This window comes from Cupressus sempervirens, chromosome 1, assembly GCF_028749045.1.
Source record: "Cupressus sempervirens isolate cs-2001-9-10 chromosome 1, ASM2874904v1, whole genome shotgun sequence".
Classification (NCBI taxonomy): Eukaryota; Viridiplantae; Streptophyta; class Pinopsida; order Cupressales; family Cupressaceae; genus Cupressus; species Cupressus sempervirens.
In genome coordinates this window covers 383,247,833-383,392,011 of record NC_143118.1, presented here as the reverse complement: position 1 = coordinate 383,392,011, position 144,179 = coordinate 383,247,833, and the positions used below count along the sequence as shown (strand labels likewise).

General features: G+C 35.8%; 2 protein-coding genes across 3 annotated transcripts; one reads left to right on the top strand and one right to left on the bottom strand.

Annotated features, from left to right (window-relative positions):
- Positions 1-40,979: 40,979 nt before the first annotated feature.
- CYP97A3 (cytochrome P450, family 97, subfamily A, polypeptide 3) lies at positions 40,980-141,208 on the bottom strand. 2 transcript variants are annotated; one of them, XM_089826203.1, is made up of 16 exons: positions 140,711-141,208; positions 140,452-140,629; positions 102,184-102,412; positions 100,791-100,862; positions 100,588-100,698; positions 100,191-100,382; positions 99,929-100,090; positions 99,569-99,664; positions 99,350-99,451; positions 81,741-81,773; positions 81,464-81,544; positions 81,258-81,340; positions 76,368-76,499; positions 46,772-46,832; positions 41,777-41,842; positions 40,980-41,639 (listed from the first exon to the last, which is right to left on the bottom strand). In XM_089826203.1, exons 1-16 carry the CDS (start codon positions 140,880-140,882, stop codon positions 41,391-41,393), a joined length of 2,019 nt encoding a protein of 672 aa, XP_089682329.1. In that variant the 5' UTR covers positions 140,883-141,208; the 3' UTR covers positions 40,980-41,390. The 2 variants fall into 2 exon arrangements, with proteins under 2 accessions (XP_089682329.1, XP_089682321.1); XM_089826195.1 differs by having other exon boundaries at positions 99,350-99,466; positions 140,711-141,081.
- LOC149577882 (uncharacterized) lies at positions 60,208-69,159 on the top strand. Its single transcript, XM_089815161.1, has 5 exons — positions 60,208-60,310; positions 62,830-62,982; positions 63,124-63,524; positions 63,655-63,930; positions 68,716-69,159. The coding sequence occupies exons 1-5, from the start codon at positions 60,208-60,210 to the stop codon at positions 69,157-69,159; spliced, it is 1,377 nt and encodes a 458-aa protein (XP_089671287.1).
- Positions 141,209-144,179: the final 2,971 nt, after the last annotated feature.

Here is a 144,179-nt window from a genome sequence, read left to right as displayed (position 1 = left end):
ATCCTCAACAATCTAAAAATTGATACTATGGCATTTTGGATGATATACTTGAGTACGACTTTAATTGATTCAAAATAGTTCTATTTGTTGTTAAATGGTTTAGGTTACGACTGAATCGAAATGATCTCGAAAGGACTGTTATTGAACACGACAGTGGATTTACTATGATTAATACAAGGTCATTTGAGCCAATAGGAGATGAGCCCTATGTTCTTCCAAGTTAATGCGAGCAAGTGTTTTACTTTGGTGTTCCAGACAAACCAAGTTAGTCATTCGTTGTTAGACATGACCCAAGAGGAAGGTCGGTAAAGTATAATGTGATCGAAGAAGAAGATATTGAAGAAGCACAAGAGGAAGTAAATGATTATCAGGAATGACAGTTACCCAGTGATGAAGAAGAAGAAGATGGTGATGATTTTGGTCATGCTAATGATAATGGTGATAATGATGATGATGATGCTAATGACGATCATGATCATGGTGACGAAGATGGTGATGATCATGGCAATGATGGTCATGATGATGATAGTGATCAAGAGGATGATGATGGTGATGAAGATGATGGTGGTGATGATGACGATCAAAGTGACAAGTACGATGATGGTGATGATGATGGTGATGATGATGATGACATGGATGACGATCATGATGATCAATGAAATCTTTAGGTATGATCAATGTCAACTATGATGGGGTCTTGTATGACCAAATATTTCTTTCCAAACCATATGTGCACATATAAACATTAAGTAGAACATGTCAAATATTTTTTTAGATATAAAAATTAGTTACACTAAATTTTTAACTTAAGAAAAATGATTTACATATACAATCTACTTTATTATTAATATTTTTTTTGGTAAGTCTATTACTTTAATTTCACTGCTAATATCTAAGACTTACTAATTTTTTTCACAGGGCGATATGGATGCACCATGTTAGACACCTTCAATAGAGGTAAACATTAATTATTGTAAATTTTAATGTTAATATAGAAACAAATGTCCTATTATTATCTTCTTTTCTTTATGGCTTTGGAGTTATTTTGATGAAAGTATACGAATATTTGATGTCACAAATGATAGGAAAAAGCTACAATGATCGCTGATCAAATGCAATCTGAAATACGGGCATCATATCTACATGACATTGGCCTTAGTACTGACCTAGTATTCATCACCCAAAAAATTACACAAAGATACATTGATGAGCTTGTTCAAATTATCATCAAGGGTGACACAAGTGAGGAGAAAGAGGCACTGAGAATAGAATTGGACCATAGAATCCAATCTTTGAAAGTAAGCAGTAATTCGACTAAAGCAGTAATAGAAGTTCAATAGATATTAATATTTTATAGTATCTTATGGATCATGATCTCTGATTTTATGTGTTCTTGTATAGACATGTGTGCCAGTTGTGACATCACATGCTAAACATGGTCAAGATTGTTTCACAGTACCTTCATGAAAGTAACACTTTGTTTGTTTTGATCAACATTATAACACTTACCTTTTTTTTTGTCGACGTTTCTTGCTAGTATCCCATTTGATCTTTATCCATTGCAAATGTTTTTGCTAACAATATTCTATTCTTTAGCTCATGATGAAGTGTGGACTCCTCCTTCAGTTGGCGGTCCACTATTGTCTGCTACATTGTCGGCAACAAGGACCATGCAAACATCATCATCTATGCCCAGTAGAACTGGTAAAACTTTGTTTTGCTATATTTTGTAATGTGCTATATTTTGTAATGTCTTTCTACAAGTTGATGAACAATGAAGTAGCACATTAGTGCTTAAATGATGTCTACAGAAGCTTGCATACACACAAACACATGCATACACACACCACGCATACATACATACATACATACATACATACATATATATATATATATATATATATATATAGCCACACATAGAGAGACATGGACATAGGCAGGGAGGTAGACCAATAGAGAGTAGTACTACTGAAGCTGATCCATTTCCTGGAGCAGTTCGTGTGATTAGTACTAGTTTGTATGAAGGGACATTGTTACTGAATAAGAAAACTATGTTTCCATTAAGAGAACGAAAGCTTCCAAGTGCTTTAAAATTGATATTATTTAAAGTGTAAATTTAGTTTACTTTTACATTACTCATTTTGGACAGATAAATCCTTATTTTTTTGTAGCTAATAATGCTTTCTTTTAACATCTTTTTCATATGGCACTGAGACTGTTTGGACCCACCATACATAAAAGGTACGTAGTTTCATATCATTGCTACATAATTTTTCTTTTCTTCTATTTATTGTTATATATTAAATTTATTGATCTAACAATCTATTTGTTTTTAAAAAGGTGGAATTTACAAGCTGGGGAATTAAAAAATCAGTTGATTGCATCCATTGAGGAGAAATTTGGGAAAAACATTTTTGACACTGGCCTACTTCTGAAAAGAGCAGCAAAGCATATAAAGACTGTGAGGGATCAATATAGAAGGGGTCTTAAGGATAACCCAAAGTACAATCATCCTCCTATGATTCCACCGATGGAGTGGAATGAAATAATAGAAGATGCAAAGGAGAAAAGGCTATGTGAAGATAGAGATAATGAAGCAGCACAGGGCAAAAAGAGGTATGTCATTATAGTATTAAGTACATTGTAATCATGCACTAATTATTGATATTTGTAAATATATAATCTAAGATGTTTGAAATTGTTCATAGATTGTAGGACACATCCGTGGCTACAAAAGCGAGAATAGAAAAGGTTGGCCAACACAAACTTGGCTCTGGTGGCTATATGAATCTACAGTCTCGACTTGTAAGTAAAGCAATGAATTTTTTTAATTTTTTTTAATATAATGTTGCAAACAGTTTTGTTTAATGAAACCATACATGGAAAATTGACGTTATCAAGCAAAAACCACAGGGCACAGATTTCAATATGAAGGTCACAGATGAAGATAGAAAAATTGCCTTGAAGGAAGGCTATAAATTTTTGGTTGCACACCGACGTGAAGAATCTGTAAGCCTTGCCCAAGAATCTAGTGCACCAAATGATATCTCATAGGTAAATTGGTCAAATGAAAAGTAAATGAAATTAAATAGTTGAGAAGATTCTTTTTTGGTATTAGTTTTAAATGTAAATTGACTACATAACAATGTGCATAACATTTTACTGCAGCCTTCATATCCTACCACAGAACCTGCTCCTGACAAAGGCCATGATGTGCATTATAGTGGTGGAGGTATTAATTTTCTATTGGAAATTAATTATGCAATTATGAGTACAATTTAACATCTTCAATTAGAATTTGACGTGTCTCATTTTTTTGAATATTTCAGAGCATGTTGAACATCATGTTGAAGGACTAGACCATGTTCCAAGTGTTCAACATGTTGACACGGTGGTAGATCAAAATGTTAATGTACATGATGTGGCATTGTCAGGTAAGAAAAATGCATTTTATGTTGTACTCGTACTTAATTACAAACTTGTAACAATTAGAAAAAGAAAAAGAGTATGCCAATTTATCTCATTCACTTGTTCTTGCAACAGAGCCCCCTTTAGTGCAACAACCTCCTACTCCTCCAAAGAGGAGCCATTGTAATTTGACATTACACGTGCTAGAAGAGGAGGAGAATGAAGCAGATATGGATGTCCCTATGAGCGCTTTTCTTAAGAGAGCTCAAAAAAACAAAAAAAAAGAAATGATGTTTTAAAAATCTTCTTTAATAAACCTTGTTGGATAATGAAAGAACTTTGTTTTAAGTAATTATGTATGAATGATGCGTATTAATACATATTTTTATTTTATGTTAATGAATATTGTTATGTGTTAATGAATTTTTTATTAGTATTGTGTATTAATGAATTTTATATCATATTAATGAATGTTATGTGATTGTATTGATTGAATGTTATAGTTTATACATGGATAAATGAATGAATGAAGTATGTAATTAGATGATAATGGGCACTTTAGATTGATGTTAGGGGGAGGGGGGTGAGGCCAAATGAGCTTCCACCTTCATGTGGTTGGCCTTGTTAAGTAGAGAATATTATAGTATTCTTGAAACCAAGTGAAGGTCAAATTTGTTAAGTCTTCAAACACACATCCCAATTCTCTTTAACGAGACTGAAGTTTTTTCACTTGTAATAGTCTCATTGCAGTCATCTTTTGGTTCCTTGAACATGTAGTTCTTGCTTAGTTTAAATCCCAATTATTAGATATTTGTTCACATTGGAGTTAGTTTGGCATAGAAACCTGCATATTTTATTATATATATTTAGTCAACTGAAAGCAATGTAGAAAGCATTCACATAGTTGATGTCTAACAAAAGAAGACAAGATGCATATACTATTTAGCATGGAAATCCTTGTAGGTGAATTGTGTGTGTATGTGCACACACACACATATATGTATGTATGTATATAACTTCAAACAATGTGTAGACTCAATTAGCAAGAGACACCAACCTCAAATCCTGCAATGCAGAAGGAACTGACCTTTGAAATGCAAAGTGTTTATAATGTAGGTAGATTTGCCTTAGATCTCCTTCGAGGTCTTCAACAAATCTTCTTTGTACTTATGAATAATCCACAAAGATTTGAAATAGTGTTTTTCAATAAATGCTTTAAACTTGGAATATACCTTCATAAAAATTCTACCTTAGATCTGCTCATCATATTCAAAATAAGCCTTCACATGTCTGTTCACTTAGGTCTGATTTAGGTCTTCCACAAATTTGGCTTATAATTATGCTCTTGAATCTCTTAAAATATTCTTTGTATTCAAATGATATTTAATGAATTGATTGATACAAATTTCCTCATACTTGAATCCAAATATCATTGTCATTGTCAAACATAACACAGACATAAAATCATTTTGGTTATTCGCTTGTTATACAAGTTAGTCTTATCTTTTTGGTTTTCAAAAGTCATGCACTTATGCATCTTTGGGATATCCACAAGCTATTAGAGATGTTTGGATGGTTCATGTCCTTATTTTTTTTGTGTTTTTTGTAGGTTTTTTCCATGTTGGATGTTTGTGATAGACATGTCCACCTATAAGAAAAGTATCAAATGTAGAAAAAATGCAAAGAAAAGCTTGTAAGGGTTTTAGGTGTCTTTAGGCCTAATACAACTTGTAAGGGTTTTAGGTGTCTTTGGAAGGGTTAGTGAAGCTCTAAAACCTTTGAAAAGGTTAGTGAAATATATTAAAGGCATATATGATTGTAAGTTGTCGAAGTTGACACAACAAATTTTAGTTTATAACTAACTGGTAATAGTCAGATAGTTAGACAGTAGTGGTTGTTTACTATTGTTTGGTTATTTAGAAGGGATTTTTCGAGTGTTTGGGGGAGAAGTAGAGTTGGGGTGGTGAGACAAGGCATTGTGAAACAATTATAATCAATAAAATAATCTTGTTCTCTGCAATTCAGTCTCTATCCCATGGAACAATGAGTTCCTATGATGTATCAAATGCATTTTGACTAATATTTAATGTGAGAACATTTTATTATTTTTGTTATCTTGTCCACGCATTCTTTTAATTTTCATTGTGGGTTGAGTAAGGAATAATAGATTGGTGCATTTAAACCAGTGACTGGTTAGGCACAGTCAACTATACTTATTCTAAAGTTTCCAATGTAGATTCTCTCCTACCACCTGTAGTCATTGTTATTGGTGGGAGACAAAGAGGTTGTGATAATTTATTTTTACTATATTAACCAAATGCAAGAGAGTGGAAAAACTTGGTGCAAGTGTAGTGTTGGATGGTAATTGCTGATGGACGTTTAGCCTGGATTAGACACCAGTCTAATAGACAGTGGATCATTTCATGTTTGAAGATGTTTGGGGGGTGAATCCTTCATGTTTGGGGGGTGTCTCTGTTACCAAAAATGAGACAGTAGAGCACTACTAGTGTTATGATGGGAAAAATATGTCTTTCATTGTGATAGACTATTTCTAAGTCATCTATGTTGTTTCTTGCTATTGTCAACCAATCTTTGTTTTCCTTGAGACCATGAACAAAATTATCTACCATTTTTGCTAATGATAAACTTTTGACTTGAACAATGATAAATTTTATTAGTAATCATTATAGTGGAACAACTTTTGACTTGTTCAAAAAATTTAGTCAAAGGTGTTGGAATTGATAGTGAACCCCAAGCTCCTAAAATCACCTGCAACCAAAATGCATGTTACATTTGTGTCTAAGAGAGAATATGATCCAAAAAGCATGCCTACTTTGGTGATTTGGCTATTATTACAACACTACGAAGTGTCTTATAGTGTTTCTCATTTTCTTAAATAATAGGCAATTAGTTCATGATTTCATCATATCTTATAGTGGAAAAACTCCAAGAATCTTGGGGTAATTTCTCGCTATAAGACTGTCTTGTACAGGACACTCAATAATGTGGGCTAAGTGGTGGGCACAAAGAGGAACAAGAAAAGATCTGTACAAGTGCGTGGTGCAGTAGAATTCAAAAATGAAATTATCTTGGTTTCATTCTGATTCTCATTTGTTAGCCTCACATACATACATAGCTCACTTCAATTCTTCAATACTCTCAAACTTATACACATCCCTTATCAATAGATCTGGTCATAATTCTCCTAAAATTTACAAATATTCTTGGAAATAGCAGCTACCTAAGACTCAGGAATTAGATATAAATGAGTTGAGACCAGCATTTATAATTCTTGAATAGGATTGAAAATAATTTTGATTTTGTAAGATGATTTGATATGCAGTAGCAGAATTCATCCTTGTTTACTTCTGATTTATAGGACCAGTGCCTTATCCATTGGGCAAGAAATTAACTATTGGCGGGATATCTAATTCAAATAACTTGTATAAGAATTAATCAACTGCAATCACCCATCTCCATTCTTATGCAATATCCCTTTTATGAACTCATAAATCCTACTGATTTACTAAAGCATTTATACAACTGCTTGAATTAAAAGCAACAATCAAACCAGCATACAACCCATCCAGACTACATTCAGCCAAATAAACCTTATTTAAATGACTTCAAAGTAAACAAACCCATAAACTGGACACAGAAATTGATGACACAGATATAGTGTAAATACCCCTTTGTATTATCCTTTTCATATGACTAATACAATAACCAATAGAAAACCAATTGAATGCCCAAAATAGATTGCCATTTCTATCATTTCAATTTGCTTATCAAAAAGTACAATGGAAGCAAACTCAAAACCTTTGCATACTATTGGATCGACTGAATATGTACTCTTCTTGAAAGAAACAAAAAATTGCACAAGTCTCGGACCATCACAATGCGTTGAAAACTCATTTATATAGCATGAGTTGCAACAAGCAAAGGGAAATTGTGATCTGACAAGTGTCCAAGAAACAAAGCATCATACAAAAGACAAAAACAATCGCAATAGAATGCTAGGCATATCAAATATTCTTTCAAGTAGGCCCATTCCAGTTTCTATTGTGAATCATCAACTTCTAATTTGTCTCTCATTATTTCGGCTCCTGAGAATACATGGCTACCAAGCTGGCCAAAGAAAGATGATCTTGTGATACCTCCAAATCGGTTTTCTCCTGCAGGTTCTCACTACTTTCACCCAAAGTAAGCATTATTACCTTTTCCCCTTCTTTTTTTAGTTCTGGTGCAGAGGTGTCAATAACTTGCACCTTGCCTGCTTGTTTCTCATCATCATCTGAACTGTCCTCCTCTAACTGCTTGTCCAACAGAAGATCTACCATCCAAGTGTCAAATTGTATATCATCCAGCCAGCTGAACTGTAGGATATCATTTTTCTTTTTTAATATATAACCAACCTCCTTTTCAAAACCAACAAATCTTGCTTCAAAGAATCAAAAAATAATTGGACTTTAACCAATTCCTCTGTCATGGTGGCCCACCAGGCATGCCCCTTTTCATTAATAACTTTATTTATCCTTGTGCAGAAAAGGTCATCCAATTCTTTACTCCACTCTTCCTTATTTTTCAATTTCTTCTTTCTATCCAAGGCACAAGGAAATAGATCAAATTTTTTATTCTTGTACTTATTCAAATAAGAAACAATTTTCAGTTGCAGAGCAACTCTCTTGTTATCAAAATCTGATAGGTCATTAGCAATATCATACAATTTTTCAACATGGTCATTGGAAGACTTTATAACTGAATAACATAGAAGGGTGATTTCCTTTTCCCTTCTTCCCCATTTATTAACAATAGGCCTCAAGGTATCATCATGAGTTTTCAATTCCTCCCATATATCTATTACTTTTACCAACTGATCAAAGAATAAGGGCCACTCAATTTTGTCCACTAAATACATTAGAGCCTTTCTAAGCTTATCCTCATACTGCGTATGTAACTCTACATGTAAGGCCCATAGTTTACTCTTCTCTTCTTCAAATTCCTTAGCTGTATAATATTCAGACCTTTGAGGTGTGTCTGGTATCTCTACAAGGGGGGTGGATTTAAAAGGTTCCACTAGAGGATGGGGGTATGTTATTCTTGGCCTTGTGGATTTCTCCATTGTCTTTTTTTCAAGTTCAATTCTCCTTTTTACCTCCCTATTATAGGCCTCAAGAAGTGTTTCATATTTATTTTGTAACTCAGACATAAATTGTTCCTCCTTCTTAGCAGTGGACAACACAAACTTAGAAGAATCCACATTCCAATATGATGCCTATACATGTGAAGTGTCAGTAACCCTTCTTACAAGTATATTTCCCATCAACCTAGACTCATTTGATTGTGATGGTGTGGCTCTAGATCCCTTTCTCAATGACCAACTAACCAATGTAGCTTGATCTTCAATGAATGAAGTGCCTTGGAAGTCTCTTCTATTTGGGTCTTGCAACTCCAATCTACTTGAAACAGAATTGAAAATTAATGCATCTGCAATATCCCAATTAGGCAATAATAAAATGTTAGATGCCTTTATCATTTTCCTCCCTTCCTCAAGGATTATATTCTACAATTCCTTCATCATTTCTTCTTTAATTTGGTTTTGCATGGAAGTTTCATCCATTTCTGGATGGCCTGTTTTCATCTTTTTACATTTCTCCTCGAAAACGTTCATGTTTGTCCTCCATGCAAACTGCTGAAAAGCCCTTGATTTCACAAAACTGTCATTAGTCAAAAATTGATGACTTGCCTGCTCTAATACAGGGTCCAACTCCCTACTTTTATAATCAGCTATTGTTAGATCCAAACTTGGGAGAGGAAGTTCTGGAGGGTTACCCTCATCTAATTCTGCTTGAGTAATAAAAATATCTCCCTATGATCCCATTTGTTCAACCTGTTCACCAGTGAGCTACTCTTCTCCAATCCTCAAAGGGGACTAGGTGGGTGAATATTCCTCATCTTGAGGCCTTTCTTCTGTCATTACCTTTTGCCTCTTAGGGCTAGGCTCTTTAGGTCTCTCCTCTTGGGCTATACTGGTAGATCTTATTATTTGTTTGCCTCTGTCTATAGGAACCCTTTTATTCTGAATTATAGTATATCCGGGCTTCTTTTGTACAATTATTTTATCAGTTCTCACATTTGGAGTGAAATCCAACCTCCTCATGACCTCTCTGGCCTTATCAGGATATGAATCAATAAAAAAATGTTTCTTTTCATTCATGACCTCCATTATTTCAGGGAAGTTATTCATGAGCTTACTTATTTTGTTAGCCTCTATAATAGCATTATCCAAAGGATCATATTTATTATCAAAACAATGAATGAATTCTAAGACCCGGGAATAAACTCTCCATTTTTCCTTTTTAGTTTCCTACTCCTGCAATGAGAATTCATTCCTATCCTCTGGATAATAAGAATCGTGCTTGACCGGTCCCAACTTGATTCTATGCCTCAACATCAGATTGAAAAATCCCTTAGAATCACAAAAATGAGGATGAGAGACAGCCATCATATACTGCTCCAAAATTTTATGCAAAAAGATCCATCCCCCTTTTGTAATCACAAACTGATGGGCCACTATGCAGGTAGGGAAAATTGACCCTAATTGCCTTTTCAACAAAAACCATTTCTTCCACTCTCCCTAATTGCCATAAAACTTCAGCCATTCCCACCTTCAAAGGAACTTGGTAAGGCAAAACATGAGGGTTCCCCTTGAAACCATAGATTCTAAAAATAGTAGAAATAGGGTAGGGGATGATATCTCCCCAATTATGTGAAACTTTTAAGTCGTGGGGGTTATCCATAGGCCTGAATAGACTCATTAGTACCCTAGGGATTCTGGGATTGTCACTCAATATGAGGCATCTCAATTTAGCAGCAAAATATCTATCAAATCTGACAAAACTAGCATTACTTGCATCCCAGGTCATATCTGCACTCCACAATTGGACTGGCAGTATTTCCCCATTCTCCTCTCTGTTTAGTTCCATCTCATTACCAAAATATGTCACTCCTTTGAACAAAAACATATGCATTAATAGAGAGTAGTGACCAAAAGTTTTTTCCACCTTGCCCTTCGCAATCCCAACTAAACTAATGTGAATTTCTTCAGCCAAAAAGGAAGCAAAATAAAAAATAACATCTACACTGAAGGAAGTAATCTGAACCATCATGTACATGAAACCAATGGGCATAAATTCTTTCTCATCTTCACCAAAAACTTGGCATAAGGTCCTGTATATCTCTATAGCCTAGGAAGTGAAAAGACTCTTCTTAAAAGGCTCTCTAGAGGCTACAGTAATTACTGGCAAAGTTCCTATTGTACCAATATGTGCCCTTAGTGCACCTCCCCTAATTACATCCTTCTTTGATTTATATTCATTCTCTAATTCTAGCAGATTGATTTGCACATGGTAGTCTGATAATGGTTCCAGGTGAAAAACCTCTCTAATTTCTTTAGGAGTAATTGAGACCAGAGGCACACCATCCTTTCTTCTTACAACCCTAATGGCTTGGTCATAATTTTTAGCAATGGCTTCAACAAAATCATAATCCATGAAAACACTTGGGACTACTAACTTTCCCAAATCAAAATTCTAGACATTAGCATGCGGGGCAAACAACTTTCTTTTCGAAAACCATTTTTTAAACAAGATAAGGCTAGTTTGAGTAGTTGTTGCATCCCTAACCCAGTTCCCCTTGTCATATAGGCCATCACCAATTTTAAGCCTAGGGTTTAAGGAAATTAACTTTTTAACTTGTGCAGGTTGTACAGTAGATTCTGGGAGTAATTCTAATAAATCATCATGGACATTCCTATCCATATAATTAATTTTCCTAGAGAATGGTTTCTTAGGAGGCATTTTGATAGTATTGAGAGAATTGGAATGCCATAGAGGTTATAATATGAGTACTTACTTGACTTTCTGAACTTGTTCTTCTCTGAACTTCTAAAATTTCTCTCAAACAACAGAGGAATAGTTTCACGTCTTTACCAGGCTTAACACGACACAATCAATCAGGCTCTTGTGCTCAAAAAATTTGCAATCTCTGTTCACGTGGGACTGGAATTAATCAAAATCTCTGTGTTATACTCTGTTTCTCCCACATGTGAAGCTTTCACTTATCATAAATGTACCGAACAGAAGAAAAAAAGTGGCATCGTACTTTCTTTTTTAAACTTGTGTCATTGATCCTTGAAAAATCCTATGATCTGGGAATGACAACTAAGTTGACTCAGCTTTCTTCTTAACACATTGGCAGTCAAGCTAATAAAACACCTCCACCTGTACCTTTCCTTCAAGGTTGACACTTCAAACCGGGCCCATGGATGACTACAGACATGTGTCATCAACTCGCTAACTCATTATACATAATTCTCGAGCACCTTTCCACAGCGAGCTAGTGATGATCACTAATCTTACTTTAATCGTGTGGTAGACAATTGAAACAACCTTTAAGAAATTGATGGTGGGTCCATTGCTTGTTAACTCACTATACCTAATTTTCGCACATCTCTTTATAGTGATTCAACGAGCATCGTCGATCCAGACTTGATCTTGTGGACAACAATTTTACTTCAACAGTGGTGGGCCACACTCGCTAACTGGCTAGACTTAACTTCTGAGCACTTCTTCATAGTGATTCAACGCCACCCTTTGATCCTAGCTCGATCTCACAATCAAAAATCTTCATACCTAGTACACAGGAAGTGGGTCCATGATATCACTGTCCCTACAAATTTTTACCAAGCATTGGTCGAAAGTTCGACCAATGAATGGCAAAAAATCTGCTGACAATTCCAACATTTTTTGACCACCGCATTGGTAGAAATTTTGACCAACCTACTGGATGGTCAAATTTTTGACCAAATTTTTTTTGACCAATGCCATCTAGTTTTCTACCATGCATTGGTCAAAATTTTGACCAATGTCCTGCAGCTTTCCACCAAGCATTGGTCGAAAGTTTGAGCAATGAATGGTAGAAAATGACCTAACAACTTCAACATTTTTCGACCAACGTATTGGTCAAAATTTTGACCATCCAGTAGGTTCATCAAATTTTTGACCAAAAAATTATCGACCAATTCGTTGGTCGAATTTGGTCGAAGTTTGGTCAAAAAATGGGTTGAAATTTTGACCAATAAAGGTCAAAAAATGAGCCCAAATGTACTAGTGTAAGGCGACAATTTGATGATTCTTTAGCACACAAATCAAGATTTTTGGCATGGAAGTTGAGACAATTTTGTACGAAACTAGCACACTTCCCAAGGTAATTTCTAGTACTATTGGGCATGTTGCCTGAGGCATTTTGGCATGGATCCTAAGGGGGTAAATAAATTTATTTTTTCCTATGCGCTCTTTTTTTATCTACATGTGGTTTTTTGGCCATAACTTGCTCATCCAGACTACATTTTTTGCAAATGAGATATCATCAAAAATCTGGTTCTGACCTCATTCTAGTGGTGTAGGTAATTTTTAGTTGTGGTTCTTTTTTATGGTTATTTTTATTGTCAATGTTAGGAGTTCAATTTTGCACTCTAGGAGACATATCTTAAGCATCTGATCTCCAATTTGGGAATTCTTTATATCGTTGGAAATGTATTTAAGAGCTCTTTCTAGTGATGCTGGTTGTTTTTCCAGATTCCTCTACAGACACATTTTATTCAGTTTTTTGCATTTTTGCATTCGAGTGGATATGTTGGTTCTTTCAGGTATGGGGATTGATTGTGTTGCTTTAGATGATTTTTCATAAGTTGTACTATATGTTGTATTAGCCTCATGTCTCTTTTGATCTTTGTTGACAACTTGTAGTATTTTTGCAAACACACTGAAATAAAGTGTCACTCTATTGCATTTTAGAATCTTGCACATCTTTGTATTTTTGTTGTAATCACACTATGTTATAAAGTGCCTTGGGGGGTTTCATGTTGGTCATATTCACCATCTTCCTTTGTCATATGAGTGTTCCTTCCACAACATTAACCTCATGATATGTCGATGACACATGTCATTATAGGTGTTTGTACTTCTTTTGCATTCTAGATGTTCCTAGTTCTTTTTATTGCAGGAGATACTGCATTCAGTTTCAATGTTCATGTCTTACCTCTCAACATTATAGGGGAGTTATGTTGGTTCTATTGTGTTATTGGTTTGATGGATTGAGTTATGTATTTAGTATTTGATCCTATGTATTAGGCGATTGTAGTGGCTGGATACCTATGCATTTGGGTGAGATGGATCATTTATCATATAGACATTCTTTCATTCCTGTTTTTGGAGGCCATGAAGATACCTTCCATCTTCGATTGATCAACTCTTCAGGCTTAATCTTCTTTACCTGGTTATTACCTATTCAATGGAGGTTCTTCAAATCAACAGTTTGATAGTGTTTGCAGCTTTATGCTTCAATGGTGTTCTTCATGATCATACTTTTTTTCCTATCTTCTAGAACATTTTATTTCTATCTCTTTTTGGATTAGTGTTTTTCCCATGTGGTTTTCTCTATTTCTCCTCTTTTCAGAGATTTGGTTGTGTTTGGGTACCTCATCAAGCCTTGTTGTCGGGACCCAATTCTACTTTCAATAGTAGTTTCTAGGTTTTTAACTACTTCCTAAGTTTATCTTAAGAGGGGTTGTTATAGTAATAAAGTATTTTCTTATTAATTAAATCATATCGATTTAATTATTAAGTCACTTACTATCTCTAGTTTTCTTAAGTTAAAATTTAGGCATATAATAAGTAATTCTTTCTTTTATTAATTATTATCATGCAACCGAGGTTTTATCTTTTTAGGGTTTTGATCTCCATCATAAGGATTGATCTTTTTAATTTATTCATTCACTTTTGATTATAGAAATTTCTCTTTTTGCTCATCAAGAATGTCTCATATATGGATTTGAGAATTCTAGCCTCCATAGATTTTTCTTATATTTCTATGACAAGTCTTTGCATGCAGGTGATTCTTGGCAGTTGTGGGGTTGATCTTTCATCAACTTCAACAAACTTGAAATACTTTATTAAAATCAGGCAAATTTAATACAAGTAATTCAACAATCGTTTGTTTCAAAGTTTCAAAACTCTTATCAACTCCATGTGTCCACTTGAATTCTCTTTTATCTCCCCTCATTGTCTAGGTCATAACATTACAAATTGAACTAAAAATTCTAATGAACCTTCTATAAAAACTTGTCAAACCCTAAAATGATCTTACCTCACTAACATTCTCAAGTGTAGGCCACTCCAAAATTTCTTTAAACTTCTCAGGGTCCATCTTCAAACTATCCACTGAAATCACAAATACTAGATACACAAATTCTTCTTTCATGAAAGTACACTTCTTCAAATTGATCAACAACTTTTCCTCTTTCAATCTCTACAATACCTACTAATGTGCAAAAAATGTTCTTCTCTAGTTTTACTAAATATTAGAATATCATCCAAGTACACAATCACAACAATGCCCCAAGAAATTATTTAGAACTTCATTCATTAATGTCATAAAAGTACCCAATCCATTAGTTAAACCAAAAGGCATAACCAACCACACATACAAACCTTCACTTGTCTTAGATGCAATCTTTCACTCATTGCCTTCTTTAATTCTGATCTGATGTATCCACTCTTCAAATCAATCTTTGTAAAATATCTTGCTCTACTCGAACAATTAATTATGTCATCCATTTTCAGCATAGGAAACCTATATTTCACTATTATCTTATTTATAGCTCGAGAATCAGTATATGTTCTCCATTCTTCTTAGGTGCCAACACAACTGGTACTACACACAAACTCACTTTCGTGATCAATCCTTTCTACAACAACTCTTAAACTTGTTGATTAAGCTCTTCATTCTCAATTGGTGCCAATTGGTGTGGTGTTTCATTTGGAAAACTAGCTCTAGGAATCAAATCCATATAATGAATAATGCTTCTCATCAATGGTAAACCATCAGGTACATTATTTGAAATGATCTCCTTGAACTCAATGAGCAATTCTTCAAGTTTTGTTGGAACTTGGTCTTCTATTTCTTTGCTCGGTTGGTTAGGAAATTGAAATATCCCAAATGGATATTGACTTGATCTTATCTCAAAATAATTCTTAGAATGTAAAAAAATGAAGATGCATTATAACTGAACAATATAAAACCATAGATTCTCATAAAATACCTTGAAATATGCTATTGCATTATACATCAGCAATATAATAACCAACATTCAAAAGTCTAATCTTAAACACAGTTTTACAATTAGATTAGATACTAAGAAAATTACCTATAAGCACACGTGAGATGCCTGATGTGATGTCTCCAAGGATAATGGGTTTGTGTCCACTGTCTACCAATACGAGGATTTGTGTCGTCACGCTGGATAAAAGTTGAAGCTTTCTGAATAACTCTCATAGAGAGAAACTGAAATCTAAATCATAAACCAAGCATGCCCTAGATGAATGAGTCTCCCTCCTTTTGATCCTTAAGGTTGTGACTCTTCGACTCCCTTCCCGTCTTTTCGTCTTATCCCTCCTTGTCACTTTTAGCCCATGTTATAATATTAAATTAACCTTTTTATAATTTTAATTTACACTCTCACAATCAATTTTTATATTATATGAATGTCTTTAAATTTCCTAATGTCCCAAAAAGAGGACATTACAAATCTTCCCTCCTCGAGATTGCTTCTCCTCAAGCAATCTATACCAGCATCCCATATGAATTTGCAAGTAGCTCTATAGCCCAATCTTAAAAAAAAATTGCCACACTATGAGGCAAAGTGTCACAATGCAATCCTTCCATCAACCAGATCCTTGGATCCAATGTTAGTCTATGAAGTATCGCTACATCTATAGGTCATGCAACTCTGATCATCATTGCATCTAGACTCAAACTATGTAGAACTACAACAAAATCCTCAAAATGTCATAGATAGATACAGTCAACCCTTGGATCCCAAACCATCCCATGAGCATTTTCAACCATAACAACTTGACGTGTGCTACAATCATATACAAGAAGATCCCCAATTTGACTAAGAATCCTACTCCAATTGAGATCACAAGCACCACTGTGGTCAAATAATAATGGGAACTCAATTATGTGCAACCATCTCCAAGAAGCATTATGAACCATGGGAATGTTCCTGCTAGATCCCACAAAAAAAAGGGTCATCCATCTTCCCAACTATCTATATTATATTTCTGCTTTGTGCCCATAGTGGGTGGAGTACTCTAGATGCTTAACTACCACAACAATGCCCCTCTCACTACGTGCACTCTAGCTATGCAGCTTGACACATCTCTACCCCAAGCTAAGTTGTAATTAGCATTATGTTCCTCTATCAAGGTAGCAACCTTTTAGTTGAAATAATTGTCAACCTAGAACTCCTAACCAAAATCAATGAGTGTACCATCATCAAACTCGAATAGCAAGTTCTCCATTAGCCAAGTAGCATCTACTTCAAACAAAGGGTTATCTACAAGCTAAATATGATCTGAAGTTTTGGTACTTGGTCTTTTGGGACAACTATCCAAGTCATAAGTATGTTGAATGCTATCAAGTTCATTAATTACTTCTTGAAAAAACTCTTGCCTCTCTTTACTTTCATGCTCTCAAGAATGATTTGTGATCCTAACCCAATTTTCTACTTTTTGAAAAGAAATTTGCATATCATCCAATGCCTCATGAGCATACTTAAGCTCCCTGTTAAGCTTCATAATGTCATTATTTCCTTTACTCAACTGATCAACATATATTCCAACAACATTAAGAATATAATCCCTATTGGAAAGCAAAAATAAATAATCTTTAAATTTTAATTAATGAAAAAGGTCTATTCAAAAAAAAAAAAAACATAAATAATCCGATTTCATAGATTCAATGGTTGTTTTGACTACCTGCAAATCAACAACAAGCCAATCTCCTTCCACTCCTATTTGAGCCTTCTTCGAGAGATCCCCAACCATCCTCTGAGTGTTGTCATAACATACCAAAGATGCTACAACCATGCCTTCACTAACCTTCAACTGGTTCTTTAAGGCATGAATCTCATTGTTTTCATGTTGAAGAAGCTCATCATTTTGTAGTGTCATCTTGGATTGTTCCTCTAAATTTATATCATGTGTATAAGAAACATATGGCTCATCACACCTCTCAAAATCATAGGCCTCCATTCCCTTGTTCCTTTGATTTGCATGCAAAGGACAAAAGTTTGCTATGTTATCATTTGTACATAAACACTCATCATACAAGGACTCCAACATGCTATTACTCCGAGTACCATCGGCCTCATCAACATGTTTGTCAAAGCTAACCTCCAAATCACCAACATAGAAACTTGTATGTTCCTTATCCACAACCGAAATCACTTTATCTATATTTTTCTTGGTGCTGGTTTGAATTTTTTTGGCCTCCTTTTCATTATTATGATTCCCACAAATAGGATCGGGTGTACTAGTATCCTCACATGTCAAGTAAATTTGTTCCTGCCTCATAGGGATTACTTTAACTTGTAAACCCTTCAAGTCCTTTACTATCAACTGCAAAAATTTCTTCAACACCACATCATTGTAGGCTTTAGTAGGAGATGTTATTCACATAATTGCATTAAGACAAGAAGTAACCACAAGGCTAACCCATTTATCTAGGTGCTCCATAAACCTAAGCTAGACCAAGGTCACCATTGAAGGTTGTAAAGTCCAATTTAAGAGCCTACCCTCTGTCAGCTCTATTTTGGTTAAATGTGTTTCTATTTCTTCCAATTTGGAGAGGACATTATTTGAGGATTCTGTGTGATCTAATTGCGACCCAAACATGTACAATCAACCAAAATATTTCTCTTTCTAAAAGTCTCTTAGCTGAGGTCCATTGAATGTCTTGTTAAATTCCTTTGAAAAGATGTTTTTCAAATCTTCCATTGTTCTATTTTCATAAGACCAAAAACTACCCCAATCTGATACACACTTCCTCTATAGATCGCTACTGTCATAACTTGCCTGAAATAAGCTTGTTTGTTGCCTTGAAATTGTTAGAATTCTTTAGAATAATTGAGAGGGGGGGTGAATCAGTTATTTAAGGTCCAAATGCCCTATTAATACCTTTTTCAAATGATCAAACTTAAATCAGTCATATAAGCAAATTACTGTAAATCAACATGTAAAGATAAAACATTCAAGATCAATACATGACACAATGATTTACGTGGAAACCCAATTTGGGAAAAACCACCAGTAACATGCTACTTGATTCTTACTCTTCTGAAGTGATGCCCTGTTAAAAGTCTGCTCTGTTAAAGGCTTACAACACACTATTAAATGTGACCTTGTTAGAGGATTTCACCAAACTGTTAGGAATGGGCCTAGTTAAAGGTCTTTAGAACATCCACTTGGAATGTCACCCTGTTAAAGGATTTATCTAATGGCTATTAAACCAACCTAAGTCCATAGGATTTATCTTACTCTTACAATTGCTAGAAAGTAACGATAATGGTCTTTTGATCTAACATAACTTACAACATACTTTGCAGATTTTAGATCACTCTTTCAGTTCAATCCTTATGCTTGCCTTCAATCACTTCAGCTCTGACTGCTTGTCTCCCTCTCAAGCTTTGTCTCCTTGAGTCTTCCTACTCATTCTGCCAATGCAATCATCCTTGTGGTCGTCTATCCAAACAGAGTTCCTATGTTATCTTCTCCTTAGCTCATTCTTCAGCATTTCATGCTTTTATGCTTGACCACAACTCTCTCTCTCACTATCCCCTCTATTCCACTCCTTTTTCTTCATTAACTTATGTCTTTATATACAAGTCTGATTTGCCTTTGCCGCTCAATTCTCCCTCTCTAATTTTAGGGTTTCAAAATGGATTAGGTAGGATGCAATGTATCTACCCCATATCTTGTTTTCTTCTTGAAATTTTGCCAGTTGTATCTTAAAAATGTTCTACATGGTGTTCTGTGCCACCAACTCATCATTCTTATCTTCCTTTTAATTCACAGATTTCTAGATAACAACTTTGTCGGCTTAGATCTAGCAAATCTTCAATTTCCTAAATAATGCAGCAACTCGGCATTATTGAGTTACTGGTGCTCGACACCTCTGTGTCACTCGGCACTATTGAGTTACTGGTGCTCAGCATCTCTGTGTTACTCGACACTTATACCTGCTCGGCACTTGGTTCTGCTCGGCACTTGATTCTACTCGGCACTTGAACTCGCTCGGCACTTGAACTTGCTCGGCACTTAACTAGGAATTTGCTCGGCTATTACTAGCTTGCTCGACACTTTCTCTCTAATAAACTTAGTTTGAGCTTTACAAAAGACTTAGTTAAAACCTTAAATCTTCGATATGTTTTAGTGTGCTCATTCTTTATATCTTTTAGTATGTCATCCAATACATTGTTTCATTAATGGCTTGACTGATCCTTATACTTCATTACAACATCATAACTTCAACCTTTCTCTAAGTGTTCTAGTTATATCTTATCGATTGCCTCCACCTTGACAATCAACTAATTGATAGTATTTGGATCACTAAAGCAATTGTCATCCCTGCAAGTAGCAAGTTTGACATCAATGACAAAACAATGATTGAGGACATTCTTTACCAGTTCCATATATTATTCCAACAATTGTTCTTATGATCATTTCAATCATTTCCAACAATCTCCCTCTTTGACATTGATGGCAAACCAAACTGATCAAGTAATCAATTTAGTTACCACCAAGATTGTATTGATTTGCTGCATTTTCACTACTGATCACATATATCTCCCTCTTTCATATATATCTCCCTCTTTCTTTGCATTGATCAATTTTTTGCATATTTCTCCCTCTTTGACATAAATGCCAAAGATGTAGCATCTTTATCATGCAAAATATAAGCTTTGGCTTCTTCTTGTCTTTCTCCCTCTGTCACCATGCTTGTGACTGATTTGGAGTTTTTGTTCCTGCTGTCATCCTTTGCATCAACCCGTTAATATTTTAATGATTTATTCCTATTGATGCAAGGCAGCTTCTTTGTCACCTTAAATTGCTTGAGTTAGGGGTATAACCCCCAGCTTGCCTCTAAGATATTCATAGGCATCCTTGGGCAATGGTTTGGTGAAGATATCTGTTGTCTGTTCCTTTGTGTGAATGTATTCCAACTTCACTTGTTTGTCTTCTACCAATTCTCTAACATAATGATACTTGATTGCAATGTGCTTGGTTTTTGCATGCATCACTAGATTTTTGGATATGTTTATAGCACTTGTATTATCACAATACAATATCACCGGTTTTGTTACTTCTTTCATTCCATTCAATAGATGTGTGAGCCATACAATGTTTGTACAATTGACTGCAGCTGCCACATATTCTGATTCTACAGTGGACTGGGATATACATGTTTGTTTCTTGCTAGTCCAGGTAACCAACCTTTTGCCTAAAAATAATGCACCTCCACTTGTGCTTTTTTTGTCATCAATGTTTCCTCCCTAGTCTGCATCTATATAAGCATTGAGTTCAAATTTTCCATTCTTTTTGTAGTATAAACCAAAATCATCAGTCCCTTTGAGATATCTCATTATTCTTTTTACTGCTATGAGATGATTTTCTTTAGGATTGGTAGAGAACCTAGCCACTATTCCAACAGCTAATGCTATGTCTGGTCTACTATGTACAACATATTGTAGTTTTTCAATCATGGATTTGTACATTGTTTGATTGACTTCAGCTGACTCATCATTTTTGGATAGCTTATTTCTTGTGGCCATTGTTGTGCTTACTGGTTTGGATTCCTCCAATCCAATTTTTTTAAGAATTTCTTTGATGTATTTTGATTGTGTAATAAATATTCCATGTTTGAGTTGATGAACTTGCAACCCAACAAAAAATTTGATTTCTCCAAACATAGACATTTCAAATTCATCATTCATTTTGTTAGCAAAGCCTTTACAAAGTACTTCCTTACCACCAAATACTATGTCATCCACAAAAATTTCAGATACAATAATGTCTTTACCTTCTTCAGCTTTCTTTCAAATCCAATTTACACTAGATACTTGTGAAGTCTCTCATACCATGCTCTAGGTGCTTGTTTCAAACCATAGAGTGCTTTATGTAACTTACACACCATATCCCTATTGTTTTCATCAACAAATCCTTCTGATTGTTCAATGTAGACTTCTTCTTCTAGTATACCATTTAAGAAGGCAGATTTTACATCCATCTGATAGACTTTGAAATCTTTGTAGGCAGCATATGCAAGTAAAGTTCTTACTCCTTCCATTCTAGCAACAGGAGCAAATGTTTCTCCATAATCTATTCCTTCTTCTTGAGCATAACCCTTGCATACTAATCTGGCTTTATTTCTGGTAGTCTCACCATTCTCATCTAGTTTGTTTCTGAATACCCATTTGGTGCCAATCACATTCTTGTCAGTTGGTCTGGGAACCAAACTCCAGGTTTTATTTTTTCTTATTTGATCAATTTCTTCTTCCATAGCTTTATACTAGTCGCCATCTTGTAATGCACCGTATATTGTCTTGGGTTCAGATTTGTTGATCAGACATGATTCGTGTCTTAGTCTGTTCCTTGTCATTGGTCTTGCATCTTTGTCACCAATTATTTGTTCAGCAGGGTGATGTCTTTTTACATATTTGGATAATCTTGGCTCTATCCTTGTTTCCATGTTTGATCTTTCGGATATAGGATCACTATGCTCTGCATTGTCAAGTTGTTCTTCATCATGTATGTTGTCTTCAGAATCGGATTGTGCATTTTCTTCATTCTGTAACTTGGCTTCTGAATGCAACTCGACATTCACTGGTTGTGAATCGGCTAAAACTGACACTTGTTATTGACTTTAAATTTGATTGACATCATCCTCATCAGCAATCATTCCTTCATAAGAATATACAAAGGTTCTGTATTCTTCCATTTTCTTTGGTTCTTCAGCTTGGACTTCTGTGTGCTCATCAAAATTTACATTTGCACTTTCTACAATTTTGTTAGTGTTAACATTCAAACACTTATATGCCTTACTTCTTGTGGAGTAACCAAGAAATATACCTTCATCACTTTTTGCATCAAATTTTCCATTTCTAACATCTTTAAGGATAAAATATTTGCAACCAAATACTTTGAAATGTTTTACATTTGGTGAGTAACCATACCATAATTCAAAAGGTTTTGTATTTGTACCTTTCTTGACTTGTACTCGGTTCAATGTATGAACAGCTACACTTACAGCTTCTCTCCAGTATTTTAGAGCAACATTCTTTTCCATCATTAATGTTCTGACACAGTCAATTACAGATCTGTTTCTTCTTTCATCAATTCCATTCTGTGGGGGAGTTCTAGGAGCTGATGTCTATCTTTTAATTCCATTTTCATTATAGAATATTTCGAATTCATTTGATGTAAATTCACCACCTCTATCTGATCTTAGACATTTCAAGCTTTTTCCAGTTTCCTTTTCAACTCTGGCCACATACCACTTAAACATTTGAAAAGCATCAGATTTTTGTTTTAAGAACATAACAGTCATCATCCTGGAATAGTCATCAACAAACAACATTATGTATTTATCTCCTCTATAGCTTTGTATTTCCATTGGACCACATAAATCAGTGTGAACTAACTCAATTATCTCTTTAGATGTATAGTTTTTGCTTTTGAAACTTGACTTTGTCATCTTTCCTAGCTGACATTGTTTACACATGACATTATCATGCTTCTTCAATTTTGGTAGCCCTCTAACTTTCTTCATTTTACTGATTTTGACCAGATTGTCAAAGTTGACATGACATAATCTTCTATGCCATAACCATTCATCATCAAATTTTGCAAATAGATAAGAAGCATCATCCATATCAAGGTAAAACAAATTACTCTTTGTTTGATCTCCTTTTCCTATTAGTTTACCATCATTGTCATAGATTTTTGCAGTTTTGTTTTCAAATTCCACTTTGCAACCTATATTGCCTAATTGTGAGACACTCAATAAATTGTAGTTTAATCCTTCAACATAGTATGCATTGTCACATGAAATTTGGTCTGTGAGCTTAGTGGAACCTTTTCCTCTGATTTGACATGGAGCTTCATTACCAAATCTAACACTATTTCCATCATACTGAGTAAAGTTAACAAACTTACTTTTGTCTCCTTTCATGTGATGTGAGCATCCACTGTCTATGATCCATCTGTCATTCTTGTTTATACATGTCACCAGTGCTATGGCTTCTTCTTCATCAGATTGATCCTTCATGGCTACATATACAACTTCATCATCATTGTCATCAAAAAATTTTTCAACAATATAACACTTCTTACCTTTTTCTTTGTAGTCTCTCTTGTCATCATCTCTTCTGTTCTTGGATTTGTTGCCTTCCTTGGAATCCTTTTTCTATGGACATCTTGCAGCAATATGACCTACTTCATTGCAATTGAAACAAATGATAGGCATATTACCTTTGAATTTTCCTTTGCCCCTATGAAATCTTCTAGCGAGTAATGCTTCCAATTGTTCCACATCTTCCTCATCAATGCTACTGTCACTAGATACATACTTCATTTTTCTTCCTTTCCTTGATTTCACCTGTTCGGCATCTTTCAGTGATAACTTGGCGTTAAAAGCATATTCAACATTTTTAGGTTTGTAGTTGTCAAAGTTAGATAACTCAAATGCAGTGAGTCTACCTATTATACCTTCAAAGCTTAGGTTATTTCCCGGTATACATCTTAGCTCTTGTATTGTTGATACTCTAATAGCATAGATAGGGAGCAAGGTTCTTAAGAACTTACTATTAACAGTATCTTCATCTAGTTGACCATTCAAGCATCTTATTGCACTTACCACTTCCTTTATTCTTGCGCCATACTGAGCAGCATTCTCATTTTCTTCCATTTTCATGTCATCAAATTTTCCTCTGAGACTTTCTCTTTTTGCTCTTTGTACATTCTGATCTCCTCCATAGATGTCTAATAGTGCTTTCCACATTTTGAATGCAGTGTCACATCCTTTGATATCATCAAATTCAGCATAGCTAAGTGCAGAGGCAATTTCCAGCATTGTTTGGTTGTGTTCTTTTTTTTTTTTCATGTCTTCGGCAGTAGGAGCACCTGTTGGATCTACACGTTTAGTGACAATTGAATTTTGAGCATAATCTCCTATGGATCCAAGATGTAGCTTCATCAAACTTTGCCATGCAACAAAGTTGGCTTTGTTGAGCTTGGGAACTTCTCTCTTTGGCATTTTGATCTTTTCTGCTAGTAGTCCCTTTAAACTGAATCAACAGTCAGGCTCTGATACCAATTGTTAGAATTCTTTAGAATAATTGAGAGGGGGGGTGAATCAGTTATTTAAGGTCCAAATAGCCTATTAATACCTTTTTCAAATGATCAAACTTAAATAAGTCATATAAGCAAATTACTGTAAATCAACATGCAAAGATAAAACATTCAAGATCAACACATGACACAATGATTTACGTGGAAACCCAATTTGGGAAAAACCACCAGTAACATGCTACTTGATTCTCACTCTTCTGAAGTGATGCCTTGTTAAAAACCTGCCCTGTTAAAGGCTTACAACACACTGTTAAATGTGACCTTGTTAGAGGATTTCACCAAACTGTTAGGAATGGGCCTGGTTAAAGGTCTTTAGAACATCCACTTGGAATGTCACCCTGTTAAAGGATTTATCTAATGGCTGTTAAACCAACCTAAGTCCATAGGATTTATCTTACTCTTACAATTGCTAGAAAGTAACGATAATGGTCTTTTGATCTGACATAACTTACAACATACTTTGCAGATTTCAGATCACTCTTTCAGTTCAATCCTTATGCTTGGCTTCAATCACTTCAGCTTTGACTGCTTGTCTCCCTCTCAAGCTTCGTCTCCTTGAGTCTTTCGACTCATTCTACCAATGCAATCATCCTTGTGGTCGTCTATCCAAACAGAGTTCCTGTGTTATCTTCTCCTTAGCTCATTCTTCAGCATTTCATGCTTTTATGCTTGACCATGGCTCTCTCTCTCACTATCCCCTCTATTCCACTCCTTTTTCTTCATTAACTTATGTCTTTATATACAAGTCCGATTTGCCTTTGCCGCTCAATTCTCCCTCTCTAATTTTAGGGTTTCAAAATGGATTAGGTAGGATGCAATGTATCTACCCCATATCTTGTTTTCTTCTTGAAATTTTTCTAGTTGTATCTTAAAAATGTTCTACATGGTGTTCTGTGCCACCAACTCATCATTCTTATCTTCCTTTTAATTCACAGATTTCTAGATAACAACTTTGTCGGCTTAGATCTGGCGAATCTTCGATTTCTTAAATAATGCAGCAACTCGGCATTATTGAGTTACTGGTGCTCGGCACCTCTGTGTTACTCGGCACTATTGAGTTACTGGTGCTCGGCATCTCTGTATTACTCGTCACTTATACCTGCTCGGCACTTGGTTCTGCTCGGCACTTGATTTTTCTTGGCACTTGAACTCGCTCGGCACTTGAACTTGCTCGGCACTTGAACTTTCTCGGCACTTGAACTTGCTCAGCACTTGAACTTGCTCGACACTTACTAGCTTTCTTGGCACTTAACTAAGAATTTTCTCGGCTCTTACTAGCTTGCTCGGCACTTTCTCTCTAATAAACTTAGTTTGAGCTTTACAAAAGACTTAGCTAAAACCTTAGATCTTTGATATGTTTCAGTGTGCTCATTCTTTGTATCTTTTAGTATGCCATCCAATACACTGTTTCATTAATGGCTTGACTGATCGTTATACTTCATTACAACATCATAACTTCAACCTTTCTCTAGGTGTTCTAGTTACATCTTATTGATTGCCTCCACATTGACAATCAACTAATTGATAGTATTTGGATCACTAAAGCAATTGTCATCCCTGCAAGTAGCAAGTTTGACATCAATGACAAAACAATGATTGAGGACATTCTTTACCAGTTCCATATATTATTCCAACAATTGTTCTTATGATCATTTCAATCATTTCCAACAGAAATACTATTAATATTGCTGATCAATGTGCAAATTTGATCAAGCTATTTTGAAATAATTTTCACGAATAGTTGGAGCAGTTATATTAGACAGTATAGTCAAAATGTAAAACATATATATTGATTCTTCTTGGATCAAGTGCCCAACTTGTATTATACTTAGAGGCCAATAGAGAGTTCTTGTAGTTGGTAGTTCAATCCTTTAGAAATTCCTACCATAACTATGAAGTCTTGCAGTTAGTGATTCCATGTGTAGTTTTCACCCCAATGGACCAGTTGTGTAAAGAAGTGATGATGAAGACCACAACAATGATAGCCTTACTTTTGTAGTAGCTACATGACTTAATCCATTCTATCTGCACGTAGCTCTTCCTTCAAAATTGCATGTCATGTTCAAACAATCTCTCGATGAAAGCATTTTGTGATTAATAATCTTCCTTCATTGATAACATTCAATAAAAATTGATAGGATCACCCATGACAGCTGGCTATGAACCCCACACAATTTTTCCCAAACAATTATGTTCAATCTTTTTCATCTTACAATACCCAGGAACCATTAATGTTTGCCAAAAAAGGTTCTTATACAACCATAATATGGGCTTTTCATTGCCAATATCGTACAAGTTTGGCTATGTCTCCATCCCATAGAGACCATTCAAATGAGCTTGTATATTTTTTAGTTTCTTCCACGCAACATAGGATGGAAACCACGATGATGCAAACTTCACTTCCTTTAATTAGAAACTACTAATAATCCTTCCTTAGTGCATACATGACACAGTCAAGCCTTGGTGTAGGAAAATAAGGTGGATATGACACAATAGGGAGGCCACAACAACATTTGAAACTGTTACAAATACATAATCAAATATGTGCTACAAACTTAGGATGCTAAATATAGCTATTCAAATGTATCAACAATGCATGTTCAACCCCATACTCCTGGCCCAACAAATGCCTATATGAATACTCCAAACCCACCAATGGATGTAAAGTCTCGTGAGAACAGACGTTGCTAATATCTCATCGCCTTGCTACACTCTTCATAAACACTTGTGATGTCAATTCACACGCATTCATTGATGGCATATGCTCTTGCATTCAAGATAATGTCCCTTCCTGCTGACTCCCTTCTATTAAAATAAAATCATGAGACCATTTGACTTCCCTGTGATTCCTCTACTTATTCACAATTGCAACTACAGACGTTATAATTTATGTGGCTCCCCGATGGTTTTATTTCATGTGATTATGTAACTCTTGTCTCATAACCACTGCATCTATGGTTACATCTTGGTTGGACCCAACACCTCTGAATCAAGAAAGGAAACTGACGTTACCACTGTAGTATCCCTAATACACCTATTTCTTGTCAATTAATGGTAAGGATTTACTACCACCAGATTTAGTTTTTAACACACAAATAACTTGTTACACCTCTAATTCCTCTACTCCATGTGTCGTTTGGTTTTCCCATGGCTATACACAACATGTCCTTGTATTCCTGCCTTTACCAGGAGCACACCTAATAGTGATTTTGAGTTGTTAATAAGTCATCTACTCCTTTCCTCAGAGATATCTTTGCCTATAATAATGATACTTCTTTGTCCACTCAAACTTTGTTACACAACACACACATTCTTCTTGTGCAGGAAATGTGACGCTGCAAGAGACTCTAATTCTTCTATTGATAGATTTAGCGGCCATGCATGTGCGAGAAGATATCCATACAATTCCAAGAATCTTTAGAACTCTAGAAACTACCAAGATAGGAGAGTCCCTACTTCTGCATCTGATATTGCTTTCGAACTTAAGCAACCATTAACATATCATGATCTGTGTAAAAAGAATTTGCTTGTCCAATAATCCCAGCACGGCTTCTTCTACCAATGTGATGTATGTAATCCTCCATGGCCTTTAGAAGATCCAAATTAACTACATGTGCAACACCTGTCTCATCCAAGCCTCGTGAAGCCACATTTATAGCAACTAGAATATTTGTAGTGCCATTGCGAAATTCATGCAAAGAAGCTTCTCTATCCCTTTGACTATGACCACCATGCAAAGAAACATGTAGGTCCTGTGCTACCAAGGCATCTATAACTTCATCGCACCTTGTCTTTTGTTCATCGAAAACAATGGTCAATGGTTGAGGTTGTCCATACTTTTTTGCTTGAGATGACTCCTCCACAAGTTAAGCTAATAAAGAGTCAATCTTTTCACCATATACGACATCTCATAAATGAATTTTATATTTTCTACATGCAACTTTAGAAATGCATACTATATATTAATATGTCAATATTGAATTGGGATCCGAAAAGACTCACACAAACATAAGCTCAACTGATTAAATATTTATAAATTATTGTAGTCGTACCTCCCTTATAAGTTCTTTCCAAAAATAGATATGCTTAAATAATGGAATATATCAGTCGTTAAAGAGTGGCACAAACTCATAGCCAAGTTCAAAACTTCCCCGAATCTGTCAATACCAAGAATTTTAATTCCCCAAAGTTTGTTCAAAATTCAACCCAAAATCCACCTTTCCAATTTAGAATTGTGAATAACACTTTGATAGAGTTGTCCTCAAAACTTGACCATAAAAATCATCTGATAAAAAACTTCTGGACTACCCATATACTGAATTTTTTGAAATGAATCCCTAATTACAATTTCAGAGGCTAACAATTCTAATTAAAACTTTCTAGGGATTTTCTAAATAAGCTTCATAGGCTAGCAAGATTTTTACCTTTGATACCACTGAAATATCCCAAATGGATATTGACCCGATTTTATATCACACTAATTCTCAGAATGTAAACATATGAAGATGAATTATGAATTGACAATATAAAACCGTAGATTCTCATAAAATACCTTGAAATATGTTATTGCATTATACATTAGCAATAAGATAACTAGCATTCAAAAGTCCAATCTTAAACACAATTTTACTGTTAGATTAGATACCAAGAAAAGAACCTTTAAGCACATGTTAGACACTTGATGTGACATCTTCACAGACAATGGGTTTGCGTCCACTATGTACTAGTATGAGTGTAGTGCTTGCCCCTAGTTCGCATTTTGTTTTCATTGCCAAACTCTTTTAGGCCAGTTTTATGTTTGATGATTAGTATTGTTATTTTGGAGATTATCATATATTGATTTTACATTCAGTTTATTATATGATGAGATTACTTGGTACTCTATATTTCATTTATGTATGATGATTATTCAGTATTTTTAGTTATTGATGATGATTAGTTAGATGGATTATTATGTGTTTTCTTATAGATACTTACCCCATACTTGCATGTGTATGGTGTGCGTGTTTGTTTTCTTTATGTATGGCATTTCTGATGTGGTTAAGGAAGGGAGTTGTAGTCACCTGCTAGTCGAGATCTACATAATGCACCACTTCCTGCCATTGCCTGTTTAGTTTAGAATATTGTGTTTGTACATGCATAGATTTTATGCAGGTTGCAGGTACCGGGTATCGACTTCCCTGAATTGCCAGGATGAGCGTACCCTATTGCATTATCTCAATGGTAAGAGAGGGGAATAAATTCTTAAGTCCAAATCCCAACCCTTTAAGCCATTTGTCCTAATTGAAAATTAAGACAAGTATCCGAGTCAGTACCCTCTGAATGCATCGGATGATGTTAATTTGTGATTATAACCCTTTTTGTTTGATTTGGTATGTGTTTTTCTATGATGGGTTTTCGCATGTTGCTTTATGAGCCTTTGGTGTATTTTTTTATTAATTGACTCTAATTAAAATATTAATTAAAGATTTAATTTAATGAAAATTATTATGACATTTTAATATTTAAGTATATTTAATTAATTGAGAAATTAATTAAATTAAAAAAAATTAAATTTGAAGATAAAAGTTATAAGTTTAAATTTAGAACGTGATAATATTTATTTAATTTAATGATAATATATTTAGAGTTATTTTTAAATAAATGCTAAATATTATTATTATTTAAATTAGTAAATATTTTATTAGTTAAGTTTCTAAAATAAATTAAGAAGTGAAAAGATATTAAAATTACTAAAAGATTTCAATTCGCATGACATGTGCATGTGATTAAAATAAAAGAAATTAATTAAAAAGATTAAACATGTAAACTTAATAAAGATATTTTTATTAAAGTGCGCATAAGATTTAAAAGTAATAAATTAATTAAAAATAGAAGTCAAGTGAAAATTAAATAAGTAATTTAATAATTCACTTAACGTGCATGAAAAGATTAATGCAAGATAAAAGAAAGATTAATAAAAGCTAATTTTAGAGTTTACTTGGGTGAGCACGGAGTTCTCTCAGGTGAACTCACAATTGGTTTCCTGATTTAAGAAGAGAGAACCCTTTATCATAATTAGAAGGTTCATTTTCAAGGGACACAGATTTTGGAAACGAATTTGAGAATGAATTTTGGGGAGACGAATTGGACTCGAATTTTGGAAGCGAATCTTCTCACAATTCTCAGTTGGTTTCGTGTTAGCATCAGGTTTAGGTAGGGTCTTGTGCTTGATCACTGGTTAAATTATGCAATTTAAGATTCCTGTCTTCGTCATGATTGTTAAAAAAATCAAGTCTTTGGATTTCATTGCGTGAATCTTTTTCTCTGGTTTTGAATTTACGCTAGGTGTATTATTATAATATGATTAGAAGAAAAATAAATCTGTTGGAAACCCTCATCTTCTAGCGTAAAGGAATCCAAATTCAATCAGGGAAGGGTTGAATTTTAAATTAAATGAAAATTTAGATTGAATATTCAGATGGTCAAAAATATCTTCTCTTTTAGAATACTGATAAAAAAAAATTATATATATATATATATATATATATATATATATATTAAAAAAAAAATTGTATAAATATATATACAATAAAAGAAGAATGTTAAAATTAATTTTATAAATTTTTTATAAAATTTAAATTAAAATACATTTATAATGTTAAACTTTAAATGGAATTGTTAAAACGATTTTTATAAAATTTAATAAGTATAAACATAAATTTTAAAAAACATATATATATATATATATTATAAAAGTTAATTGGTGGGGGGGAAGTTCCCCACCCACGGCAGTAATTACTATAGCAGGTCGACTGTTGTACGCAGTTGTACCTGCTAACACAGGTCGACTGTGTTAGCAGCCGTGCGTTGCCCTTTTTACCTTGCAGACATCGATTTAAAATTGCTTCAAAACATGTTTAAAGACTTAATTATATGCCCTTTTAAAATATGATTGCAAATCAACTTTTTGTGATACGTTTTTAGGTTTTAATATTATATTGTTTGTATTCAGTCATTATTAAATTGTAATTATATTATTCCTTATTAAAAATTTAATTGTATTAATTTATGTTATCATATAATTCAATTATTAAGTTATGTTAATACTTTATAATAATACTAATGAATGTAGTTTATATTTAAATAAATTATTTATTAATTTATTTGAATAAGATTTAAATAAGATATATTAGAAATGATAGTTACTAATAAGGATTTAAATTTTGATGTAAAGAATAATTATTGATTTGGATAAAATCGTAATTATTTTAATCAATAGTGGGTATTTTTAAAACTTAGATAATGTAAGTGATTATTAAAGTAAAGATTGAATTAATAATAAATATCAACTAATAATTTTAGTTATATTTATTATTTAATAAGTTGATTATTAATGGAATTGGGAGTATTGTAATTAATAATCAATGAATTATTAATAATTTAATAAATGATTATTATTACTCCTAAGCCATCTTATGACTTGTAATTTGTAAATACATGAATGGGTGAAATAGTAAGGATTAAAGTATTAAATTTATATACTTGAAAACTGAAATCTTAATGTTTAACTCAATTGCGTGTTTTCAAACCAAACTGTAAGACTATTTTGTTTCTTTGTACTACTTTGTTTATGTATCTATGTGTTGGGGTTTCTAGGGTTGATTAGATGTTGACCAGTCCTAAGTTGTTACCAGAGGCTCGGGGGTTATGCGATTGTGATGATATGATGATTGTTCTCGATCTTTCTAAACCCAACCATGGTGATGTGTGATATGCTCTATGATGGATGTTTTTACTGGTTGTTATTGCTTTCCAGTTTCCTTGTGTGAAGCTGAGGTGTATGTTTATGAGATACCTGACTTAACCATTTTTGAGTCATCGATCAGTTATACTGGGGTTACTTTCAGTCACTTTGAGAGGGCTAAGATGTTTTGGATGATTTGTTCTTGATGATGTCAATTGTGTGACATGTTTTGACTTGACCATTTTGGGGTCTTCGATCAGTATTGTGATTTATTGTGGGATACTTTCTAGTTGCTCGTTGGAGAACCATTGGATATTGTGATTTATCATTGATGTCTTCAGTTGGTGATAGAGAACTGTTGTGATCATTATGATTATTATTTGATGCTTTTCAATTGCTTGTGGAGAATTGATGAGATTATTATGGCTTATCTTGGATGTTTTTCAGTCGCTTGTATAGGGTTGAGGTGATTTTATTATGATTCATTTATTTTTGATTTCATGAGCCTAGGGTAGGTTATTTATGTGTAGTCTCGGGAAGTGGCTTGTAATGGGGGTCGAAGCCCTAAGAGGCTGCTAGGAGTAACCCATTATAAGTTGTTTTAATAAGTGAAAACATTTACACTAAATGAGAGAGAAATGAACCTAACAAGATAATTGTATGTTCTCTCCCATGCCTTGAGTGTTAGTACAGACTAGGATGGGGTAGAGAGAACGCTTGGTTGCGACCTTGCATTCCGTGGTATGCCTCATCAGTTTGAGAGGATACTAATGGCCGCAAGGATCACTAGGGACCTAGGATTCCTATGGGATTGCTCGAGTAACTTCTATGTGACTTTTGCGATGACACTTTCCCGCTTACATAGTAGGTTTCCTACATGTCTTTGTGGTGCCTCTGGGTCTAGATGTCAATCTATGTGTTGGAACCCTTGAGTTAGTATACTTTTAGGATTCTTGGACTTAGAGAGTACTTGTGATTATGTGATTTGATATCCTGTATGGGACTTGAGACTATCTCCTCAACCCGGTGGGAGTGGACCATTTAGGTTTCACGCAGTCGGGTGGTAGTGCTTTTTCACTCTTACCATTGGAAATCCGTCTATAGTCATCGTGGCTAGAGCTTCTTGGTTCTTCTTATGCTGTATTCTAGTATGTTAGATTTCTTTATGATTATGTTGTAGTATGTTTTAGGAGTGACATCCCTATTACTATAGTACCGATGATCTCTTCGGTGACTTGGGATGTTACGCATGGGTGATGGCTAGGACCCACAATGGTCTAATGATGCTATTGACGGTTGGGAGGAACCACGCGCTTAGTATAGTTGTATTTTATGATGTTATATCTTATGATGGATAGATGTATCATGTATGTTATTAGTTTCATTTACATTAATGTACTTTGTATCATGGATTCAAGGATGATGATGTATCTTTATTTTCTTCATATGTATATTCTTTTAGCCTTTCATACCCTATGACATGTATAGTGGATGATTGAGCATTCTGGATTTTATTTGCCAAGAGGCATTCAGAACAAATTGCATAATATGGACATTGGACTTTTCATTATTCTTTCATGTGGATGTGGTAGTTGTAGACTTAGAATTAATTAAATTTAAATGTGATTCAACGTCATGGGATCCTTAAGGAATGTAACCTGTTATGTATGTTTACAATTGATTGTATGTTATTGCTTCGGCTACTATGTGATTGATGTGAATGAATTATCTTTCTTGTTTTAAAATTTTTAATAAAAAAAAAAAAAATGCTTGGCAAACTTAGTAAAACTTTAGGTTAATTCTTTTGGATCCCTTGGCAAGGCGTTACAATGAGAGTTTGTGTCCTCACACTGGATGAAGGCTAAAGCTTTCTGAATAACTCTTGCAAGAGAGACTGAAATTTGGATCATAAACCAAGCATGCCCCAAATGAATGAGTCTATTTCTTTTTAATCTTCAAGGTTTTGACTCTTCAACTCCCTTCCTATCTTTTCATCTTATCCCTCCTTGTCACTTTTAGCCCACTTTATAATATTAAATTGACCTTTTATAATTTTAATTCACACTCTCATAGTCAATTTTAATATTATATGAATGTGCCTTTAGATTTCCTAATGTCCCAAAATGGGGACTACAAAAACATAGCAAAACACACAACATTCTTCTTCAAATCCTTAACAAACTATCTACCTTCCATCAAACAACCTTTCACAAATGTACATACCTCACCAACAGATTCTTCAATCAAAGGTAACCATATTTGTTTATTTCCATCAACCGAAATAGTATACGTATTTAATCTTCTATCATGTACAACATGTCTATCATATTGCCAAGGTCTACCCAATTAAATATGACAACAATCCATAGGCATAATATCGCAGAACACCTTATCATAATTCTTTCCAATTTTCAAATTCACAAAGCATTCTTCACTTACCATCAGTGTATGCTCATCCTTTATCCATGAAATCTGATAGGGTTTATGGTGCTTCAACCTTTCCAATTGCAACCTTAAAATCATCTCCTCAGAGGCCAAATGTTTTGAACTTCCACTATCAATGATCACTTTCCAAACTTTATATGCAACTCTACATTTGGTCTTGAACAAACTTTTCCTCACAAGATAATTTGTAGTCTTCTCACTCTATAATGCTCTTCTGATCATCAGGTTACCTTCCTTCTCAAGTTCATTCAATGAATCTTCATATATCAAAGCATTTTTGTTGTTACCGACCTTCTTACTCAAATTCTTACATTCAAATGATCTGTGTCCACCGCAACTATAAAAAGTTCCTCAGACTCCTCTATTATAGCCACCTCGATAATAATTACCTCTACCTTGGGATGAACTTTCACCTTTCCACTCAGTCTTTCCTTTATCTTCAGCTTTCCACTCAGTTTTGCTTCGATTATGATTCATCATTTCCTAATCAAATCTACTATTTTCACCATAGGATATGTCTCTTTCCCTAGGGAATCTACCACATCTTCATCTCTATCTTTGCTCATGTCATTTATAGAATTTCTTCTTAGCTTTCAGGGAAAATCAATAAGCCTCCTCAATGCTTTCCATCTTAACCAAACTGACCTCCTCTTGTATAGAAGTCCTCAATCCATTCAGGGACCTTGCAACTCTTTCCACTTCATCTTCAATATGTCCAGATCTAATATTTAATCTGTAAAATTCCTTGGTGTATTCCTTCAGAGAGCTATCTTTCTATTTCAAACTTTGCATTCTCCTAACTAGGTTAATCTAGTAATTACAAGGAAGAAACTTTCCTTTCAACTTATCACATACCTTGATTTTAGTTTTGCTTGTTAACTGTTTGTCTTGTTGTAAATGTTCACACCACAAGGATGCATGACCTCTTAGCTTTGTGCTTGCAATTTTCACCTTCTTCTCATAATTCTCCATCTTGGTGATCCAATCAATCAACTCATTTGAATCTAGCTTCCTATTACACTCAGGGGGTTGAATTGTGGTAAAGACTTCAAACTTGTCAATGCCTTCAACAACCTTTCATCCCGCTTATCCATCAAGGATGATAGTCTAGCCTCCTCCTATACTTTAACTTCATTGCCTCTAACATCATCCAGATGCCTTCCTTGGCATTGGATTGTCTCAACAACATATAACCTAGCCACAATCTACCTTAACTATATGCTAATCTTGGATCTGCATCTCTCCTACCATAGACCATCTTGAAACCCTTTGCAATTGCAATGCAATTTTCACCACCTTCTCATAATTCTCCGTCTTGGTGATCCAATCAATCAACTCATTTGAATCTCGAGAGGTTGAGTTGTGGTAAAAACTCCAAACTTGTCAATGCCTTCAACAACTTTTCATCCCCCTTATCCATCAAGGGTGCTAGTCTAGCCTCCTCCTATACTTTAACTTCATTGACACTAACATCATCCAGATGCCTTCCTTGGCATTGGCATTGGATTGTCTCAACAACATAAAACCTAGCCACAATCTACCTTAACATATATGCTAGTCCTGGATCTGCATCTCTCCTACCATAGACCATCTTGAAACCCTCTGCAATTGCAATTGCAGGTCATATCACAATCTATCACCCCACAACAAATCAACCAACTAGGGTTTGCAAGAAGGAACCTACAAGACCTAAATTCACAAACCTAGATCCAAAACCTTGCTCTAATGCCACCTAACACAAGGGTCTAGAGGATAATGGGGCCAAAGGCTCACCCAAGTATCCCACCTAGCCTGCTTAAGATGAACAAAGGAACAACATAGTGGAAGGAGAGAACACAATGCAGATCTAATTCATATAATTATTCAAAAACCTTGATACATGTTGAGTTGTAAGGCCTTCACAGTTACGTTCAATACAATGAAACAATTATAGGACTATCCTCCTACATGCAAGATCCACGATCCTAGATGGTAAACACTAACTCCTCTATCTTCTCTATTCCCCTTCTACAACCTATGACAAGACTCCCTATTTATACATGATGAAATGACTCAAAGAACCTTCTAGATCCAACATAGGAGTAAGCAATGACCCAAAATTAGGTCCACACACTTCCCAATGAAAGATCCATTTATTTAATAATGACTTCAATTACATGCACAATTGGTCCAAAAAGAAAAAAGCCAATACAGAACCACTCAGTGAAGCAACTGAGCAACAACAACCACAAACAAAAGACATTGATCCAACTCGATGATAATGACAACTGACCACCTTTGTGAAAAATGGCAACCAAACAACTTAGTGACTGAGCAATCCACCAAGCACACCAAATAGCTACCAAGCAAATCAAACCCAAAAGGTAACCGAGCACAACTACCAAGCTACCAAGATACAAGGTTGCAAAGAAACCCAAGATGCTCTTGCATCTGTTACAACCCCTGCTAGTTCCCAAACATAAATGGGAGAGTAAATTCATGGATTTTATCACACGTTTTCCTCAGGTGCAAGGTAAGGATAACATATATGTGATGGTTAATAGGTTGACTAAGTATGCTCACTTTTATGCTATTGCAACTAATTGGCCAGCCTCACAAGTAGCGAACTTATTTTTAGAGAGTTTTTCAAATTTTATGGTCTAAGACAATTGTCAATAACAAGAAAATCTCGACATGACCATTGGCACATCTCCCTTTAGAGCTTTATATGATTATGGTCCTTGTCTTTCATAGATCTGGCTTTAGCCGACAAAAAGACCCCCTTGGCAAAAGACCGGTTATAGGATCAATAATATATCCTTACAACCCTCGAAAAGAATATGCAATGAGCTCAAATTTAGTAGAAGATTTATGTTGATCATCATAGGACTAAGAGATTTTTTGCGGTTGGAGACATAGTGTTTCTACGTCTTCAACCCTACAAATAAAGCTCATTGAAGAAGAGTGCTTTGGAGAAACTTAAACACAAGTTTTATGGACCATACAAGGTAGTGAGGAGAGTTGGTGAAGTAGCTTACAAGCTTGAACTAGAGGGAAGTCAAATTTCCACATCTTCCATGTTTCATGCCTCAAGAAGGCTCTTGGGCAACATGTTACGTGTTCATTGAGATTACCCAACTAGAAGAGAAGGGGAAGATGTAATTAGTGCCCACAGAGGTGAGGGAGGTGAAGGATAGATGGCTCTAATACATGACTATTAGAGAATACTTAGTGCTTTGGAAAGATTTTCCTATTGAAGCCTCAACTTAGAAAGAGTGAAACATACTCCAGCATCCAACACTGGGATTGCTTGTCCTAGGAAGGGAGGACTACAATGCCTACACTTAGCCTATTTTGCATCTCAATAGACTAAAGTTGTTCTACAAAGGGACAAAGTGGGGCTTAAACACTATTGTTATTTTTATTCCTTAATAATGTTGGCCCTATGGGATGATCAAGGCTGGGATCCCATGGAGGGGGGCTTCCTAAAAAATAGAGCAATCACCGCTGAGATTTTTTAGAAATGTTTAAAGTTGAATGGTCTCATGAATCTAAAATGTATTACAGCTTAAAATTTTGAATTGCTAAATTTAATGAAGTTTAGAGGAAATTAAATTTAAAATATCAAATAAAAAAATAAAAACTTTCCTTTATTTTCATTTTTTTTTTTAATTTGTTGACATGTGGCACAAAGTTTTCCTAAGCTGGTGGGTTGTTTCTAACCCCACCTCATTTTCACCCACTCAAATTAAGAGGGCTAAAAAATAGGAGCTCTTATTTTGGTGGAAAAGATTCTAAATAATCATTTAGCCTCCAAGAAAAAATCTCATGGGACCTCTATTTCCTTAAAAATAGAGCCCAAGCCCCCCTCATTGGACCCCTTTATGATCCATTTGGTTCGTGGAATTTAAAAAATTGGGATTTCTAGAAACCTTGGTTTAGCCAAATCAAGGTTTTGTAAATCTTCACTTTGATTTTGGGATTTTACTTGAACTGTTTGTTTCATTTCGAAGATGTGTGTGAAGACACATTTTTATGCATAAGCTTGGAGTTGAAGGCAAATTTCAAAAAGCAATCCAATCTTGTTTTTACACTCCTTACAAAACATAAACAGGTTTTGATTTTCAATTCTTACTTGCTAGTAGGAAGTAGGAAACCTTGGTTTTGAGGCAAAATTAGAAGTTTGGTATGCTAATTCCATTTTGCCAATTTTCAAACAAACGCAAAAAATTTTCAAATCCGGATTTTAAACAAGCCAATTCCTATCATCTTCCAGGAAGCAACGAATCTTTGAACCCACCGCATTTTTTTCAAATAGACCCTAACGCTGGGGTCCCATGGAAGGGGGCTTCCTATAAAATAGAGCGGAAGCCCCTTGCTATTTTTTAGGGAATATTTTAAAGCTAGCGGTCCCATGATTTATGTTGCTCAAAATTATAGCTCCAAAATTTAAGGAAGATATGCATTTAAAATAAGCTGAAAATTTAAATTCCCTCTAAAATTTAGATTATTGACAAATGGCAAAAAGCATTCCTAAGCTAGTGGGGCTATTTCCAGCCCCACCCCTTTCTCACCCGATTCTTAAATATGTGAGGCTTCTACTTTTCAAGAGAAGACTCTAAATAATCCTATAGCAAAAATTATATTTTGCTCATGAGACCACCCACTTCCTAGAAAATAGAGGTTAAGCCTCCCTCATGGAACGGCACCCTAATTGTCTATATCTATATCGGAGATTTTATAGGAGAACCTTTGGATATTTTAATTTAGTGTCATGGTCATTAAGGGTGTCCCACTTGGGTGGCATCCTATTTTTGAAACTCCCACTATCATTATACCGTGAGCGTCTTCCTTGTAACGCCCACCAACTCACGACGGGCATGCTCGTGGCTCTGTAACGCCTTCGAGAGTATATGGGGACAGTTCGGCTTTTGGTAAGAACATGCTAGAAGTTTTCTGAGAAAATTTTATCCTCAGTCCCTCTCTGACAGGGAGTGAAGCGAAGGATGATACCCCTTCGAATACTGCGAGTTGGACGTGAACCCGATGAGCAGTTTGAAGAGCAAGGTTCAACTCAGAACTTGACGATGTGCTTGGACGAAGGTAATGCAGGTATTGGTGGTAGTCCAGTATCCCCAGGTGTGTGAGAAGATCAGAACAGTCAAGCTCGAACATTAGCATTGTGAGTAGAGGTTCTCGGTGTCTGCATGATTGATAGCTGATTCGGCTTGGCATAGCTGTGTGGAGCAGTATCATCATTGATGGTGTAAAAGACAGTGACAACAAGATTGCAAATAGTGCGTAGGATGAAAGATTTAGCGTCGTGTGACAGATCAGGAAGTTCTGGACGCTTCGATATCATTCGGGACAGTATACTGGATCACTGAACGGGACACATTGTAGCTGGAAAATCTGGCACTCCAACCATTAACCGACTGGCTCGGACGCTACTCTTTTTTCTGGGTGTTGGGCAGTCCAAGGTTTTGACATTCTTGTCTAGTCGTACTCTATTTCATAATGTACGTCCTTCATGGTTAATATATGGTTTGCATAGTTGCTTGTGTGGCTAAATTCTGAAAAAATCCTGAAGAAATCTGTACATGCCACTTATTATCCTTTAATATCCATTGTCCGTGACTGGGAGGTTTATTGAGTAGGCTTTTCTGACTACTATAAGAATTAGTTCATGCTGCGTGATCAGTTCACAATATTCGTCTTTGGGAGATTTTAAGCATTCGTGTTAAATACTAGAGGTGCAGTAATCCAAGTGAATTGCATATTAAGCTGCCTGCATCAATGTCTCCGTCACCCACCTAGGGAACTCGTGTAATTTCAGAATAGACATTTAGCTAAAAATCTTATCAATAAAATAAGTTCCTAATCAAGAAGCCGCTTAAGGATATTACATTGAGTCCCATAAATAAATAGATCTGCAAGCAATCAGTAAACTTCAGCTTTTACAGGTCTGTGTAGCATAGGGTCTCCTACACTAACCTCTCATATTTCATGACCTGCCATTATTTTTTATCAGAGGCATTAAATCATTTTGAGAAAATATTGATACCCTTATACAATGTGATAATACTCATACATAAATTATCGAAAAATTGAAATGGAAATAATAGTTTGTTTGAATTACTAATAATAATGAGTACATAAAAGTATGAGGGCATTCTGGCCACACCTGAACCCAAACCTATCTAATATCTGCAGCGCCTCATGTATCAAAGAATTGTACTCCTCCAGTAGACATTTAAATTATCGCAACCAGTGATGAAGAAGAAAAGATATTTGACTCGTATTGGGCAGCAGCTATCTAAAATGGACAATGTGCAATGCCTCGTTTATAGAGCTTAGCATGGCAGAATGGAGAGATGAAGGCACCTATCCAGTGCCTTCTGACACATGACATGCAATCTTTGACACAAATCACAGAAATACCTTAGAGGAGCAGCAATTATTTTTCCTTCCCAAAGCAAGTACTTCCCATCCCAGCTAAATCAACCAGAGTATGCATGTTATGGATAAGAAGAAGGAATCTCATTTCTATTTATTTCACTTTTATTCACTTTGTCTTCATATATTTCTGGATTCTGAACAGTGACAGTTCCATTCGATCCCTTATAGCTCTTGATTAAACTGCTTTCATCAATCATATTGACTATTGGATCCTCCAATACTGGAATCAGTGGAGGCCTCATTCTTCGTGTCACTGTCATTTTTAAGCCTTCAGTGGTATGAATTGTTGCCCCGGTTGTCATTTCCACCTGCATAAATAAGAAGAGTTGCAAATAAATATACTTCTTAACTCGTGAGTAATAAGAGACATCTATTTGACATGTGAAATGCCATTTTTCCTCGGTTCACATACTGAATAAGCTAATGCAGATTCAAGTAGACTTACAGGGGGAGCCCCAACAGAAAGTTCAAAATTGAATCTCCTGATCAGCATTGCAGTTGCTGTAACTGTCTGCAAATATAACACCCAAAATATGACAATGCAGTCATGAGGTCAAAATAGGTAACAATGTCACAAATAAGGTCAAAATAGCCAATAATGCCATAAATAAGGTCAAAAGTACCATGAATGAACTGAGACTTGGTAGTTATGCCAATACCATTAAACAACTTCAAGACTGATATGCATAGAATTTAGATATCATAAGGAAATACATAGAAGCTGAGTGGTGAAATACGTTTAATTTAACAAATTGGATTAAAATTAGACGCCTTTATTATTAAATTATAAATTGCTAAGCCTTCTTTGTGTCAAGCCTCCAAAAGCTGCAGCATTTAATTAAATAAGGGGTACGGGTGCTTTTCTTCACTTGAGTCTCCACTTTTCAGTCATGGGCATGGCGCCTTGTTTGAATGGTATCTGATTTATCTGCTTGGTCTTTCTCAGCCAACTCAGTTGCTTTCTTGACAAGGCAGATAGGAGTAAATTTAGCAATTGCCACTGAATTGATTTTATGGTTGGGAAAGGCCTACAAATCTATTTTTTGAATCAATGAAGGCTTTAATAGGAATTGCAAGATGGAAGGAGGATTATGCTTTACATCCTTGATATTGTTTTCTTCTGCAAGCAATTGAATAACTCTGCCTTTCAGGATGCAGCCCCTAGAAAGCCAAGCTTGGACAAAATCACAAGCCAATCTTGAGCGAACAGCACCACTCTGATCACCATTTCAGGATCACAAATTCAATAACCACATCCAGAAGCTCGAGACGTTTTCACACAAAGGCAAATCAGTCTGATTTTATTGCTGCAAGTTAGAAGTTTGACCCCCAGAACCAGACACAGCCTTCAACAAAAATCAGGGCTTGGAATTCATGCCTGGAAAACACATGCACAGATAGCTATCATCTTTTGGTCTCAGCCACTCAGAAAGATGGCAATATTCGTTAACCCAAACTTTACAAGAACAGCAGCATATTATGTAATCATCATTTCGTAAACTAAGGCAACCATTGAGGTCAGATAGTTCCCAGTTTTTTGTTCAAGTCATTTGCAAGTGGGTTTCTGACTGATTATAGAAATTAGTAGAAATAAAATAAGAAGTATATTTCAGTGGTATTACAGCCACAATCCTGCCTTCCTGCGAGGGTTCAATTGCAGCTCCTCTTTTTAAGTTGCATGTTTTCTTTTCTGTGCATGTCACTTCTGATCAATTGCATCACAGTGTAAGAGTGGTCCTATGCATTCTAGAGGATCTGAGACTTACGGATACAACACTAGAAGTAGGTCGGGCCAACAAGATGAAACTGAATTAAACCCAGTTGAAATATGGATGGCTGAAAGAAGAGATGGCAGTCCACAAAGGAAACTGAATAATCAACTGAATGATTTCCTGACAGCAGCAGCAGCTACAGATGCAACAGCAATAGCCAATGTCGCAGTAATTCCAGGATCACACGATAACAACAATGGGATAAATTAGAGATGGACATTTGAGGTCATGAAGGTCCAGTAATTGGCACAGCAGAAAAGAAGTTGAGCATTAGAACAGGGAAAGAGCAGTCTCTAACATTGTAGGAACAGCAAATATAAGGTCTGATTGACCATTGCCTCCCCACCTTTTTACCTCGTCTAGTTGAAAGAGAACCAATTCCTGAGGTTGAGGTAGAAGAGATGCACATCACAGATGCTATTATAGTGGCTCAAGGTGAATATTGCAACTTCCTGCTGATGTAAGGCAACTGATTAATTTAAATTAATTCATCAACAGGTGTAAGGAAAAAGCTAGGAATCATTTGGAATGGCAAGACAGAAGCTCTGGAAGGCAAGTTAGATAGGGCTTCCAGCCAATGTAGTACAAAGATGCCTTGAACAAAACTATAATTCTAACTTAAAATAGAACCGGAGAAATATCAGCTAAATCATGGGTTTATTAATTTGATACCTTTTTGGCACTCAAGGCTGTGGAAGAGGAAAACACAATTCAATTTTCTACCATGCACCTGGAAGGAGTGGCATATGATTGGTGGCACCACGGAGTTGTCTCCCAGGAGTCAGGACCATGCCATGTTTATGTAAGACATAAGAGGTCTATTACAGGAAACTGCCCCAACTTAGGCAAGTAGGACATCTGAACTCTTACATAAATGAATTCCAAAGAAAAATTAGTGGTCCCTGATATGCCTCAGAAAAGAGATACAATGCTCTTTGTTGAAGGTTTAAATGACAAATTAGAAGGCTTTGTTAAGGCTCACAGGCCTAGCTCATTGGATGATGCTATTAGGTTAGCCAGGGCCTTAGAAGTCACACCTTCCTACTAGCCACAAAAGAAAGATTTGAGCCCTTGGAAATCTAATATGAAAAGTTCAGATCAGCAGAAGAATGTGGGTTTCAATCAGAAAAGAAACATGCCTTCCAAAACTGAGCAAGAGACACAAACGGACTAAGGAGAAGTTTCTCTTGCAAAGAACCGTGGGAACTTGGTCATTGCTGCCTCAGAACAGGCAAATAACATTTGATAGAAGTCCAATTCTGATGCTGAGGAACAAAATGAGCAAGAGGACAGCACTAATGAGGATGTTGCGCAAGAGGTTCAAACTCAACAAATTGAGTTGGAAGATACTAGAAACAGAGAGACCCACATTGTCACGTTATCTGGAGTACCTCACAGCTGTCCTTTCCAGCTGAAAGGTGTCCTTAAAAGGACAAAGGATGGTATGTTTAGTGGACAAAGGAGCTACACACAATTTAATCGATGAGGGATTGGTAAGAAAACGGGGTATACAGGCTGAGGAGTTTTCTGGATTGAGTGTTACTATTGCAGATGGTTTTCCATTAAGTTGCAACCGACTTGTGCCACAGTGGAATATATGAATGGGAGAATACACATTGATAGACGATTTTTATGTGCTTGGGTTGAGTAATGTGGATGCTATATTAGGAGTGCAGTCATTAGAGTTGCTCGAGTGATATGTTCAAGACTTCAAGCAAATGCAGTTAGAGTTCATGGTTGATGGTAAGAAGACTGTACTAGTAACTTAAGGCTATGAAAGATGGTGGGCCAAGACTAGTTTTGGCAAGAAGAATGGAAGCTTTGTTCAGACATAATGATATATAATGGGCAGCTCAAAGTTTTGTATCCAATAAATCTTCTCCCGGTAATGAGCCGCAGTATCACATAGATGTCCAGCCAGTGCTGGATAAGCATAGTGTAGCACTCGGAGATATTCATCCCAGTCGTCCACCTGATTGTGGATTTGAGCATGTCATTGAGCTCGAGGAGGGTGCAAAGCCGGTTATTACCACACCCTACAAACACCCATGTCATTTAAGGAGAAAACTAAGAAGGCAATCAAAGAGTTACTGAAAATGGGATACATACGTCCTAGCTCAAGCCCTTTCAGTTCTTCAGTTGTCTTGGTGAAGGAGGATGGGACATTACGTATGTGCATAGATTACAAAGCCTTGAACTAAAAGACCATAAAAATAGGCACCCCATTCTTAGGATTGATGAGCTTTTGGATGAGCTACATGGAGTTGTGTTTTTTTTCCAGAATTGAGCTACATTCATGCTATTCATCTACGTTTGAAACATGGGGCCTTATTTGAATGGTATTCAATTTTATCTGTTTGGTCTTTCTCAGCCAACTGGGTCGCTTTCTTGGCAAGGCAGATAGGAGTAAATTTAGTAATTGCCATTGAATTTGTTTTATTGTGAGAAAGAAAGCCTAAAATGTTTTTTTTGAGTCGATGAAGTCCTAAATAGGAATCACGTGATGGAAGCAGGATTATTCTTTACATCCTTGATATTATTTTCTTCTTCAAGCTGTTGAACCAATCTACCTTTTGGGGCCCAACCCCTGGAAAGCCAAGCTTGGCTGGAATCCCAAGCCAGTCTTGAGCGAACAGCACCATTCTGATCACCATTTAAGGATCACAAATTCAATCACCACATCCAGAAGGTGGGGGCGTGTTAATACAGAGGCAAATCAGTCTGTTTTTCTTGCTGCAAGCTACAAGCTTGGCCCACATAACCAGACACAGTGTTCAACAAAAATCACGGATTGGAATTCATGCCTGGAGAACACATGCACAGATAGCTATCATCTTTTGGTCTCAGCCACTCAGGAGGATGGCAATATTCGTTAACCAGAACTTTACAAGAACAGCAGTAACTTATGTAATCATCATTTCCTAAACCAAGGCAACCAATGAGGTCAGATAATTCCCAGTTTTTTGTACAAGTCATCTGCATGTCTCAGATAATTCATCTCAGTATTCTTTTCTTGATAAAAAACCCAACAAGACAAACTATGTTTTCGGAGGGTTTCTGTCTGATTATAGAAATTCATAAAAATAAAATAACAAGAATATTTCAGGATTTCAAAACTGAAGCCACATAAGGTAGAAGCAGACAGAATATTGTTAAACAGATGAAAAAAGTCAAGGCATCAAAATTTCAGCGGTGAATAAGAGAACAAAAATGAAAATTAGATTTTTCAAATCTCCACAATAAGATATTTTCAGTTTTTGTTTTCTGGATTTTGCAATGTCATTTCCTATTCTATCAACTTTATGTTTTGGGTCCATGTTTTAAACCCCTCTTCTTGTTGAAGGAGTTCTGTGATATCACAATATCATCTACCCTCAGGAGTGGTCTTGATTCTTGAAGATATGGTAAACTGACCTAAGAAATGAAATGGTCAAAAAGAAATGGTAAACTGAAATCAAGGGAAACTAAAACAAAAAGACAAACTTTACATATACAGCAATGAAGAGTAAACATAATGAATGGAAAGATTTTAAATAATTGTCTGAACAAATAAGCTGCTGAGCTGTCTTTAAGATTGTTTTATTAGATCTAATAAATGCACTAGCATAATTATCAAGGCTCTAGAATGTTTAGGTACAATCAAAAAGAAAAATGTTTCTCGAGCTTACCTCAAATGTAGCAAACATATCACCAACACATTTTCGAGGTCCCCCTCCAAATGGCAGATAACTGTAACATGGAATGAGATGAGGGTCATAATTACAAGACACTGTTGTTGAGCATTTCGACCTTGATAAAAACTAACTCAAATGCCAAAGAAAGATAGTAACAATTTTTAATAAAGGTACCCACCTCTAAATTTACTAGAGAGGACTGAGAAGATTCAATTAAGTTTCCAACAGAATTATTGTTGTGTAAACCCACAAAGAACATGTGTTATTTTCACAAGGTCCACAAACAATCACAATTTTCTGCCAGCCCCAAACATGACTCATTAGAAAAAATTCTGAACATAAAAGTGTTCCACAAAAAATATTTGATTTGTCCTCTAATTTCGAATGGTAACATAAAGAATTTAGTTGTAGCCACCACATTCCCCAAAAGAAGGCAATTTGGACAAGGATAAAAAGATGTATTGCAAATTAGATAAGATAAATTTATTAATGCCCAACCAAAACCAAAAAGGGTCAAAGGGACTACTGAGAGAAACGAGGGGGTGCAGCCCACAACGAGGATACCAAATGGTATCCGAAAGAAGCAACGAAAACAGGAACAAAACAAAACAAGGGGGCAGGGGCAGAAGCTCCCTAGAACCCCACTAAGAATCCTAAAAACCAGTGAAGAACTTCTTTGATGGTGAGGGATAAACCATAGGGTTAGACAGCTGTTTCTAAGTAGTCTTGGAAGATAAAGACTACTGCTGGTAAGAACCTGTACTGGGCTTCATGAACCTAGGACAAGGGGCAGGGACAAGTTGCCACTTGGTGTCGCACGCTGAGTGAGACCCAAGAAAGGGGGTGATGAGCTGACAAGACTGAAGTGTCACAAGATGCCTGTGTTGAAGAGTGTGGTCCATGCACTAACAACTTCTTGAAGATAAAGTGCAAGGGACCTAAAATCTGTGTACCTGAAGAAGGTGGAGAGCAATTGTACCTCCATGAAGAGACAATAGAACTTCTCTTTTATCTCATAATATAAAGGACAACAAAAGATAAGATGCACCTCAAACTCAACCTCCCCGATGTTGCAAAGCTGACAAATCTTGTGCTCTCTATCAGTTTGATGGTTTGTCTAAGAATAGAGTCAATGAGAATCTACTCTGAAGGAGCCAAGAAGGATCCAAAGGCAATGGAACCATTGGTGGGATAAGTAGGAAGGGAGGACAATAGATACGGCCTTCAGCTCCAAAAAGTGCTTTGCATTGAAGGTCATCTCAAGTCGAAGGCCTCCATGGGAGTTGACTCAAATAGTGTGGACAAATTGCCTATAGATATCATCTCTAACCCACCAGTTCAACTCCTGTCAAGGAAGAAGAAGATGAGGGGAGGCATTGAGAGAGTATTGGAAGGGTGGGAGACAATCCATCTCATCAATCCTAATAGACCCAAAGAAGGGCAAAATCTTAGCGAACCAACCATAAGCCCAACCAGAGGACCCTGAAGCTACAATAGACTTCTAAGTGCAATAAGCAAGGAAAGGTTGCAAGTGACGCCCCCCTCAACCAAACCATGTCAAATTTGACCTCAAGCTTGAAAGGGTGAGCCCGAAACTCTACGAGAATTATGTGGTACAATATGGACTACTTGCACCTGACAATGCACCGGGGGAGAATTTGAACCCGTTGAGCCAAAGCCCATTGGAATCCAACAAAGAGGGACCCCACACAACTGAACCATAGAAAACAATGGGTTTGAGTATCCATGCGTCATTTGGACCCTAAAAATGGTGTCAAAAACACTATCGCCCAAGGAGAACCAAGAAGCCATACCCGCGATGGATCGACAAAGGAATTGTCCATTGAAATCCAATATAAGCTACTAGAGCCGAAGAGTATTAAAGTCGTGCAACTATATGATGTGATTGGGTAAATGACATAGTGAGTTGTAGTTAAAGGTAATGACGTTAAGCTGAAGGTGGCGAATCTAAAGTTTAACAACACTAATAATGTCTGACATACCAATCCAACACCCATAAATGTGCAAAAATAGGAGCTCAATGCATTCTTGGACCCTACCAAATTAAATCACCTCATTTTGTTTTTACAGTTTGAAATGCTAGGATAATTCTAGTGCACAAAAGTCAGCTTGTGCATGTACAAAAAGGTTGAGAAGCACCAAAGGAACAACTGGAACTCAAACCAATTTAAAGTGTGTTAGTTATTTAAATTTATTTGCATCTAGACAAAAGATATTCCTAGACAAACCCAAGCTAAACATTTGCATGTTTCCCTCCTACAAGTATCCGTATTATAAAAATAACCTTAGTAATCAAAATGATTAGGTGTCTGGGTGGAGAGGAAAGATCAGTTCCAAGTCATCATATCTAGGTATGTAAACAATAGATTTCAACTCTCGATGCATATGATGCAAAAGGTCCTATGTATATAGAGTACACAAAGAAATAAGTTCCAATTGAGCATTTTTTGTCAGTTTATTTCCAATAACACAAAAGAAAAGGCTTATTTATACATATTACACTGAGATAAATCATGGAGAAGTTTGGATTTATCAAGAAATAGCTTGATTGGATACACTACATATCCATCCCAAAATACTCCTTAGTAATTAATGGAACCCCTTGTGGTTTTTCCAAGGTTAAGAGATTGAGGCAAGGGCATCCATTATCTCATTTTCTTTTTGTTATCATGGTTGATGCTCAAAGTATGAAAACATCTAGGACGGTTGTATCTAGGATGTGGAAAGGCATTATATTTTTTGAAGAGCTCCCCGCCTTTACACATCAACTATTCACAGATGATACACTCTTGTATAGATCAAAATCAATTGGCAAAGCTCATAGCATTAATAACAATCTCTAAATATTCAGATGTATTAGGTCAAATAATAAACAAGGCAAACTCAAGCATATTCTTCTTCTACACCTCAAAGAGATGCACAAGAGGTTACTAACCATCTTTGGATTCACAGTGGAACAAATTTCCTCCAATTATTTAGGCATCCTATTATTCTCAAGCACTATCAAAGGAGGCTTTTCGAACACAACCATCGAAAAGTTCATTAAGTAATTCACTCTCTCAATGTTTGGAGTTACCAACTAGTGCACAACAGAAGCTTACCACAAAGCTGAGAAGTTTTATGTGATAAGGGTCGAATGAGAAAAAACAGATTCCTTTAATTTCTCTAAATAAAGTAAAATACAATAAATCAAATGGGGGAGCCAATATTCATGGCTTGCACCTTCAAAATTTAGCACTGGGGGCCAAGCTTACGTGGAGGATACATAAGCACTCAGATGATTGGTATTGTAGATTTATGAGATTGAAATGGTTGGATGATCACAATCCAAACTAGATCCAACCATAGTTAATTTGTAACAAGATTTTGCAACTTGGAACTTTATTGTTCATTGGAGCATACACGAGTTGGCTAGCACCATCTTACCCACCACTTAGGCTTCTTAATAATCTTCATGAATGGTGTCCCATGTCCCAATTGAATGAGTTTGAGATGCTTGATCACACATGTAAGGGCATGCTCTTAGAGGAGTTCACACTAGAACGAGTTTGAGATGCTAGTTAATGCATGTAAGGGTGTGCTCTTATAGTCGGCAAAGAGAAAAATCCTTTTGAGTAACCACAACAATGAACTAATATGGTGCGCGCCCAAATCCAAATCTTACTCAGTCAAACTAGGATCTAGTCACGAATTTGGATAGAGAAAAAGGAATGTCACCCAAGGATTTGTTTGGTGGTGCAAATGCTTTAGCAAAGGTGAGTGTATTTGCCTAGATTCTGTTCCATAGCAGAATTCTAACTAGGGATAGGATACAAAAGGTTGGTGTTGTTGGCCCTTATTGGTGTCCTATGTAAGGAGCAACGGGAGAATGTGAATCATCTTCTTCAATAATGTAAAATAGCACAACAATGATTGGATGCATTTTTGTAATAAATGTAATGTATCCTGCTATGACCTTGTTTAATTTATCTTATGTTTCTCAATTAGGGTTTGGATTGAATGTTCCCTGATAGGATTAGTCGTTTATCTTATTAGATCTAAGTTATCTTTAACACTCATATCCAACCTCATTACTATTTCAATTCAATGAACAAAGGAGTGAATGTTATCCAAGTTGCCTAGATGCCAACGTTGCAATGGATTCCCTCAAAGTTTATAGGTCCAAGCCCCTACCCATCAAGGTTTGTGGAGCATTGACCCCTACCCTATATTGGGACAAAGATCCACTGCTTGGATTTATACAAGCCCCTCCTTGGTAACACCTCACTCTTCCCTTCTTAGCCAAATGGTACATAAGATTGAATATTGTTGTTGTATAAGATTATAATATTTATTTTTTTTGTATGTGTTCAACATGTTCATCAATCATTCATCAAATGCAATATATACCTATTACAAAGACGCAAAAAATTATACAAGAGCTTATCCCTTGTCTTGCAATGTATTGATAGTTGTTGAGAGATAGATGATTGTGTTGTTACTTAGCAATTGATTGTTCAGTCTTACAGTATTATAGAAATGCAATGTCCCCATTTTTTGGCAAGTCTCTACAGTCGATTGAGTCAGTTCATCATAGCAAACCTCATGAGCTGACAGTGAGATTTGAGGATCTCAGTTGTGGACTTACTATTTTTAGTAAGTCTAATTTGGGCAGTTGCCATATTTGGCAATTGGTCATTGCCTGCATTTGATGGGACTATTTATTGCATGGGTTCATATTTATTGATTAATTATTAATTTTACACTATTATAAGGCACTTTATTGTATTTAATGTTATTAAATTTTCCAATTTATGAATTCAATTCCTTTGCTGAGATATAAGGGTTTGAAGGCTGAGGTATTTCTCCATTGCTGAAGTATAGTGGAGATTGGTTTTCTGAGAATTTTGAGAATTTCTGTGGCTTCTCCTATTGTTCATACTGTACCTGTACCTGAGAAGTCAAATTCATGCTGGAAGAGTTGGGTTGATTAATCATCCGTCACATTTTCTGTTGAAGATTCGAATTGAGTTGGATGGCTGTGAATTGCTTCAAGAGACCTGCGTTTCTCATAGGAGTTCGAGCCTGTTAGTTAGTGCCTGCCATAGTTATAAATTGAGCAACAGTTGACGAGCTGGTGAATGTAATTATTGATTGGCATTGAAGATTCCAGCTCATACCTGCGGCTATTTGAGATTTTGCCTGGGAGGTCATTGCTTGAGGAATTTGCACTAAAATTACAGACCTGCGTAAGCTGCTGGAGGTCTGTGATTACTCATTCTGGGTCTGCGATCACAAATAAGAAGGCTGAGATCAACGCATTGGGGCCTGCGATCGGCTTGCGTTGAAGTTTACAGGCCTTCCGATTTAGTTTAGAGTATCTGCATTCAAGGATTGAGTCCCTGTGTTCAAGACTGAAGCCTGTGTTTGGGTTTGGAGACCCTGCAAACTGAGCTGAAGCTCTGCGTTAAACTATCTGAAGGGTCACATTCCTCTCATTCTGCAAGGCGCCAACATTCTGGGAGCTGCAGGTAATGTAGCAGGTGGCAGGTACCACTTCTCTGCTCATTCATGGAGGAATTTGGGGCTGCTGTGAACCCCATTGGCCTGGATATTGAAGCTAAGGCAATTCCTTGCGTCATTCAAATATTAACAATTGCACATGAACCGGTTTCCATCTTATTTTAATGTAACTTGTTAATTATTACAGCAGATAAATAAAATTGCAAGATAATTTTGAATTTCAGACTGGCAATGCAAATTCAATATGTTGTGAACTAGTATACTGTTATTTAACTATCTAGCGGATAAGGAAATTGTTATGATTTCAAATATCAATTGTGTTGGAGCTGCAGCTTTGAAATGCAAGACAGTTATCAGTTTCAGCACAGATAAATTTGTATGTTACTTCTATTCTATCCTTTGACATTGCATATTCATTGGAAGAAAAATTCGAAATTATACATGTTTCAATTTAAAACTGAAAAACACAAAGGAAAACTATCAGGATCTTGCCAAATCAGCTAAGAGCCAGTGTAGGGTTTTTATATGAAACTGTTCTGAAACTTTATAATTTCCTCCTCTGTTGCTTTGGAAGAATTCCTGTGTGTTTATTTTATCTCCCTCCAGTGGCATGACGAAGTTGGATGCCTACGGTCATGTCTCCTTATTCCACAGGCACACCACCTCAATTAATTGCAGTCTAAATAATGTTTGTATTTACTATATGAATTGGCAGTTTTACGAATTGTAATGTTTGAATCGACGGTATGTTTGTTTATTTGATTCCACCGTAATCTGCCAGCACGAATGATAAATACAACATGGAGAGTTGCATTTACTCATTTGAGAGATGTTAGTAGATAGTTTGTTTTACTTCGTTCTCTTGTTTAGGTCAAAAGCAAGAGAACGAGGTTTGCAGTTGACCAAAATGTATGCAGTTGTTGTTAAGAATGTTAGCTATGTGAGAAATTGAATCTAGATTTTTTGCCTATAGATCTATACTCAAATTCTATATTACATGATTGATTAATTTATATATATATATATATATATATATATATATATATACATAAAATTAAGTTGAGAAACTAAATCATGTAATATTAATATTAATTATATTGAATAGATTTATCGGCAGCAACTTGTATTCACTGTGAGTTGTTTATTATTGGCAATAAGATATAATCACGTAAGTTCTGACTGTCGTGACTGTTCAAAGGATCGGTTTCCTTGATTGAACCAACTATCTACTATCCCGTGCCCACATATATATAGTATGATCTGCAATGGAAGTTTGATCAATAATCATGGCAATCAGACTCTCCCATTGCAGATTACCATTCAAAATCAGACATTATTATTATTTCAGTATTTTCTTTTCTAAATTTATTGACTCATTCAAAGATCAATAATAAGAGATTATAGTCTACAGTCCCTCACAGTAATACAAATTCTTCATATTACTACATATATTAAAATTGAGATTTACACCAATAAGAAGATTTCAACATATAAAACTTTCCATGGTATCAGAGCCAAATTGGTAGAGAAATCTCAAATTTCAATTAAAGGAAAGAAACAATGACAAATAACATCAGAGTGGAAGATAGACTTGAAGGTGCATCAATTTTTTTCTCTTGGAAAACTCATATTATTATGATTCTGGAAGAACTGGAACTAGAAACCTACATTGAAAAAGATATCCCAGTAACTCAAAATGAATCAGAAAGACTCACCTGGAAAAGACGAAATAATAAAGCAAGGAAAATCATTGTCAATTCAATAAGGGATCACATTCTTCCTTCTATATCAAATATCAAAAGTGCATATGAGGTATTCAAGATCATAAAAAATACTTTTGAGATAAATAATTCAAGTAGACTGATCACCTTAAAATCTCAATTACTAAATACTAAAATGGAAAAAGGCGATTCTATTCAATCTTATTTCGAGAAAATTTCTGAAATGAAGAAACAATTATCGTCCATTGGAAACAAAATACAAGATCAAGAACTTTCATTAAAAGCTCTGAGAGGGCTACCAATGTCTTGGGATACCTTCATACAAGTGGTAAGCAAACCTTCAATTCCTAATTTTGATCAATTGAAAAATGAATGCATATCAGAAGAATCAAGGTTAATCTCTAGAGGAATCACTTCAAATCAAGAGAGATAAAATCAAGCTCTTCACACTATCTCGAATAAACGAAAGACAAAATTCAATAAAAGAAAATTCAATAATAATAAAAGGAATTTTAGAAATAAAGATTACTCTCAAGTTACGTGTTATAAGAGTGAGAAGATGGGACACTGTAAGAACCCCAAATAGGCTCTACGCTGATCACTGTTTGTTTCCCTGGGTGTAATGATTGTTTTTGGTTTGTTTTTGAATGTTTTAAGCTGTTTTTGGGTTTTTGAGTTGATGAAAAGAAAATACAAATATTGAAAACTAATCTACCTAAAATTATAACTCAAATCTGATTATAATGCTAATCAAATTCATTTATTCAGATGGCTCCTAATGTTTGTACAATACTTATTGCTGGAAGAATACATTAAAAACATCATCATTAATAGTTGAAAAAAACCTGATTTTTGTCTCCAATACGCAACCACACTGCTGGTTGCTTTCTCCTTGGGCAGCACCTATCAAAAACCGCAATATTAAATCTCTGATTTTTAATTCACTGTAGCGCTGCACTGTTCACAGCACTGTAGCTGCTGTTATAACCCCTTCCAACCTGTAAACAGATTCTACTAAAACACAATATTGACTCCAGAATGAAGCCAACTCACAGGGAAAATTCAAGTGATATTTTACACCCTCAAATTGCATCAACTCTGAAGATACTACGTCCTCCACAGTCTGAATTCTTCTCAAACTTGTAGAAACCCTTGTTGCCACAACTTCAAGAAATTTCATAAGGCAAAGTTTTTAAGCAATTCTCATAACCTCCTCTTGAAGGAAGACAAGGTTTGTTTATAAGGACTCCTCAACTCTAGAATGAGTCTCCACGCTCAATGTGGGATAAAAGATATAATAATAACATAAAAAATGTTATTACATTAAAATTTAGAAAATCCCTTTTAATTTTTCCATAAGCTTGGACCCACAATTAATTGAAACAATGGCCCCTTTTATGATATCATGACCCTCACTTAAGTTATATATTATAACTTAACAATATAGGCTCAAAACCAATAATGTTTATTTTAACTAAATAAACATTAATATCTCCATTATTACTCAACATTTTAGAATGTCGTTTGGACCGGGAGCTAACATGATAGAACTGCATATGACCATACCCCTTTTCTAAAAATAGTAAGGGTCTATCTTTATAACTCCAAAACTGCTAAAAATAGCCTGACCAAGCAAAACTCAAAGCAAAACTCATCATAAACAAACTCTGGCAACCCAGAAGAGTACTTTGCTCTGGTCCTTGGAAGATCTCCACACCAAGGGGACCCTCTATCCAATCTTATTAGCCTACGAGGGTCTCTGATAGGCTAATCACTAGCTAAAGTGATGTCTCTAGCTAGAAGGGGACATCACAGTCCGCCCTCCTTGAAATTGCTTGTCCTCAAGCAATCTCAACTCTAGATGCTGTAAAATCTCCTTGCTCTCCCAAGTAGCATCCTCTACCGGCAAATCCTTCCACTTCACCAAATATTCCCGGATGGTACGTCTCCTCAAGTTCCTCTCTCTAAAATCAATGATAGCCTCCGGTGTCAAAACAAGTTTTCCCTCATCATCCAGGGGTTGTAGTACTATAGAAGGCACAATATGATGCCCTAGCGCCTTCTTGAGGCGTGACACATGAAAAACATTGTGAACCTTGCTCTCCGCCGGCAAGTCTAACTCATTAGCCACCTCTCCCACTTTCCTGATAATCCTAAATGGACCATAGTATTGTGGCTTGAGTTTCTCGGCACCACTCTTCTTGAGAGTGGGTTGACGGTAAGGCTGCAACATAAGATACACCATGTCTCCAACCTCAAAAGTCCGCTCAGGCCTCTTCTGATCTGCATACTGCTTCTACTGATTTTGTGCCTTAGTTAGATTATCCTTGAGAGTCTTAACAAGGTCTTGACTCTCCTGTAACAAATCACCTGCACTGGGCACTCTATTGTCACTCAAAAGAAGATCCATAAAATTGGGTGCCTCATACCCATACAGGGCCATAAAGGGTGACATCTGAATAGACATGTGATAAGTGGTATTGTAGCAATACTCACAGAGATAAATCCACTTTACCAATGCCCTCTGTTGCCCTGCTATATAATTTCTGAGATATCCCTCCACCCATTTGTTTACTATCTCTGTTTGACCATCTGTCTGAGGGTGGTAGCGAGTACTCGGAGTGAGCTCTGTCGCACACAACCTAAATAGCTCCTGCCAAAAGTGACTCATAAACCTGCTGTCTCTGTCACTTACAATGCTCTGAGGTAAGCCATGTAATTTGAATATCTCTTTGAAGAACAACTCTGCCACCTGTGTAGCAGTGTATGTAGCAGTGATCGGAAAGAAGTGTGCAAACTTCGTAAGGCGATCCACAACCACATATATGCAGTCCCTGCCTTGGGCTCTAGGCAGTCCTGTGATGAAGTCCATAGACAAACACTCCCACTTCCTATCAAGAATCGGAAGTGGCTGAAGTAAACCGGCTGGATAGGAGTGTTCTTGCTTATTCTGCTGGCAAGTGGGACACTCCCTAACATACTGAAGTACCTCTGCTTTGCCCTTTCCATGTGAATCGCTCTCTAATCTGTCGGTATGTCTTGTAGAAACCAGGATGTCCTGCCATAGGTGAATCATGAAAAGATTTCAAAACCACCCTCCTCACTACTGATCCTGGGACCAAAAACATTCGTCCTTTGTAAATGATGAGCTCATTCACAAGGGTGTATCTGCTGTCCTGAATAGTCCCATCTATGAATCCAGCTGCCCAAGTGTCTTTTGCATACTCTGCAAGGATCAAGTGTCTCCAATCCTCCGATATGTCTGTCAATAAGCTCAAATGGGGCCTACGTGATAAGGCATCAGCAACTACATTTTGTGTCCCCTTAAAATATGTAATGTCAAAGTCATAGGACTGTAACTTGCTCACCCACTTTTGCTGCCTATCATTGAGATCTCGCTGCCCCAAAAAGTGTCTTAGGCTATTATGGTCGGTTTTGATACAAAATTTGCTACCTACCAAATATTGCCTGAATTTGGCCAAAGCATGCATAATGGCTAACATCTCCTTATCATATATGCTGAAGCTCCGCTCTGGCCCTCTCAATTTCCTGCTCTCATAAGCAATAGGGTGCTTCTCCTGCATAAGCACCGCTCCAATGCCCTCTCCGGAAGCATCACAATGTAGCTCAAAAGGTTTGTTGAAATCTGGTAATGCTAACACTGGACAAGAAGTCATCAACCCCTTAAATTTCTCAAAACACTCCTGTGCCTCAAGAGTCCACAAGAAAGCTCCCTTTCTCATCAAATCTGTCAAGGGTGCCGCATGCCTGGAATATCCATCCACAAACCTCCTGTAGAAACCACATAGTCCTAGAAAGCCCCTCAATTGTGTAAGGTTCACCGGTGAAGGCCACTCCACAATGGCACGAATCTTTTCAGGATCCATGCGCACGCCCTCTGCACTGATGATGTGACCCAAGTACAACAACTTTGTCATGCCCAAATCACACTTCGACTCCTTTGCATACAAGGATTCTCTGTCCAATATACCCAGCACCGTGTCCAGGTGAACCAAGTGCTCCTCCCAAGATCTACTATATACCAAGATATCATCAAAGAAGACAAGTACAAATCTCCTCAACTGAGGATGGAAAACCCTATTCATTGTTGCCTGAAAAGTAGCAGGTGCGTTAGTTAGCCCAAATGGCATAACTACAAACTCAAAATGGCCACAATGACATCTAAAGGTTGTCTTCTCGATGTCCTGCTCTCTAACTCTGATCTGGTGATAACCTGATCTCAAATCTATCTTTGAGAAGAAGCAAGCTCCATGAAACTCATCTATCAACTCATCGATCCTGGGAATGGGGTACCTGTTTTTAATCGTCTTCCTATTAAGCACTCTATAATCAATGCACATCCTCAATGTCCCATCTTTCTTCTTTACTAACACCACTGAAGAAGCAAAAAGAGACTTACTTGGTCTAATGTGGCCCATAGCAAGTAACTCCTTTATGGTTTTCTCAATTTCATCCTTCAACCTCTTCGGATGCCTGTAAGGTGTAATCATGATGGGCTTAGCCCCCTCCTCTAACTCAATGATGTGCCCAATACCTTTGTCTGGTGGTCTACCTAGTGGAATATCACTGAACACCTTAGAGTGTTTAACTCTAAGCTCCTGAATATCAGGAGGATATTCAATCTTATGCTGTTCCTCTTGTGATGGCAACATGCACTCTGCTGCCCACTCTACTTGATCATGTCGAATCAATCTAGCCATTCTCCGAAAAGAGACCATCCTGAGATCACTGTCCCTGATTGCCTTAAGAATATGTGTCTTCCCATTCACTTTAAACCTCATCTCCATCTCCTTGAGGTTAAGAGTGAACTCACCAATATCGTGCAACCAACTCATCCCAAGAACTATATCTGTATCTCCCATAGGTACAACATAAAAATCTGCTTTAAAGTCATAATTATTAACTTTCAATGGGAGTCCAGTGATCCTACGATCACATTTGAGGACATAGCCATCCACTACCCTCACTCTAATTCCCCCAAACTCCTCTGTTTGTATGCCACGCTTCTCCACCATCCTAGCATCAATGAAATTATGAGTGGCACCTGTAACAACCGAGGTTATGACTCGCTGTCCAGCAAGTACTCCTCTCATCCGGAATGACCCTTCTTGCTTAATACTAGTGAGACGAGCTTCCCTAAGTTGCCCATCTCCTTCCCCATCCTTGGACTCCATTTTTGACAAGTTTTCAGCCTTATCTTCCTCTTTTTCACCATCTATTTCCTCTATATCAGACTGCTGATCTGAATTATCTGATTCTGATTCCTCATAGTATGCCCACATAACTCTGTTAGCTTTTCCCTTTGGCCTAAGAGGACAATCATGGTTTGCATCATAGGGTCCCTTACAGTAGAAACATAATTTTTTCTTCCTCAAATCATTTAATGTTTCCCTGTCAAAAGGTGCTGGAGTTTTATCTTTAGAATCATGTTTAAAATCAATCCTCTTTGGTTTTTTATAAAATGGTTTGTTATCCTTACTAGAAGATGCTCCTTTGGACTGAAATTTGTTTGTTGGGACTGCATGTTCCATACTTCTTGCCTTTTTCATCGCTTCCTGTAAAGAAATAGGATCAAATGCCTTTATCCAACCTCTCGGTGGTTCGAATAGGCCCTCAATGAAAAGAACTATCAATCTATGCTCTGAAATGTTTGGCACTATGACTGCCAACCGCTGAAATTCACCAATGAAATACTCCAAGTTGCCTGTTTGTTTCAGCTGTGCTAAGTCCCGGAAATAAATTTCTGGATCTTTCTTGTCAAATCTTTCAACCAACCTATCCACGAAGTCTTGGTATTCTATCACCTGGTTATGCTGAAGTGTTACCATACCATGGTACCACCAATCATGTGCTACTCCCTCCAAATGCAAGGTGGCATATTTGATAGATTCAATCTCTGTCATTGGCCTCAGTGCCAAAAATGTGTCAAGCTTATGAATCCAAGCTTGAGCTGTCATCTTACCACTCCCATCAAATGTAGGCATAGTAAGCTTGCCTGTAGCCCTCTTCAGCTCACTATTTTGACCTCTAGGCCTCCTATCCTGTCTAAGTGACTTATAATGCTCTCTCCTCTAATTTACAAAGCGTTCAAAGGTCATCCTCTCCCGAACCTGCGGAGCTAATAATTCCCATTCATCATTTGCAGCCATGAGTGCATCTGCGAATATGGGGTCTCCTGTCACCTCCTCTACCAGAGCTTCTTCTGGCTCCTCCGGAACAAATGTAGGGCGTGTAGGCCTATCAACTATTTTGGAATGGGTTCGTTGTGGTCTCTGATTACCTGTAGCACTCCTATTATCTCCCTGTTCTCTCGGCTTCCCATTTTGTCTAACAGGTGGGTTCATCCTTTCTACCATAGTAGTGAGTGCCTGTAATGCCTGTGCCATCTGCTGCTGCCCTGTAACCATAGCACGGAAGAATTCTCTGGTATCCTGATCATCATTATTCCTCCTGTTTCTAGGTGGACTACCATCATGCCTCTCTTCCATATTTTCTGTTTCCTGTAACTGTTCTCTTTCAATCAGAGCTCTCCTACGAGTATAGTACCTGTGTGGTCCAATTTCCAGTGGCTGCATATGACTCCCCAAACCCTCAAGATGGCAGGAATGAGGCTTTGATACCAATGTAAGAACCCCAAATAGGCTCTACGCTGATCACTGTTTGTTTCCCTGGGTGTAATGATTGTTTTTGGTTTGTTTTTTAATGTTTTAAGCTGTTTTTGAGTTTTTGAGTTGATGAAAAGAAAATACAAATATTGAAAACTAATCTACTTAAAATTATAACTCAAATCTGATTATAATGCTAATCAAATTCATTTATTCAGATGGCTCCTAATGTTTGTACAATACTTATTGCTGGAAGAATACATAAAAAAAATCATCATTAATAGTTGAAAAAAACCTGATTTTTGTCTCCAATACGCAACCACACTGCTGGTTGCTTTCTCCTTGGGCAGCGCCTATCAAAAACCGCAATATTAAATCTCTGATTTTTAATTCACTGTAGTGCTGTACTGTTCACAGCACTGTAGCTGCTGTCATAGTTCCAAAAATCGCCATGAAATCGCCAAAATCACGATAAGATTCATGGCTCCCGATTTTTTTGGAATCGGAAATCGCTGGTGGCAATTTTTTCCTGTGAATCGCCTGAATCGCCAAAATCGGCGATTCATGGCAAAAATCGCCAAAATCGCCATCGTGAATCTCCAGAAATCAGCCGCGGCAGCAAGGATAGAAAGTTCAATTTAAAAAAAAAAACACATATTTTATTTGCTTTCTAAGTTGACTTTCCTCTTTGTTATAACCCTAAAGAGCCTTCTATTTGCTTAGTATGAGTAGAAGAGAGGAAGAGTGAGAGAGAAGAAGAGAAAAGAGAATCCATTGGTTTCCAACCGGCAAGAAGGAAGAGCACCAAAGAGATCAGAAGTCCATCTGGGGAGGCCATAAATTGCATTGGGAGCATTAAGGAGTCAATATCAACACTCCTCAACTCATTTGCAAGAGGTAAGTGTTGGTTTTTTTTTTGCATGTTAGTGTAGTATGCATTTTTTGTTAAATTTTTGTAGTGTTCATTTGCAAATCTTGAATGTTTTTTATTTTTACTAAATTGCAAACTTTGATTTTTTACATGAATTTTTTTATTGCAGCAGCCCTTTGCTTTCATTTTCCAATTTCCACAATGGGTTAAAAAGATGAATGCTGGAAATATAATGAAGAGTTTCCTGAGAGAACCAAATATCAAACAAAATGTATATTTTGCAAAGAAAAAATAAATTCGGGAGGTATCTATAGATTGAAATACCACATTGCTGGCATAATTGGCCATGATGTCACAGTTTGCACTCATCAAACCGCTGAGGCAAAACGTACTTGTTTAGTGGCATTAGAAAAAATTGAACAAGACAAGTTGACTAAGAAAATGCAACTTGAAGGGTTAAGAGGTATTGGCTCTCGTGCTCCCACATCCGCAACCGCATCTACATCTGCAAGTGCATCTGCACCAGCTTCCGCATCCGTAGGTTGTGTTGGAGAGGGTTCTTCTAGGCCTCCTTTTCATCCTAGTGCTAGTGCTCATGTGAGTGTTAGTGGTAGTTGGTCTCATACTGAGACAGAGTCCAACACCAACCTATTGCGGCCTAAAGTGCGAAAAAACAGAATGGATAGTTACTTTGTACCCCGCACTACTCCTGGCTCCCAACCCACGCTTGAGGGCATGGGTTTGAACAAGGAGATTCATGATGCTGCCAGAAAAGAGATTTGCAAATTCTGGTACTTTTGCAACATTCCATTTATTGCAGCCAGGTAATTGATTCTTTTTTCTTTGTTATCTTCAAAGTTAAAGTTAAAAGTAAAAGTAAAACTTTAATTATATCTACTTGTTTTATGATTTTAGTTTTTGACATCTAAATTTCTAATCAATATCATTATCTATTTGTGATAGGACTCCTTATTGGCAGAACATGATAGATGCAGTTACCATTTGTGGTCCAGGGTTTAAAGCCCCAACTGAGGCTGAGTTGAGTGGATACCTCCTGGAGGAAATGGTTGAGGATATGAGGCATGAGCTTGAGGACAACCGAAAGGAGTGGATCGAAAAGGGTTGCACCATCATGACTGATGGTTGGACAGATAGGAGGAGAAGAACACTCCCCAATTTTCTTGTATCTTGTAGAGGTGATTGATCATTCTACTTTCTTACATACATAATTTTGAATCGTGATTGACTATTTCAAATTTTGATTCGTTGATTGCTAACAGTAATTATAATTCGTTGTTTTGTTACTTGTAGGATATACCATGTTTCTCAAATCCATTGATGCTTCTGCTCATGTAAAAAACACCACATACTTATGTGAGGTTATTGAGGAAGTTATAGCAGCGGTGGGGGAACAACATGTGGTGCAAGTGGTGACGGATAATGCAGCAAGTTATGTTGCTGCAGGTAAACTTTTAACTTTTTAAGTTTTGAAAATAAATTTATTTGAATTTTGAACTTTTTCTAATTCTAACTTAGAATTTCTAAGTTTCCTAAGTTCTAACATGTTTGAAATTTGAATTTCTAATTATCTTAAAATTGTTGTAGGAAAACTTTTGATGGAGAGGCACCCCACCATATTTTGGTCCCCTTGTGCAGCACACTGCCTTGACCTCATGTTGGAGGAAATTGGCAAACTTGAGTGGGTCAAGTCATGTGTGGAAAGGGCAAAAAACATATGCAAGTTTATTTATAATCATTCATTTGTCCTTAGCACAATGAGGAAGTACACAAGAGACAAAGAGTTAGCTCGTCCAGGGATCACGAGGTTTGCCTCGAATTTCATCACCTTGCAGTCTTTGTTGACATCAAGGGATGATTTGAGGAGCATGTTTGTTGGGCGAGAGTGGATTTCATCTTCCTATGCTACGACCACTGCAGGGAAAGATGTGTTGGATTGCATATTTGATGATGATGGTTTTTGGAAACCTGCTAGAGAAATCCTTAAGGTAATTTTATTGCAATTTAACATTTAATATTTTACAATTTACTATGCTAATTGTTTAATGATTTAGTTATATTATTGAATTATTCTATGTTTAAGTTTTGACTCAAATTTTTGTTTTAGTTTATATGTAGGCCACTGAGCCCCTTGTATCTCTCCTACGAACTGCTGATGGGGAGAAGCCCTCTATGGGCTACATATATGAGGGCATGGATAGGGCCAAGGAGGCCATTAGAGCTCAGTATGCAGGAGTGCAGGAGAAGTATGCCCCTATTTGGGACATCATTGATAGGAGATGGAAGAATCAGCTCCAGAGACCCATCCATGTAGCAGCTTACTTTTTGAATTCGGCATTTCGTTTCCGTCCTGACTTTAAGGCGGATGAGGAGGTTCTCACCGGATTATATACAGTGATCCAGAGGTTGAGTACTGATGAGGATAGCAGTGCTGCAATTATTGAGCTTGATAAGTTCAATAATAAAGAAGGGCCACTTTTCTCTAGCAGGGTAGCCATAGATGCTCGGGAAACAATACAGCCAAGTAAAAATTAAATAATATATTCAATGTTCATGAATCTAGATTCTAAACTTAAAGTTGATTATGTAATTTTAGAGTTAACTTGTAATTTGTAATTTGTAAATGAGACTAATTATTTTTATTTTCCCTTATTTTAGATAGATGGTGGCAAATGTTTGGGGCCACAACCCCAAAACTTCAAAAAATTGTCATTCGTATTCTGAGTCAGCCAAGCAGCGCTTCTGGATGTGAGCGCAGTTGGTCCATGTTCGAGCACATCCACTCAAAGAGGAGAAACAGGTTGACAGTGCAGAGGTTGAATGATCTTGTCTTCGTTCATTACAACCTCCATCTTAGGATCAAACAGATTTTGGGCACTGACTCCTCTCCGATCATTCTGGAGGAGATTGATCCAGAATCAGAGTGGCTCACAGAGGTTGTAGATCCAGTCTTCACTGAGGAAGACCGTGCGTGGATTGACCAGGTGGATATAAAGGCTAAGGCAGCTAGAGCACGTTCTTCAGGCATTGGTAGACGCACACGTGCACGCACAGACACAGGCCCTAGCGACGTTCGTGAGCCCATCTTATATGTGGGAGATATGGCTCGGCAGTCCTCTAGGACCTACATTAGACGCCTTGCTACTAAGCAGACTGGATACTCAGAGGCTGAGGCTGAGGCTGTAGCCGAGCTTGAAGATGATGTTGAGGATGATGATGACTATGAGCCTGAGGCTTGAGTTGGAGCCTTGTTTTTATATTTTGTTTACAGATATTGATACTAAATCATTGATAGACATATGTTTCAAACTTTCATGGATCTTCATCTTAGATTCTTACATACATTTATGATTTGATGTCTTATGGATCATCTTACATACATTCTATGATTTAAATCATTATGATCATTTGATTTCTATTTACTTCAGCTAGCCTACAATTTACATTTTAGATAACATAGTTACATATGTGATGGATTTTATGTTCCATGTTTATGTATGTTAAGTTTTAACTTCTATTTGATGATGTTATAGTGTGCTTAAGTTATATTCAATAAAGGGTGCATGAAATAAGTTTTAAATTGTTAAAATCTTTAAATTTAAAGGGTTTTTTCAAATTTTCCGATTCACGATTCGATTCGGCCTTGCCGATTCTGATCCGATTCCGATTCACGTTTCTTTGGTTATAACCCCTTCCAACTTGTAAACAAATTCTACTAAAACATAATATTGACTCCAAAATGAAGCCAACTCACAGGCAAAATTCAAGTGATATTTCACACCCTCAAATTGCATCAACTCTGAAGATACTACGTCCTCCACAGTCTGAATTCTTCTCAAACTTGTAGAAACCCTTGTTGCCACAACTTCAAGAAATTTCATAAGGCAAAGTTTTTAAGCAATTCTCATAACCTCCTCTTGAAGGAAGACAAAGTTTGTTTATAAGGACTCCTCAACTCCAGAATGAGTCTCCACGCTCAATGTGGGATAAAAGATATAATAATAACATAAAAAATGTTATTACATTAAAACTTAGAAAATCCCTTTTAATTTTTCCATAAGCTTGGACCCACAATTAATTGAAACAATGGCCCCTTTTATGATATCATGACCCTCACTTAAGTTATATATTATAACTTAACAATATAGGCTCAAAACCAATAATGTTTATTTTAACTAAATAAACATTAATATCTCCATTATTACTCAACATTTTTGAATGTCGTTTGGACTGGGAGCTAACATGATAGAACTGCATATGACCATACTCCTTTTTTAAAAATAGCAGGGGTCTATCTTTATAACTCCAAAACTGCTAAAAATACCCTGACCAAGCCAAACTCAAAGCAAAACTCATCATAAACAAACTCTGGCAACCCAGAAGAGTACTCTGCTCTGGTCCTTGGAAGATCTCCACACCAAGGGGACCCTCTATCCAATCTTATTAGCCTACGAGGGTCTCTGATAGGCTAATCACCAGCTAAAGTGATGTCTCTAGCTAGAAGGGGACATCACAGACACACCTTTAGAACCTATCCACAGAGAGAAAATTCTAGCCTCCCTTGCTGAAACAAAAGAAAATGAAAATCAACTATACTATTCCGCACTTTCAAGTGAAGTAAATTCAAATAAAGAAGCTTGGATCGTAGACAGTGATGCATCTCATCATCTCTGGATTCAAAGATATGTTTGATACATTTGGAACTTACATCACTGAAGGAGTTACAATTAGAGACAACTCTACCTATCCTGTAAAAGGTATTGGGACCTATTCTATCAAATTAAAAGATGGAACTACACTTAATCTTAAAGATGTTTTGTTTGTACTAGGTATAAAGAGAAATCTAATTTCTATCTCAAGTCTAACCGATGATGGATATCAAGCCACCTTCAACAAAGACAAAGTACTATATTGGCCTAATAACTCAAATATGAGAAGTGTTATTATCATAGGGTCCAAATTTGGAACATTATATAGATTAAGCAATATTCAAATGCAAGCCCTCAGTCATGAAACATCAAATGTTAATGAGTTATGGCATAGATGACTTGGGCACATTGGGTTTAGTTCACTTCCAAATTTAGATAAGATCACTTCTAGTACTCCTAAACTAGACTCAACTCATATAGGAACATGCAAAGGGTGTGCCCTAGGAAAAATCATAAAATGACCTTTTCCCTCTAGTGAACATAAGTCAAAATCAGTTTTGGAACTAGTCCACTCAGACCTTTGTGGACCCATGCCCACACCACCTCTAGGAGGATTCCTTTATTATATATCCTTCATCGATGATTTTTCTAGGAAGACTTGGATCTATTTCTTGAAAGTCAAAGAATCAAATTAAGTTCTATCAAAATTCAAAACCTTCAAAACATTAGTAGAAAATCAGGCAGGTAAAAGGATTTAAACATTAAGATCAGACAATGAAGGGGAATATACATCTGAAATCTTCAAAAGTTTTTGCAATTTTATTGGGATTAAGAGGGAGTATACAGTACCTTATAATCCTCAACAAAATGGAGTCACAGAAAGAAAAAATAGGACCATCATTGAAGCTACAAAAGCTATGTTACATGATCAAAATATGCATGCCTCATTTTGGGCAGACGCCTCTAAGACTATAGTATACATTCAAAACAGATGTCCACATTCAATTCTAAAGAATACCACACCAGAAGAAGTCTTCTCAAGGACCAAACCAAATTTAAGTCATCTCAGAATATTTGGATGTCCAGTATATATACACATACCCAAAGAAAAGAGGATTAAACTTGAACCTTCTAGGAAGAGAGGTATATTTATAGGATACTGTGAAAATTCCAAAGGTTTTAGAATTTATATTCCTAGACAAATATCAGTTGAAATAAGTAGAGATGTAAATTTTGAAGAGCACTTTGCTTTAAAACTTTCAACCAGCATAGAAGATGAACCAAACTCAGATGATGAGGAAAATAGACAAACTGAAAATCAGAGGGAGAATACATCTGAAGAAAGAGAACCAGATATAACTAATGGGAAGAAAAGACCATTATGGGCAAGGAAGATGATTGAAGAAAACAATGTAGAACCAAATGAGATCTCAAAAGAAAGCAAGAGAACTTGAAATCAATCATGTTACACTGCTCTTATAACTGGGCTAAACAAAATCGAACCATCAACAACTAAAGAAGCTCTAAATTCACAAGAGTGGAAAGATGCCATGGTGGAAGAATACAATTCCATAATTCAGAACAATGTCTACGATATTGTAACTAGGCCTAAAGAGAAATCAGTTGCATCTTCAAAATGGTTATACAAAATCAAATACACCGCAGATGGAAGCATTGAAAAACACAAAGCTAGATTTGTTGCTCGAGGATTTTCTCAGAAAGTTAGTATTGACTATGAAGAAACTTTTGCTCCAGTAGCTCGTTACACTTCCGTAAGAATGATTATTGCAATTGCAACATCCAAAGGATGGAAGATTCATTAGATGGATGTAAAAACTGCATTCCTAAATGGGGTCATTAATGAAGAAGTCTACATAGAACAACCTGAAGGGTTCACTGTGAAGGATAGAAAATTGTATGTTAACTCAAGAAAGCACTCTATGGTCTCAAACAGGCCGCTCGAGCTTGGTATGAAAGGATAGACAACTATCTATCCAAACTTGGATACTCAAAGAATGAAGCCGACTCAAACATATACTTCAAAACCTCAAATGATGAGATGTTGATAATTGTTATATACGTTGATGATTTGCTAATAACGGGAGATGATAAATTAATTGAAAAATGTAAACAAGATCTAATAGCTGAATTTGAGATGAAAGATTTAGGGTTATTATACTACTTCTTGGTATTAGAAGTTAATCAGAAGGACTACATTTTCTTACATCGAGGAAAGTACACTCAAGATATTCTGACTAGATTTGGAATAATGGATAGTAGGCCCTTATCTACTTCGATGGAAACAAACTTACACAAGCTAAAAGAAGAAGCATTAAAATCTAAGGACATTGATCCTACTCTCTTTAGATAGATAATTGGATCTCTTATGTATCTTGTAAATACTAAACCAGACATATGCTATGCTACCAATGTCCTTAGTCATTTTATGTATAAACCTAAGAAGATTCACCTAATGGTTGCAAAACATATCTTAAGATATTTACGAGGATCTATTGGCTTTGGATTAAAGTATGAAAATGCTGAGATAAATTTGGAAGGGTATACTGACTCAGATTGGGCAGGTTGCTCCTCTAATCATAAAAGCACTACAGGTTGTTGCTTCAATTTTGGGTCAGCAATGATATCTCGGTTCAGTAGAAAACAACCAGTTGTTGCCTTGAGTTCTACTGAAGTTGAGTATGTAGCTGCTTCCATGGGAGCACGTGAAGTAGTTTGGTTAAGGAAGCTACTATTTGGGTTATTTGGAAAACCTCTAAACCCAACAGTAATTCATTGCGATAATCAAAGTTGTATTAAGCTGTCTGAAAATCCAGTTCTCCATAATCAATCAAAGCATATCGAGACTCCTTATCACTACATAAGAGATATGGTTGGTAGAGATATTATTAAATTAAGTTATATCAGTACAAATGAGCAGAATGCTGATTTTTTACCAAACCTCTTACGAAGTTGAAAATTGTGTACTTCAAAGGAAAACTTGGTATGACATTGTTGTAAATGCATTTATTATCTAATATTCATGAATATAAATTGTTTTTTCTTTCAAACTTGTGTTGTGAAAAGTGACAACTTTTCTTATGAAAGGTGACGACCTTTCTTGTGTTTTGATCCTATTATAAAGTGATGACTTTATTTTAGTTGATCTGTCTTCAAACAACGGTTGAAGCTAGGGTTATCTTTGTTCTTCGGGCCGGATCTTGCCGGACACACTGATAGCCTTCATGGTTCTTCGGGCTGGATTTTGCTGGACACCATGAAAACCCATTGTTTTGAAGTTAGGGTTATCCTTGTTCTTTGGGCCGGATCTTGCCAGACACATTGATAACCTTCATGGTTCTTCAGGCCGGATTTTGTCGGACACCATGAAAATCCATTGTGTTTTTTTAATTCTTAGTTTAAAACACTATGATGATTACACCTTATTGTGTAAGTTAAATTTATTTCAATTTCCCTTGCTAAAGAGGGAGTGTTAAGAATGTTAGGTATGTGAGAAATTGAATCTAAATTTTGTGCCTATAGATCTATACTCAAATTCTATATTACATGATTGATTCATTAATTATATATATATATATATATATATATATATATATATATATATATATATATATATATAAGTTGAGAAACTAAATCATGTAGTATTACTATTAATAATATTGAATAGATTTATTGGCAGCAACTTGTATTCACCATGAGTTGTTTATTATTAGCAATAAGACATAATCACGTAAGTTCTAACTATCGTAATTGTTCAAGGGATCGGTTTCCTTGATTGAAACGACTGTCTACTATCCCGTGCCTACACACACACACACACACACATATATTACATGATTGATTCATTAATTTTATTTATATATATATATATATATAAGTTGAGAAACTAAATCATGTAATATTACTATTAATTATATTGAATAGATTTATTGGCAGCAACTTGTATTCACCATGAGTTGTTGTTTATTAGCAATAAGATATAATCACGTAAGTTCTAACTATCGTAATTGTTCAAGGGATCGGTTTCCTTGATTGAAATGACTGTCTACTATCCCGTGCCCACATATATATATATATAGTATGATCTACAATGGAAGTTTGATCAATAACCATGGCAATCAGACTCTCCCATTGCAGATTACCATTTGAAATCAGGCATTATTATTATTTCAGTATTTTCTTTTCTAAATCTATTGACTCATTCAAAGATCAATAATAAGAGATTATAGTGTAAACAGTCCCTCACAGTAATACAAATTCTTCATATTACTACATATATTGAAATTGAGACTTAAACCAATAAGAAGATTTCAACATATAAAACTTTACAGTTGTAAATGTTTATTAATCCATTTATTCATGAATTAATAATCAACTTTGTTAATTAATTGTTATGAGTTGATCAATATATTGCTGATATATCATTTATTCACCATAATTATATATTTATTAATTGATAATATATGATTGATATTTTTTTCTTTTTGGTCGGTGATTTAAGATTGATATTGAATATATTACATTATTTATTAATGCTATTTTTCCATTATTAAATTCCATTTTAGGAATGAGGACATTGCAATAAATTAGAATGGTCTAGGCCTTTTCAAAATAATTTGTTGGGTCTCTTCACTACTTGGCCATGTTTACTTAAAAATGCTATGCAAGAAGGACTATGGACAAAGGTTTCGACTCAAATTATATGGCATTTATGGGAAAAACGTAATGATAGAATTTTCAACAAAGGTCTCAAAATCTATGGACAAGAAGATAGGTTGTATCAATGTGGAGGGTGACTCAATGGTTGTTGTCAATGCCATAGCAAACTGGACGAATACCGAGTTGAAAATCAATTGCATGAATCCAGAGAATAATGTTGGTACCTAGACCTGATGGATGACTTTACTATTTTGCATGTTTATTGAAAGCCTAACACAGCTGCAGATTTCCTCTCAAATTATGCTATTGATCAGGTGCCAGATGAAGTCAAATCGGAATTTATTACTTTGTCCACTCATATTATATGGCATTTATGGGAAAAACATAATGATAGAATTTTCAACAAAGGTCTCAAAATCTATGGACAAGAAGATAGGTTGTATCAATGTGGAGGGTGACTTGATGGTTGTTGTCAATGCCATAGCAAACCGGGCGATACCTAGTTGAAAATCAATTGCATGAATCCAGAGAATAAAGTTAGTACCTAGACCTGATGGATGACTTTACTATTTTGCATGTTTATTGAAAGCCTAACACAGCTGCAGATTTCCTCTCAAATTATGCTATTGATCAGGTGCCAGATGAAGTCAAATCGGAATTCATTAAAGACTAGAAACGATTCCATAGTATCATTGAGAGGCATGATTTGGCAGGTTTTGTAGAGGTTTACAGGTTCAAATCGGAATCGAATTAGAAAGTGAATCACCAGGTGGTTTATCATGAGCAGCTTCTTCAAAAAATGCAGAATCAGTGGAAAGGATCTATTTATAGTAGACTCCACACAGACTGAGGAGATCATGTAGCTCAAGTGCTTGAAGGGAGGATTTTTATGCATGTTGACTCGCTGAGGGCTGTGATCATGAATAGTTGAAGGAATGCCAGACAATGTGCCTTGCAGACAACCTTAAATTTGCATTGGATTGGCATAGAGGAGAGTTTTCTATGTCATTTGCGTAATTTTGTGAGTCAAAATGGAGGTTTCACCTCTCCTTTCCAATTCAAATAGATCACTGGATGTGCAGAGGGATTTATGTTCCTCTTGTAGGAACTTATTAATTTGGATTCATTTCAATACAATGGGAGTTGTCCCCTTAGACAGCATTTGCCTAAAAAAAGAGATGATTGATTTTGTACAGTAGTCCACAAATTTGAGTATGCTAGAGATTTAAAGCACTTCAAATATTAGATTCAGACATTATTTAATATACATTTTGAATCCAGGAAAACTATAATGTTTATTTTAGCAGAAGAAGACCTGATTTGGTTTAGTTTGTGTCAGTAAAAACCAGTTTGTAACATTATATTTTACCAGTGTTTGATTACTACAATTTGGCTGTAGGTTGATCACTGCCATCAGTTAGCAAGGAATGTTGATTGTTGACTTTGGTTGGTTGACCAAATCTAGGTTGCTACCATGTCTTAATCTTCTTTTAAATATTTTTGTGTTAAATGAGAAGAATTTAAGAGTTATAAATTCTATTACTGCAGACACTTTCCTAGCATGATCAGCTGATGTGAATATCCTTGTCCCAAGTTGAGGCTCAAAGCTGGTATAATATCTTTGTCCTATAATGTGGCCCAGTTCTATTACTGAATAGTCTAGTCCCATGATAAACCCAATTTACATAATTGCCTGAGAGAAGCATCCTTATCCCACACCAACCAAAGTCTGCATTGACCACTTTAATCTGTTCATCTTATTTTATTTTTTTAGTTCAAGACATTATTACAGATGAGTTAGTTAGAGTCTCAAAAATGCCTTCATACCAAGAAGCATCAAGTAATGTTTTATTTTTTTAAACACGATTAATCAAGTGATGCCCATCTTTGGGCATAATCTGGTGATAATTTTCCCTTACACTAGACTTCTAGATTCTCCTCCTTAGTATTTTCACTATGCATTACCAGTGTACTCATATTTATCATTGTCTGCAACAATCTAGAATATTTACTATGAACAACCACTTACAATACCAAAGAAAAGTCCCCAAAATGCATCTCTGAGGAACTCATTTTACTATTATTGGTATCTGCAATTAGAGAATAGCACTAAATGGACATTTGGAAAAGATGACTCACAAACAAGAAATAATATAGAAAATGATGTAAAGAGATTTGAATTAGCTGTTTAGATACTTAACCTCTGAAGAATGGCAACCCTTTGACATGTTGATAAAACAAGACTGCCCAAACATGAAAATCTAAACCATAAAATTTGAAACTATGAAACTTAATAAAAACATTAAGAGATGAAAGTTATTCTATTTTTTGTTATTGGTTGCTCTTGCAGCCTAAAGGACTTCATGATGTCTGACTGACTTTAATAGAACATTTTGGAGTTAATGATTATTCTGGGTCATGTATAGTGACCCTTTTTTGGTACATAACTTTACATCTACCTTGTAAAATCAATTGAATTTTGAACAGTATTTCACCTAAAACAATGTATTTAAAAAACCCTTCCAACAATATACAGAAACTTCTAGATGTTCACTCTTAATTGAACCGTGCTGTTCTCAAGTCGTCACTTTGATAACACCAAGAATGCAATGAGGTGGATATGTATTTCTCCAACAAATTCCAAAGCAAGCATTATTCTTGTAGAACCATAGTGGTCTAAGATGTACCACTCTTAGATGGTGGGGTGCATTTTGAGGTCCACTTGCTATTGGAACTGGTTTTACTTTCAAACTCTATCAACCAACTTTGGCCATCTGTAAAAATTAAGATAATTTCATTGTTTTTTTGTTCATAATGATATTAACAAAGTTAGCCTTCACGTAGCCAAGATTGTAAGGTTATAAAGGGGAGCTGAGTGGGTGATTACCAAGATAACATTTCCTGACATCAAAGTCATCATTCTTTATCAACAATGTGTTATATAAATTTCCTTACTTAACAAATTTTTTCATGAAAGTGACTTTATTAGCAAAGGGGACTAATAGTCATTGTTAAAAATTGGGGATCACTGCCACTTTGATTCTTGAATGAAATTGACATGTATCCTCTTTTTTATGCCTTGTCTACAAATGTCTGAGCTTCAGCTCCCTTTTGTATGATGTATTTTTCTGAAGAACATTCATTTTATTTGATAATATGAATGATGCCATTTTCGTCTTAGATCTACAATAAGACTGTGAGAGGATAGGGAGCAGAGTTCTGAAAGGCAGGCAAATGAGAAATTCGTGCGGCAAAAGAAGAAAATAGCACAAGCAAAAAATTATGCTCAACTACAGGGACTCCAAGAAATGCTTACTTTATCCTTTTTTCAAACTTGGCATTTATCACAATGCAAAAGCAATGCTTGCTCCAATGAAGTAACACTGACAAAAATCACCTTCCATTAAATTTATAAGAAGAGCTCCCCTAGAAATTTCGGCCTTGGAATCTGGACAGTACTTTTTAATTTCAATCTTAATAGATGTTTCTGTTGAATTGTTCAATTTATTACCATTACACTGAAAAACAGTTTAGTGAGGTCCTTACAATCAACAAGAGAAAACAACCCCTCAACGATCAAGGTACTGAGCCAATCCCATCACTGGGATTGTTATACCTATGTTGAGCTTCAATATGGTATAGCAACTGATCAATGTTTGATCTTTTATCTATTCTTCACCAATGACCCTTATGTTGGCCCATCAAGTTCCATAAATGTCTAAAGCATACATATTTCCTTTCTTCCACATCTTAATGATGGAGAACGTGATCCTGCTTGCTCCAACTAAACCTTACCACATTCTTTCAATATTTTTGCAGATCTATAGCTTGACAATTAGTGCTCTAATTTTGTACAGAACCATGTCAGAAACACTACACAAATTTGTGCAACCTAGTCCTTCCAAATAAACTTCGCAAAGAAATCTGCTTTTGTCTGATCTCTTGAAAATTTTTGAACTTGAAGTTCCCAGATCTTGAATAATTCAAGAACAAATTAAACAAATCAACATTGGACATTGGATATTGTTAAGGCTTCCATGTTCTCAGTATGCAGCAAGCATTCTTAAATTATTTCAGCACTTACCTCTAAAATATTGTCTTCAAGCCTTATTGAAATTGATGATTATTAGGTTTAGATTTTTTTGGTTATGCCTAATAGTGTTGAATTTTAAAACAGAACATAAAATAGAAGTTGGACCTGGTAGGCAGCAATTATAGAAACTTGTAAATATTTATAATTCCCAGAGAACCAAATGACAATCTTGAATAATTGAAGAATAAATTTAACATATCGACACTGGATGTTGGACATTGCTTAGGCCTCCAATATTATCAGTACGAATCAAGCAATCTTAAATAATTTCAGCACTTAACCTCTAAATTGTTTTGTCTTCAAACATTATTGAAATTTATGATTAAGATATTTTTGTTATGTCTTGTAGTGTTGATTTTTAAAATAAAACACAATGTTTTCTCTTGAAAATGTTTGAAATTCCCTGAGAACCAATTGACAATCTTGCAATAATTGAAAAACAAATTTAACAAAGCAACATTGGACATTGGACTACTAAGGCTTCCATGTTATCAGAATGAATCAAGCATTTTTAAATAGTTTCAGCACTTGCCACTAAAATGTTGTCTTCAAACATTATTGAAATGTATGATTGTATACACATTTTGAGTTATACTAAGTAGTGCTGAACTTCAAAATAAAACAAAAAATGAGAATGGACCTGGTAGGCAGCAATTATAGAACCTTGTAAATGTACCTTACACACCCATAATCTATACACAAACATAAATCATTTATAAGTGACATATTTATGTTTTGTTGTTAAAAATGTTCACAGTTTTTTATTGTTAATGCAATTTATAGATGAGAAAATATTGTCATACGGTCCTTGCTGAAGCTGGAGCTTTGAAGTTTGATACACATAACCTTGTCATGATAAGCAAACGAAACATGCAAATATATCAGAATATTTGGGTGATCAAACTTTCACATTACACATCTTTTTGATGGGTGCTGAAGCAGGAGCATATTGGAAATAAGATTCATGATCATACACTATTGTAAACAGCCTTTACTCTCAAGGAGAGAAGATGTTAGACTAAGGCATATTTAACATTTGCAGCAACACCCATATCTAAGGTGAGTCTCTCACCTAACCAGTTAAACACCATTAGTTTAATTTAAGATATTGAAGAAGGGAAAAATACAACTTGCAGCTCTTTCAACCTAACCAATTGAACAAAAGGAAGATGCTTAACCAAGAAGCCTTAAATACGTTCACTACCTAAACTTATGGACAATCAAGCGAAATGACAAATGTTGAGCATCTTTAAAGCCCTTTAAGAAATAGATGGGCAACCACACCTTCCAATATGTAAATTACTAAACAAATCCATATCCAATCAAAAGATCCATGTTGAAACATAATAACAAAGTCTTGCCAATTTAGGGTTAGCTTTTGGACCTATTATGCCAGGAAAAAGAAAGAGCACCTGAAGTTTTCCGTATTTTCATTTGGATTTGGTCCATTGATAGGCCATCTCTCTGGTTTAAATTTATCTGCATCCACCCAATAAAGAGGCGAGCGATGGAGGTTCCACACTGAAATAAAAATATCCTCATCCCTGTAATACAAGTGGTTGATATTCAAGTCTCAACAACCATATAAAATAATAAATTGGCATATTCATCATTATCCAGTAAAAAATAAAACCAATTAAACTATTGATAAGTAGGAGATATTTTCCATAGCAAGTCAAATTGTGGTATTACTATTAGGATTTAACCGTGTAATTTCTGAGTCAAACTTATTGACTCATGTATCATGAGTAGTGATCCACACATGAATCCATCTCTCATGAGAATAAATGCATCACTTAGCACTCATTGGATCTAGGTGATGCTCACAAAGGTGAAGCACTGGGACTTCCCGAGAGGTCACCCATCCCAGTACTACTCCAGCTCAAGCGCACTTAACTACGGAGTTTCCTCCATGGTTGAGCAGAGTGGATTTAACCAACGAGGAAATTCCGTAGTTAAGTGTGATCGAGTTGGAGTAGTACTGGGATGGGTGACCTTCTGGGAAGTCCTAGTGCTTCACCTCTGTGAGCATCATTGCAAGTAGAGTGGGTTTAACCATGGAGGAAATTCCGTAGTTAAGCGCACTCAAGCTGGAGTAATATTGGGATGGGTGACCTCCCGGGAAGTCTCGGTGCTTCACCTCTGTGAACATCACCTAGATCCAATGAGTGCTAAGTGTTCCATTTAATCTCATGAGAGATGGACTCATGTGTGAATCACTACTCATGATACATGAGTCAATAAGTTTGACTCGAAAATTACACAGTTAAATCCTAATAGCAATACCACAATGAAACTATAATGGGATTGTATGTGATTTATTAAATAGATAGGAAAGACAAAGGAATGGCTAGCACAACTTAAAACAGGGACTTTTTAATCTTAAAACAAAGAAAAGTAACAAATTTATAGAACCAACTACATATGTATTCCTGGCAAAGAATAACGTTATTTATGATGACAAAGAGACTCTTACCTGTGTGTACAAAAAGTGTCACACTTCTATAAACCATTACTCTTGAGAATACCCATGAAAGAGAGCATCTCAAAAGGCGGCTTATAACTCTCTATCTATGATGTGCAAAGGCTATGAAATGGTGACTCTAGTATAAAGCAAGTTATGCAACCCTTGCAAGGTGCACCTTAGAATGAGAGATTCAAAGACTAGAGGCAATGAGTGCCAATATCCAAGAATTCTCAAATAGGTATGCAATGCAAATGCAAAGAAAACTAAATGAGATGCAAACTAGCAAAGAGAACCAAGCTAAAGCATAAAAGAGACTAAGCTAAAAAGTATGCCATAATGTAAGTAGAATGAGACCCAAGCTAAAATACAAAAATGCAAGAATGCTCTAAGTCTCCAAAATCACCAAGAAAACTCATAGCATAACAATAGCATGAGAGACTAAGATTTTAGAATGAGGAGAGAGCTCTCATTTCTAAAGAAAAATGGACAGAGAGATTAAGAGGCAAAAGAAGCATAATCAGGAGAGAAGGATGCATCCTGAGTGATCCATGTGCATAAGCATCTCAACCAATCACAATTAATGGTTGACTTTTGAGAGAACTTGAAATGTGTAGAGGAGAATTAAAGTTATTTTACAAATAGAAGATTCCTCTCACATAAAAAATTGTGCATTCATGTGTAAACAATTTTTTTTTTCTTTTATTTCTAAAATAGGAATAATATTTTGTTTGCACACTTAGGATAAGTGGGAAGGGGGATCTTTATTTAATTAAAAGGGGGACATGTTCTTTTAATAAAATATGAACTTAGGATAAAGTGGCAAACTATAGGATAAAATCAAATAAATAGATTTTTGGAGATCTGGTCAAGGATAAGCATTAGATAAATTATGCAAAAATGCTAGAAAGGGGACTCATAGTCTAGATGACCATTTTTGGGTGATTACATTTGCTCCTCTTTGACTAATGTGTGATCGATCTAGGAACACATTACGTCAAATAATGAAGAAGCTAAGATAATAGAGAGATTTGACTTTGTAGAATGAAGCATAGAGAAATAGCAGATCTTGAATGCACAGTCTATTTAGCAGCAATACTGAACATTTGGAGAGCGAAGTGACAATATCAGTACCCGAGACGAGCATTTATATGTTGAGAAAAGAAACAGATAGATCAAGAGAAAATAGATAGTTGTAGTAGAAAGCAATTTGCAACAATGATAGAATATTCTTGCCCCATCGGGATTGAAATCAAAATGAGATAGAGGAGATGTAGAGATAAGATAGATTCGATCAAATCAAAAAACAAAAAGTTCATGATGATAGATAAGAGATTAAGACCAAAGAGTGACCACCAAGCAATGGAGATATGCCCTAGTTTGACTAAGTTTGACCAAGAAAGATAAAGAATAAGAATTAGGTCAAAGAAAGAAGAAAGATGAAATGAGATGAAATAGAAATGAAAGCGAAGAGTGGAAGAGAGTAGAAATGATGAAGAAATGAAAAAGCGATGATTGCCCCAACAAGATTCAAAGATTAAGCCTTAATAAGTCAGCCAACTACATAGAAGAAGGAAGAAATTTTCGACTAGCAAGATTCCCGAAAATAGATCCAAGATGTCGAGATTAAAAAAGATAGGTCAAAAGCATAGATGAGATGGTAAGATAGAAGAGAAGTGAGAAATAGAAGAGATAGATAAGATTGAGAAGAGGCAAGATGAACGCAGTTAGCTGACGCATCCATGAAAAATAAAGAAGAGAGCTCTCTCAATATGAAAAATGAAAAGCTATGCTAGAATGAACCCTAGAATGCAAGCTAGTACGAAAAGGTGCAATTGCAGGCGTTACATAAGTAGGTCCTATTTTTTATCATCGATCCTTATTAGGGACATCAGAAGATCATACAATCATCACTAGCATAAACTATGAGGATATGAATATGATCTATATCAGATAAAAATGTGGAAATCCAACCTATGCATCAAAGACATATAAGTCAAGATAACTATGTACTTAGATTCTCTATGTTTAGTATGGCAAGATTACACTTATATCAAGACATAAGTGCTAGGATAACCCCCGAGTGCAATCTTGCAAAAATAGACAAGGATGATACATTGTAGGCCCAAAGTGTCAAGTAGGACAAGCGCAAAGGCTCTCAACACTTTAGACTAACAAAGTATACCCACAAGCAGAAAGAAAGTAAAACATGTCCCATGCCCCCAATCTTCTAGTCCATGGCATCCTCGAAAGACTATTAGGGAGGGAACATTCAGCAAAGAAATTGTCATAAACAACACACAAAGAAGATAAAGTTCATCATAGCTCAGCGAGTTTTACTATTAAAGTGCATGTGTGAATGTCACATGGCCATTTCTTCAAGATTTAAATTTGGTAGTGAGAAATATTGTAGCACCCTATATTGTAGGTAGACTATCCAAAAAAGTGTTGAGAAACACTTGATGTCAAGGGGGTAGTGTTGAGGAACACTGTTGTGCATGAGTTGCCAAAGAAACCCTAATGCACAAGGAGACCCTTATACACTAAGCAATCGTGCCCCTGAGACGAGGACAAGAGACAATTCCAAACTAGAAAATGTGTTGCGGAGTGAATGAATGAGATTGATAGACATAGGTGCGAGGGTCTCAAAAATGTGTGTACAAAAAGTGTCACACTTCTATAAACCATTATTCTTAAGAATACCCATGAAAGAGGGCATCTCAAGAGGCGACCTATAGCTCTCTATCTATGACGTGCAAAGGCTATGAGATGGTGGCTCTCAAATGAACCAAGATATGCAACCCTTGCAAGGAGCACCATAGAATGAGAGATTCAAAGAGTAAAAGCAATGAGTGCTAATATCCAAGAATCTTCAAATGGGTAGGTATTCAATGCAAATGCAAAATAAACTAAATGAGATGCAAGCTAACAAAGAGAACCAAGCTAAAGCATAAAGGAAACTAAGCTAAAAATAATGTCATAATGTAAGTAGAATGAGAGACAAGTTAAAATGCAAAAATACTCCAAGTCTCCAAAATCACCAAAAAAACCTGTAGCATAACAATAGCATGAGCGACTAAGATTTTAGAATGAGGAGAGAGCCCTCCTTTTTAAAGAAAAATGGACAGTGGAGATTAAAAGGCAAAAGAGGCATAATCAAGGGAGGAGAATGCATCGAGTGATCCATGTGCACAAGCATCTCAACCAATCACAATTAATAGTTGACTTTTAAGAGAGTTTGAAATGTGTGGAGGAGAATTAAAATTATTTTAAAAATAGAAGATTCCTCTCACATTGAAAATTGTGCATTCATGTGTAGACAAAAATTCATTTTCTTTTATTTCTAAAATATGAATAATGCTTTAGGTGTGCACACTTAGAATAAGTGGGAAGTGGGGATTTTTATTTAATTAAAAGGGGGACATGTTCTTTTAATTCAATATGAGCTTAGGATAAAGTGGTCAAAGTATAGGATAAAATCAAATAAATAGTTTTTTGGAGATTTGATCAAGGATAATCATTAGATAAATTATGCAAAAATGCTAGAAAGGGGGCTCATAGTCTAGATGACAATTTTTGGGTGATTACACTACCAAATTAATCACTTAAAAGTAAATGTCTGTTTCGTGCTCCTAGTTTTGTCATCATGTGTGGTTGGGATATGGTTTCCCAATTGCATATCCATATATTTTAAAATGTACGTACATCCATGCAATTTTGAAATCTAAACTGAAGCACTGTAACAGATGAAAATGATTTTCAAGAATTTACAGACTATAAGAACTGTTAAAGTTTACTTTAGAACCAGTTTAAATTATTCGTTTCAATTAGAACTCACTTCTTTATATGGTATCGACCAAGCACATCATTCTCAAGAGACCTACGGATCAACACTGGTGGCTCTGGGTAAAGCCGTAGTGTCTGCAGAAGTGAATCATGAGACCAGTATTATCAAAACTTAATCTATGTCTTATATGATATTCTATCCAAAAACATATTTTACAAATATATACATATGTAAAAATAAAAAAGCCAAAATCGCACCTCATTGATAACACGAGTTGTGTATTTTAGATTCTTCATGTCATCAATAGTGGGTAGGCGATCTCCAAGAACAGAGTCAACCTGTCAACAGTTGAATAATTAAGCTGAAGATTATGCTTTCTAATAAAACAAAATGATGGTAATGAATGGAAGGAAACTTGTGCTAATACATGCAATAGTAAAGAGAGAATGGGAGAGAAACTTCTCCTATCGTAAGTGGAAAGTTTTGATCTCATTAACAAAAAATTATGCATATAGGCATTGTGAATGGCCAAACCTCCCTTTGAAGCTTCAACGTAACTTCAGGATTCTGCAAACAAACCCAACAATGCAAAGCAGCTTATTTCTCTAAGTGATAAAGTTAAATAAAATATTTAAGCAAGATCTTCACCTCCCTCCTGAAAGATAATGACAGGAATTTCCTAACATAATTAGCTCTGATATCCCTCGTGAAAATTGTAGAATGAGCAAATGAAAAAAAAGGATTGAACATAAAATAAGTTATAATTAGAGTCAAAGACAAGCAATCTTGTGTGACAAATTCCTTTCTAACAAAGGGAGTACATGCAATTAAAAGTCAAGCAAACTGATAATCCAAACCTTAATCATTCATAAAACAATTCACTGCAAATAAATAATACCATCCCCCTAATGTTCTAGTGCTTTCTTCATCTTTGTCAGATTTCCATAATCATTTTCTGTTCAACATCTTATAATGCACCACATAAAAACTTCCAACGTAAATTATGTACACTTCATCAAGACTAATCAACTCTTGTGGGTAATAAACATTATAGTAGCAACTGCTGGTACATGAATTTTTTTTTCTTTATTCAGCATTGATTTGCAGTTGTTAATGAGCACCACAATAGTGAGTAATATACGCCAGGCAATGCCGAATGCTCAACAGTTCAGGTCAAAAGCCTGAAAGCCAGGGGATCGCAAAGGGGCTGGGTGTAGGATGTGTACGAGATGCAGTTGTACAACTCACTTCAATTTTTGGAAAAAGTCTTGTTCAAAGAGGACTCGACAACATAGGCATTTATGGTTCAAATAGTCATGTTAATTGAGATAAATTGTAACAATAAATTGAATCCTGAGATAGTTAACTATGTAGAGACCTTTTTCTGGTGGTTTTTTCTTGGTATATTACCAGGGTTTCGACATAAATACATGTGTTCTTTGTTTATTGCTTAAACCATAATGGAGTAACATTTTCAATGGACTTTGTATGAACATGTTTATTGCATATTGTTTATGGGGTTTCTAGATAAATATGTGTGTTTGGTTTATTGAAAACCAAAATGGTTTTATGAAGTCACATAAAGCAACCATAAATTCAAGGAAGCACTGGAATGAACTCATCTTCAGTCATTAATTTACTTCATCACAATTAAAAGAAATACAAATAAAAATCCAAGAGCTCCACCTAAATCAAGTTAGAATGCAGAAACTCTCAGCAACTAAGAATCCATGAAGAAAAGACGGACAATCGTGAACATTGATTGGTAATCCTAGCATGTAGACAATATTCGGAAAAGTTTTGCTCAAAACCAAGACCCTATTTGTATATATGAGATTGAACTTGCATCAAGAGTTTATACCCATCGAGCGCAGTTATAATACAAACCAACAAATGTCTTGAAGAAAGTTGTCTTGGCCTACATGAGGTCCATAAATTCTGTCAAATTCAAAATCCTTTTCAAAACTCGTAAGTTTGTAACACATCACCTCCAAGAATTGTGCACACTGTAAAATCAGTTAAAAAAGTGTTAGTGACAAACCTTCATCCTTATGTTGAAACATTGACAAATAATTTGATGGTGCCTTCGATAGTTGACAAATCATCCAATAGCTTCTTTTCCATGATCAATGGGGCGACTGCGACCTCATTTGTAGGTCAGTTCAATCTAGATTTGTGAACTTCCTTTGCAATGATGCCCAAATACCACTTAGATCAATTTGTTCAAAGTTTTGCACCAAGCACTCTTGCAAGTTGCTCTCTCCCTATCTGATTTAAGCATGTCTTCACATGTAGTCAAGATATTGCTCTTTAAATTGGTAAACCGGAATTTATTGTGTATCCATAGGCAGCCATTATGAGCCTGCCAATGATACCAACCTCACAATATTCTTGACCCTGAAGGATTACTTTCATGATCATTGTCTTCAGTGGAGGTGAGATAGTGCAACTGGCGTGTCTCACAATTATCTAACAGCAACCACACAATTATTTAACGGAAAACTTTTCACTATTTGACAGCAACTTTATCAAAGGAATAGATATTAACAATTAATTTAGTCAAAACCTACTAAGAGTGTTGGCTCCTTGTATGCTACCATTTAAGATTCAATTCTCCTTGCCACTATTTGAAGCTCCAATGCTGATTCATTATATCAAATAATAATTCCCTCAACAGCAAACTGTAGTATTTGATTTCTTTTCTCATCTCAGCACCATTGTGGCCCTAAATCTCTATCTTTGGAACCTTCGCAGAAAATCAAATAACCATATGGTCACAAATACATAACAACTTCTCGCTCTCATACCATATTAGGTATCAAGATGCTGTGCTAGCTGCAGACATTACACATCAATAATATTTTTCTCTACATTGCATTCATCCAATGTATATTACAAATATATAGGATCAATAATCTGAACTCCTGCAACAACTTCACTAACTTCTTAGTCTAAATCTACGTGAGTTGTTCAACCACCTTGATAATCTCCTTCCTATTTCTACTACCAAGTCCCTATGTGACTTGTTAACACACTATATAGGATCAATAATCTGAACTCCATTAACTTCACTAACTTGTTACTCTAAATCTAGGTGAGTTGTTCAACTGACTTCATTATCTCCCTCTTATTTCCACTAACAAATCTCTATGTGAGTTGTGAACCTGACTCTCACAATTATATAAAATTAGTTGTTATGAACAACTTACTATTGACTTATATAACTTTATTTTATAACACGTTAATAAAGTTAACTCAAAGGCCCATGTGAACATTAATTCCTAACATAGCTCAGGTGGATACGAAAGGTAGATGGATGGATACCAGCAAATGTTTAGTCATGTGAAGTGCTTATGTATAAACTATTGCCCCTTGGAGGATGAAAAGAAACAAACCCATGGACCAAAATTCCCCCCCAAATAAGATGAAAACAATAGAAACAATGCAGTGCACCCCTCCGCCCACCACCCACAAAGTGTAGTCTCCTATGTCAATGACAGATGCTCAACACTGAATGCTAAAGAGAACACATGATTGTTGAATGACATTTGTCTCCTGAAGAAGAAACCAACACAAAGGAATATGCATTATATCATCCCAATCTGAAAAGACACAATAAGGAAGAAAGATAAAATTGCATAATGCCTCTAGAAAGTGCTCGACTATCACCATTTTGGTGCTAAAGGTACCACAATTAAATGAAGAGTCCCAAGCCTAATTTTAAAAAAGTAACAATCAGAATGTTGTTGAAATGGATGTAGAATAAGATCCAAAGATGATAGGGCAGCAGGTATGATGCTCATGGATAACCTTCAAATTTGTGAGAATGGACTCACTAAACAAGCCAAATATATGTATAAAGTAATCGTCCCAACAGGTTGTATCTAAGGGACAATGAATATGAACTAGTTGAGTTGAACCATTGGAAGCAATGATGAATTCTAAAGGAGGAGGTTATGGAGATGAAATGTCAACACATGTCTCTAGAATCTGAGTCATTGATAAAATACTAAGGTTGAAGTGATTGTACTAGATCTCCTAATAATGTCCGCACTTTCATATCCAGTTCTTGAAATAGGATTCAATAATAATCAACAATAACTACATCAAAATATATTTTAAAAAATTAGTAAAATTTAAAACAAATGGTCAAAAGGCATGAATGGAAAAGTTGTATCTCCAGCAAACATAAGATATCAAAGGGAGAGAAGAGAACTTCATTTGAGAGAGAAATGGAGGGAAGAAGAAGAGGGGACAAAAGAATTAAAGGAGGATAAAGGGAAGAAAGAAGGAAAGGGAGCATAATAAGGAAGTGACTTTTTTAAAAGACGAAAGGCTGTGAATTAAGGAAAGATAAAGGGAAGAAAGAAGGAAACAGAAGATAATAAGGAAGTGACTCTTTTAAAAGCTGAAGAGTTATGAACTTGTGACTCTTTCAAAAGGGTGTTATCATTGAAAAGGGCAAACATGGTGAAGTATTGTGATCCTTCCTCATGAAAGATATAAAGGGAAAAAAGGATCAAATGGAATGGAAGAAAGGGAGAAGAGGAGATTTAGAACATGTTATGAAAAATTACAGAGAAGAGAAAATATACATAACACAGTATTCTACATGGAAAAACCTAGTAAAATTATACCGAGAAAAAACCACAAACAAATATCTTTTACTATTATTCTTCGGAATTTGAACACTTACATTGATCTTCAAAATGTTACACAAAACATGAGTCCAAGGTGCATATAACAACCAAGTTGCAGAGTACTAATTGCAAACAACCTACTAAATATAGGAAGTATGAATCGTACAACTATATGGTCAACACATGTTGAAATTACTATTTATGGTAAGAAACCAAGCTTCTTGCTATTTAGAGTAAGTCAGCTAATAAAAATTATCTATTAATAGTCTCAACTCCAAGTGGTGACTCAACCACAACTAGTGGCAATCCATGATGACTTAACATTCCAACAGAGCAGATTTAGAGTATTAATATAAGGAGGGATTTGGAATAAGAATTGAGAAGGAAAGAAGAAAATAAGATATATAGATCTAGAAGAAGAGGATATGCAGATCTTGAATGGGATATGTGCAGATTTGAAAAGCAATAAAGACAGATTTGAGAAGTGAGAAAAAGGTGAAGATTAAATTAAAATAATAAGTGAAAGGGGCAGCAATTGTTGTCAAACAGATGTATCTTTTCATAACCAAAGGGTGACCTTTTCAGGATAGTAACGAATGAAAGGGTGTGACTCCCTACACTCAGAGGAGATATAAAACAGAAGGAACTTTTGAGGAGGGCATCCAAGGCAGATCAAGTTGGGAAATAATATATTATTCTCAAAGGCAACATTGGAAAGTGGTGACTCAATTCTTATGAAAGGTGGTTACCCTTTAGCAATAATGTATAAAGGAGAAATCATTTAAAGCACTCAAAGATCACTTATCTATCATCATTCACTAATACATCGAATTAGCACTCACTCATTCGTCACTCATTTCCCTATGAATTCAACATTCATTCAATCACTATTCATTAATAAATCATATCATCAAAGGAAATCATTCACTAATCCATCAAACATCATTTGGGAGTCATGCAAACTGAGCAGAAATCAACTCTTCCATCAATTCAATCAGTCTATATTAATCATACAATCATCAAACCAATCAGATCTGTCACGCCCCAATCTGACAGCAGAACAATGTTATGAAATTGTCTTACAAATGTAACATTCCACAATTTCAATAATCATGCATATCACCCCAATTGCATTATACAAAAGATTGTATTAAAGGAGTAAACAAATCAATCCAGGTTAGAAAAAGGTTTGGCATCACCAAACAAACAGAGAGGCAAAGATTAAAATTTTGAACTACCGTATAGACCAATCTGCTAATAAATGATTGAATAATTAATATCCTTATATGCTGTGGCAAATAACTAAAAGAAAGTGATTACATAAGGTTAAGAAATAAATAAAAGAAGCTTGTTTGTTCCTCTACAAGACATATATTCCAAATGGTGTGATCGGAAAAGTTGGCAGTTAGATAAATATTGTAATATGAAAAGACCTGACTTGTTCCATTCAAAAGATGTGACTATTCAGGAGATGACAAGATATAAAAGAGAACAATCACATCAAAAAAGAAAAAAAAGGCATCAAGAAGAAAGATCTAGCTAACAATAATAATATTCAGATCTGCGATCCTTGGTATGAGTATCCTGTGACACTTTAATTGCATAAGGCATCCATTGACCGTTCTCTATTGAACTATGCATGCAGTTCAGAAATATGATATTAGTATGTGATTGTTTATATATAGACACATATACAAACATATATACATATATCTGCATACCTTTGATTTAATATGCATTTCATTGCCAGCTCAAGGATAGTTTAATATAGGATTTATGTGTGAAATACTATGCATGCTTTCTGACTGCTGTAAGTAGCCATGGTAGGGGAAATGACGGATCACAGGTGGAAAAACAGTGATGAGGTCACCTTCTAAGCATGCCTATCTTTTGGCTTAGGAAGGATGGACCAGAGTTACAAGACTCTGAGTCTGGCTAGAACTCTACAAGTCCCAAGCCAACTATTCAGAGCATATTCAACTCTGGACTTGGACTTTGGCTGAGTCTGCACAGACTCGCTAAGTCCTGTGCCTGAGACTCTGCCGCAGCTGCAAGTAAATGAAGGCAAAGAAAAATAAAAAAATCAATTGTTTAGACTTGTCCACCTTATGTATACATTTGCCTCAATTAGTCATATATTTGAGTTCAATTTAGATGCAAATTCGAAAGCAGTTTTAGGCAAGGTTGCATGGGTACGTGGGTACGGGAACGGGAACGGGTACGGGAGCGGGTACGGGTACGCATATTTTTCAAAATAGGGGACGGGGGTACGTGTGTAAGCCTAATTTTTTCTATATAATTAATATTTTATAGAAAATATAAAAATCAAAATATCTGTCATGAGTCATGACATTGACATTGAGCATTCAAAACAAGAAATTTGAAAATATAAGCCATAAGTCAAATATATATATATGCTATTGCTGAATGTTTAAAGTATTTTTCATAATTGGGGACGGAGGTACTTGGGTATGTCAAACTTACTTAAAAATTACACTTTTATATTTATAAAAAATCTGATTTTATGAGTCATGACAATGGTTTTTCAAAACAAGAACAGTGATAAAGTTTGCAAATGTAATGTACTGTTTTCAGTTTCAGATTTGCTATATGTTTGAAATAATAATACATGATAAATGCTTAGATGCATAACAAAGAAGGCAGACTTTAAACATGAACAAGAAGATCCTAAACCATATGACAATGACATATTGCAAATGATAAACTTTTAACTTGAACAGTGATAAAGTTTATTGTTAATGAGTATCAAAGTTTCAAACTGATTTGGTATTGAATTAAGTTTGATAAACAACAAGCTAATACAAAAACAAAAAACCAAAAAAAAAAAAACAGAATCTTAATCAAGGTCCTTAGCTATGATGCTCTCCACCGAGTACCCGGTACGTGGGATACGTGTACCCAGTACTTGGGTACGTGGGTACGAGTACCAGGGGTGTGGGTACAAGTACCCATGCAACCTTGGTTTTAGGCAAAGAATTGTATTATATTTAGGCACTAATATTAGTTTCTTTTTGGTTATGTATAATCAGAATTCTACCGCTATTAATGAATATATTCAATTTTTCTGTTTTTCTGAAAAAAAATTTACTGCAAAAATCTTTGAATTTCTAGGGTTTTTCAATTTTTAGAGTCCCTACAAGTTTGAAGACCGAGTTCAAGTCAAAAATCATCTTTTTGAGTCTTAATCAAGTTTGGTTCTTGTAACACTGGAATGGACTACATGGGCACTCTATTATGAATGTTCCTTATGACCTCTATCATAGTAAACAAATGCATAAGTTTGTTCGATCATTTCAAGAGTGAATCGACAAGATTGAGTAAAACGGTGATAGGACACCACACTAGGTACTCTACCTCATATGGATGGCATGGGTCACATGAGGCCGAGAGGCATGGTATATCCACTCTTCGGCCTAAGGTAGGGGGTCAATAGGGCACCTTATCAAGTCATCCTACCTTATTACTTCTATGGTAGAGACATCTAAAAACCAATTCAATCAATCTATTGATTTGATTTTAACTTCCAATATATGCTTAATTCTATATTAAGAAGTCTAATTATGAAGTATGATTATTAATGATTCCTAATTTGTTTATAGGGTCTCAATCAAAGTGAAAGATATCTCTAACCCTACTTGCTTTGATAAAAAAATTGTAACCTAGGACAAAATTTGAGCGCTCATAATTTGGGGACATTACAGTTTACAACACTAGATGCCCTAGTATGAGCAGGAAATGCATAACATTAGAATAGATAGAATCAAAACAAATCATTTGTCTTCCAAATTGCAACAATATCACCACTTCGCACATCCTAAATGACCACAAAGTCTTGTGTGATTCAATAGTCTTCCTTATCCCATTAGGAATAATCTATTAAATAGAACGGGATTAGTTGAAAATTAAGGTACATAATAACTATCATTGAAGGATCCCTAGCCCACATTAATAGAATCTCTCCCATAAACAACCAAGTTTTTGTTATGAAAATTTATACTCATTAAAGATTAATTACAATATGGAGGCAAAGTCTCCTTAAATAGAGAATAACTGAAAATGAAATGGAAGCTTTCTAAAAAGCTGACATCAGGAAATTTTACATATTACTTAGAAGCTAACAAAAAAACTAATACTTGCCTTTAAGACAAAATATCTAAATGACCATTAATATTGAATACTTTATTAAACTCCCTTAATGGTTATTCTACTAACTAACCAAACATAAAACTTCCAAATCAAAATGCATAGAAGGTGATTCCGTCTCCTCCACAGACTGCTCTACCACATTAGTTTGTTGCTAAAGCTCTCCTTGGTTGGTCTTTTGATCAGCCAACCACTATTTGTAGCACCTCTAGATATGACCAAGCTTCCCACGACGGTCACAGGTGATCTTGGAATCTTCCTCAAAAGTGTGTTGTCTTTTCTATTGAGTGGACATGCCTTTATTTGCTGCAAAAAGTGCTTGTTCCACACCAACCACATCATTAGCACTACCTAAGTGTTGCCTCCATGTTACATCCCAAATTTTGACCTAATTTAAATTTATTATAGCCGTTGAATTGAAAGGATTTTCTTTCATAATCATGTCAAAAGGGTAGTTAAATATATCCGTTGTATTCATTATTGTTTAACTGTTTAATGATGATGGTCGTTATCCATTTTTTGTCATATAATGATGATAGTAGTTAGTTGTTGCTTGGTTTCAAAATTTTAGTTAATAATTAAATTCCTTGTTAATATCTACATTAAATGTTATTATGGATTTATCGTGGAACTTGTTATTTTCATGGAAAATGTTGCATGGGTGATTGCAGGAGAAGATGAAGGGGAGAAGCATTGCTAAATAGGATCAATGGAATGGGATACTATCTTAGTCCACTTATTTGGTCAATAGGTATGACCTCTAACTATATTGGTAAGGACCTAGCGACTTGTATAACAGGGTACAATCATTTGGACACACATGATCTATTAGATAAACATTAAAACATTAATGATTTTAACTTAATTAAAATACATATCTTTATCGGATTATCATTGACATTTTCATCATTTCATTGTAACGTATATTTATGTACGTGCACATAGATATAGAAATAAAAGTGACACCATAATATCATTTTTATGCAAGATTCTATCTAATATGTACATTTAAATACATGTACAAAAAGATAAAATAATCTTCCAAATAACACATGTATTTATATATACATAACATAAGATACGACCTTAGATAAAACATATAATATGATGCCATTTTATAAATACATCTATGTGCAAATAGAGAAATATATTACAAATTATCATTGAGTTATAACCTTCAAATTCTTTTCCTTATTTTTTTTCAATTCTTTACTAGAAACCGAATTGTACATTTGGCATTTGATCCTCGAGGGATCAAGAAAGTAAATCTTTTAAAACGATCATGAGTTACAGCTGGTGATCTTGGAAAGCCTTTTATTTATGGAAGTCATGAGAAACCAAGAATATAACAAGACCACTGAGTCTCATTCCTCACGATATCTCTCTGCATTTTTCCTCAAGTTCTTTCCCTCTACATATTTCCTTGCCACAATATTCCCATTTCATTGAATACTTTTGCTGAAAGATGTGATTGGTAATTACATTGAGGTTTGCGTTTGGAGTTATTTCCATGAAGGAACTGATTAATAGCGTCCAGCCAAGGCTCCAACACTTTCCGAACATACCAAGTTATGTGGTTGACTTACCATATCCAAATGATTTATAATGTTTTTATCAGATACCACTGCATTGTATTTACAGCAGTAAGATACAGTTCCTTGAAATGCCGTACAACATCCTTGTTTGATATCATCGGATAGTTCCTACTTAAGTTAGAACTTCTCATGATAAGTCAAGACCAATTGTTCATGATATGATTTCACATCTTTATTTTACTGTTGAATGTCAAAATCAAATGGTATTTATTTTGCAGGTCTTAAGATTATATTTCTCAGGTCACAAAAATGTAATATGTTGAAAACATGTAATATTCTTATATCAATTGAGGATCAACAAACAGAGCTGGTTGCTCTGAGATTCAAACACCTGGGACTCACCTGGCTGTATAGCCAAGGAAGAGGTGAAGAGGTGAGATAGAAATCTGCAAAATGGAAATAAAAATCAGTCATGGCATAACAACTCTATATTATTTTTAAAAGAAAAATCATTTAATAGGTCATGCATGTTCATACTTATTGTTCTCCTGTTGTCAAGTCGATTGGTGGTGATCGAGTAATTGAACGCATCCGGAAACCTTGGCCAAGGTCGTTAAAGGCATGTTTGCCATTTATGATCACTTGATGTCAGTAGTGCCAGTTATTCATACATGTCCGTCCATAACTATGCGGACATTCTAAACACCGGAAATGCGTGATTGGACTAGAAGTATCCCAAGCTTGATCCCGGGGTAGGGAGGGCCTTCCTATTCAATAGATTGTGTGGGGATGAATATGATCCGAGGTTGAGAGGTTAAGCCTAAGTCAATGCTTCTCCTCTTACCGAAAGCCGAGGCTTGCACAACTAGTTCAAGACTCGCTAGTTACTTGTATGTTTCTTCTTTCCATTCTTGATATGCATTTGTAATCCTCTTGTAACTGCTCATGTTTTTCTTTACTTTATGCAAGGGAAGATAGTTAATAGTTATTTCAATTACTTCAGATAATCGTTATTTCAGTTACTTCAGTTAATCGTTATTTCAGTTACTTCAGTTAATAATTAGTAGTTAAATTAGTTAATGTCTCTTGAAAAGGATTTAAGATGCTTTTTTTTAAAAGTTGGTTGAAGAAAACTCTTTCATTTCTATGAGAAACCAAATATTAGTTCTTTTTTTATTTTGTTATGAAAATTCGTTTGTTATACTCCACCTATCTTGTTGCAATAGCTTATTGCAAAACTCATTAAATTTCAAGTCAATATCAGTTGAGGTAATGTTGAGCATTTTACAAAGTGTTCACTGGATCATGATAGACTCATTAGTGTAATCACTACCAACTCCTTTGCTTCCATCTCGTGACCAATAACGTCTAGTTGATCATGAATATCCTTAATCTTCATTAGATGCTCTTGCAAAGACATCTTCTCATCCATTACAAGGGAAAACAACATATTCTTCAAAAAGAAAGATCGACTTTTATTCGATGTTTCATGGAGAATTTTAGGTGTGCCCAAGTCTCTATTGGAAACTTGTCAAATTGGCACTTCTAGTAGCATCTCATCGGTGATAGATAACTTACAGCAACATAACCACTTCTCGGTTACATTCATCAAACTTGTCCTGGTCTTTTCTCATTGTTGTAGGACAAGTAGAGTTACCCAAAATAAGCTGGTCCAAGCACTAGTACTAAAAAATTGAAAGCATTCACTACTTCTAGGTATTGTAATTCCTATTGTTGAACAAACTTCCTTCCACCATGATGGTCAATGATGTCATCCCCCTTGTTTTCCTATGCACAAAAAATAAGGCAAACACGAGCTTTACAAAATTCTAATTTCTATCAAAAAATAGTAAAAATCCTTTAGTGAAGAGCTAACACAAATCCCAAGACAAATGTGCACGAAGTACAAAACTCATTTTGGGGGGAAAATAGTAAAACACCTTTTGCAAACCTGTAAACACCTAATTGTTATACAAAAAACTTCAAACTCTAATTAAATCAGAATCCTGTTGCACCATAACACATATACAAAAAACACTTACCATCATAGAAACCTACAAAACAACGGGATGTGAAAAGCACAAAATCCCCAATTTTTTAGAATGACTTTAGAAGAAAATTACAAGCCCTAGGCCAAGCTTGCACATTCCCACAAAAAACCTTACAATTTTGACTGAGAAATTGTACAAAACCCAAAAAAACCTTGTGGGTCTAAGAAAAAATGACATCATCCGAAAATCTCAAAAACAATGCTCAAAACCAGTCTACAACTCCATAGAATTTTTTTAAATTTTTTTTAAAAAATTCAAAACCCTAGCTGCATGGGTTGCTTTCAACAAAAAAACACCAAAAATAAGCAAGTGAAGAAAACCCTCAAACTTGTACACCAGAAAAACCTTCAAAATTTGCAAACAATTACTCTAAAAGACATCACTCAAATAAAAATATCTGGAAAAAAAATCCAACTAAAAGCTATGAATTTTTATTAAAAAAATCACAAAAACTAACTATGTTCTAATACCATATTATGAAAATGAATGTTCATAAAAGATTAATTACAAAATGGAGACAACGTCACCTTATATAGAGAATAACTAAGAATGAAAAGGAAACTTTCCCAAAAGATGACAACGGGAACATTTCCATATTATTTAGAAACTAACTAAAAAACTAAAACTTGCCTTAAAGACTAAATATCTAAATATCTAAAACATGATATATCTAAATGACCATTAATATTAAATACTCTATTAGTTTTTACCTAGTTAGATATAGTGTAGAACAAGGCTCAAATGAAGAAAACATAATTTGTGATGAAGCCAATGGTGTGAAGCTTTAGAATCAAGAATCCATTTCCTTGACTCAAAATCCACAATTGTGATGAGTAAATTTCCCTTTTCTTTCATACTACATACATAAGAAGATGATAACCTCTTGATATAGCTTATGACAATTTGATTTGGTTCTTCACTAGAAGATGCTTCCACTCGTCAATTTACTTTGAATAACATCTAAGTTGCCAATGGTTCAAAGTTTGAGTCAAGTTCGAACTCTGGTTTGGGCAAGGTGTTGTTTTTTGACTGTGAGTTTGATTGGGTTCGAAACAAGTTCAAACTTGAGTGGACCAAAATGGGAAAATCGAACCAAGTTTGAACCCACCTATTTTTTGGGCCCCATGGACAGCGAAAAATTTAATAATATTTTAACATCAAAAAGAAATTGGAGCACTTATTCTTTCATCCACTCGGTGAAGCGCAATAGGTTGCAATCAAAAAAAGCAAAGAACCTGGTATTTTTGCATTACAACTTGAGCCTTCTTTTGCACAAGAGCAAAAGAATACAAAGAAGGGGAACCGGAGAAGTGAGATGTAGGTGTAGAGAATGCAGACTTAGATGCTTCCACTACTTGGCTTAACTAGATGATTTTGATGACTTTGATGCCAATACCATTGTCACTGTTGCTGTTGATCCCATTGGCCTTAACTCAACTAATGCTGGAGAAGATGAAGATGATGATGATGATGAAGAAGATAAGATAAGATAATAATATTAATGTTCAACGAAAGACCGCCAAAAGGTCTATGGAACTGAAAGATTACAACAAGATAGTTGACAATAGTAAGAGCACCAAACATTGTCTGAGAAAAGCGTACAACAATAACTGAGAAGAGAGAGAGAGAGAGAGAGAGAGAGGCGCAGAGAAAGGCCAAGACAAAGACTAGGAGTCCTTACTTGGCAAAAAGAAATCAGACACAGAAGGATACGACTGCGAATGGATAGGAGCTCTGATCTGTATCTGTGAGCTCATAAAGGAGTGTCGCTGATGTAAGAAGCCGGCACGGGGTCTGGCAGACCTGGAATGACCAAAAGAATAGGTAAAACTAGACAGCCTTTTCACACCATGAAAAGGAGACAAGGGTGTGAAAAAGGCAGTAATGAGTAGAGCAGATGTATGTCGGTGAGGAAGTAGTGACTGTAAAGTACTATCACGAAGCAAAAGGTGGCCTCCTGAAGATAGAGTGCGAGACGTCGCTGGTCACAATAACTGAAGAAAGCTGAAAGAGAAAAACAATCCCATAATAGACAATAAAATCTCCCTCTGATCTCATATTAGATAGGGCAATGGAAAATCAAGTGTCTCCATCTCGACCTCAGCTAAAGTACACAGCTTACAGATCCGCTCTCCACTGTCAATATGATGGTTGGTCTGAGCCAGAAGACGGTGAGAACTAATTTTGAAGGACCCTGGAGAGATACGCAGGGCATGAGACCACTATCAAGATAGGTAACTAGGGCGAACAATAATCCCATCACAGATCTCCAGAAAGTTCTTTGCATAGAAGGCTATCCTTGGATGTAAGCCACCAAGCGGGTTAGTCCAGGTAGTGATAATGTACTACCTGTAAATATATAGTCTAACATGCTCATTTAACTCTTGCCATGAGGGGAGGAGATGAGCGGGGGCATTTTATCAAAAATTGGTAAGGAGGGAGGCGATCAATATCAATCCCAATCGATCTCAGCAAAGAAGATGCTTGTGCAAACCAGCAATGAGCTCGAGAACAAGTGTCAGAACTCGTAGTAGCAACAAAAGAACAATACGCCAAGTAGGAGTATCTATCAAGTTCACCAACAGAATCCGCAAAACCACACAAACGATGAAGGAACCAAATCAGATCAAATATGGCCACCAAAGTGAAGGGATGAGCACCAAAATTAGCAAGAATGATACTATGAGTGAATCTGTGGCATCTAATGATGCGTCATAAGAGCAAAGTTTGAACCCGTTCAATCAAGGCCCCATCAAAACCAAGGAGAGACGGACCTCAAACCACAGAGCCATAAAGAATCGTAGGCTGAACAAGGGAGTCCAAAAGGGATAACTTGGATGAGGCATCCTAAAAGTGGTGTCTGAAACACTATTTCTCAAGCATAGCAAGAGAACCCATACCCTTACTAAATCTAGACTGAATAGTCGGTCTCATACTGAAGCGGGGTCCAGAAAACTTCACCCCCAGATACATATAAGAGGAAGTGACCTCAATCTCCTATCCCTGAAAAAAGAAGTGAAGATGAGAAGTCTTTAAGCAATTAAAGATCATAACCCAAGTCTTACCCAGGTTAACCACAAGCTATCACTGATCACAAAAGGAAGCCAAACCATCAAGAAGCCTCTATAAACTCTCTGGAGAAGAAGCAAGAAGAACCATGTCATCCGCAAAATGAAGAATGGAGATCAAAACTTGGTGTAAGTAATAACTGTCACCAGGGAGTGAGGACTTCAAAAGGAAGTCCTCAAGCTCATCAATATACAAACCGAACAAAGTAGGGGAGAGAGGACAATCCTGTTTGACCCCAATAGTGCTATGGATCGGAACTGAGAATCCCTCAGGGGTCTTGAATTTACCCATCAAAGAAGAAGATGAAGAAGATGAATATGAAGAAGATGAAGATTGAATAACTTAGAATATTAATAGATTTTTATTCCATTAGTTGAACAATGAATGTGAAACAATGATACTTGAACTTGATGCTATGATTTATTTTTAATGTTTTGAATCTTTGATGTTGAACTTGTTACTTGAACTATATGATGGTATGATCACTATGATTACAAGTTTATGGTGTTTTTGTTGTTTAAATGTGTTTACACTACTATGCTACATTCTAATTTTAACTCATGCTTCATAACTCTCTCTCTCTCTCTCTCTCTCTCTCTCTCTCTCTCTCTCTCTCTCTCTCTCTCTCTCTATATATATATATATATATATATATATATATGTTTTTGTATTAGCAAACCCAAAACCGTTTCCAAAATTTGGATATATATAGAGTTATGAACTCTATATTTGGATATGCATATTGAAATGGGCACCTTGAAGTCTTTAAATTCACATATCTGGAGTGCAAAAGATGAGAAGGTTTCTAGTGGAAAAGTGATGTAAGAGAAAAAGCTTAAGAAGAACACGCGATGATCTACAAAAGAACATAAAAAAACCAACTTCCAAAGGGGAACCGTCTACATGATTTTGGGAACCTATATTTGTGTTCATTATCAAGCCCATAAACTATTCAAACTTCCATGCCAAATAGTCTAAGGGAGTTAGAAGTGGATTTGAAGCAGTCTACATGATGAAGCAAGAAAGATATAAAACAAATCAAAAGGAACACAATCACTGCCATAGGAAGACCCTCCTAAATTAGGTCAATAAATGATACCCCAACCCAAAATTATTTTGGTAAATTATATTTATACAAGTACAATGAACTCTTACCAAAAAAGTGTAAAGTGGCCTGATCTTCATTTTGTAGATGCCAAAATAATGCTACAATGTTGAAACTATAGATTTGCTTCAGTCTACAATGTATAACAAGATCTAACAATTTTTCCAAAATTCACAATTAAAATATTCAAAAACTAGAAGTGGAGGTTAACTTTGGAGCATCATATCTCCCTCAATATGGCTCCAAATCCCTATTGCAGGTCACTTGCTATAAAGCTCTAGAAGTCCTCCTTACAAGGAATCCAGATTTTTTTGACCCGAGTGGGCATAAGACCACCTACAGAAATTCAGATTTTTGGGGGTAAAACAGCAACAAGTTCTTGTTATGTGTGAATTGTGTAACATCTGCAAGCAAATCTTATTATGGTTGACACCAATAAATCATCAAATTATTAAATTAAACTTATATCCCTTATGCATATTATGATATTGAATTCTATATCCCTTTATGCACATCTGTAAGCCAGAACCCTATCGCATTTGAAGCTATTAAATTGTTCTATAGGAATATTCAATACTTATGTGTATTGCTTGTAAAATCTTAATGCGTATTGGAAATCATATAGCATCACATGATGAGTGTGAAAATTGAGATTGAGATCCCATTACTGGACTTCTACAAGCCAATCAAGTGGTGGTTTATGCCTCTGAATATCTCTATAGAAATTCTTGTACGATTTGTTGGTGGATTTGGTGAAGCCTGCCAGTGTGATTTTTTCACTTTAATTTTTCTATAACGCGATTTTTGTTTTGATACATGGTGGTTTATACCAGATATCAAAGACAGTTTGCTTGGAGCTTCAGATTAGACAATCATCATCACACATGATTTAGGTACAATCCTAAACTGTATTTCACCTAATGAGTTTTAATTACTAATGTCCTGAAGTTAGTGGAGAAGTCCTCACATAACAACCATTGTTGTATTATAAAGATTTTAATTTTCCAAAGTTATACATAACATCATGTATCTGGATACCACACTGTAATGTTTTAGTTCCAACATTGAGTCTCCATCGAGACTCCTCTTTAGGAAAATTACAAGATCTAAAAATATCATTGTGCTAGTACCCAAGTGGGATGAGCTATAGCACTAGCTATCCACACTTCTTTGTTTTCCCTATAATCTCACAAGGGAAACATCATAACACTAAGGTGGATTCTTGAAAGTTTTCCAATATATTAAGGATCATTTTCACATGAACATATGGGATAAACTGTTATTGCAATTAAGATCTACTTATATCAAAAACAGTTTGTTCCATTTCCTCTTGAAACCCAACTCTAAAACCAGAACCTACTTTTCAATTAGGAATCTCATAGCATGAAGATAGATTTCTCCCTTTGCAACACACCAACAAAGATAACATTAATCTGTTCTTTCAGGCACCAAAAGTTTAGGTAAACAAAAAGATTCAAGGAAACTTTGGGAGCAAGATTGTGTTCAATAAATAGAATATAGAAGCTGAACTTAATGAAAGTTGTAACAACTGTCATAATTGCAAAACATGGATGAATACCTGTGCAAGAAGGTAAAATGCCCATGTCAATACTGCTGCAGAGGTTTCATGACCAGCTATAAGCATTGTCATTAGGTCATCCCGAAGTTGCTTGCTTGAAACCTGTAGATCATAGAACTAATAAAACTGTTATGATGATAAGGAAAACTAATATCTTTTATTAATATTCAGGTTAGAGGAAGCAGTGGGATTGTAAAAGACTAAAGTTTTATACAATACATCATCACCAGATGCCAAAAGAAAATGGAGGATGCTAGGATCTCGTTCGTTCACATATTCCTCATGAAATTGTACATCTTCATCTTCAACCATTCTCTGCATATTATGAATCATAACATGTTTCTTGGTTTAGTAACATTTTCAGGGATACCACCTATCCAGTTGCAAATGTGAAATGAAATCTAAAGCTCTCATAGTTAAAAACATCATGCATAAAGTGAATTTCAGCTTAATCTAAAGCTCTCAAAATTTGAAAAATCATGCATAAAGCGAATTTCTGTTTTGTATAGTCGATATCGTACTAGAACTAGTCAAGGCAAAATATGCAATATTATTTCAATGAGACATGAGAAACTATACCTTGCATATGTTTATCAGATCATCTAGTATTTCATTTATTAATTTAAGAGAAGCCGAGACCTTCCTTTGCCTTGGAAATAAATCTTTCACTATTGGAATGTTCCAGTATGGAATAAGGGCAGTACTGCGAGCTTCAGCTTCTCGTAAAACATCATAAACTGCCTGGAAGAAAGCATTCCATTATAAGTTAGTCATGACCTTTGAGAATCAGTCATAAAATCTCCCTAAAAACAACGGTGCTGGCAATTTATTTGAAATGTACCTCAACAATGCCTGTATCATTTGATAACGAATCAAATTCATAGTTGAATACTGCTTTCCCAATAACATCTAATGTGAATCGAGAAAATAAAGACTCCATTTCCACATCTTCACCATCATTAGATGCAGCATCCAGTTTCTTGCAAAGGTTGTCTGCTGCTCGTCCAAAAAGCTCTAGCATTGCCTCAACATACTATAAAACAGAAAAACAAGTCACAATTTGCTAATGCAAGCAACATCTACACCTCCTACATAACCCCGTCTTAAGCTACCAATGTAGAAAAAACACAAGCAGCAAATCAAACAAAAAACAAGAGTAGCAAGATGAACAAAGAAACAAAGTTCTCAATAGATTTTTGTATATGCAACAATTTTACTGAGCACATAGGATATCTAACCTTCCGGTGCAAGGCTGGCACAATAGCTCTTCTTCGAACACGCCATACCTCCCCATCAGCTGGAATTAAACCCTTGCCCATAACAAATTCTAAAATTTCTGCCAGAATACCCTGCATTTACAAAGACTGATTCATTGAGTCCAAATCCAACAAAGAATAAGTCGTGAAGACATAGTCTGAGATGCAGCAATATATATAGTTACCTTGGAATAAGATTTTGAATTATCTTTCAGAATATGTTTTGCTACCATTGGATCTGAAACAATCACAAATGACTACAAAAATGACTAGAGGTCAGATCAAAGTGCACACGTGAATCTCCACTACAATGGATAATATGTGCATTAAACTATAAATGATAGTATGCACAAACTCTAACTATTACAAAGCCTTAATCTTTTGAATACTTTATAGTTTACAACAGCCTCTAAAATAAGTGAACACCAGAAAATGCCATCTGTGGCGGATCATATTGAACAGATTCATTCATTATTGCAATATGTGTCAAGAGAAACTTTCAGGACCTGCCAAAATATTGCAATCAGGGGCTGAAAAATGGTGGTTTAAAATATCAACCAGTACTTGGAATCTGTCCCTGTATTGAACAACGAGTTATGCATAAAGAGTTTGATTTGACAGCAAGATGTGGTCTGAAAACGATAGAGATGACTGACATAGCTGAAGAAAGATTTCTAGGATGCTATTCCTATTAATAAAAAATGCACGAAGCTTAGTTGCATATAGAATTTTTTAATGATCCAGATGAAAATGAAATTCAAAGCACTCGGACATAGAAATAAGCCAGTTTGGATAGATCAGATAGCTGGATAGTAGAGTGATCGCCTAATTAGGATAGTTAGGCATGCGGAAATGGATCAAATCAAAACTCAATTTGACCAGACTTGATGTGGAAACATTAAGATTCAGAAACCTGCTAGCTTGGTATAATTTGGATTTAGCCACTGCTCTTTCAAACACAACGTATTTGGCCACTTGGTTCAGTACCAGAAGCTGACCAGCAAAGATAGACTAGCAAAAATATGCTTGATTAATAGACTTTGTGCAAAATGTGGAAAAGGAAGGCACCAAATACATCTTTGAGGACTGCTACTTCCCAATGCTATAATGTGTATAGAGTCATAACATGTTCCAAAATATTGCTAATGGACATATCAAGCATCCACCAGGGGTAGCCTTATCTAGATATCCGTAGTTCTGTAAGTCATTCGCATAGAGTGGGTGTGTAGGGTAACCTTTGATGGTTAAGTGAGGCTTTCAGATGTCTGTTTTCAGAGGATTAGGGACCTGGTATGCACAGAATTTTATCTTCATGAATTGACCTTGAGCTCAATCGAATGTCTCTGTTTTCCTTGTTTGGACTAGGAGGAAAAGTAAAAATCTGTCGAGCACCTAATACAGATTACACAATTGCATACCATATGCAGTAGTTGGCGTTGCATATGAAGGGCACACAAACACAAAGAATGGAATAATATGTAAATCTCACTGTAATGTCTAAAAAAATTATAAAACATTATCTGCCATTATATTGTGTCAAAATGGCTGTGGTCTATATGCTTTCAATGATAAATTTACCTTGGGACCAAACTTTAGCCTGAATACTCCACCATAAGCAAGAAAGAGGTTATATAATGGAACAAAGAATGGTTCTCCAACCACTGCTCTAATATTGCCAGTTGCCTCTGGCATTTGGTAAGATTTTTCAATCCTCCATTTCCTCTCTGCAAAAGCAATGGATTTGGCAAATGCCCGGCCAGCACCACCAAAGCGGGACAGAAAACTCCGTAACTTCCTCAGATTTAACCTATAAATATCAAACAACATAATATCAAATTCCAAATATGTTGCAATAAAACAAAGATTGTCTCATGTTTTAATTAGTTAGCTTACTGAGATATCAATCTTTTGCAAGAAGCTCATAGATAGAAAGAAATAAAGAATATCAATGTCTATAGACAACCAAAAGAAATTTAATGGGCTTGAAAAGTACTTTCAGTTTTGATAAAGAAGTACTAAGCACATCAAATTATGAAAATAGTAATTAGCCACCAAGCATTAAAAAGAAGTAAACCTAACAAAGAAGTGAATGTAAAAGAGCTAATAGCTGAATCATCTTAGCTATAGGCAAACAGTCATGTTGAGGAAGGACCCTCCATGGAATAAATGAGCTGACCAGTAATGTCATATGGAAGTAGCAACATGTAGACCAGAAGAACCAACTACATCACTACATTGTGGTGTACAATAGATATCTACTACCGTTCATAGGGGGAATGTCCAGCAGTGCAAGAGGTGGGATGGACAATCGTAGGAGAAACTCAGATACTCCCTTTAGAAACCTTTATCAATATTAACAACCAATAAACCTTGGGAGGTAGCAAAAACAAGTAATTTGCACCTTCCCCAATGAACTTGATTGCAAACAAGGAGGAAACTTTGACACAAAGCCCAACTTGACAAGAATACAGTTACATCCCATATTTTGCTACCTTAAATGATATTCTAGCCATTGGAAAAACTCGTGTAGTTAGTTAATTGGTAAAATTGTTGAGAGTTATAGTTCATGTGAAATTGATTTATTGATAAGTTGTTAAGATATTTTGATTCTTATGAAGAGGAAATTCGGTTATTAGTTAATGTGTCATGTGGCATGTTAGCTAGCTGTTAAAGATGGATTTGGAAAATGAATATCTTAGAAAATTAGAATGATTACGTGATATCTCTTTTATTTCAATTTGTTGGAAATACGTTATTACCTGGAACCATTTCCATTTTGTAGGAGCATGACAACGAGGGGAAGTATTGCCAAAATGAGAGTTAGGAAGGGGACACCCAAATCCACCGTTAGGCCATCAGGTATGAACCTAACCACTGGGACCAAGGACTAGAACGGCTAGGCAAGCAAGAAAGTACAAGGATTACTATGAGCTATTCAGGTAAACAAATGAAAAACATTATAAAGAACTTAAGTAAGAATATTACCTTCATTGTGTATTGTTTTTTGTGTACCTTATAAGCTATCATGCCACAGTATAGTAATATCATGTCTATACTCATACTTGGGTGGCTATGGAATATGTACGTATGTATACACACACACACATATATATGCAAATTTCATCATTTACATATACATAGGCAATCATGAACAAATGGGAATGACATATTATACTAAGGCAGGGGTTAGGTGTATGATGCCACCTTTATTTTTTTTAATATTCTCTTGACTTAAAAAATTTGGTCATTTAATTATTTTGTTTGGAGCGACCACTTGTTTTGTATCTGCCCCCTTATGGCATTGGGTTATCAAGTTTCTTTTGATATTTTGAATTTAAAAGTCTTGCAATGTTTCTTACCACCTCAAATCTTGGTATAACCGAGCCATCGTGGGTGACCATTGTTCATCTTGGCCAATAGTTGCTCCTTATTTAAGCTCTTTCTTCTTGCCGCAGGGCGTGCACACATTTTTTTTCTCTTCTCATTATTCTTGCATTCTATACTTCACTAAATATCACATCACCATATTTCATGATCGAGTACATACAAAAGTGTGGACAATGGTATAGTTGATTGACCCGAAGCTCATGGATCAAGTTTGTATTACACATCGGACACCTTAAGGTCTTGGTGTCAGCATTCCTGCAATTTCCATATACATCAAACCACCCGGTTTGGATCAAGTCATGTTTTATGTATTCCAATGCATATAAATTTTTCTCTTCTTTCCTATATAGGCCAATCTCTATCAGCTCGGCCTCTTGTTTATATTAGCTTTGTGCAAGTACAGAGCCAAATGTGATAAATTTCCTTAGTAACTTTAACATTTCACCAAAATGCTCTGTTTGGAAATAATGTTGTGTTTCATATACTTATAATCTATTTGAAGGAGTACCATACAAGGATATAATCAATATATCCTTGAGATGGAATGCTCTCTTTATGATTGAAAACAATATAGAAAGAAAAGTAAATATCCTATGATGCCATAGGCCGAAAACGACATGATGCATGGCAAAGGAATAAGTGTTCATCAAATCCAAAAATTTAATATGAAGTCCCCCGAGTAATGAGGACCTTTATGGTCGAGCTAAAGGGAGGGAAGAGTGGGAAGAAATCCTGTAATGAAAGAAAGAATATAATCGGCAATCACATTTAAAACAGATATAAAGATAGCTCATGGTAATCCCTTTGCATTTTCTTGTTGTCAAGTCAAGCAATGGGTGATTGGGCACATAAGTTGCCCATCCAAAATCCTTGGCCAGGGTAGTTAATGGTGTGTTGCCACCATGATCACCAGAGGTCAGGGTGCTAGCAATTGTGAGATAGATTGATTGTAATGTGTCCACAGTCTCGACAATTGAGTAGTCGACACTCTAACACCAGGATGCTCAATGGTTAGATAAGGGTGTCCCAAGCCAACTCCTAGGGTACGGAGGGCCTTTCTTGTTGGAGATTGTAGGGGGATATTGAGAGACCGCGTTTGGGAGGTTAAGCCCATGGCAATGCTTCTCCTCTCTTCCAGATGCAGATGCTTGCACAACTCAGTGTCATCAACTGCTTTTATTCTAGTAACCCTTATTATATTCCAATTGTACTTAGTTAAATATGTTGTTTTCCTTAGAATATTTCAGTTTTTAGTTGCAAGTGAAATGGTAGTTAAAAGCTGAATGTCATGTGAGCTGGTAGTTAGATGGTAGATAATTTCTAATTATTTGCAAATCTAGAAAATAGTTAGCTTGTATTTCCCTTTCAAATGAAGTAGTTGAGAACTGATTTAACTGTATCTCTTTTCATTTGGTTAAGAATAGGATCTGATTTCTTTATTTAAGAATTAATTAGTTTCTAAATTTTTAGCATGTTACAAATACCCCTTGAGTAGATTAAGTGATATTGTTTTGATTCTGTCATACGACATGCCAAAGAGTACATCAAAGAGAACAATCAATCAATAGCATTCCTTTACTCTGCAGATGCCATGTGGAAAACATAAAATGGAAATATGTTTCAACCAAAAATAATATTGCATGGCATAGTGATGGTTTTCAAACCAATACAGACCATTATTAGTCGAAGTAAATTCTTCATCCAATTAGCAACCACCAACCACATTCAAGTTAGATATCATAATCATCATCCTCAACAATGATAGCATACTCAATATTAAAAAGTTAGAAAGACAGATCAAATCAAAGAACCCTATTTACAAACACAAGCAAAGTGATCTAGAGATCATAATTATTAGACTCCACATAGAAGATCAAAACAATCTTGACTCCATCTTTAGAAAAATTGATGAGCATCTGCCAGGGCATGAAAACTATGCTGACCTCGCCTTGATATTGATTACATACCTTTCATTATTGTAAGAAAAATTATTAAATTTGTGTAACTGTATATGACACAGTTATACATTTAAGATTTTAACAGTTCAACCAATTCATCATAGAGTTTGAGACCCCTGACAGTAACAAGATTCAAAAGCAAGGTTTACTATGACAATTTCTCTCCCACATCCAACAAAAAATTGCAAGCTTGTCACATATCGGATAGGCTATTCAGTTAGATGCATAAGGCATCTTCCAAGTCACCACAGGCTGATCTGCAAACTCAAATAATTATACCATACAGTAGTCCCCAACATACAAATTTAATGAAAGATATGAGATCAAACATAAAGACAATTGAAGGCAAGAGAATACTTACCTTGGAAAGGTTGAATTCCAAGAGAAGACTCCAGGAAAATTGTAAAAGTGTGGATATTAAGCCCCTTATCCACTATCTTCAATTATGAATACAATCTGAAGCCTCTTGTCCAAGCACTCAATCTGAAACAACCATGTTCAGTCCCTAGGAATACTCATAAGCTCTTTAAGTTCTACTTGATTTCATTTAGTCTTCCTTAGGAGATGAGAAGGCAAAATGTGACCTTTCACCTCAAGAGACAAAGGGTGACTTCTCATCTCCCCTTGATGGAAAGACAAATTGGGATACTCCTCTTCTCTTGGGAAGAAACATAAAATACAAGTGGAACACCCATGTCCCATGGATGCTCTTCTTGTTCTCAATCTTCTGAAAGCTGCATCTTTTGCATGAGGATGTAACAAGAGGGATCATTTTTTGAAATTGCATGACTTATTGAAAGGAATTTGGAACTATAATAATAGAAATTTAGGTATCATTAAAGAACTGTTTCCAAACCTACAATACAAGTATCCCTCGAGTTGTGAGTACTTGTCATGGAGTGATAAATCAACATCAGATCAATTTTCAGACCACACACCTCCAAATAGAAATCAAAGTCAAAAGTTCCTTTCTTTCCTAAAATTTCAAGACACAGCCAACTCTCAAGACAACAAACTATGAAAACATTGCACTTATCACAAACGTCATGGGCACATGGCAAAAAACTGCTTAGAACAGAAAGCAAAGGAAACTCCAGTTTAAAGTCATGAATAGAAGGGCAAGGACCCAAAAACAAAGTAAATGGCAAAAATTTTAGAAATAATGTGGGAAATTAACAATAAAACTAATAGGCAAATAGGGATATATTTTACAGGTCCCTCACCCCAAAAAGGACAGCCATAGCCAAAAGTCAAAAACCTGAAACAGAGTTCAACTTAAGTGGGGACATTTTATTACGAGAAAAGTTTTTGCATACACTCATACCATTCATATACCCAAATCTTTGCCATTTTGACAAACATGTATGATCTAAAATTAAAATAAGCTACTAATTCAAGGGGCAATATAATAGAGGAAATTAATTTATTATAATCTAAGTCTATATAGTTCAGCAAAACTCAAACAAAACAAGTTTGATGGATACTGAAAGCTAGCAAAAAAATATATTCTTATTCCAATTGATACGGCAAGCTCCACAGTAGAGATGCATAAAGATTATTGGTGACAATACAAGGGTTACCACATATGGAAGAGGCCCTCTGGGTACCCATTTTTGCATGCCACTGCATGAGTTAACATTGTAGCTCTGTGATGATGTAACACCAGATACATACTTTGTTGCGCACCAGAAAAACAATCATAAATGTATACTTTCCTAACTCTTTGGTGCTGCTAGACCCTGTTGCTGACCTCAATTACTGTATCCTCAATGCTCATACATTTTCTAACTTAATGTTATGCAATATGCAAACTACATTTCCTTGTTTGAAATTCTGATGATTTTACCTTTTATGTTAGAAACACCACTTGTCACAGGTGGTTGTTAAATTGCTACCTACCACAGGTAATTGTGCAACTTTTGTGGTGACTTTCACAACTACCTTGCTCAGTATTAACCTAACAATCTCAGTTTTGAAACAGCAATTCAACAACCACCTATCTACTAAAAGTTGCAGTTTTATGCAGCAGCAGAAAGCGTGGAATTCCAAATGCTACCTTCCAGTTCTCAAATCTTCTTGCTATGCAATGGCTTCTCCTGCCTCTTAAGCCTTGGGCATGTTACAAGATTTTTAAACCATATTCCCAGATCCTCATCCATGTTTTGAAACCCTCTACAAACTCCTTGAGGCCTATGTTCCGCCTTAATCCATCTCATCCTTCCCCTTAAACTGACATAGGAATGGCTTAGACATCATATTGTACATGGGAATATCAGTTTTTGGTTTTTCCTCTACCGTTAACTATTTCAACTTCCTCATATTTTCTCCAGTCCTGCAACCCTAGCCTTCCAAGTTGGATATGTGTTTCTGTTTTTTGTTTCATGGTGAATTAGCTGCTTAGATTGCAATTGTTTTTAATATATGTTTAAAGCAAATTTTATTGTTTGTTCATTATACTTTACTGTAGATATTAGTGTATTTGTGTGTGTTCATGCTCTATTGTGCTCTATTTTCCTTCTTGTTTGTGTATGTGAGCTTTCTGTAGGCATCTTGAGCCTCTTGGGTTCGGTTTTCTTCCTCAAACCTCACATTCCTGAGATTCCATAGGAGGACCTCGCATGTCCTTCCTTGGCTTTGATCTCTATTTTATCAACCCTCTTAGCATCAATTTTAGTTTCCCTGCAGTAGTTCAAATCTGCTACCCATCCCAGAAATCTAAAAGAGAAGTTCGTTGAATTCACTAATTTGTTGTGTTTCATTCTATATTAAAAACCTCGTGTTTGGAGCATATTTATTATTTATACAATCTAGGTATCTGAGGCAATATTCTTGTTAAAAACTGTCCGCTTTTGTTATATGGGTTATTTTGAAATTCTTATCTAAATCTGGTTAGCTTATTCATAAATCCTGGCCTATTACATGTGGGTTATTTGAAGCTCTGAATCAACTCTACTTAGCATAATGATAAACCCTAGTCATACTATAGTCAAACCCCTCGACAATTAAGTGCGATGACCATTTAGGAGATAGAAAATTAACTATGCCAAAACTGGTGTCGTGATTACTATACAAAAATAGACTTGCCAGTCATTTGACACAACAAATTGAACAAACTAAAAACTAGAAATTTTGTACTCTTGTAAAGAAAGACTATCCAACCCTAGAAATCTACTAAGTGTCTTGCACAAAATATTTGAAGGTCTACCAAAGCTCACGCATTCTAAAAAAAAAATTCATTGACAGCAATCAAAAGTGACATCTTCACTAGCTAGCTTGCCAAGAGTTGCATATTTGGCCAAAAATAACCCTTCAAAAGGCTAATAAAACTAATTAGTTGAACTGTTGGTTGCTCATACCTTTTTCTGTCTAGAACATACTCTCCTCCCATGTGCCCTATTGGACTGGAACACCATTGTTGAACTGCTAGAAAGTAGAGAGCAGATAAAATGGAGGCTAGAAGTGATGTTTCGGTAAACTATTTTGTGGCTCATCAAAATATTCTCAATTGGAGGGATCAAAATCTTCCCCTTTTTCCTAAGGTTTTAAAATCATTTCGTTATGAGATTTAGATATACAACTACCAGCTGAGTTTTTGGGGGTAGATAATGATTACAAATATTCTGATCATTGTTGTTGCTACCAAATGTAGACCATCCTTCCTCTTTTTTTGGAAGAAAAGACTCATTTGCAAGCTAGGAGTGGGCTTACTACAAGAAGAAGCAAGAGGACAATATCCAATCTTATGGTCAAAGAACTAGCATTTGTAACTAGTGTTATGTAGGTTGAGATAGATGATACACTAGGTGCATCTCCTCTAACCACTTTGCACATGAAACCACTCCTCAAATCTTAAAGAGATAAACCTCAATGCAAATGCATTTTTACAGGAAGGATAAGAAAAAAAAAAATTGGCTCAACAAAAAAAACATTACCTACAAAAGTTGCTATTTGAGGCAAGAAGCTTCAGCATGGCCAAAATAACCCCAATAACTCCACATAGGCAGACATCTTCTCAAAAACAATGAAGTCATTGGTTTAGGGTGCAAAAATAAGAGTGCACAAACGAATCAAGGGCCATGTTTGAGAACAGCTTTCGTATGGCTGATTTCAACAAAGTAAGAACCAAAAACTTCATGAGTTTTTTAACCAAGATCAAGGTGGGCCTAATGCAGATCCCAAAATTTGTTCACCTAGTCTTTAAGCATGCTTTCAAAATGAATACTCACCAACAAAGTACCCAACCATAGTAAAATCTTCAAGCAATTTGAAGGTATCATCAAATATGAGATAGGAAGAACCACATGTGTAAGTGTTTCAGAAGATGTACCTTGAAAAACACCATGGTAAGAAAATTCCTGGATTTCTTTTGTATGGGAGCCATCTTCATGCATCATCAAACCATCAGCACCAGCAACAACCGCTGGTTTAATAAGGTTTGAGGGAATGTAGAGGAGAAAAGGTGCACGGGCATGCAAAACAAAAAGACCCCAAAATAAATGTAGAAATACGATGGAGACTCCTACTTAAGCATTATGACATGAGGAACAACAGAAGCTGACACAAGCAAACATGGGACCTAAACCCATTCTATGACATTTTCTGTTTGGAATTCTGTTAACTTCAGATCTCTGTTCGGAATTCTGTTAACTTCAAACCAAAAATCATATCAACAGAGTAGGACTTGGGTATATATCGAGCATGGAAATATTTTTTTAGAAATGAATGTATTCCGAGTGTGTTTCTGCAATAAACATATCAGACTGGAGTCCACATACAAGTGCTATTTTAACTGGCCAAAGAGCATTAACAGAATATTTTCCATTTTCATTCTAGAAATTTAAATCATTTTAGAAATAAATTCACCCTTTACTTATAAGTCCTATGACTACAGAAATACCAAGATATAGGATTTCCCATTAAATTACCAAAACCACCTCCAATTTTCCTAATGTAATAGTCTTAAGGCACTTTAAGAATGAACAAGATACAGAGATACCAAATAGATAAGATAAAATAAATTTAATAATGTCCAGCAGGAGACCACGAGGGTCTAAGGGACTTAAAAGCATACAAGATAAAACAGCTAGCAGCAGGAGCACCAAACGGTGTCCGCGTAAAGATCCAAAGAAAGACAAACCAACTAACTACTCATCACAGGCGAGAAGTACTCAAGAACCAAGGGGTACAGCCTTGGACGAGGGCAAGCCCCAGAACATCGCGAAGAGCTGCTGGAGATAAGGTGATGTTGTTGAGTGCACCCCCTGCAAGGTCTCACAGACCTGGTGTGAACCAAAGAGTGGCATAGGGGCCACTTCATCCCCCGGCTAGGGAGTATGATGAAGGAGGTGATGAGCTGATCTAAAGATTCCACCAAAGATGACTGAGGCTGCAAAATGTGGTCTCAGAGCCGCAAGGCCTCCTGAAGATAAAGCACAAGACACCGCTAATCTGTGTAATTGAAGAAAGCCGAGAGGGAAATGCACTCTTTGAATAAGCAGTGGAACCTCCCTCTGATCTCATAGAAGACGGAGCAGCAAAACATAAAGTGGGTCTCAATTTCCGCCTCCCCAAGCCAACAGAGACGACATATCCTCTCCTCTCTATCAATGTGATGATCACTTTTGATGCTTAGCCAATGAGAGCCCACCTTGAAAGAACCCAACGAGATGCGGAGGGCATGTGTCTAGCAACGAGTGTGGTACCGAGGGCACACAATAATTCCATCTTGGATAACCATGAAGTGCTTAGTGTAGAAAGCCATCCTCAACCGAAGCCCCCCCAGAGGGTTGCTCCAAATCATGATAACATACTATCTGCAGATGTCAATCCTAATGTGCTCGTTTAGCTCTTGATGCAAGGGGAGGCTATGAGCTGGGGCATCAAGGGAAAATTGTAAGAGAGGAAGATGGTCCATCAATATCCCAATTGAACCAAGAAGAGTAGTTTGGGCGAACCGGCAATAATCCCTACCAATAGAGTCTTTGAGAATTTTTTGAATGAGATTCCTAAAAGTTGTAGACCAGATGATCAAGTGTGTTTAGTAATTTGTCTTGATGCTTTTGGTGAAAAGATGAAGTATCTTTTGAGGGATAAAGAACCCAAGACTTTGCATCAGGCGTTCATGATAGTAATAGAGATTGAAAACAAAATAAATACGAAACTAGCAATAATCCCTACCAACAGAGTCTAACACTGTGACCGCCTCAAGAGTCTGACACAACAACCGCTTAGAGAAGCAATAAGCTAGGTAGGAGTATCTGTAAGAACCCTCAGAAAAGTTTGTGAAACCCTATAGACGATGGAGAAACCAAACCAAATCGAAAATGGTCCCAAGTTTGAAAGGATGAGCATCAAACTCAGCCAAGATAACACTGAGAGGGGTGGATCAATGACATCTGATAATGTACCCAAGGAGGGTCTGAACTTGCTCCATGAAAGCCTAATTAGACTCAAGAAGAAAACCCCACACAATGGATCCGTAAAGGACTGTTGGTTTGACCAAGGAGTCCAAGAGGGACATCTTGGTCATGGTATCCTAAAAATGATGTCTGAAACACTGGATCTCAAGCATGGCTAGGGAGTCAAGCCCCTTGTTCACACGGAGCTACATAGCAAGTCTCAAACTAAAGCAAGGCCCAGAGAACTTAACCCCCAAGTAAGTATAGGAGGACGTGATCTCAATCTCCTCACCCTGAAAGTAAAAGTGGAGATGTGAAATCTTCAAGCAATTGAAGACCATCACTCAGGTCTTGCCCAGGTTCACAACCAACTGCTGCAAGTCACAAGATGAGGCCAACCAATCAAGAAGTCATCGGAGCCCCTGAAGGAGAGGAAGCCAAAAGAACCAAATCATCCGCAAAGAGTAAGATGGAGATTAAACCTCGTGCAATTAGCAACCTAGGGAGTGAGAAGTCAAAGTGGACGGTCTCTAGCTCATCAATGTAAATATCAAAGCGAGTAGGAGAGAGAGGACAACCCTACTTCACCCTAATGGTGCTCTAATTACAATCTAAAACCGCCTAGGGAGTTTTGAACGTGGCCATCACACACTTATAACCTCATGATAGTCATCAAGAGAACCTCAGAAATCCCAATATCTCTAAGCCTCTAGAAGAAGCATGTTTTAAAGACAATTAAAAGCTTTGTGAAAGTCTACGAAGCAGCAGTGGACTTTCACCCAATGGTGTTGAGCCTCCTCAATAATAGCCCACAAAGTCTGAATATGATCCATGGTTTGGTAATCAGTACGGAGATTGGCCTGCCCCCTTGCCTAATAGTGTTAACAGTCAAGCTCCTTGAATAAGATAGTGTTTAGCACTGCGGTGTTTAGTTTGGCAGATGTATGCCCAATCATAATGGTCCTGTAGTTGTTGAGGTCCGAGACCGACCTAGTCTTATGCATCAGATAGATAATGTGTCGCAACCAAGAGTAAAGAAAACTAGTGCGGAAAACTCTATTGAAGAGCACTGTGAAATATGAGCCCAAGACTATAATACCAAGCTTGAAGAGTCTGCCTAGAACCCTTCCTCATCTGCAGCCCTGTTGTTGTTTATGTATTTAACTGCCTCGCAAATGATGGAGAATGTGAAAAGGTGACAATGAGGCAGAGGGTGAGACGTAGGGGGGTTGGTCAAGGATCTCATAGAGAGTGAAGATGTGGGAGATAAGGTAGTTGTGATCCAGAGTGGAGGGTGGGGGGATGCGGAAGGGACATAGTACGCCAAAAGAGCTTCAAGGACTGCAGAAGAGAAGCACAAAGGGTTCTACACTAAAACAAAATAAACATTCTCTCAGTGTGGCAAAGGAGGCGGCAATAATCGAGTCTCAATTGAGTGAAAGAGGGGGAGTGGAGGAGAAGGCAAAGCGAACCAAGCAATGAAAGGACTTGCAATCCTCGTCAAACCACGGGTTCAAGGGGCAAGAGACCTTGCGCGAAGGACTGCGAGAGGGGGGAAGTGAGTTGGGGGATGGAAAGCAAGGAAGACTCCCACAACACAATAGCAACCTAAACATATGAGGGGCATCATCAAAAGTGGTGAAAGAATCCTAGGGGAGGAGCCACATAAGATGATGGGGAAAGAGGTCATGATTTCCTCTAGCAAAGCAAAAAAAGGTGTGGGTGGGGGAAGGAACCGAGGGAGAAGTGTTAAGGGGGAGGGGGGGAGCCGGAGGAGAGAAGGGGAGGGGAGGCTCTAAGGGTGAGGTTGAGGACATGATCAACCAGGGGGAGGCGATAGTCAGTAAAGTGGTTGACGAGGGAGATAAGAGAGGCACAAGAGAAGACGTAGTTGAAAACACTCACACCACCACAATGAGGCCAACAAGTGAAAAGATCGAAATCTAGAAAATAGGAGAGCTCATTCAAAATCACCAAGTTCGAAGACACACAAGTGCAACAGATAGTGATCATATCTACTAAGGGGTCCCTAACTGTCCTTTGAAAAGCGTTGCAAACCCAAAGTGTCAAAATCAAACTCAGTAGTCCAAATCGAATCCAACTCACGATCATGAAGGGGGATTTGAAAATATTTGGTTCCTGGGTTAAAGTCCCGAAGAACAATGATGTCACTCAAGGCAGAGAATCTAGTGATGCACTCTTGTAAGTCCTTGAAAGGGTCCCCACTATCTATGTTATGTAAAGCATAGTACGAGGAGGATGGCGAGAAGAAGCATACTACAATGTAGATGTCCCTAAGGTGTGGCACCCTCTTGTAGATATGTACCCACATGAATCTGGATAAACTGTCAGAATGAGCCATGGAAGTCGAATTGTAATGGCAGTCTCTAACAAGGCAAGCAACACCCTCAAAACCCCTGATCCCACCAAAACACTTGACCTCATCCCTAAAAGCTAACAACCACTCGTAGCCGACGATGCCTTGGAAGAGGGCGAGCAAGGCTCTCGCAAGTCTCAGTGTCAAGGAGAATGTCAACTAAACCAAGAGCAGCCTGAAAGAGACTCAACAAGGACCATAAAGATAAGGGCCCACTTATGAGTCTGGATAAGCCAAAGTGGCTTGATATTTCACAATCACAAAAACAATTGAAGAGAAACAATGTAGAATAGCAATGACTTCATGTGAAATTCATCCATACATGAAATTCATCCATACAATGTATATGTCCATAGAATAGACATTTTTGAATTTTTACTTTGTATTATAATGTTCGCTTTCATGAAATAGGATTTAATAATATACAATTATAATAAATTAAAATGTAAAACAAAACAAACAAATATAACTATAACTAAAATGTTAGAGTAATTAGGTATTTTCTAATTAGCTCTACTCTACTTAAGCTAAACTTTAGGCATATAATAATTGTTATCATGAAACCTAGGTTTTACTTTTTAGGGTTTTGATCTCTTTTATAAGGATGATCTCTCTTTGTAATTTACTGATTCATTCGATACAATTTGCAATTCTTTTTAGCATATCAAGAATGTCTCATCTTTTGTGGATCTGGGAGTTCCAGCCTCCATAGCTTTGCTCCTCTATTTCTATGACAGGTGTTTGCATGCAGTGATTCTCAGGAGCAGTGGGGTTGAGTTTTCATCAACTTCAAAATGGAATCAAAGCTTTGGAATTTCATGCCCCTGTTCTCTTCATGAGAGTTTTGGCTTTAGTTTTTAGATCTGTTATTTTTTAAAGATTTTTTGTATGGGATCTAGAGGTCACTTTTTTGGTGCATTTTGAGCCCAAACAAACCTCACTATTGGATTCATAGTGCCCAAAAACCCTTATTCCCATATAAAATATGTCCAATTTGGACGCAGTTACAATCTGAGGCAAAAACAAATTGCCCCCAAGTTAAGCACGCTTTCCAAGGTGATGATTTTTTTTTTATGCCAAACAAATAAATCACAAAATAAATTTCACCTTTTTCGGAAAAAAATCAAATACATGCTTTTAAAAAAACAAAAAAATAAAGGTGCATGCATTATTTTTTTCAAAAACTTTTTTAAAGCCTTTGTAAAAGGACGTTGCATCATCCTGTCAAATCGCTAACATCAGTGGTACAGGTACACTTGCAGCCGTAGGCCATCACATCAACAATTTTGGAGCCAAAATTTGATAGTGATTTAACCATCATTTTTTTTATTTGTTTTGTCCTAAAGACTTATTGATGGTTTTTTTGTTGTATCTTGGGCATACGGAGGTATTTTTTGACAAATCTTATATTATTGCAAAACTCTTTCTAAGCCTGTCATAATGGTGAAAGTTATTTGGAATTTTGATTCTGTTTGGTTTCATGTTTATGAAGTCAAAGCCAAGGGTTCTATTTTGCACTCTAGGAGACATCTTGAGTATCCGATCTCCGATTTGGGAATTCTTTATATCGTTGGAAAGGTCTTTCAGAGCTCTTTCCAGTGGTGCTGGTTGTTTTTCCAAATTCTGCTCCAAGAACATTATATTCAGTTTTTTGCATTTTTGTATTTTGGTGGATATCTTGGTTGTTTTAGATCCGAGGATCGATTCTGTTGCTTCAGATGATTCATCATGGGTTGTACTATCTATTTTTATCAGTAGTATGTCTCTTCTGGTCTATTTAGACATCATTTGTATGCATTCTTGCAAACACATTGAGATAAAATGCCATATTGCATCTGTATTTTTGTTTCAGTCATTTTGCCTTGTTTTACCTACTGATTCAAGCAGTGTCATCTGAGGACACTCATGCAAATTATTGTATTCTTGGGATTCACCATATATTGTGTCTTATTGTACATGCACTCCCCTGATTAAAGTGTCATAGGGGGTTGATGTTTTGTTTTTGTTTGTCATCTTCCTTTGTCAGTGAGTATTCCATCCATGACACTAGCCTCATGATGAATCTGAGATTGATCATCTCGGTACACACATATGTATTCCTTTGTGCATCTTGATTGTGGTTCCTTGGCATGTAGTTCTTTTGGCCCACTTTTTCAATTGCCTGTCACCTCACCTTTGTCTGCATTAGGGGGGTTCGTCTATTGTTTCTTATGCTTCCTTGGTTTAATGGAGCGAGTTATGTATTCAGCATTTGTTCCTATGTACTAGGCAGATGCATTGGTTGGGTACCTATGCATTTCAGTGAGATGGATCATTTACCATATAGACACTCTTTTTTTCATTCCTACTTTGATTGCAGTCTTCCATGTTCAATTGATCAACTCTTCAGGCTTTGGTATTTTATGTCATCTGTATCTTCGAGTTCAGTTGTTTGCCTTTGTGTGCCTCCTAATTCGAGTAAAGTCTTCTGAGAGCACTCATGTAGATTATAGTCTTCTCTATCTAGTCAGATTCTATTTCAGTGGAGGTTCTTCAAATCAACAATTACTTTTGATAGAGCCTTGCAGCTTCTACATGCTTTACTAGTGTTCTACATGATCATCTTTTGTTCCTATCTTCTGAGACATTCTCTAGTTTGGAGGCTTCTTCAGTCCTTCACTAGTTCTTTCAACATTTTTCCCATCTCTTTTTGGAGTAGGGTTTTTCCCATATGGTTTTCGTTATTTCTCCTTTTTTCAGAGATTTGGTTGTGCTTGGGTACCTCATCAAGGCTTGTTGTTGAGACCCAATTCTACTTTCAGTACTAATTTATAGGTTTTTAGCTACTCTTAAGTTTATCTTAAGGGGGGGGGGTGTTAGAGTAATTACATATTTTCTAAATAACTCTATCCTACTTAAGCTAAACTTTAGGCATATAATAATTAGATTTTTTATTAATTATTATCATGCAACCTAGGGTTTACCTTTTAGTGTTTTGATCTTTTTAATAAGGATGATCTCTCTGTGTAATTAACTGATCCATTTAATATAGTTTGCAATTATTTTTTGCACATCAAGAATGTCTCATCTTCTGTGGATCAGGAAATTCCAGCCTCCATAGTTTTGCTCCTCTCTTTCTATGACAAGTGTTTGCATGCAGTGGTTCTTAGGAGCTGCGGGGTTGAGCTTTCATCAACTTCAACATTAAATTTAGTCAAGTTTAATGAATAGTCAAAAGCTAGGATGTTTGTTTGGGTTCGTTCCAAGTTCAGGTATGAAGCACTGGTTCCCTAGTACGGTAAAATTTTGAAAAGGGGTGTGGGTTTGTTAGTACAAAAACATGTAATTACATGTATATACATATTTATGCAGCCAAAAAGCATGAGTTAAGCTTAGAATGTCAACATAGTATCATAAAACATTTAAACAACAAAAACACTTTATTTGTAGCATCATGAATCATGATCATACCATCATATACTTAAAGTTCAACATCAAAGATTCAAAACATTAAAATTAAATAATAACATCAATTCAAGTGTTTTTGTTTGTAGTTTAACTAATGGATTAAAAAATTATTGATATTCTTCTTCTTCTTCTTCATTGTCATTAGTTGACTCACAAATAGAGCTAAGGCCAATGGGATCAACTACACCAATAATAGTAGTGGCATCAAAATCTCCAAATTCATCAAGTGTAAGCCAAGAAGTGGAAGTATTCAAGTCCACAAGCTCCTAATTTATATCCCACCTCTTTGTCTCCCCTTCAGTGTATTATTTACTCTTATGTGAGACAAGACGCAAGTTGTAATGTACAAATACCAAGTTCTCTATTCTTTTTCATTGCAATTTATTGTGCTTCACTGAGCGAATAATTCATTTGCTCCAATTTCTTTCTAAAGAAGGTGAGCTAGCAACCTATGAAGACAAGACAAAGTATATTATTAAAAAAAGTATTAATGTTATAAAATAAAAATTACTAGCAATCAATAAAGACAAAGCAAACTAAGTTTATAAATAAAACTTAATTGTGATACAACTTTGATTGCAAGGGCCTACAACATTTGGAATCTTTAGCCATGGGGATACCAACAACTATGAGAATTCTTCCTAAATTGATGGCGAAGAGCATCATTACTTAGACCTCTTGCAATCACAAACTCTATGAACTCCTTCGTAATCAAATCTTGCATATCATCATCAGGAAAGAACCATTCAAAGGTTGCCCTGTATCCATCAGATACTTCTAAATATCAATGCATAAGCAAGCAAATGTAGAATGGTCATTTTGTTCCATTATTCTACAATAATTGCTTGCAACTCTTTGAAGAAGGTCTCTTGAGGATCTTGCTCTTTTTCATTTACAATTTACTTGATGTTCTCAAACATTGAGTTTATGCCATCATAGATCTCTCCAAGGCAAGGCCAATCCATGTAAATGTACCTAATCATGCTCGTAATGAGCTCAATGAACTTAATGAGATATAACACGCATTCCCAGCATGAGTCATCCAACTAACCTTTGCTTTATTTTGGCTGCCCTCTCACAGTTGCTTTGCCTCCATATGGCCCAATTGTTGTCAATTACCATATTGCAACGTGTTTCTTTCACTTGCACAAGTTGTCTCAAGATGATTAAATTGAATTCAAAACAAGTCTCAGTAATTTGTAACATACATTAGAGCCAAAAAAATACAACTATTAGAAACATACATTAGAAAAGAATTAGACATTACACAATCGAAATATGAAAAATCAGAGATTTTAAGACACTTATTATTTTTAAATTAAATTACTAACTTGAGTTCAAATTCACTTACGTTCAAATAGCTCCAAAGGTAAGAAATTTTTGAATATTCCTTGTGTCATGTGGTAGTTTGTAACGAACATCTGGATGTCCTTGGCCTCAAAATACACCTATTTGACCCACCCAATTTTGTTCTCAATCTTTTGTAGCATAAAATTGAGTGAGTGGACTGCACAAGGTGTCCAAAAGATATGATGATATCACTCTTCAACCAACAAACTAGCAACTCTACAATTCTTTGCATTGTCCATTATGACTTGGACAATGTTTCTAGCACCCATGTGTTCAATGGAAGTGAGGAGACTATTAACAATAAATGGCCCATATGTTACTTGCCCCTCACAGTCCATAGATTTCAAAAACATTTCCCTTTTACGCAGCACTGCTAAGAAATTGATCAAGGGGTGATTTCTTGCATCTTTCCAGTCATCTGAAACAATTGATACCGCTATCTCAATTCATGAATCTTTCATAGGTTTAATGTCCCCGTTTTTGGCAAGGTTATGCAATTGATGGAGTTAGCTCATCATAGCGACCCTCATGAGCTGACGGGGTGTTTTGGGGGTCCCAATTATGGACATACTATTTTTAGTGTCTATTTTTGGCAATGCAGTGGGTGGGTTTGGCAGTTGGTCGTCACCTACAGTAAATAAGGTTAATAATTGCATGAGCTCTTATTTATTCCATAATTATCAAGTTACATTATTATAATGATATTTATATGATTATAATAATAACATTTAGAGATATTTCTTTTTCAAGTGTTGAGTTCTTTTGGAAAACTTTCACAATTTCTGAAGTGGAGTTTTTAGGAAATTTTGGCCAATGAAATATTATAAATGAGAGCTCATTTCATTGGGAAAAGCACACTTGAATATACATTGCTTTTGTTGCCTTGTGGCTTTTCCTGAGTTCTAATTTCTTTGCCCTTACTATGGTATAAGGGTTAATACTAAGAAGTGGCAATTCACAGCTAAGGTATTGTGAATTAGATTTCTAAGAATTATTAATCTTTCATTTTTGTGTTACTGTTGCTTTGGAAGAAGTCTTTGTGTTGGGAGTTGTGGCGGATTAAATTCTGAAAATTGTGAAGCTTGAGATTGTTGGAGTCTTCCTATTGTATGACCTGTGGCTAGAAGACATCTATTGTTGGACATTTAATTACATAATCGCCCGCAAGTTGTAAGTGTTTGATCTGAATTTATTGTGAGGAGTTATGTTGTGCATATCGATGTGATTGGAAATTAGAGGCTGATACAAATCACATTTGATACCTGTATTTTATAGACTGAAAGATTAATTTGAATTTGTGACTGCTAAATTTGCATTTTGGTGCTATATTTTTGCATGTTGTTGTCGTCTATTATAGCTTTGTCCTGTCCTGGAGCATACAGCTCCTGTTCTTGGCATCAAGCTGAAGGGTTTTTTGAAGACATTGATTGATTTGTGGAAGAAGTCGAAGAGTCTCTTTACATTCTGTGAGACTGCAAATTGATGTTCGAAAGTGACTGGGAAATATGTTGTTGCTTCTCACTAGTGGCGTTGGGTATTCATGTTTGCATTTGTCAATTACTACAGGGCTGGGCAGCATTTTATATTGAGTCTGTAATTAATAACAAGCGGTGAGGGGTGTCTTTTATCAGCTACAGGTGAATTTGCAAGACAGGCAACCATCATTTTGTACTTGCAATCTACATATTGGATGAGCAAACTGCTTGCTCTGATCAGCATCCAGTTGCTACCACCTGCGATTTGACTTCAAGGAAAGAGTATTGCATAATTCGCATTAATGAGGAGCAAAGGGGTGACCAAATATTTCTTTCAAAATTGTATTCTGCAAATTTGAAGATCAGATTGAGAATCTGGACTGGAGAACATTGCCATTCAGTTTGAAAGATCCATTGTCTTGACCTTACAAATCAGGTTCTATGTGTTGCATTTTTGCTACCAGTATTTTATGCAATTAAATAAAGCAATCATTTTTCAAATTAGAAAAACATTGTTCAGTTCAATCAGCATTTTGGATAGAGACAAATTCAGAATTCAGTAAATTGGTTTGTCTTCATCATTGTTATCTAGAAAATTGCCTCTATCTTTTAATATTTTGGGTGTGTTACTTTGGAATTGAGAAAAATGCGAATTGACAAACATTTATATCGTTTGCCAAGTGTTTGACTAAATGCCAAATCTCTGATTAGTAAGGAAAGTTGATGTTTGTTTAAGCCATAACCGAAAGGGGTTATTACAATAGGCTTCAATTGATCATCAATATCCTTGACCTCTTGATCTAACAAAGTCACTCATATTCTCTCATAATTGAGGCCCTTATACCCTCTTGGAGCTTCATTGGCACTTTTCAACATCTTCTTCCATTATGGGGAGCGAACAATGCTAAAAGGAAGCCCATTTGCATACAAGCATCTTGCCATATCAATATCGGCAAAATCCCAACTCTAATTTTGAAATGCAGTTTCTAGCAGTCCCTTTCTTTTGTGTGTAAGGGGTGCTTCACTTTCAGTATCCAAGCAAGTTGAGGTAGTATAAATGGGGTGATCTATCACGACATCTGTAGAGAGGGTTGCATTCCCTTTGCTTTTTTTTTTTTTAACTTTGATTGGCAACAGTTGTATTTTGCCTACACTCTTCTCTCTCTTTTGCTGTATCATGCTCTGCAAAAATATTGTTGCATTTGGTATAGGTGCACATTTTTTTCCCAAGGCATTTCTTAACTCCTCTTCTAGGGTATCCACACAAATGACCTATCACAAGAAAAATGAACTATTCCTTTCTACATCACAACCCTAACAATGCCAACATAATGCACCACCTCCTGGAAGAGGTGTTACAATATCAACATACTTCCATAAAAGGAGAATCAGAATGGAGTTCTATTCTTTGTTTGGTATTGCCTACTAAGGATAAGGTAGATGCCTTTGTAATTTTCCTATGGCAAGAAATTATACATGTCTAATGTAAAAGCAAGAGAATGAAAAAATTGGTAGATCTTATTGAAAGAGAGATGAAAATAAAATAAAAAAGCTTAAACAAAAACAAAAACAAATAGAACAAGAACTTACCTCTTCCACTCATTGTAAGCTTGCAAAGGTGTAGGAATGAGGCACGAACACTTTAAGAAGGTCCACAAATCAATTTTTCAACTCCTTATAAAACTAAACTCTTGCTCAACCACTTATATGCTCTTGCTTAAGACGAAATAACCTATTTGCACACCACAAATGAGAATGAGAACTCAACATAAGCCTTTCAAATTCACTTTTTAGGGTTGTGGATATCAAATTATTATAAAACTTGCACAAAAAATCACTTAAACACCATCTGTAGGCCCCAATTCAATCAAGTTCAGTCACAGTTCAATGGTTTACTGACTGGTCCACCCAATTCCAATGGCATGTGGCCTGGTTCAAACTAGCCTGTCATGGATCAAACCCCATCTAGACCCACAGACAGATTGGACCAAGACCATGGCCCAATCCATATCATGCCTGGTCTTGGGGGCCAAACATTCAAACTAGACATCCTAGGTCAAAAGACGAGATAAAAAGTTGTCTCCCTCAAACATGTAGTATAAAATGGGTACAAATGAAGGGATATGACTTTTTTCGAAGGGTGTCAATTGTAAAAGGTTGTGAATGTTGTCATGCATTTTGTCACTACAAAATGTAGGTAACAATACGAAACTTTTTCAAATTAATTTCACATTTCTCTGAGTTTAGTTCATTATTTAATTGGTTAGTATTGATCAATCAATCAACTCCAATTCACGTAACGAACTCTTTTGTTGAAGGCTTTCGTCAAGTCTTCTTAGTTTTTTTGTTTGTTGAGCCTATACTTGATTTTTGAAGCCTACAACATCCATTTTTTGCATTTTGGAGTGTGTGTTTGTTGGTTTTGGTCCTTTGGTTTTGCTCAAGTTATTGCTTTCGGTTTTTCCTTCAATTTGGTCTATTTTTAGACCTTAATCGGAGTTGGCAATCAAAAGATATGACCATTTTAGTGCCCAAAAAAGTGGACTCTCCAGGTGCAACTGCACGAATTTAAAATATATGTTATATTTTTATGTTGACATTCACTTTTTGAAAAATATAACATAAATTCAATTTATGTTATGTTTTTAAGTTACTTTATCATTTTGATTTTTCACTTAAAGTAACTATAGTGCACTTTACATTATATTTTTAAGTTGAGTTACTTTTTAATTTTTCACTTAAGTGACTATATTAACTATATAGTTTGATTTAATTTTTTATTTTTAAACCAAACGTTCTAGCAAATATTACTTTTAAAATGATATTTGCACATTATATTTTTAATATGATAGTGTAAATGTTATTTATGGCCCATTTAAGTAATATTTCATCAAAAATTAAATTGCCATGTGCTTATTTAAATCACTTAAGTTGTGCATCTCATTCTTTAGTGCATATAGAGAGTGAGCTTTTGAATTAAGAGCATGTAAATGCCTTTTATTCAAAATATGCAATGGCCTCCTAAGAATGAGCTAAGCATATTACATCTTTTCAAAAGATGCATATGCACTCCAAGAGTGCGTTCAACATGGCCAAGCACATAAAGCATATTTTAAAATATGCACATGCATCTTGAGAACCTGTTTTTGCTCAAGATGCATGTTTTCAAAATATATAAATGCACTCCAAGAGTGTGTTTGGGCTTGGAGAAGCCAAATACATGTTTTTAGAACATGTGATAGCACTCCAAGAGTGTGTTTGGACTTTTAGCACATATTATTGCCTCTTGAGAACCCGTTTTTGACTCTTAGGGCAAAAACATCCATGTCCATGGCCTCCAAGAACACATTTTTTATGATTTTGCTTGGATTCTTCCATGAAATGACTTGAAATCTCTTCCTCAAGAGGCATTTTTGCATCCTTATGCATTTCCATGCATTTGGCATCCCTATTCATATGAAAAACATTTCATTTCAACCTCATTTAGAGCCACGTTTTGGATTAAAAAGCCTAGATTTGGGCCATTAGAATCCACATTATATGACATTGAGGGTCATGTTTTTGCATTCTACGATGAAAATCACTCCATGCAATGCCCTCATGAAACTACCTTTTTGACAAAAACGAGCTCTTTCCAATTTTCCATGCATTTTGCCAAAAACTATTTGTGCTTTGGTGTTTCTTGACCAAGTTTTTGGGAATATACATGAAAAATGCCTCATCTCTTGCTTATTAATCATTCATCATTGCAAGGATTGAAGAAATCAAAGTTTGTTTGGAATTTTTCAAAGATAGAACTTTTTCCTCCATTGTTGGATCATTAACAAGTGGATATTTTCATTTTTGTTCATTAATTCATACTTATCTTGCTATTATCTTGCACATTTTAGTTTGATATATTACACTTGTTGATAGAGATGCCATGAAAAGTGTATTTTTCCTTTAAATATGTACACTTTCATTTTCACATTCTTTGATTTTCCCCAAACTCCAAATTTGAAATTGCATGATAAAACCACTTGTCTCTTAACATGTTTGACTGTCAAATCAAAGGTATTGTTAATGTTTAGCGTCAGAAGAAGCAAAACATGAATCTCGTATGCTACCACTATTTGCTTTGCATCACAGAGAAATAAGCATCTGTATTTTTGTTACTGCTATCTACTTTACATTACAGAGATATAAGCATCAGAATTATGCTAACACTGTCTGATATGCATCACAGAGATATGTGCATACGTAAATATATTCATGCCTACGTATGCATACATATACGTATACACATATCTCTGTCATACATCCAAATTATTGATAGCAAAGTGAGCATATTGTGACCAACTTATATTGGTCAGGCTTTATATTATCAGCAACTTATCATATTACTTGTATCGGGTTTCATATCTCGTACATTGCCTTTGTTATATATTATCCAGCCCTTTGTGTTGTTATTGGGCGACGGCTTATAATTGATTGGACAGTTATTATTAACTAAACATGCCTCCGAAGAGGCATGTCCCTACATAGCTTTTGGGCCACGTAGAGTGTCATGTCCCCAATTTCTGCCCTTCCTTAGTGACAACATTTCTAGCAAGGTTGGTCTATTATCTGGTTCCCATAGGCCAGCAGAGCGTAGAGGGAACCAACCCAAGGACTTTGAGAGTCATGCATGAGCTTCCCAAGTAGTTTGGAGCAGTAGACAACAGTTTCCTACAATTTAGGAGGGATTCCTAATTTGTAGGGATTGACTAGGAGTGGTCTAGGAGGCGTTTGGAGACCTCGGCGAACATTTTGGAGACTTAGAGTGCATCTCCTATTTTTTAGGAGGCATTCATATTTTTTAGGAGGAACTCCCAGTTCAGTGAAAGTTCTCTCAGAGGTGCACATAGCAGGGGAGTCATTGGGACTCAATTTTGGTTTATTGGGGCTGTCTCCTACTTTTTAGAAGCATCCCTATATTTTAGGGATGGACTACCAGTTGACACATCTTGTCCGGCATCAGTCACAGACAGGTGACAAGGTCAAATTCATGTTTGATTGGTCATTTGGGGCCTTTTGGGACCATTTGGGAAATATTTTAATATATTTAAATATTTCCTAAGTTGGTGATTAAATAAATTAAAATAAGGTTAATAATATAACCATTTTGGAGTAATAAGGGGATTTTGGCTTCAGTTGATCAGGTTCACCTATGTGTTATAGCTCGTTAGAAAAGTCTCAAAATTCTCTAAATCTTTCTCTTTGGTCTCAGGGCATTTCAGTGAATGGAATTCTATCTATGAGGAAAAAGGTCATTTTCTAGTAACATGACTACTTTAAAATAAGAAATTATAACATTTTCACTACACAACACCACTTGGAGACACTTAGAGTTCGATTTGCAATTGAGAGGGGGTTATAAGGAGATGGAAGCTTCATTCTAAGATCATCTTTTGCATATTGAAAAACTTGTTTTTGTGAATTGGCTCTGAGAGAGCAATTCTTCATTTGGGACGCAAACCCCAGGTTCTGGACTGGCTAGGACGTAGCCCTCAGCCGTTATTGACATTGGGTTCTTCAGACAGTGTGCGTTGCTATCAGGGATAGAGTACACCATTCTTTATTGTGGATGCAAGTTGCAGATTTATGGTTTCAGCGTTACAAATTGATTCTTTCAGCTGGGACATGATTCCTTGTAGTCTTACGGTTGTCATTTGCAGTAGTTTGGCATCATTGTTGGATGTAAGCTCCTTGGAATTGTATTGGATTTATTATTTGGCTTTATAAATCAGAAATCTGCCTAGTACGATTTATAGCAATTCTAATTTGGCTCTATGTTCTTATTTATTTTCAGTCTCCTCTCATGTTTATTGTTCATTATTCATTACTATTGTGAAAACTATCAAAAAACACAAAACAAAAACAAAACCTTCTACAACTTCTGTCTATTCTCAAAGACCATCAAAGAAATCACAAGAAAATATAGTTTATTAATTTAAAAACTACAATAGATCAGCAAGGGCATCTATCAGGGATCTTTCATAGAGACATGACTCTTCGGAGTCATGTCTCTCACTGCTTGTATATATACTCTTCATTGCCGCACAGAAAAAGCATCGATTCAAGGCATCTGAGTTGCGGATAAGTATCAGTATTGTTTATTATTGTTATCACTTTCACCTTTTGTTATACAGTGATCAGGACCTTTAACCGTTGCTAAAGGAGGAAGATTGTTAAAAGTTTGCTGCAAGTCATAGTCAAAGATAAGTACTTATATTCTGCTTGATTTAATTCAGAACTTATCTGTAATTGTTTATCTATCAGAGATCCACTATTATTAACATAGTATCAGAGCAGTACTAATAAGAAAACTCTTACAAAATATTCCAAAACTGAGCCAAAGTTTAAAAGAAGGAAAAGTTTTTTTTAAGCATTAAAATGGTGAATCACGTAAGAATAGAAGACAAGCTAGATGGAGCATCAAACTTCTCATCTTAGACAACCAAATTATTAATAATTCTAAGAGAGATGGAATTAGAAAATCACATTGAAACAAATTTACCCATGCCTGAAAATGAATCCAAGAAAGCAACATGGAAGAGGCATAATAAGAAAGCAATGAAAATAATCATAGATTCAGTAAAGGGTCATATACTTCCATCAATAGCCAATCTTAAAACCGCATTTGAAATGTTCTCCACCATTCAAAATACATTTGAAATTAACAATAAAAGTAGATTACTAACTCTAAAACAAGATCTACTTTACTTTAAAATGAAAAATGGAGAATCAATTACCTCTTACTTCCTAAGAATTACTGAATTAAAGAATCAACTTGCTACCATGCAAAGTCAAATGGATGATAAGGAACTAAGCATGATTGCTCTTAGAGGTCTTCCTCTATCATGGGAAACCTTCATACGAGGTTTAAGTTCACGCCCTGAACTTTCAAAATTTGATCAACTAAAGAATGAATGCACTTAAGAAGAGTCTAGACTGGCTTCCAGAGGTCTAATTTCAAACCAAGAAGGTGACATCCAAGCATTATATTCCAAATCAAATAAGAAGAGAAAGTTCAAGAATAACAAGAAAGATTTCAACAAAAATCACAAATCTCACAAACAACGTGACTGGTCCAAAGTAAGATGCTTTAAATGTGATAAGCTTGGTCATTCCTATTATGTATGTCCAAAAAAACGGAATATTCAACCAGCTTTAGCAGAAGTTTAAGAAGAAAATAATAAGAAAATGGATAAAGAAAATTATGCGTTTATAGTAGCTCTCTCAAGCGAGTTAAGCACTCATTATAACACCTAGATCATAGATAGTGGAGCTTCTTGTCATATCACCGGATTTAAGGATAAGTTTGAAACCTTCTCAAATCATGAATTAAAAAAAGTAACTATTGGAGATAATTCCTCTCACCCTATTAAAGGAATTGGTACTTGTTCTATTCAACTGAATTCTGAAATCACACTTCAACTCAAGAATGTCCTATATGTGCCAAGGATTAAAAGAAATCTTGTCTCCATCTCCGGACTTGTTGATCAAGGGTACTGAATTGCATTTTAGGGAGATAGAGTTCTATCTTGGACAAAGAACTCATCTATTAAGAAAGCCATCTCCATTGGAGTCACGGATGGAAGTCTCTATAAGCTTTGTAATAATCAAAATCCAAAGTTAAACTTAACCCTTAGTAATGATAAGTCAAATTCCACTAAAATCTGGCATAGAAGACTAGGTCACCTTAACTTTCGAGCCTTATCATCTATAGGTAAAATTGTAAAAGGCCTACCAAAATCTAAAAATAGATCATTCAAGTATTTGTAAAAGGTGTGCTTTAGGTAAAAATACTAAACATTTCTTTCCCAAAAGTGATCATAAATCTAAAGGCATTCTTGAATTGATTCATACAAATCTTTGTGGTCCTATGTCAATTCCCTCCCTTAATGGATGCCATTTCTATGTAATTTTCAATGATGATTACTCTAGGAGAACATGGATTTATTTTCTAAAACAAAAGGAGTCATCTGAGTTCTTATCCAAGTTTAAAGAGTTTAAAGCCTTAGTTGAAAATCAATCAAGTCAAAAGATCAAAACTCTAAGGTCTGACAATGGAGGTGAATTCACATCTGATATCTTTAAAACCTTCTATATTTCTGTTGGGATTAAGAGGGAGTGTTCAGTACCTTGTAATCCTCAACAAAATGGAATAGCTAAAAGAAAAAATAGATCTATTGTTGAATCAGCCAGAGCCACATTACATGATCAAAATCTTCATTACTCTTTTTGGGCTGAAGCATCCAATACTATTGTTTACATTCAAAATCGTTGCCCTCACTCCATATTAGAAAACACCACTCCAGAAGAAGTATTTACCGGTGTTAAACCGGATTTAAGCCACCTAAGAATATTTGGGTGTCCAATATATATTCACATGCCAAAAGAAAAGAGAACCAAATTGGTGCCTTCCGAGAAAAAGGGAATATTCATTGGTTATAGTGAAACTTCAAAAGGGTACAGAATCTACATTTTTGGGCAAAGAACAATTGAGATTAGCAGAGATGTAATATTCGAAGAAGATACCGCTTTTAAAATTTCTAGTAATAGTAATGAATCCATTTCAGAAGATCAAACTATAGAAATTGAGAGGGAGGATAATTCTGACATCTCTTCCATGTCAAATCATATAGAATCAGAAAACTTCAACCATACCAATAAGAAGAGACCCCTTTGGGCCAGAAAAATGTTAGCAGAAAACCAAGTTGAACCAGATGATGTAATTCAGGAAAGCAAAAGGACTAGAAATCAATCCTATTATGTTGCACTACTATCTAAACTCATAAAATTTGAACCTACCAATGTTAAAGAAGCACTTTCACATCCATCTTGGAAGGAAGCTGTGATTGAAGAATATAACTCTATATTGAAAAATGATGTATGGGACATTGTACCTAGACCCAAAAACAAATCAGTTGTTTCTTCCAAATGGTTGTTCAAAATTAAACATGCTGCAGATGGTAGTATTGAAAAATACAAGGTGAGATTTGTAGCTCAAGGTTTCTCTCAAAAAGAAAGTATTGATTATGAAGAAACCTTTGCCCCTGTTGCCAGGTATACTTCAGTCAGAACGATCCTAGCTATTGCAGCATCTAAAGGATGGAAAGTACATCAAATGGATGTCAAAACAACATTTCTCAATGGTAAGATTGAAAAAGAAGTTTATGTTGAACAACCAGAAGGGTTCAATACCTTTGACTGCATGACTCATGTTTGTAAACTAAAGAAAGCACTTTATGGTCTTAAGCAGGCTCCCAAAGCCTAGTATGAAAGAATAGATAATCATCTACTGAAATTGGGATACGCCAAAAATGAAGCTGACCCAAATCTATACTTCAAAACTGAAGGTGATGATATGGTTATCCTTGTATTATATGTTGATGATTTACTGATTACAGGTGATGAACATCTTATAGAGAAATGTAAGCAAGATCTCACTACAGAATTTGAAATGAAGGACCTAGGGTTACTCCACTATTTTTTAGGATTAGAAATTTGGCAGCTGGACAACTGTATTATACTAAATCAGGGAAAATACACAATTGATATCTTAACCAAGTTTGGAATGATGGAATGTAAATCGGCTGCTATCCCTATGGAGATAAATCTACACAAACTAAAAGATGATATGAATGAATCTGAGGATGTGGATCCTACTTACTACAGACAAATTATTGGATCCCTGATGTATCTAGTTAATACCCGTCCTGACATATGCTATGCAACTCATACCTTGAGTCAGTTTATGTGTGCACCTACGAAGATACATTTGCATGCAACTAAATACATATTGAGGTATCTGAAGGGTACTATTGGAATGAGAATCAAATATGACAAAGTCAATCTTGAACTAATTGGATACTCAGATTCTGATTGGGCTGGGAGTTCTATTCACCGAAAGAGCACTTCAGGATATTGTTTCAGTCTTGGATTCGGTATGATTTCCTGGACTAGTCGGAAACAAACTTCAATAGCTTTAAGTTCTACCGAAGCCGAGTACATTGCATCTTCCTTGGGTGCCAGAGAAGCAGTATGACTACAAAAGTTGTTTTCAAATCTCTTCAAAAGACCTTTCAAGCCCACCGTGATTTATTGTGATAATCAAAGTTGTATCAAGCTTTCTTCTAATCCTGTGTTTCACAATCGCTCTAAACATATTGAAATTCCATTTCATTACATCAGAGATATGGTTAATCGAGGAGTCATTCAATTGGAATATATATGTACAAATGATCAAACGGCTGATATCCTTACCAAACCTCTTGCTAAAGTGAAACTGAAATACTTCAGAGAAACACTTGGTATTATTATTTGTAATGGAAAATTTTTGAATTAAAAGAGTTATTTCATTTGAGATTGTGTTTCCATTGGTTAATAGTATTTGATATGTAATGAAAGGTAACGATCTTTCATAGACATATTCAATTGTAGAAAAATTATTTACAAGGTGACGATCTTGTAAATAATAAATCTATTTTTGGGCTTCTCTAGACATTGCTTAAGTGCAAGTAGAGATTATTTTTGGGCTTCTCTAGACATTGCTTAAGTGCAAGTAGAGATTATATGAGCTATCTCTAGACATTGCTTAAGTGCAAGTAGAGACTAAGTGTGCTATCTCTAGACATTGCTTAAGTGCAAGTAGAGATCATTTATTGTTCATATTATGTTGCTTATATGATGACTCTGATTTAATTAATGTTTTACTTCTTCCTAGCTAAAGAGGGAGTGTCAAGTGTTAATGTTTAGCATTAGAAGAAGCAAAACATGAATCGCGTATGCTACCACTGTTTGCTTTGCATCACAGAGAAATAAGCATCTGTATTTTTGTTACTGCTATCTGCTTTACATTACAGAGATATAAGCATCAGAATTATGCTAACACTGTCTGATATGCATCATAGAGATATGTGCATACGTACATATATTCATGCCTACATATGCTTACATATACGTATACATATATCTCTATCATACATCCGAATTATTGACAGCAAAGTGAGCATATTGTGACCAACTTATATTGGTCGGGCTTTATATTATCAGCAACTTATCATATTACTTGTATCGGGTTTCATATCCCGTGCCTTGCCTTTGTTATATATTATCAGGCCCTTTGTGTTGTTATCGGCGACGGCTTATAATTGATTGGACAGTTATTATTAACTAAACATGACGCTTCAGAGTCATGTCTCTCACTGCTTGTATATATACTCTTCATTGCCGCAGAGAAAAAGCATCGATTCAAGGCATCTGAGTACCTACGGATAAGTATCAGTATTGTTTATTATTGTTATCACTTTCACCTTTTGTTATACAGTGATCAAGAGCTTTAACCGTTGCTGAAGGAGGAAGATTGTTAAAAGTTTGTTGCAAGTCACAATCAAAGATAAGTACTTATATTAATTCAGAACTTATCTGCAAGCATTATTTGTAATTGTTTATCTATCAAAGATCCACTATTATTAACAAGTATGTATTTGTTTTGTGCTTGTTTTATTTGCATTTTTGTTTGTTCTCTTTTTTCTCTTCACTTCGAAGAAATTTCAAGTTATTTCCTAAGAGCTTGAACATCTGACTTCACCTCCATCATTACATATCCTAACACTTGGCATCTCACTCTTTACATGTGATTACATGTATTTCCATCCATCATCCACACATACATGTAATCTCATTCTCCATTCCCACTTTCACGCATCTCACTCTCCGCACCCAATTGCATGTCATGATCACATGAAAAATCCTTTACATGTAATTGCATCTCGAGAACTCATTTTTTGACTGAAAATTACTTTTAAAGAGTCAAAAAATGTCATGTGCGCGCATTCCCATGTACTTGGACTTCACCTTTCCTTAGAGATAACTATAAGAGCTCACTTTGCCTCATTTTTTCATCATCACAAGGCACATTGCATCGATTCCTTTCATATGCAATTACACTTCTACATGCGATTACATGTAATCTCATCCTCCATCCGCATTTACATGTAATCTCATTCTCCCTCCGCAATTACATGTAATTTCATCTTTTTTCCCATATACATTTACATGTCATCCATCTTCCTAAGTCTCATTTTAGCCCTTCGTATGTACTTTCCAATCATATCCAATTCATTGCATATGTTCCATGAGTATCTAATTAATTCTCTAAATATATAGTTCCTCAAAGATCCATTTTGCCAATATTCTCATTGAGTTAGAATCCATATCTTCCAATGATGGATTCAATCCTATTGAAACTTTCATGTTGCAGCAAGTCAAGATATGCCAGAATTTCTATAAAGAATGAAGATATCCAATAAAGAAGGCATGCTTCGAATCAAAGAAGTGGTAATTCATTTGGTCTCTATTTTCCTAATAGTTGTCTAAGAACCTAAGTTCGTGATGGAATGCGCCAAGCACTTAACTTAAACAAAACAAAACAAAAAAAAGTTAAAGGTGTTGATTAGAAAAGTTATTTCGAGTTTATCTCCGAACACAATCAATAAGGTTTTCAAAGTGTCGAGACTCCATAATGTGCCAATCGACAAAGGAGAATTCACAACAACTTGAGCGAGAAAAACTTGATCACATCAAGTTTTCAAATAACAATGGACAATTCATCAAAGAGAGTCAGAGGCTATCAAAAGATGTTACATCCCAATTTTTGACCTAGCTTGAAATATAGCCGTTGAGGTTTACATGAAGTCAGTTGGCAGTTTAATTTGATATAATCTAGTGAAATGGTAAGTTAGTTGGTCTTTATGATTTCAAGTGCAGATGACATGTTAGTTGATCGTTAATCACGACTTCATGGAATTAGGATGAAAAGTTAACTGTTATGATTATTTATGATTATATAATTTATAATTTAATTATGGAAAAATTCCTTGCAGGGAGCATGCCGAAAGGGTGGAAGCATTGTCAAAAAAGAATTAGGCAAGGCGTCACCATCACTCGGCAGACAAATAGAGGACCTAGTGACTTGGAACAAAATACATCTGTGGAATTGCATGAGTTATTTTTATAAATAGTTTAATTAAAATAATTGATTTATTTAATAAATTAATTAATTAAAATAATTTAAATTATTTATAAATCGTAACTTTAAGGATTTTAAATTACCTTTTGTCGTAGTACTTTTAATAATTGTTTATAAATGTTTATTTAAATATAACTTTGATTTGGCACCATTAATTTAATAGTCGTATTTTATAATAATGTTAGGATTATAATAATTGTATTATTATAATCTTCGAATTTTAATTTTCCAATTCTTTCCAACTTCTTATTCTTTTCTTTTAGTCAATTTAACATTTGGATTCTGAATGGTCATCTTGATTTTTGTTGGGATTTTCTTGTAACGGATGGAAGCCATAGAGTCAGGCTCTTATTATTTATTTAATAAGTGATGTTGCTTATTAGTTGTTAATAATTAAAAATAACTTTTTTAAAAACCTTGTAGCTTCTTTTCTTTCTTTCTTGCCTTAGCCGAATAGATTGAGAATTTGGAGTGATCTTTGTAACTGCTAGGTAGCCGTATGGTCGGCTCAACATTTTATATGCAAACCTTGTCGTATCTCAAATATTTTCACCTTTTTGTTTTATGGCTTTCCTTTTACATTCTGGTCGAACTGATAATCCCCAAGTTCGAAATCCTTTTGAACTATGTGTTGTATCAACAGGACTCGGTTTTGAATCCTTCTTGTTGATAGTTCAAGCCCAAACCATTTACCTAGGTTCTCAAACGTGGAAACTAGAGCAAGGAAGACGTTTTTACCCCAAGTATCCACCCATTTCATATTGCATTAAGTCACGTTTAAACCTATGCAGGTTTGGCATACGATTTTCTTTGTTATTGAACGTATGAAGCCATGTGTTTTTCTATTCAGCCTTTTAATTTATTTTGTAATGGATGTAATATATAAAGCTGACTATAGTCATTCCAAATATATATAATCAAGTTTAAATTGACTGCCATAGCAATGATCCAGTTATGGAATTGTTTCTTTTACCATAATAATCGAATATGTATTATTCTGTAGATCTTTTGAATGACTTCTTTCTTGATAAAAGATAATATACAGTATGGACTATTGTTTTAAATCTGAATTTAATATCAAAAACACAGTACCAAGGAAATTCACCAGGCTGAGAGCTAGAATAAGGTGAATAAGGTGAATAAGTTACAAGACATAACAGTAAAGTTTAATTGTTCAGGCACCAAGGAGTCACCAGCCTGATGGCCTGATTATGGTGAGGAGGTGTAGATGAACCTATTTTAAAGAAATACAAGAATGTTGACATTTTGAGAACTCTTAAGAACATAATCATAGAATATGAGATGAAGGAGCCGTCTGCTCTGAAAATCCCAAATACCTAGGACACACCCGGCTGTGAAGCCAAGAAGATGGGTGCTGAATCCTCAGTAGTATGAATTAGTATTAGTTATGACAATGCAATATTTACCATTTAACATGAATTAAATTATAGCTCATGCACATTCCTGATACTGTGATCTCCTGCTACCGAGCCGTGTGGTGAGTTAAATTATCAGGAAGCCCAGTGGATGGCAAGATGACCCCTGTGAATTCCGGGTAGGGAGGGCCTTTCTCATCAGAGATCGTGTGGGGATAAGTTATGGTCCGCGGTTGGGTGGTAAAGCCCCTGACAATGTTTCACCCTTGGCGTCAGAAAGAGATAAGCTATGCATTCATTTGTTTATCGGAAATAAGTAATATCACATTTATTTATGAGGAGGTAAGATTAAATTGAGTTATTTCATTGTTATCGTTATGTAAGAGATAGATTCATAAACTAATTTTCATTTATATAAATATCGAATATAAATATATTTCTAATCTTGAGTTAATGTCACAGATAAGTAATCGGAAGGAAAAGAAATCTGAAGCCCTAATTGAATGTATGACAGTTGGAACCTTAAATGATACAGTGGTATTGGAAGCCCTAATTGGATCCGTGGTATTGAAGCCCTAGTTGAATCTGTCGTTGTGGAAGCCCTAAAATGAATCCGTGTCGCGGAAGCCCTAAGTGGTAGAGCAGTATCAGGAGCCCTAAATGAACCGATGGTAACCGATGCCCTAATTGGTACAATGATTTGTGATGCCCTAATTTAAATTTATAGTGGTATTTAGTTGTAATCATCATATGATTTTTGAGATAGCGGTTTTTAGATGATAGTTGACTTGTGAAATTGTTGTAGTGTATTTGTAGACTAACCCAGGTGGTTGCGGAAGCATCCTTAGTTATGATTTCAATCTCAGTTTCTAAGGTATGCGGATTTTAATCTCTGTAGTTATTTCATTTATTGGTAATCCAAGTTTTTAGTTAAGAAATTTTGTCTAATTGTTTTTTTTAACGGTAAATCTTTCACATGAACATGAACATGAATGATGTAACTGCCTTCCTATGAAATCGAAATTATAATTGTATTCCTTGAGTATGTTAGATGTTAATTTAGACCCGGAAAAACTGGTTGTTACAAAAGACGCAACACCATGGGTATCAAGGTGAATGCAATGGCACAAAATACAAGAACTTCCAATCTTATGATCATCCGAGATAGCATCGCCAAGTACAAGGCCCTTTGGTATAATCCCTAGGATTGTTTCCTTCTCTTCCATCTTCTTTCTTCTTCTTTCATGTTTGTAATTGGACAGAATGTATTGCAAGAAATTGTGCAATTACATGTAATGTGTAATGACATGTAATCCAATAATTTATCTTGTTAGTTAGACCAGGTTAAAGTTGGTTGAGTTGCTCCCACTTTTTCCTCCATATTTTTCTCAACTCCTTTGCCTATATAAGGAGTGCCCCCTCATTGTAAAAATCATCTTTTGTTGTATGCAAGAAAGCTCTATTAGACTTGTGCAAGCATAACTTTGATTGTATAGTATGAATTTGGGAGAAAAGTGAATAAAAGAAGCAATTGGATTCAAAGCTTTGACTAAAAGCAATTGTGATAGAGCAAATTAGTAGTAGCTTTCACTCTAATTTGTGCCTATTGTCTTTGATTCATGTTATTATTGTGTGTTGAATAATAGAGCATAGTGATTTAAGAAGCAATTGGAGTCAGAGCTTTGACTGGGAGCAATTGTGGTAATACATAGACTAGAAGCTTTGACTGTAGCTTGTGTTACCATCTCAAATTCACGAAAAATACTTAGATTTCCCTACTTTTGGAAGTCTTTCTACCCCAATGGTAGAGGTTATTCTTATAGAATAGGTTAAAACAGGACTTGGAGCCAAACTGGTACGTTTTCAGCTAGCCTTTGAGTTAGTGTTGGTTTATTGGTATCACCTTTTAACTTTAAGATAGAAATGTAGTTTAAGGTTTCATCTTGCCCATTACTCGCTCTGCGGGTAAGTGGATTCTTTCTTGAAAGCTAAGAAAAAAGAATATTGGTAACATCCCTTACAAAATCTCTCAACTTTTTGCTTACCTTGAGCTGATCCAAGGAATGGTGAGAAGGGGGAGCCTTCCCTTTAAGGTAGGAGAGACTCTGTCTCACACGCTGTGGCTGGTCATCCTATATTGGCACTCGATTTTACCCAAAACTGTCAGTTGCAAAATATCCACCCAACAGTGAACATTGCAAAGGTGCAGCCATGATGAAGAGATATGACCTCCCCCTTACAATGGAGGATATAAAGGAAAGAAGGTTTCATTGAGGGGGAGAGGAAATAGAGATCAATTGGGAAATAAATTTATTACTCTCAAAGAGCAGCAATGGAAGTGATGACTCAAGTCTAAGGAAAAGTGATGACTCTTCCAACAATGAAATATAGAAGAGATCATTCCAATCACTCAAGGATAACTTACCAATCACCACTCAAGGATCCACAAAAGCAATCATCAAATATCAAATCAAGCAAACAATCAATCAGCAAACCACTATCAAATCAGTTTTCATTCAATTCACCAATATATTAAACCAGCACTCATTACATCATCACTCATCAATTATCAAAGAATTCATTCGTTCAATCAAATCATTCATACAAATATCAATCATTAAACAACAATCGGATTATCAAGCAGTCAAACAACAAACCAAATAGATGTCTTATAGTGATCTCGCTCAAATATAGACAATCTGAATATTGTCTATAAATTGGTATGAAGTATCAGTTCTTATAATAAGCACCATGGTGGGTCTTGTTTATGATTTCTTCCTTATGAATAATGGTCCTATTTATGACTTTTTGTTTATGAATAATATGTATGAATATGATATTGTGACCTTTTACTTGAAGAATATATGTAATTAAGTTTAACTCTTTGTGTTTCCCATAATCAATAATGCTAGGGATAATAGGGGAATACAAGGAGGGAGAAACTATTATGAGGTCCTCTTCCAAGCATGTTATGTCATGGTGGTGACAGATTGTCCCATGAGGCCGAAGGTATGCAAGGAGTGCCTGCCCTAGGGCTTAGAAGGGAAGGATGCTCTGGACACTCTATTGTAGTTTCCTCAAACCTATACTTTGGTTGACCATTATTTTAAGGAAGTCTAATCATAAAGATGAGGGTTAGATTGGCAATGGAAGATGGAAACAACTATGGCATCCCTCACCAAGTGCACCACCTCGTATGGATGGAAAAGGGCCACATAATTGCCAACAGCAATTACATCCGCTCTTGGGCCTAGGGTAGAAGACTCTTTAAGGCACCCGAATATGCCCCTTACCTTAACTCTCCTATGGTTTGATTTATCAATTAATTAAATATATCTTATGATTAAATATGTTCCTAACCCTATTAAGAAAGATCTACAACTTTAATGTCTCTAATAATAAAGATCTATTGTGTGGATCATGTTTCAATGATTTCCTGAGGGCAGGGGCCCTAGCTCGGTTGGCTAAATCTTCCCTGTTGCAGGGGGTTAGTCACGGGTTCTAGTCTCCCCTGTCCTCGTGGTACCGGTGGGCGTGTCGCGCCAGCGCTACCGGTCACGTTAAAAAGTTTACCAAGCGCATTTTCTAAGAAAAAAAAAAAAATGTTTCAATGATTTCCTAATATATTGTAGGACCTCAACTAAGTACGTGATGTAATTAATTCTATTCTACTTGGAATTTGTAATTTCGGGCAAAAATTAAGACATTTACAAAAAGGGGACATACATATATGATTATATCCCTAAAGAGTATCATAAATTATATGCATTTGTACAATTGACCAATTCACTAAGTGTTCCAGTGCTTTCTCTATTATTAACTGACTATTGATTGCTAAGACAAAAGGCAGCATTCTACATACTTTCTTTCTAACATTCTTCAGTAGCTCCAGATTTAGCAAGACTTAACGTACACCACCAAAATTAATAGTGTACCAACGTAATGTTTTGGGTCTCTGACAATTAAATATCAAGCAATTGACACAAACTAATCTTTGACTTTAAATTGTCAATAATGAGGCTGCATTTCCCCTCCAAATCCTTTAAATTCTACCATATTCCTATATAAGTCCTTTAAAATTTTCAAAAGTAATTATGACTGTATTTCCAAAATCAATATTACGAGCACAAATGTAACGTTTCATTTAAGAAATTACAGAGGTTCAAACACAAACTCAGATAGCACTTGCCAAAAATAATACTGCAGTCCTTCCAAATTCTTTACAATTTTGAGACATTTTCTAAATTAAATAGGTCTCTGATTTCAAAACCAAAGAAAAAGGAAGGCAAATTCATAACTTCAGCAATTTATTTGTTGAACGGTCAAAACACGATAAAAATTAACATAGCCTGCTCATGATCCTAAAGCATATAAAATCATAAATTTATTTGATCTTCACTGAGAAAATTTGGCTTTAACTCATTTGATCTTATTGACCAAGTTTAGTTTAAAGACTTAAATTTCATTTCTCCCTTAATTGTGCTGTTATTCGTTTTTTATTATATTCATCCTTTGTTACTTCCTATTCGCGCAATTCATATCATAAATGTAAGAAGGGTGAGGAAGAAGAGCACCATGATTAAAAGGGGGAACGCTGAATTCACTTGAACAATAATGCAGTTGTCAAATTAACTTGTCTAGAATCTAGGCACTATACACTTGACAAGATCAGCTGAGCATAGCGGACACATGTTTTCCAGTTGGAAAGTGGCAAAAGTTATAAAAATGTAAAAATTTCGAAACTGAGTGCGGCTGACAAGTCCTGAAGACCAGTTTGAACCAAGGAGGGGAATCCCCTACTCACCATTTTCTTATATATGCTAAAATTTACCTGCGGATTTACTCGAGTAAAACTTCCATGTAATCCATAAGTAGTTCCACATCAAGTAGTTATCTTTTCTAAAACCGAACATAGAAACCATCATTGTCTAACTGGGAAGTTATTACACTAATAGTAGAGCTTATTCTAACATAAGTGCCCGAAAACATGCTCTGTGACAGACGACGCAAACATTACATACATCTGGGATTCGGACGTGAATTCTTTGGATCTAATGCGAGCCGCAAGCTCTTCTTGGTACTGCTTCAGTGCCGGGTTCTCACTCCTCTCCACCTCCGTCTTCGTTTCATCTATTATATCGCCATCTCGTCCTCTTCCGTTTAGAGCCGAAACTGGCACCAACAAACCCCTTGCACGACCTGCAAATTTCACCCTCAGAGCTTCAGGTTCCCCTAAACGCAATTATTAATCCAAAAATCAGCAGGAAAGCATTCATATACCGTGAAGAACTTGTCGGCATTTTAGCGTCAAATGCGGCCCGACAGAATTCTTTCCAATTCGAAGCCTTCCTGAATTGGAGATTGGGCGAGAGAGTGTGATGTCGTGGATGTCCAGCCCTGGGCCACCGCCAGCGTGAGCTGCGCTCCTCTGCACCACGGCTATGGTTGCCATGAGTGAGTGAAAGAAGAGAATTGATGTAGATATTCTATGTATTTAAATTCCATTTATCTATTTAACGTGTGGATTTTACCAAGGCCGCAACTGAGCAGCCTAACGTGTGGAATCCACCGCGGCCACAACAGGCGTCGCCGGCCCAAAGGATTTTATGCTCTGCAACAGACGTTGGACTGTAATAACATGCGATTTTGACCCTTTGTGGCAAAAGATACCGGAATATTTTTAGTGAATTAATTGGCACTTCTTCCAACTACTTACGGATATGATGGCTTCGGCATTCCAAATTTTATTTTTTCTCGGAGATTTGTCATAATGGAAATGGTATCTCACTAGCATCTTTTTTCTTAAAAACAGTTTTTATTTTGGAATCAGTAGTAAGGATAGTCTTAACTTGTGTGGCTTGAATATTAATTCTATTTTATTATGGTAAAGGGAATGAATGATTTGCATTTATCTATTGAAGCTGATTAAGTCAATGGGTATTTGGTAAATAAGTGAAGATGAATGGTCTTTAATGGTTTTTATAGATTAGAAGTCATCTAATTCACAGAAAATTAGTAGTAAGGGTGATTAGGGTTTCACGATAGGGGTTTTGGTGATCGCTTGTATGGCATCTCTAGTCCTTGTCAAAGTTTACGCCAACCATGGGTGCCTCCACAGTTTAGAAACATCACATGGGGATCAGAGGGTTTGAGGCAGTATGGCAGTTTTTAAATGAAAAGGTAGAGTCTAAGTCGCAACCAATGGGGGTATTCGCAAATTTTGCCTTTGGAAAAGAAGGAATGGAGGTATAGAAAGGAGTTGTAGAGCAGTCCATCATTACAGACTATCCCTCAATGATAGACAATAGGGTTTTAGATATTTGCATAGGGTCAAAGGCATGGAAGGATTCAGTTCAAATGTTGATGGATTCTGGAAGGGCATTTTCATGAAGTGGGGTGGAGGTTGGTCAGCTTTTCAAAATATCAGGAAGTGGGTGGATAAGGAATGGCGTTCTCATGTTCCTCTTAAAACCCTAACCAATGGTTTCTTTTTTGTCATTATGGATTTTAATCAAGAGAAGTTTTGGATGATGTATAACAATCCTTTTCTAATGAATGGGAGCAGTTTCTATATCAAGGATAAGGTGCCTAACTTCAATTTGAAGCAGGCCTCTATTGAGGAGGTACCCATCTAGTTAAGATTGTATAATATCCCACATGACTAATGGAATGAAGAGACTTTTCAAACAACAGTAACAAATTGGGCAAGTTTATGAAATCACATGAGGCTAAAACAAAGGAGGATTTTAGTATGTATGTTTGCATCAGTATTTTGTGGAAGCAACACCCTTTACTTCCAAATATGACTAAGATCCACACATCAAAAGGTTTTTGGTGGCAAGAATTGGAGATTGAGGAAATTATGGATAAGTGCAAGGTTTGCAAGGAGTGGGGACACAAGGATTTGGAGTGTTGTATACTACAGAATGGGAAGGGGGAGGTTGGCAAAATTCTAGAGGAAAAACTAGCCAAAATTTCAAAAGAGGCAATTTCACATGGTTTACCCGAGTCTATCTTGCCAATGGGTGTGATCTCTCCCACAAGTAGTGAGGGAATTCAGGGGCAAGGCTAGCCTCACCAGTCAAGTGTCTTAATCTGTCAAGCCCTATTTTAAAATATGATGTAGGAGCATCCTAATCGTTGTGTTATCCCGTTGATTTTGTTGGTTGCTACCGAGTTATAGCAATTGCCAAGTGCTAGTAATTTTGTAGTGTGAGCTGATTTGAGGTTATCCCACGTCATGTTAACACTCGGGTTAGCATGTTGTCCCATCTTGCTCTACAGTGTGTGCTAAGTTTTGTAGAGTGTGTTGAGTGACTCTTCATGTGCCGAGTGACTCTTAATGTGCCCAGTGACTCTTCATGTGCCAAGTTGTCTTGTTTATGCTGAGTGTCAGCATTTTGGACGTGTTTTCTACGTTTTTGGTGCAAGTTGACTTGTGGGATTCATTTTGATCACGTCGTTTATGATAAGATCTTGCCTTGGGATGTGTCCTGACCGTTGTTGGGTCAGCCTTTTATTTTGTAATGTTCTAGAATGTTCTTTAAGTCATTCTGGCAAGTATAAAAGGGTGTTTTGGCTTAGAGTTTGGAGCAGTTTTTGGAGAAGTGATTTGGGAGCAGCAATTTTGGGGGTAGCTGAAGGGCAAATTTTCTAGAGTTTGTAGACAAAGAGTCAAATGTAAGGAACTTTACAACAAGATTGTGATGGAGTTGTGAGTGTGTAGATAGAGCATTGAATGTGAGGCAATTTACACTTGGATCTTGGATAAAGTTTGGAGAAGAGCTAGTGGTTGTGGTTTAGAAATGAGGAAGTTGCTTGGTGGCTTGTGAGCACAAGTTGAGATCTAGGAGGTTTCCACTAGATTGTTGTTATGGTATAGATCTGGGCTAGCTTTGATTGAGTTGGATCTTGAAGGATCTTGTAGAATTGTTATTGTAATTGTTGTTGTATTTGTTCATAACCCAGAAGGCCTTACAGTCGGGCATATTGCATGTAAATAGTTATTTTATAATACAGAGCTATGATTTGGTATTAGATCTTGCATTATTGCTTCTTGTTGTTGTGTTTTTGTTGTGTGGCTATTTGTTGGGGGCTAGGACATCTCCTTTGGGGATTCTTCGGCCTTGCACTACATCAGGTGGTATTAGAGAAAAGGTTGTTCCTAGGCATGTAGATAGATCACCGAAGTTGTGGCAGTTTGCACTAGGACTTGGGTTGGAGAAGTAGATTTGAGAAGATCTTGATCCGGTGGTGGATTTTTCTTTTTGGAGTCCTAGACCTCTTGGTTGCAAGGTGGCAAGTTGCAATCTATCTTGCAAATAATTTAGTTTTATCTCAAGGAGCATGGGAAGGATTTGTTGTAAAGGGTTTATGAAGATCTTGGGAGATGGCTTCGAGAGGATTGGACCCTGAGATGATTGTGAATCTCCGTAATGTGGTGGAGAGGAGGTTCTCTACAATGTTTGCTCAGGTCGAAGCTAGTTTGGTTGATCGAGCTAAGGAGGAGGTTGCTTGGTTTGAAACTAGTTTGGTTGATCGAGATAAGGACAGGATAAGGAAGGCATTTCATAGATGTTTGTGGACTTGGAGTCTACTAATCCGGAAGAGAGTTGTCTAATCGGTTAGAAGACTTGTTCAAGAAAGAAAAGGTTGTTGATCATTTTTTGGAGTCTGATACAAAACTTGTAGAGCAGCTAGAGATTGTTGGTGAAGATATTCCTATCCTTGTTGATGCTAGGAGAGAGGT

Bases quoted from the DNA above. Each gene is read 5' to 3' on its own strand.
- LOC149577882 (XM_089815161.1), top strand. From the start codon at position 60,208: ATGGGGTCTCCTGTCACCTCCTCTACCAGAGCTTCTTCTGGCTCCTCC. The intron at 60,311-62,829 runs GTCTCTGATTAC...TGTTACTTGTAG, and splicing joins TTTGGAATGGGTTCGTTGTG to GATATACCATGTTTCTCAAA. The intron at 62,983-63,123 runs GTAAACTTTTAA...AAATTGTTGTAG, and splicing joins AGCAAGTTATGTTGCTGCAG to GAAAACTTTTGATGGAGAGG.
- CYP97A3 (XM_089826195.1), bottom strand. From the start codon at position 140,882: ATGGCAACCATAGCCGTGGTGCAGAGGAGCGCAGCTCACGCTGGCGGT. The intron at 100,699-100,790 runs GTAACTATATAT...TTGTAAATGCAG, and splicing joins ATTCAAAATCTTATTCCAAG to GGTATTCTGGCAGAAATTTT. The intron at 100,091-100,190 runs GTACATTTCAAA...GCTTTCTTCCAG, and splicing joins ATGATACAGGCATTGTTGAG to GCAGTTTATGATGTTTTACG.